Genomic DNA, 116,736 nt, shown 5'->3' on the forward strand with positions numbered 1-116,736 from the left:
CAGATTGTGCTTACATATGCAGAGATTAAGCAAAAGTAATACAACAATGTTAAAAAAAAAACCTGTTACAACAAAAAGTCCTGTTTTTATTTAAATCCAACTTAAGTAAAACTACAGATGACCTGTTCTACTCTGCCTTACTCTTATCTGATTGGTTTACCCTGACATTCTTACCATAACCCTAACCAATCTCACCCTTCTTGCCTAAACCTAACCAATCCAACCAACAAAGGCAACGAGCACTAGCCAGTCAGAGGGAGAGTAGGGAGGGTCATGCGTTCAATTTTACTTCAAGTATCAAAAGTCACAGTACTGCATCATTTTAGTCGAGTCAGATTTATTTATAGAGCACATTCAAAAACTACTAACTCTTGCCAAAGTGCTTCACAAAGAGATTAAATAAAACAGAGGTATGATCCAATAAAAACACAACAATGATCAAATAAAAATGGCTATTCAGTAAATGAATAAGAGCATAAAACCTAAAACAAAAATGGGATTGCACAAACAACAAAATCAAAGACAGGGAAAAAGAAAACTAAAAAAATAGGCAGACATGTTGTCATAATAATAATTATATATTAAATAAAAGTGCTGTAGCTCGTGAAGTTGAGCTATGATTATACACAACTCCTACAGGTAATTTAATCCAGTGGAAATTCTCAGGTAAAGTATCAGTACCTCAAACTTTAATCATGTATAGTGCTTTAGTAACTATATGTGGTTATTTTCCAACACTGGACATCCTAAAGATGGAAAAAAACAAAAAAAAAAAGAAAGAAAACATTGTATAACAGAATAATCGCACACACCATTCTTAAAAGCCTCTTCTTCAATATTGCACTGAGCTAACGACGGTGCGGACCGTACAAGATGAACTGACAGTGACAGCTGAGCCAAATGGCATCGCCAAAGAATCGAGAGCATGAATAGTAACAAACTGAATCAAATATTAAATTCATTCAAAAGCGGGATAACGCCAGCAGTGACAGTGTAATCAATCCACATTTTGGCCTGATCTATTATGTAACAGCTCAGACAAAAGAACACAAATGAAGAAAGAAGGCGATTTCTTTTCCGCTTGTGAGACCCATCCTCCGCTCTGTCCTCACTCATTCCTTAATGTTTCCTACTGCTCTCTGTTCCTCCTCCTCCAGATCACTTGCAGTCCATTTTCAACTTCAGTATATTACACTTTTGTGTGATAACATGTGGTAGTCTCACATTTCAGAGTTATTTGCGGTGGGTTATATGTGCTCCCGCTGCAGTGGAGAGGCCGCCTGCTCAATTTCTCTCCTCGTGACAGATTTCATCCTCTACGTATCCATCTTTCTTACCAGCTTGGGCCACATTGCTTCTGAAATAGGAAGAAAAGGTCAGAGCGTTAATGCACAAAGTGACAGTAGATACATCACCTAAATCTATGGTGACTTTTGGCAATACATCCCACACACGGACACTCGATTTTCATTGGGAGAAAACAGGAGTGATGAGAGAGATGCGGAAACAGAAAGTCTCTTCTTAGATAGAAAAGGTCTTGATTTCTAATTGTTAATGGTTTTTAATAAGGAGATAAACAGAGTTATTCTTTCTAATATTAAAAATAAAGTATTTATTTAGCATTAAATTACTCCTAATTTTAAAAAAAAATTAAAAACAGATGGCGACCAGTGCATTTTATAATGAAAACGTATCTCAAGTCTGTGGATTTGAAGCATTACGAGACACAATTTGGACATTTCCTTCAATAACACATTTGCATTTTAGCTTTTAACCATTTTCCCAGTTGCAAATATAGCCATGTCACCATGGATACAATCATAGTGTCATGTGGCAGGACATGTCCAGCATGCTTGAAGGATTTTTTTAACATTTAGTGCACCCGTTTACTGATTTGCATTGCTTTTCCAACACTTAAGACTTCCTCACAGTAAGTAAGAGGGCACCAATTTTAAACCATCATGCTTTATTCTGCATTTGTCCTGCAGATTACAGCTAATGAAAGCATCTCTCTTTTGATTTGTCGCTTGGCTTCACTGGGTTGTGACTGACAGTGGAATATTTATCTCAGAGCCAAAAAATGTGGGAAATCAGGGAGGCAGAAAGTGGAAGTAAGATGCCTTTGGCTCTCGCTGTGTCCCCAAGTGTGCACATTAATTTGAAACAGAGTTTTTCAAAACGTTCAAATGTATAGCCTGATATTGGCTCTCTGCTGCAGCTTTTGCAAAATGTGATTGATGGCGGTTCTTGTTGTTTACTGTGCCGTGCTGAAGTCAGTGAGAGTGAATGAGCCTGAAAAGCAACCCTGACTATCAGGGACAACATGACCTGAAAATACTGCAGAAGTAGGATGTAAATGTCAATAAAATTAAGGATAAAGGGATGAAAAACAAGATGAGATCAAATAAAGAATTTTGTTCATCCCAAAGAAAACGTTTGTGCACAAGATCTTCAGTATACATTAGGGATGGGCATCAATTTTCGATTATCAATGATTGATTGTTAAGGCTTTTGATCGATCACAAATAATTTTGATCGATAGTCGCAGTATTTCCTCTACAATGCCTGGCATAGGTCCGGCGAGCCGCCGTGCCAACGAGACCCCCCGCCCGGCAAGTCGCCGTGCCAACGAGACCTTCCGCCCGGCGAGCACGGCCGCTCATCCGGCCTACGAGACCCCCGCTGGACCTATGCCAGGCAAAAAATCAGAAATAGACGGAGGCTCTCATCGCTCTCCAAAGCCTCAGCGGCTTCCCTTGAGGCCTCTGAAAACACTACGCCATTGAAAGACGGAGGTTTTGCTGAAAACTGAAGCCTGTAACTCTGGCTGGCAACGGTTGTAAACACCCAGGGGTGAACTGCGCATGTGCACCATTCTTCCTCTTTGGCCTGGGGGGTTGAAGCTCAAAACTGGGGCAGCTGCGCTCTCTTGCGGCGACAGTCTGCACTGCACTCTTGTTTTCTCTCTTTTGAAATACTCGCTTATCAATTAATCGATAATTGATCGTTAATTTTTTTGATGATCGAATAATGAATTTTGATCGTTTGCCCATCCCTAGTATACATAGATGAACAATTTCAAGCTGCATTAATTTATGTTTTTCAGTTCTCCCTTTGTCATCTTTTTAACAATGGAAACAACTGATTTGTGAAATACTAGCACACTCTCACTAAAACCACATATTGACATTGGTCGTGGACTTTCCACCTCCTGATATGACATGAAAGGTACCCTGGGTGCGCCGATTGTTGATGTTTGTTTGACCCATACATCACCTCTGCCGCCCACCCTACTCGGACTTTCTGCGCCTTAACATTTGTTCTTGTCCCGCCGTGTTTCCCCGACACCACCAAGCGCTGTTAAACCATAATGGCGATGGGACGTGTATCATGGCGATGTTAAAGGACTTTTATGTCAGTGTCTGACGCCACAAGTCACTGCCCAAGAGCCAGATTTTGACAACGTCAGAGTCAGACTGGGTTGGAAATACATCTCCCCACAACAGGCTGTTCTCATGCACTGTTCGTACGTTTTCCTACGAAAAGTTATGTTCCAAAATTTATTCATATCCTACGTTTTGTGTATTTGTATTTGTGTATAACCCACGTATTTGGGAAGGCTGCCATAACATGACCAATGAGCTGATGGAAGTAAAGAAGGAAGCGTCCCAGTAGGAGGCAGGTTGGGGTGTTGGACCGGTCACAAAATACAGGACTTCCCCCAGGAGCTGAGTGTTCGTAGCTGTGTGAACTGTAAGTGAATTTGAGTCATGTTAAAGTACATCATCACCATGTTTCTTTTCCTAAAACCAACCACAGTAACTTTACTTGCCTAATCTTTATCTCCATTACTTAACATTGAGTACAAATCTTTACATCAAGAAGCCCGTGTAACATCATTCGTGGGGCGCTACTTTGTAGGATATCATACGAATCGTTATATGAAAATAGGTTGCCCTGAGCTCTATGGAGCATTTTAGCTGCTTTCAGCACATTGTTTTGGTTTTTAAAAATGTATCAATGCAGTTTTAAGTACAGTATGTTAACAGATGATGGTACAAAGCATGGACGGAGGTGCAAGGAACCAGACGTTACAAAAAGAAAGGTGCATCTGTGTTATTCTGTTCAAAAATCACAAAACAGACAAAAAAGACTTAATTAAGGTTTGACTCTTTGGCTTTTTTTTAGGCTTCTAAATTCATCACAAGGTCTTCATGAGTGGTTTTGGAGGACAACATCTGCTACGCTGTTGAAAGCCCTGGAAAAGTCAAGGGTAAGGTGGGGGAAGACGCCCCCCTTTAGGACAAAATTAATTTACTGTCCAATTAAAAACTTTTGAATATGATTTTGGCCTGTACAGGATGATGGTGTTTAAGCTGCTTGGGGACATACACTGGTACAGTAGTCAATTTTGTTGTTACAGCACAGAAATGAAAACCTAGTCAAGGGGCAGCTTGCCCCACTATTGGAACAAGATGACCCTGAGCTCAAAATAAAGAAAAAAATAATACTTAAAACAAACTATAATCCTAACCCTAAAAAACAACTGTTTTATTGTTTGTTAGTGTCAACCGGTGGTGTGCATTGGTTTGCAGGTTGGCAGCATCTCGCCACGGTTCCATGCCATCCACTGTTTCCTCACCTCCTGATGACAAAGTCACTTTAGAAACATTGATATGGGCATTGTGTTTTTCTGCAAACCACAATTATGTTACATTTGTATGTTTCAAATGTACCATTTACTTCGGGTGACTAAACTTCAGTAGTATGGAGCCATCACTGTGAGTCAGTAAACCAATAAAAACCAGCATGTTTTGTGAAATGAAGTAATAATGTTTGAATTTTTTTCTGTAACAGAACAGGTCAAGACATTATCATATAATGATTTCACAGACCACATTATGATTTCTTCTTGCCTATCTGTTTATTTTAAGAAAACTAGACTGATTCGAATGTTATTTTTATGATCATTAGGTTTTTTCCTCTCTTACCCATGCAGGCTGTTGGATCCATTAGTAAGGCGGCTTTTTCACACCCTCTGTCTCTCTCTATCACTCTTTGTCCTTGTGGGTGATTAGAATGCACCCTGGTTGTCTGTCTGCTCGCTCATTAATCACACAGCTAGAGACTGGGCCGAACACTAAATATACAGTTTGTCCTCATCTCAGCACTCCACACAAAGTGCTATTACAGCAGAAAACCACACAGGGTCATAAATGACTCATAAGCAGGGCTACGGGTTGCCTAGCGCTCGTTATAGTAACCCAACCAATACAAAAGGCATACAGGGAGACTCCCCAGCATTTATGTAAAATCTCACTCCCATTAAAAACTAAACACTGGGCAGCACCTATAGTTGTTCCTGCACAATTATTCTGTGGACATCACCATTACAACACAAGGCTGGCCAGGAAAAAAGTTCTCTCCTAGAATCGCTAACCAACTTCTAAACTTTAAATGAACATAATGCCTATAAAAAAGTTGCTAAATGTTTCTTGTTTTAAAGAAGTGTATCTGGATGCTATCTTCATCTCTTCCTGAAGACAGTGTATCTGACAGAAAATTTGAGCAAATGTCCAAGACACACCACAAAAGCCTCGCCATCAAACATATTTACCATAATTAAGTTATTTCTAAAAGATTAAAGTTTTATTGGATCCTACTTTATATGGTTGTGAAATCGGATTCTGCTATTTAGCATCATGTTGCTCCCTTTAATATCAGCATTTCTTAAAATTGCCTTAAGTGTCAAAGGCAGAGGTCTCTAGATAAATACATAGTTATGCCATTAACCATTCGCTAAGTCCTGCTCACTTTGGTTAGCCTACTGTTACTAAACCTCCCAGGCTTTCAAATCAGGCTCTGCATGCAGGCAGTTTACAGTGATAAAAGTGGCAGATCTACCACTCAGAATTCATGGTTATTTTTGAGACAATAGGTCTTTTATTTCTGACAGACGCAGACTAAATCAGACTCTTGTTTCTAGCTGGCGACTCGATGTTGCCAGCTGAACTGATTTTATAAGCTGTAGGTCAGCTACTAATTGAGCTAAGCTAAGTTCATCCTCATTTAGATTCTGTCATGGATTTTCCATGAAAGACAACACATACAAGGAAGACAGTATGTCAGACATGGCTAGTAGCAAAGACAAGACAAACCACTGAAAGGGGAGAGGGGGATGGTAACAGTCTTAAATGAATTCATGCATGTGTTTCTGTTTGACACATACTGTGACAATAGGAAAACATGCATACACATAATCTTACATCGAGACATGCTTTGCTCCAATGCATAAATATTCTTAAATATTACTTACATTGCTGTTGTATTAGAAAGACAGGAGGGCATGATGTTGTGTGTCCAGGAATAGCCGTATTGTGTCCCATTAGCCATACCTATCCTATTCAGATATGACAGGGACAATGCAGCTTCCTGCATGCTTATAATGTTCAGGAAGTCCCCCAGCAATTAATTCACTGGGTTTACCCAAGTGGGCCCCAGATAAGATGCCCATTTTGGGCTCATACCCACTTGGTACCCAAGTAACCACAGCATAACCCACGTGGGGACCACTTGGGTAAACCCAACCATGTGGGCAGTAGGCATGGGGCCAATATAAAACCCATGGACAGTCCCATAAAGGGCCCATTTTTCAGCCAGTTTGCTTCCCACATGGGCCTCACATACACATGCTGGCTGGCATGTAGCAGGACACAAAGCTACGTCCACTACATCCATGCTCAAGATCTGGTGGAGAGAGATGATGTTGCAGTTCCTAAATTTGTCACTGGTCACTTTTTAAAAATAAACTCACTAAAAGAGTATGAAACAATGCTAAATCTAAAGTTGCCAAATTGGCAACACTAATGATTATTTTTCCAACCTACTTAAATTGAAACCATGCCCACTTTTATGTGGCGAAAGCCTCAACAGTTGCATTCCTATGGCAACCGCACTCATATTGGTCCCGCAAAATATGACAGTTACAGTGGCTTGATGAATTCACTATTTATCAGACCACAAATGAGACAAGAGTTAGCCAGTGCACCATGAGGTCCCTCCATCTTAGTCCCACCAGTCTCATCTTAGTGCTAGGAGACTGCTTCTGAGACGGACCTTCAATTACCTGCTATAGAAACTCAAATTCGGCCAGTGCAAACCTCAGGGGTCACAGTGGGCTGGTTGTCATCAGCAGCACAGTGAAGGCCCGAACATACTCGGACGGAACGTACGCGGAACGGACTCCGGAGGTCCGCGCAGACTCGAAGCGGATGTCTGCAAGCCCTGTGCGCGCAAAGCTCAGATTTTACGACCGCGTGGACTCCGCTCCGCGCACCAGTGACTGCTCGGCATGTATTTTTCACATCGCAGGGATTTTTCACAGACATTTTACAGGAAACTACAACGCGGAAGTGCGCTCGACTATGAAAGCCCGAATGACTGCAGACAGTCCTCGTGGAGTCCGCTCCACTTATAGTACGCCCGAGTATGTTTGGGCCTTGAAAGTGTGCTTCACACTGCCCTCTAGATGCAGCAAGGCAGACAACCTGCCACCAACCGATCCTGCCGACTGGTCTTCACATCACACAGACAAATTGAGGACAGAGTTTGTTAGGAGAGGACGTTGACCATATCAGGTAACTGCTGAAACCTGTTTCCAAGGAAAGATGATGGGAGAAGTTGCCACCACCAGTACTACAGCAGGACCTCAGCTGAGGTTTAAAGTTGTGTGACACAATCAAAAAAAAACAAACGTTTGCAAAACGTTCTGCAAAACAAATTCATTTGACAAATAAAGGACTATCCGATGTGAAAAATGAGTGTTGTTCTGAACAGTCATGAAATTAGCACCTAAAAAATGATGTCATGGAAAGAATTGACGATTCAATCAAAACAAGGTACAACCAGTAACACAAAGACACAAAGTCTCCAGTCTCCTTTAAATGGAAACTTTTTGAAAGAGGTTATGTTTTGGCACAGTGATTACCAACGTCTACAAGACTGAATCTCAAACATCAAAATACAACAAGTTGGACAAAACCATTTAGAGTAAGCTGATTAAAATGCATTAGTGAAAATGTTCTGTCACCAACTGTGCAAGAAATAAGGAAATGTAAGAACTTTCCCCTCATTTTAGATTGCACCTGTATGTTTGCCACATTGAGCAGCTGGCAGTAGTGATCAGTATAGTGTCACTGAAAGAAGAAGCCCCCATGACCACTTCTTTGGAATACTACTGGCAAAGGAGTCCACTAGTAAAAGGTTGCCCACTCTGATTTTGAAGAGGCTGGAGATTGCCTTTGATGACTGCAGAGCAGAATTTTACGACAACAGCAGAAATATGGGACAGAAGAACAAGGGAGTACAGTCCAGGCTACTGCAAATGAACCCAATATGCCATGTCATATTTTGGTATTGTGCAGAGGCTTTACTGCCTGTTTTCTATACAGAGGTGGGCCATTCTCAAAAGACGTGTCAACCTTTTGCTAAAACTGTGGTCAGAAACCTGATAGGAGGCCAGAGTAAAAGCTGTAGAGCCTCTGCGATATGAAGCTGTGAGGGAGGCACTGCTTGAGGTGAGAAACCAGATTCAAGACCTGACAATCAGGATTGAAGCCCGGTTTCTGGCAAAAGAAACGGGGTCATTCTGCTCACTGTCCACACTGGTATGACAATGTGAGTCAAATTCTTCAGGTGTGCAAACTCATGCAATGCATCTCGCCAAGTACAATGCAAGTGGACGTGGCAGAAAGTCTATAAAAAAGACTGAACAAGCTCTCGAGTCCTAAAGAGCCACAGGCTTCATAGCAGCAGAAACATCAGCCAAGGACATGTGTGAAGACACAAGTGTGGATGCAGTCCTTGTACAAAGGCGACTAGGGTCGACCAAGAGGCACTTCTCATACGAGTCTTCTGACGAGCCCTTGTGAGATGCCTTACAAAATCTGGGGGCAGCCTTCTTCAACATAGTGGTGGATGCTGCAGTGTCAGCACTAAAGGAGATTTCCCCTCTTGAAGATGTGGAAGGCATGTTTGGCATTCTGTCAAATTTTCATCTGCCAAACCAACAGCTGATGAAGCAAGCAGAGGCACTTGCACGCACTTTAGGCCATGGAGGACAATCTGATCTGGATGGGAGGGAGCTAGCTTGGGAGTTGGAAATGTACTGACTAGACTTGCCATCAAAGAGCATGACAGTTCTTGTGTTGTTAAAATGCATTGATACAAAGCAGATCACAGAAGTATACCCCAACTTGTGTATCGCTCTGCAGATCAGTGCAACTCCACCACTACTAGTAGCTTCAGCTAAGAGGAGTGAGGAGTTTTTTAAAGTTAAAACCCATGAAAACATACTTAAGGTCAACCACGTTTCAAGAACGTCTCAGTGGTCTGGCTCTAATCAGCATTAACCACAAATTCTTTCATTCTTTGTAATCGAAGTTATTAATTTGTGTTTATTTGTTACTACCTCTGGTTTTTTAGCACTGAAAATGGAAGGTCTGGCCCTGTGCTCACATCTGCATTTTACCTTAGAGTAGTTAAACACATGTCCTTGTAATCTGTTCCATTTGTATGATGGTAACATAGATCCACCTTCTGTACATCTTAGTCATCGTCCATCTTGTGTTTAATCCATTTCATACACTGTTGCTCTTTCCTAAAATGCTAAGTAACGCTGTTAAAGCCCCATATACACTTAAACTGCCTTCACATCACTGCGCAGTAACTGCCTTGACAGCCACCTTTATGCAAGAGTATTCCCCCAGAAAGCAAAATGTTTATATAGGTCCACCTCTACATATTTGGACAATTTACCAGCCACCTGAAGTTTGGTGGGAATGTTATCCCAAGCCCAGTTTTCTTCTGGGGTTCCTTATAAGTTGCTTGCGCCATAACTTTGAGTATTCAGACACCAACATCATCAGTTCATTCATCTTGTCTTCTATCTTATTCCACAATGCCTGCCAGAAATTGAGCATAACGTTAGTTCAGGCAGGCCACAATGTCAAGCTCAGCTCACATCCGGGCTACCTCAGCTGAGCTCCAGCAGCCCAATCAGCTGATTGCTGATGAATCACATGATTCCTTTCTACGCAACCAGTTGGCAACTCTCATTCAGGGCACTGCGTATTGTTGCTGCTTCCTCTGCAAGCCTCTTTGCAGCCCACCTCCACCCCAGCTCCTCTTCCTTTTTTTATGCCATATCTAACTTATCAATGTCATTTCTGACTGTCTCTGATACTGGCTCTGTTCTGTTCCCAGGGGGTCTTTGCTGCTGCTTTTCCTGTCTTAGGCTTTCCAGGTAGGCACATGGAAGGGCAGGGAGGTGTGCTCCTTCTGCGTAAGGCTATCCTCGCATGTGCGTGGAAGGGCAGAGAGGTGTGCTCTCTCTGCCTGTGGCTTTCCACATAGGGTCATGGAAGGGCAGATAGGTCCCAGAAAAAAGGCATACTGCCAAATATAAAATTGCAAATGGAAATTAAGTTTTCTTAGCTAAAGTGGTCCTGACTGAAGTTCAACAGGTGAACTCTGCATGGCAGAGCAAATTCTGCACCGTTCATGTGGGCGGCAACCGCTTCATACCCTTACTGCTGTGTTCAAAACAACTTCCCCTCTGCCGCCTTTCCCTCATTGACATGAATGGAGGTGGTGAGTTACCATGCAGCAGTGTGAAAGCCCCATAAGTTTGGATAAACACTGTTCAAGGGGCAACGGTTGAGGATGTACAGTACATATTCAGGTACTCTCTGTGTGAAGGACATCAAACAGTTTGATGTTTTTCTTATGTGATATTCGTCGCCTGAATCAACCCTAAGCTAAACCTTGAGTACCATAAATGAAGTTTTTGAAACCCTAAGGTGACACAGGATGCAAATGAGGACATTCTGTTTCATGAAAAAAACGAGCAGCTTCAGTAATAAGGGCAGACAACGTCCACCCCTCTAGCCTTACTGGTAACAATAATTTTTGACAGTTTTAAAGACGGAGGAGGATATTTGTGATTCAGAGGGGAACATTCATCAGTCAACAGACTGCCAACACGCACCACAATTTCAAATAAATTGGCAATATGCCTGATGTAGTTAACCACTCAAAAACCAAGTCAAATCAGGTCAGAAGTTGCACCAAAAAGAAACTTATTTTACAGAGTAAGACTTAATATCCTGTGACTTCAAGGATATGATTAAAAAGAAGAACAAGGATGCTGTAATAGGGACTTCTTTTCATATTCTCCTTTCTCTAATTATTCTGCTTCAGATGGGCCTCTGAATTCAAAGACCAACCTAAGGGCAGTCATTTACCTGCAACCTAAACTCATAAGCCATTATTGCTGCATGATTCACAGGCAAACATAATGAGGTTGGAGCTTCCCTAATGAAATACAAACACTGTTTTCTTTTCATATTGTTTTCTGTCTAAGGACTCACCAGCCACATGTGTGAATGTGCTGTTTTTTTCATCCCTTCAACAAAAACTAATATGTCCACCAAACACCAATTATCTCTTGAATACATATATATATATATATATATATATATATATATAACTACAACAACAGCAGGTGTTAGCCTTAATTTGATGAGGCTTTAAGATTCATCCTCGTCTCTTGGGAAAAGGGATGAGACTTATTTCCACTGGGATATCTGGGAATTGTGCCCCTCAAAGGAGCACATCAGTGATTTTACATGTCAAACTGAATTTTCTAGTTATCAGGAATATGACACAGTGAAAGAGCGGTATTATAGCTTCGGTTTATTCAATCTAAGAAAATTACTCATGTGATCAGTTGAGACAATAAAAAAATCTGAACAGAGATCTTGTGCTATAGCTGAAGATGTAGCTGTTTATCAGTGTTTATATTTTGTTAAAATTTTATATCATGTGTACATTGTCAATTTGATCTTTTTTTGTACAAGGTAGTTTGAATTTCTGTCTCTAAGTAGCTTTAGTTAACCAAACACACCTATATACACACCGATCAGTCAAATCATTAAAACCACTGACAGATGAAGTGAATAATATTGATCTTTTCATTACTGTGCAATGTTCTGCTGGGAAACCCTGGGTCTTACCACTTGACTCGCACCACCCACCCAAACACCACTGCAGACCAACCACACCTTGTCATGGCAACAGCACTCCCTGATGGCAGTGCCCCCCCAGCAGGACAATGCTCCATGCCACACTGCAAAAAACGCTCAGGAATGGCCCAAGGAATGTGGCAAAGAGCTCAAGGTGTCGACCTGGCCTCTTAATTCCCCAGATACCAATCTGATCAAGCATCCATGGGATATGCCGGTATCCCAGAGCTACCCCCCTTCCATGTTGGGGCCTCCTTGGATAGGACTTGGGATTCTTTGAGCCCTGTGGGTTGTGAGTAAGCGGCAAGCTCCAGGGCTGATGCATGAATCCAGTGCAGAAGTGTGAAAAACTGCAGTTCATCGACTGGCCACTTGGGGCTGGCTCCAACACAGAGCAAATCCCCATGGGCTCCAATGTTAAAATGCCAAACTTTACAGCTACAAAAAACAGCCTCAGGTCGACACCTTGAGCTTTTGTCACATTCCTCGGGCCATTCCCAAACATGTTTTAGAGTGTGGTATAGTGGATTGTCCTGCTAGGGGGGTGCTGCCATGAGGTGATGATGTTCATCTGCATCTGTGTTTGGGTGGGTGGAGTGTATCAAATGGCATCCACATGAATACCAGGACCCAAGGTTTCCCAACAGAACATTGCACTGTAATGGGATAATCAGTGTTATTCATTTAATCTGTCAGTTGTTTTAATGTTTTGGCTGATGTATGGATGTGTATGGATGGATGGATGGATGGATGGATGGATGAACAGAAGGAAGGAAGGAAGCTGGCAGCCTTGAAACAGGCTGTAATGTAATCACTCAGGGCAATTGTGCACCATCAGTGTACGGATCTATGCTCATTTTTGCCACTGACAGACTCATTGTTTTTTAGTATCTGACAACATTATGGAGAGGACCCTACAAAGAAATGCAAAGTTTTCTTTACCTTTCCTTTGATCCGCTGTGTTTGTTATTGTCCTCCTGCAACAACTGAACTCGCAAGACTTCAGACTTCTCGTTGACCAAGACTTGATTAGACAAACTCAAGTGGAAGATAAAGAAAAACATTTTGTTTCTTTATCAGACAATTAGAAAAAACAATTTAAGGCTGTCAGTGGCAATTTCCATCAAAAGAATTGCAATAAATATACAGATATACCCTTTACAAAAAGCTCAAATACACATGCAACTCAGAGAAAATCTCAAAGAGGACTAGAAAGACAACTATATTATAAGTAAGATGAAAATTTATATGATTAGATGAAATAATATACAGTCTTTTAATCATTTTTTTTTCCCCAAAAATGCACAGAAAATCTGTGGTAGATCTCACAGAAAACAAACACTAAAGTTTGAGCCTTTCCAGAACCAGTTTTTTAGTGTGGCAGACTATGTCACTTTTTATTTATTATCAGCACTCAGCTAAATTATTCTGCTGTGCAGGGAATACTCACATACAACTAAAACCTCTTTGGGTTTCTTTAAATATAAATGCTCCTTTAACATCATATAAAATGTTGCTGTTAGCTGTAACATGAGATCAGTCTTATGTTTTAATAATTACCACATAACTATTTCTTTCCTTTTTTGGTTGAATGTATAAAATGTATAGTTTTACTGAAAAAAAAACAGTAAGTATGTGTTAAAAAAATTCCTCTATACAGCTTGATGGAATATTCCTCTAGTGTCAATCATCATCACTGTTGTTGTATTTTATAATTTCATAAACCAGCAGCTGCAAACAGTTTTTATTTCTTCATCGCGATGGGTTCAGGGCTCCGTGGGGGCTGGTTTTCCCTCCAGGTAAATATGCCTCCTGGGTGTGAGGTGGTGTGTTTTTTCTCTGACAGGTTGTTTGCTCAGGAAGATGTCAGCGGTTCATCTGCAGCAGATTCGCTTTGAAATAACACTTAAAACCCAACATGGGAACAGTGTGTTTCAGCAGGAGCCGCTGGAGAAACAACCTGCAGAACAAGATGTACTGTACACTTACTGTATAAGTATCTGCTGTGCCTTCCAGTGCAGTGTCAAGGTTTTACAATACTGCAAACAGAACTGCTGAGCACAGACTGTGCACTATTTGGGCAAGGCTTAATCTAGCGAGCGAGCAATGAATCATAAACAAGATGTCTTATTGACTTATCGACCTTTACACACGTCAAAGTGGTTGCCTGTTTTGTATCCATCCCCCCACGCCATTTCAATTTGAGCCACAATAATTCTCTGGATTGCAACTCTCACATTTCACACTTGATTTCATATTTCTCTCCACATTTATGGAAAAGCAGTTGTGTTTGCTTACGCAATTTACGCTAATGGCTCTGGAGATTGTTTTTGCTATGGCTTGGACAGCCATTATGTGTGGGAAGTTGCTTTATAAAAACAGTTGTACCCTTTGTCACAGATCATCTAGCTTTATTTCACCTTGAAGATGTGTGAGCTTACATGGCTTAAAGCGAGGGATTTACTAATAACCTCACCACACTGTCCACTCTGTACACTCTGCACATATTATTTACCACAGTCCAGTGTGTCATTAAATACACAGACTTCACATTAAGAAACACAAACCCCAGCTATCACTGCTTATTTTCATTACACGCAGGATGACATTCACCTGTGATATCACACAGTAAATACAGTGTCAGATCACTGATATTACAACCAGCCACTGCTGCAGTCAGAGCCACAGCTCGCTGACAACTACCACAACATAAATACAGTTAAATTGTTTTGTTAAGAAGAGGATGAGGTGATGACAAGTTTTTTACTTAAAAAGTGAAAAAAAAAAAACTTCTTCAAAAACAGCTGTTTCCCAACACACCAAGAGTACAACTGCAGAGATATTTGGCAAGGAAAACAGTCTCCAAAATTGCAACAAATCAAATGACAAAACATGCCAAAATATGAGTCCAGCTGTTTCCTTGAGCTGACGTGGGCAGCTGGGCTGTTCAAGGAAACAATTAAAGCTAAAATATGTTACTTTTGAAAGAGTAAACAGCACAGTAGATAAAGTCCTGTGTGTAGGATTTAGGGGCAGGAAAGGTGTATAATATTCATAACTATGTTTTCACTGGTTTATAATCACCTTAGACTAAGAATCGTGTTTTAGTTACTTAAAAATGCACCGTTTACATCTACATATGGAGCAGTTCCTCTTCCACTGAGTCCACCATGTTGTACCCCTAAATGGAAAAACCAAACTTCAGCTCTAGAGATGGGCAAAAAAGAACAAATGTATCTTTTTGAACAAATCTTTTCAGTCTCCAATATGGGTCAGCCCGTCAATCATTCAAGTGCTCATATCCCTGACCTTTCCCACTCACTGTTATCGTAGCATACTGCTCTTGCCAGCTATAGTGAATGAATGACAAGTGATTAAATTAGACTCAAGTCAAGATCTCTGCCAGGTAAGGCCAATCGTGCGTTCACATGCTCCTCGAATGGTTAAACATACATGTACTGCAATGGAGTGTCATGGACAACTGACGCCATATTTTGCAATAAGCTTCAAAACTCAAAAGGTTCCATACTTTTACATGTAAAACTGGAACTCACAGCCCCCCAGGAGGTGAGCTGTAGCCTGGTTCCAGACCATAGACCCCGCCCACTCAACTGAGTAGGCTTGCATCTCTGGTCTGGCATACTTCAATGAATTTGCGATTTATCTCGTCCAAACGATGGACGGACCAATGAACGCCGGGGGTCTAGTGATTAGCCAATCAGCGCCACGCTGATGTCAAGCTGTACGCCGGTGGGTAACTGGTGAGGATAGCAACAATGGCGACTGCTACAGATCCTACAGACCACATTGACGATGCTATCGAGGTAATTCGCCACTACTCGCGTTAATGGAGGACCAAATTAAGGAAGCTGCTAAACTGGATTTAACGGCAATGCAGCTGGGCGTGCACGACGACGGAGACATTTTAAATGGGCAATGCTCGCTTGTTTTCGGCACCCCTGAGGCATGGATACTAATGACGTCAGATTCTGGGTGAGTCGTTGATCTCTACTGATTGGTTAGGGAAAAATCAAATTCCTTCCCCCTTGTAAATTGCCTTCAATGGAAGCCATGTCAGACTGAAGGTTCTGGGAGCTTCAGTCTGACACTCAGGCTAGGTGAGCTGGGCTTTGAGGCCAATTTCTGTAGTGGCCAAACAGTGGTACTGCAATTTCCAGGGTCAGCCATGTGACGCCATTGGGCCCAAAAAGACATTTTCCTATTGACTTACATTAGGACAGAGACATCTTTAAATCGGTAGATACATGTTTTTGAGCATCACAACCCCAATGAAAGACTCGTTACACTATTAGGTTTTGATCAATTCAGTCCGATAACATTTCTAAATGTCTAGAAGAGCCACAAGATTAAATCAATCAGATTAAATCAAGGTAGCAGAGCATTAAACCGGAAGTAAGACACTTGGCCGCACTCGGTTTCGCTCAGCTGCCATAAGTCTCAAGTGTGCCTGCTCTTGGGGCCCCACAGTGCGGAAGCAGTGCGGATCATCTGGATAATCTTAAACATGGCAGTTGAACCATTTTGGCCTCATGCACCACTGAGCAACTTTCATGGGAGTGAACAGGGCCCTGCTGCCAATGCTGTATCCAGCTCTCCTAATAGGCTACATCCGTGGTTGGCCACCATAGTTTGTCTACGTGCTTGGCATAGTGGAGAGGTTTTAGTTCTGCGATCTCAGAACTAGATGACACTAATTCCTACACACTGGACCTTTAAATTTTAAGCAATAAAATAAGACCTTGCTCTGTTCGTTACACTTTGGGGTTTAGCCATTAGTGACTAATGTTAGCTTTCTTTAAATAATGTTGTATAAATGACATCACTGAGTCAGTTTTCTGACTTTATGACTCTTTATGATGACTCTTTAAGTTGTGCTACTGTAACACTATGTTTGAGTTTATTCAGATAATCCACTGGAGATTTCTGTAAAGCAACATACTCAAGAGAATCTTGGGAAATGTAGGAAAATATAATGTACTATTATCCTGTAATTGCCACAGGTGGCCTCAGTGGCCGCTGTTTAGCAACGGTTACAAACTCTCTGAAAAACTGATTCAGAGGTCAAGCCGAGATTGACTGCATACGGCTCTCAACATGTAGGAGGCTGAGCCAGCGGCTAGTGGCTAATGGTGCTGCCAACACAAACAGCAACAACGGCAACAGTGTTGACAGAGCTACCATATATTCTCAAATATTAGGAAGGACCTTTATTTACCTCACATGCAAAGGGGACCAGGCCTTTATTTGAAGCACGCTTATATTATAAAGAAGCTGTTATTTCTAATTCAATCTCATATGGTGAATTTATTGAATTAAAGTAATGGAATGTACATTACAATTAGTTAGCATGTGTATTTCATAACAGGCACCAGGAGTTTATCCACACTTTGCCCCCCACCCATTCACCCCTTAAAATCTGAAAGTAGCAAAGAACTTTTATTTTGACAAAATTTAGGACATTTGCACAGTAATTTGATGCAGGAAAGGCACTTAAGTGTGAAACTTAAGTGTTGCTAATAGTTGTTTGCTGCTATATTAATGCTCTTAGTGTCGTCAGCAGTGACTTTAATTCTACAGTATACTTAGGGTTTATGTTGCATTACAAGTTTTTGTTCAAACTTAATTTTTTAAATTTTTAAATAGTGACAGTAAACACAAAGTATTTTGTCTTGACCAACATATGTTTTTGTATAAATAGAAACAGAGGGATAAAAAGATGGCAACAAGACCATCATCCTTGTTCTTAATATTCTTTACACACTCTTAAAAAGTGCAAACAGCTCTCAGTGCAAACCTACAACTGTGTCCATGCTGCAGAAGTGCTCGTCTGTTCAGGCATCACACAGTGGAACTTTTTGAATGAATGCTCCTCTAACAGCTCCGGCTGTGATGTGCCCTTCTAAAACAAGTCTGGAGGGTGAAGACGGTCGGCGCAGATTGGCAGGGCCAGATCCACTTTCATAATGACTTACTAGAGCCTGACCTTACATGTCAAAGGTAAGGTGTGGAGTGAAGCTGAGCATGACATTTATGGGTCATATCGGCTGTAAATGATTGGAGCGCCCTTTGTCTACATGGTTGGAGTTAATGGGGATGTCAGGGAGAAGGTGAGGCCACATCTCACAGTGGAGGAGAGGAGACACAGAGATGAACATGTGGTAAAGTTTTAGTTTGCACTTTGAAATTTAGACAGGAAATCAGCAGCACAAGTGGCTATTACAGATATTGACAGACATGGAGATCAAATACGTGACATTTCTGCTATGTGATTGGCCGCCCCTGCCACCGTGTGTGACAACAGCACAATAAAGGTCAGTGCAGTGTAACCTTTGGACAGTGTCACCTTGCTGCTAAACACACAGATCCGACACAGCAGCAGGGTGTAAACGCTGCCCTTTAACACTCTGTTGTGATTGATCAGCTCTGAAGGCTTTACTCTGCTCATTCAGAGAATATCAGGTAAATCACTATCTTTGAAATTACACAGTTAAATGCAGAGTCTTTAAAAAGAAACCGCTCATTAAGGGAGATTAACACCCTGTTATGTCACACTAATGCTTGGTATTCTACCTTAAATAATATGCAGTGGGCGTAATTACTGACACCATGAAAGTTTTTGCTGTGTATGTGCGTAGAAGACTGCACCACTATTGTTTTGCTGCCATTACTTTTAGATTTTACATTTTAATTAAAAACTACTTTGAACACAGCCCCAGGAGGAAATCACTCAGAAAGAAAAAAAAAAGTAAACAAAAAATGATCTAAAAATGTCAGCTGTGTGTCTTTGCTCTGTCTTTCTGTTTCACTTTCTTTAAACACACACACACACACACACACACACACACACACACAAAGAAAACAAGGTTTGACCAGTGGCCATTAAACAGCCATTAGTTCAGCTGACTCACCTCTTCAAGGAGCAGTATGGCCCAAGGCACCGTGATGCACTGGGGGTCACATTATGGTTCAGTTACTGCAAAATTTTTTTCAAAGGTTAATTCAAAGTCAGCACATTAGTTCTTCAATAAATCATCCTTAACTCCTAATTATTTTCCCTTTCCACTGTCAACAGTGCGCACAGGTAGCACCTCTTCCTGTCCTCAAGCCACCTTGGAGCACTAACAAGTTAACAAGCTCCAGTCCAAGTAAGTCTCTGATTAGTCAAATATGATAAGCTTGTGAATCATGGTGGAAGTTGGCTGTAGTCCTTTTTCAACAGGAGCCAGCAGCTAAAGAAGTTGAAGAAAGTCTCCAGCCCTCTGCCAGCTCCCCCATCTACTGGGGGTGTTCAAGTAAGAATGAATCCGATCCGTCAGCTCTTCTCATCAGACATCACTATTAATGGACACGTGTCCGTGTTTATGTGCTTTGGTTCAAGGATGGAAGGTGTATCCTCATAACTTTCAGTATTACAAGTTTTTGGAAATTGATGGATTGAGATGCTTCTGATTTTCTTTCCAGTCCTTTAGCACCACCCTGTGCCTCAACTGGGCAGTGCAGTCAGTTAGAGTGTGTGTATGCGTGTATATGTGTGTGTGTTACAATTAAGTGTGTGTGGCATTCTGCTGATCCCGTGTTTTAAGAGGCCTAAGGTTAAGATCATAGTTAGTGATCAAATCTGGACAATTTAAAGCTTTCACGAGTAGAGTGATACAAATGTTGGTGTTTGTGTGCGTGTGTGATGTTTTTGTTTAGCTTTTTGTTTCACAGTTTTCCTGTCAGTGTGGTTGTGGTGTGCCCCACATTTACCATCTGCCTCAATATTCAATATTCATTCTATCTGCATTTGTTATTTTAATCCTGTCTGACACTTCTTAAGTAGCTTTTTTTTGAGATATGCTATGCAGGATTCTCCCCAAAAAACACTGTATAGACTCACACAAAACTAATCCCTCTCATTCATCACTTAGGACTCACTAGGAGTGTGTGGCAGCATATTTTCTTGTTATTTTGCTATGTTTGGGAGGCAAATTTGCACGCTGAAGGAATGACCTGCCCTATTCTCCCTATGATTATCTAGTACTTGTTACCTTTGTTGGATTGATTGCTGCTCCAAGAGGAAGCTCTGAAAATCGCAGATCCAGTGCAAGAAAAAAAGCAAATGGCATGGCGAAATGCAAAGCGGACAACCGACAATAGTATACCTTTAAAGAAGCAGAAAAAAACAGGGGCAGAAACATTCATACTGACCTTATTCCCATCCAAACTAGAATTTCCTTTTTCTGCTCTTAAATGTGAGTCAACCTCTGAAGCCAACTATTACTCCAACCAACACCAGCCTTGGTTTCTTTCAAAAACATGGGAAGAAAGCAGTGAGCAACGAAAGACGAAGTGACCCAAAACATTAGCAAGAAATTAGTAATTAATAAAAAGTAAAAGAAAACAAAGAAAGAAAGGAAAACAGACAAGGCAATTTGGAAAAAAAGCTTAAACATTATAATTCTGTAACATTATTTTAGATATGTAGTAATGATGATTTTCTAAATCTATTCATTTTTGTAATGTCTGGAACATTTCTTATCAAGTTGCACATTGCCTTTTTCTCCCATGTTTTTGAAAGAAAGAGCACCAATTTGCACAGGGTTCAAAGGCCTAAATACTTACAAAAGGCATCTGAAAGCAGCACAAAGAAAGTGACAGCGCCCCAGGTTTCAAAGGGTTCAACACAAATGGAGATCTAGTCTGACTCACAGGATGTAAACTGTGCATATAAGCCTGCCAGATAGCGGTGCAGGAATAAGCCCTAAAACATGGAAATAAATGAGTTAGCATTTTTGCACTCCTAATTCCCTCGATTTAAAGTCAACGAGTTTTGATTAGATGCCTGAATATAAGGTCTGTGGTTAACACAAGTTTAAGAGACTTCCATATTTTGTTCTACGACATAAAATACCTCAGTAAACACCCCACTTGTGAATTCTGAAGTTTTTACGTGTCCTAAAAAAGGCGGTTGCTAACAACTAGCTAAATAAGACAACAGAATGTGGTCACTCCAGACACGGCTTTACCGCCTTGTTGTGGTGGCGACGTTGAAGTCATGCAAGCCTGGTGTAGTTAAACTTTTTACATCTCATGATTGTATTTACGCTTAAAAAATGATATAAGTAGTGGTCATTTGTGAAGATTATCTTGCTGAACAAAACATTTAAGTATCAAAAACTTTTGTCTAACCTGACTATTTTGTAAGGGCACTGTCGCAGCATCCTTGGCTTAGCACCACCCAAGATGACTGTGATTGGTTTAAAGAAATACAAACAACCCAGAGTGTTTTTCCCCCTTAGTTTGGAATTACGGTGGTTTCAACTAGACCTTTCTCCAGGTCTGGCACAGCACTAAAACAAAGATACGTCTGGCTATGTGAGACTAGTGGAGAGCCCATGTCAGGCTGAATCTGGAGGAAATGTGTCTTAAATCATTCATAAATAGAATACTTCAAAATGCTTTAATAATACAGTCATAAAACATCATCATACGACTTTCATTATGGGATTAGTTTTGAGAGATATGCTTTTGCTTGCTTCATTTCAGAGAGTTAGAAATGAAGACTGATACCACCCTTATGTTTGCAGGGTAAACATAAGGCTAGTGCCAACAGCAATTTATTTACAATTTATGCTCTTATTTTTTTAATAAACAAACAAGATGTAACATGTTAATTTAGTAAATTTTGTGACCTTTACATTGTTTTCCCTATTTCTTGTATTTATGCTAAAGTATGCTAACTAGCTGCTAGCACTAGCTTCATATCTACCATAACAAACATGAGGGTGGTATCAATCTTCTGATCAAATTCTTGGAGAGAAAGTGAATTAATAAGTGTATTTCCTGTAAGAGTTAAAATAAGCAGACTCAGAAATGTATTGCGAGGTTTACTAATTTTTTTTTTTAATTAAATTCTACTTAAGAAGGGGTTTAAAAGTTAAAATACTGCTTTATTGCTCGGATTTTAAAGCTGGGAATTCATATAAAAATCCTTGTTAGTTCACCTGTTCACAGCCTCTGTGTTTGGTATGAGTGGTTTACGAGGACTGAAACTTTTGGAGCATGTTTTAAACAAAATTGACAGTAAAATTGGATTTTGTGAGAAGCACTTGGGCCCAACGAAGGGACAAAAAGATTTGTTCACCAGGTAAAACATTACCACAGTGGCAAAATAAGGTCTAAAGGTGGTAAAGCATTGTACTGTACAGTGTAGGTTTTTCCCTGTCGATGTGACGTAATAAAAAAGAAGAATTTTTGTCATTTTCAAAGCTGCATCATAGCCAAATTTAAGAGTGGTGCTGTGGTCAAAAGCCACGGTCTAACATACCTCTCATGTCTCGCTCCCTGCCCCTTCCTTTCATCTCCTCTCTAAATTGTACTCACTGTTGTTTCAATCAATCACACAAAAAAGATGATGCTGCTAGTCTCCACAGAAGCTGGCGTAAATTCTCAGCAATCCATCATCCACGCCGTATTAATCACAGACTAGCTGCCATCCACGTTCCGAATTAGCTTTGCAGAACGGAACCCCTCTGAGATAATCACTTTTTCATCACCAGCAATGTGACGTGTGGCAAATTCAGATGTGGATATGATGGGTAAAACGAAGGACAGATGTGTGTCTCTTTGTTCAAATGCATGTAGATTATCATTCAGTGGACGATGCTGCTACCATTTGTGGCTCCAGTTTGGTGTGTGCATCAAAGTTTTAATAAATCTATGGCCTTCTGTAGTTTGTTATAGCCTTTAAGTTCAGTAAGGCAGCCTTTAATGTCTACTTAATGGCAGTTCCCACTGTTTGAAAGTTTTCTAGTACAAGAATGTAGCGAAATGGAGTGTCTTGATGCTGTGGAGCTTTTAAATGGTGATACAATTGATCTCAATGAGAAAGAACTTAAAGGGATAGTGTAGATTTTTTGAAGTGGGTTTGTATGGGGAACTTATTCATAGACAGTATATTAGAAACAGCAGAGAATTCAGTTCAATTCAATTTTATTCATAGAGCCCAATATCACAAATCACAATCTGCCTCAGAGGCCTTTACAGCATACGACATCCCCCTGTCCTTGGACCCTCACAACGGCTAAGGAAAAACTTCCCTGCAAAAACAACCAACCTTAAACAGGGAGAGGCATCATCCCTATCACATAAAGGAAAAAATAAATTCAAAACCAAAACAAAAAAAAAGCAAGACCTCAATGACAAAAACAATGATTTAACATCGCTGAACACAGGAGCTGCTAGTCTACCTCTGCCACAATCAGTAGGGTTGCTTGTGTTATTGTGTGACTTTCATGTTTAAATAGGTTAGTTTGGATTCACTAAAGTCACACAATAACATTAACAACCCTACTGACTGAGGCAGTGGTAGATCAGCAGCTCCTGTGTTCTGCAAGTTAAAATTACTGTTTTTCTCAGTGGAGTGGTGGTTTTGATGAGAGCACAGATAACTGCTTCCCTGTCTCAACAGGCTGTCTGACAGGAAGGTAAAGCGGTTTTAATACTCTCGATATTGCACAAACCTAAACGGATAGTGTTTTTTTAGGTGGGTCTTTAGATGGTTGAAGTATGTTTTGCTGTTACCCCCACCCACAGCAGTACATTGCTTAGCATGTTTGTCAGGCTGCTTCTCCAAACTGGGGGTGAGCTGACTGCCATCTAATGAAGCTCAGCATAAGTTCAATCAGGAAGTCTTTCTTCTACTCACAATTCTCTCCCTATCCCACTCCCACCACTTCCTCCAATCAGCTCACTATGGGTTAGCCAATCAAACTTTGCCACGATCTTCTTCAGCCATTCATGCTGCTGCTGCCAAACTTACAATCTGCTCTCCTCTCTGCTCCTGTCAGCTGTCATTTTAGACTGAATCACCAGCCCTCCTCCACCCCATTCACCTCCAGTTGCCTTATCCAGAGCCCAGAGCTCATCAAAAGCCCACTCCTCTTCACATCCAGATCCTCAGCTCCCTTGTCATCTTGTCTCATCACCACCACCACCACCACCCTTAAATCCTTAATTCAATGCCTCAGAAGCATGAGCTGTATCTGTAATATTATCTTAAGCAGGATAATCTTGGAAAAATCATTTCATCTCAACATGATGTGCAGTTAAAAAAAAGCTGATTTTATTCAAAGCAACGCCTCATTTGATGAAGGTTAAAAAGGCAAAAAGGTCTCCTGACATCCAGAAAAATTCATATCAAAGTTGGCATTAAGAGGGAGCATTCAGGAGGACTGGTGTGTGATCTCTGCGAAACAGCTTCCCATTATGTTCAAAGAATGAGTTAAAGTGCTTGAAGATGGAGTCCACTGGGAGCTGTCAGCTGCTGGAACATTTCCTTTCTTCCCCCACAGCCGCGCCGCTCTGTATCTGTATTCCAGGTTGTGTATTAGTTGTCTGAAACGTGATGTGTGCTGCTATCTCCTCAGCCGTGTCTCTGTTGATAAAAACTCTCAGCAGTGCTAACCTGGCAGTTTCTTTATATAAAGCGGTGAGAAGGGTTTTCATGCTACAAATACAGCCAAAATATGTCTATTTGCATTATAGTGACTTCCTCAAGGAGCTTGTCATTTTGTGAATGGTGTGTGAAGTGTCAAGATTTAGCTGCAGTGAAATCGGGGCTGCCAGCTAAGGTCTGCTGGTTTTGAGTGAGACTTACAAGCGAGTACATTGGCTTACAGTCGCAGCACTGAATGTCAATCTGCACCACAGACACCAGATCTGTTGCAGTGAGCGCACACTGCAGGTAAGTGAGGGTGGTGATATTTGACATGACACTGCCATCCAGTGGCCTCATATATGAAGTCACCACAGCTACCACTGGTCATTTATAACACTAGTGCAGTGTGTTCAAACACATGCATGTTCAGAACAGGCCTGTGGTGCTGCTGCTGCTTGCCGCTTTCTCAATTTCTCAGATTTATTATGGTGTTAAGATATTAAAGGTATTAAATTATGTTGCTATTCTAACTCATTGTACCCTGAAATGAGTCAGGTTTTACTCACAAAATACAACAATTAAAATAAAACTATCGAGTGCAATATTAGAATTAGAAGCTCCACCTCAACAGGGTTCCTACGGCTTGACCCTCTGAGACCCGAACTTTTGTTTGGTATGCATTTTCTATTTCTCCTAGCTATTTGGGATCAGAAGGACCCGATAGGTTAAAAAAACTAACCATTGTCAACGATAATGAAGTGCCAGTGTTCTCGAATGAGGCAACAATAAAGTCCCAATGTCCCCAAACGAGTACTTCCTAATTAATATCATCTTAGCTTGTTACTGTTGCTAAATTTGTTGCCATATCCAACTACACACATTATCAATCATAAATAAACAACCATAAAATGTGATCAGGTTTTAGACCTTGTCCACTTTTGTGTCGGATCGGTTGCAGACTGACTTAGCAGAAATGGCCTACATCTTGTTTTTACATGGGTTAGGGTATTGTGCAAATTATCCTTCCGCATGTTCACCAATGAAGACCTTCTTATGACTTTTACTTCCTCTAGTTAGTCAAGCGCGATTGTCTTCTGTCCACGAACAAGTACAACAGGTCAAGTTAAACGGAATGAAATACAAGGTCAAGTTAACCCAAACTGTGATGTCCTCATATGAGGACGTAGTGTCTCAAGAGGATACAGCAGTTAGATTTAAGATGTTTTCTGATGCCACTCGGGATTAAGTTTAAGACCAAATAGCAGGGAAAAAAAACACAAACCAACATCACTTACATCAGTTAGCCAGTCTCCTCCTCACGTACTTGATTTGTCTGATTGGTGTTTTGTCACCGTGTTCAGACCATAGACTGACATCACAGTTCCTGTGCTTGCTGTGTAAGTGTATCTAAATGTTCAGAAATTTGTGGCTGCTAGTGTCTGAGATGAAGGTGGAGGCATTATGGAGACGAGGGTAGAACAGAGCTGGGAAATACCTGGCGTTAATTGGCGGGTTTTGTTGGCAATTTTGTGATTCCCACTCTGCATGTGGGGCGGCACGTGGTACAGTGGTTAGCACTGTCACCTCACAGCAAGAGGGAACCCAGAGTGGGGGGTTAGAACCCCGGGTGGGGGAGCCCATCTGTGCGGAGTTTGCATGTTCTCCGTGTCAGTGTGGGTTTTCTCTGGGTACTCTGGCTTCCTCCCACAGTCCAAAGACATGCAGGTTAATTGGTGACTCTAAATTGCCCATTGGTGTAAATGTGAGTGTGAATGGTTGTCTGTCTCTATGTGTCAGCCCTGTGATAGTCTGGTGACCTGTCCAGGGTGTACCCTTGCCTCTCGCCCAATGTCAGCTGGGATAGGCTCCAGCCCCCCCCCCAGCAGGGGGGAGAATGAGGGAATTAACTCTGCATGTGGGATTCCACTGCCTTGATTCCCATCATGCCATGTTTGAAAAAACTTAAACTTTTTGCATTAAATATAGAGCGCCTTATATTCATTGCCTTGTACCAGTTTCAGCCATGCCACAAAATCTTGGCTAAAAAGATAATTTTGGTTGATTTTGCACTTTCCCATTTGATCCAGGCTACAGTGACAGCTAGCTAGCATGTATTAGCATTTTTAGACTATTAAAATATTGATTTTAAACATTTTGATAAGGCCTTATTTTTGGATAAATGGATTTAAGGTATTTTGAGATTTTTTAAGAACAGCTCTAATGCAAGTAAAAGATTTAAAGGCAGGACTTTTAAATCAGAACAAAACGTACTGCGTACTTCTTCCACCACTGCCAATACCAACATTACCAGTTTGAGAGAGAAAGTAAAGCAAGACAGTGTTTGCATGGGGCCCCCAGATCAGTAAAACACACCCAAGTCGCAGCTACTTGTGTTAAGAGGCACTGATAAAATACACATGGCTCTTCATTTCCGAATAGGCGTATTAGTCACTTGCTTTGACATAGCCACTGTGGTAATGAAGTACAGCATTTAGTTCTCAGAGGTATTTTGCCAGCGGTAAGAAAAACACACCCAAGATTGGGGCTACTCGCGGTCAGAAATACTGGTTCGCGGACGTGATCAACTGTGCAGAGCCCTGAGCTCCAAACTGCATGAAACTAGACCCTGCATGTCCTTAGGTCCCCGGCAATACATTCTCCAAGTGTGAAGTAGATTGAATGAACTGTTCCTGAGATCTGCCAAGGACAAACATACATACAGATTCCTTGCTTTATAGTTACAGTAGTGTAACTGTGATAACGTCTGTAACAGTCCTAGTAGAAATTAAACAGACAATAATATGTCGTTGGCGTTTCTTTAATAAACATTTGCCAAAGGAGGAGGAAGGGGGGAGGGGGGGGCATATTCATTTTAGTACAAAAGAAAGACATTTTTTGAACTGGGGTTACGTGTGTTTTGCTCATGAACTTACAACATCTATTGGCAAAAAGGCATGTGGAATTTAAAGTGAAAACAGCCTTTCTCCATGAACATCACATCAGATTTGCTGCAGTTGTCCAAGTGCTACCAGTCTGTCTGGAACTAACAGTTCCTCAAATAGCTCCCTGTGCTGATATCTACGCCATCAGGCCAATCAACTGAGCCATCATTGTTTCAACATAATTGTGGCCGTAATAAAAAGGAGGACACTACATTACTGGTCATATTCCTAATTGTGCAGATAAAGCACACCATCCGTTTCCTTTCGTAGCTAAAATAGTTTCCGCCTACTTCAGTCAGTAGTGCAAAACATTAATACTAGCCTGCCCTGGAGCAATTACAGAAAGGCTAAGGTAGAGATTTAAAATTTTACCCGGCCTGATAAATGTACACTCAAAAAAGGTAAAAGTTTAATTTAAAAGACAGCAGAATAGATTACAAAAAAATAGGAAAATGGTATGAGCAAGAAAAGCTCCTCCTGTGTTATTCGGCTGTCCTTCTGCAACGTACTCCACATTCCAGACTGAGGAGGAATACAATGCCTTACACAGATTTAAGTTATTACAAACTGAGTGTGCATCTCCAGATCCCTCTGGTCTGGCCTGAGAGGCTTCAGGCTCAAAGCTGAGTCCTCCAGCCTTTTGTCCATTGTCACAAACTGCCATGTCCTGTTTCCAGTCTCTCAGAAAGGCAGGCCTCGTCCTCTGATTGTTGCTGTTGAGTTCACATGTGGGACAAAGCCGAGGGGTAGTGGTGGAGCCCCGACTTGGGAAGGGGAGCCCCAGGGTTGTCCTGGTGCTGGGATGGGTGGGGGAGGAGGTACACCATCCTTTCTAACCATGGCATGGTTGTAGAGGTGGATAGCGCTAGGGTTAGGCTGTCCCTCCACAGGTAAGGGGCTGTGATTGTACTTAAAACGGTGGTCCTTGTCCCCAGTGAACACCATGCTGCTGGGTCCAGTCGCTCCAGCCCCTGGAGGGAAGGGGTCTGGGTGGGCCGGGGCCAGAACGCCTGCAGCAGACGAGGAGCTGGCAGCCTGGCCAGGTCCGCTAAACACTTCTCTCAGAGCGTGAGGTGGCAGGCCTCCGCCTAACATGTGACCCATGTAGCCGTCACCAAAGCCTGCGGGAGTGAAGGGTGGAGGAGGTGGGTGGCTGTAGTCTCCACCGTATCCAGGTCCCTCTGCAGTAGGGAGAGGTGGGTAGTCTGGCTCTGGGGGTCTCCCACCATCACCTCCACCTGCAGACGCAATAGGAGGGGCATGGCCAGTCTTAGGTTCAGGTGGCGGCTGCCGGTAATCCAGGTCAGCATGTGGAGGTGGCTCTGGGGGTTCAGGTGGTCTCTGGTCTGGGGGCAGGATGGACACTCCACCTACTTCAGACACTGAAGGCACAAAATACAACATTGTGTTAGGTATAGGAATATATTTATGAAACAATATTCTACTGTGATCATCTGATTAAACACATGGAGGTTCACCTGGAGAGACAGGACTGGGCTCTGGAGGCTGTTTGACCTCTGGAGGTGGAGGCTGCCCCGCTGGTGCTCCTCCTGCAGGGTTTGTGCTCTCCGCCCCTTCTCCACCATCACTCAGCTCCTGCCTCTGAGCCTGCTGAGCCTGGAGGAGCTGGGCCAGCAGCATCGTCATGGCTGTCTGCGTGGCAGCTGCGGCCTCTCCTTCTGGAATACCTGGCGGCGCGGACATGGGGGGTGAAGGAGGCTTGGGCATTGGGGGTGTGCGGGGCACGCCTGCAGGAGCAGCGGGCTGGGGGGGCTTGGCAGGCGTAGGTTGTGGGGGAGGCTCAGCTGGGTCAGTGGGAGCCAGGGCTTTGGAGAGCTGCTGTAATGTTTCCTGATTGACCTTTGTACCCATGGATTGGACGAACTGGGCCGTGCTGGCTGAACTCTTGGGCTGGCCGAGGAAGTTCAGGAGAACCGCCAGCTGCTCCTGGGTTAACTGGGAGTTTGGGCCCTTGGGGTCTGTAAGAAGACAGAAGATTCGTTAGAGATGCAGTTTAACCTTGGGAACACACATTTGGGATGAAATGTTTTACAAGGTTTTTCCAGAGCTTTCAACTGAATCTGGGATTTGAATGAAAGCTGTTTATCTATGTTCTCTAAACGTCTCATATGCAGGCCAATGCTACTGGTAGGGATAGACAATTGTTGTGTCCACTAACTCCATGATGCAGACTGTAACAGCGTTCCATTAACTACTGTTTCAAAATCAAAGAATACATTTATTGATCAGAGCATAAGAACGCAGCAAGATATTTTTTAAATTTCTGAACAATTTAAAATCAGCAGAAGGAGGCTCAAAGAAACAGCTGTTGCATCATGTTCTGTGCGGCGCTCGCACCCCCTAAGTCATCTAATGTTACCCCCCACATTGGGCAAACCTACGCAGAAAGAATATATTTATTCCAAACATTTGCATGGTTATTGGGTGTTAATGTTTTCCTACTGAATGCATTATCAAAGGGTTGTACACCAGCCCCCTCAACGGGGGCTGGAGACATTTGTGAATGAACATTTCTTTTGATTGGGCTACATGAGGCATTTTTATTGTGATGGCCTATTATTCTGATTGTTAGTGGAACATTAGGGTCCATGGAAATGCACCTAATGAGTCATAATAGCTTGAGAAACCTTTTAATGCTGATTAATCACTTACAATCACGCTATCACATTAAATGTATGTTAAAAGGAAACAAGTTGAATCACACTACAGCTCTGCTGATGCATCACTAGGACGAGAAGCCACAGAGTCATAGGTGTGAAAAATACTACACAGTTCAACAGTATTGTAGAAAAGGGTTGGCTTAATGAGTTTGATTCAGTGTGTTGTCTATGCATACATCCGCCACAGAGGTGTGACCCTCAGAAGATATGCAGAAGGACACATTAACTAAGTGAGTAAATGAATAAACATTAAAGACCAATTATTCTGCAGAGCAGCAAAGCTCTTATAACCTTTAGAAGTATTAAATATACACCAGTTGTACCTGTTTAAGTGCACTGCATCATATCAAATCATACTGAGACTGACAAGATAATACGAGACAGGACATATTAGGGAGGTGTGATTAATCAAGTTTTGTTTTCAATTACAGTTTTGGTTTTAAATGATTATGAAACCAAGACAGTTGAGATAGTGTGTGGTTAAGAGAGAGAGACCGACTGTGAATGCTGTTAAAGCAGATGAGTGAGTGAGTGGAGGCAGAGCAGAGGATTAAATACAGTAGAGTTTGCAGATGTGCAAAAACAAATACTGCAGCTTCTTAAGACAGACAGAAGTTGCCTGTGTCTTGTTTCCCGACAGGGTTCAGCTCTGGAGTGAACATCGACTCTGGCCCGGGACACAAGTGTCTCCCCTGTGACTCCGACAACAGTCAGAAAGCTGCAGCAAGGAAAAGCTGATGTGTTATAAATCCAGCGCTTCCCTTTCCTTTACAGTAGTGCGCTTTCCCTACAAGCCACAACTCACCCAGGCAATAGGACCAGTTTGTTTCATCACCTGAATTCAATCGCAAGGTGGTCTATGACCAAACAAAGGAGCAAATATCGGAGAAAAGTAAGGCCCCCCTCAATTTCTTCTACCACAACACAGTCGTCAGTTAGGGACACTCTTTATGATGACACCACTTACCCGTCCTATTTTTGCTTTTTACGTTTAAGTTTTTATGATTTTCAGTTGAACTGTAGTTGATGTTAAAGAAAATCAATATGTTTCCAAAGTCAAGGAGTAGTTATGATTATGATCTGGTGGTCAAACAGCCCCAGAACAAACAGAAACACTTGTTAAACTCACCCAGCAGCGCAGAAGCAGCCGCATTCTGAGCTTTGACACCTCCAGGAGCGGGGAAGCCCTGGGGAGTGTTACTGCGGCTGTCGTCAAGGCCCAGCTCTTTACGGGGCGCCTTGGGGGCCGCCACTTCTTCTGGCATCTGCTTCTGTCGCCGACGTTTCTTACTCCACAGCTCGTGACAGTCCTGCCACAGTGGAAGACTGAAGAGACGCAAACAGTTAACACTGCAATCCTGCTGATAAACCTTGAGATAAACATGTTGATGCAACATGAAGGAAAACATACTCTGGCGGGGGCATCTTGTCTGGGTCCACATCCTTGAGGAACTCGCTGCCTAACGCTTGCTCAGCTGTGCAACGTTTGCTGGGGTCCAAGTTTAACATGTGGTCAAATAGGTCCAGGGCAGACGGAGGGATGCTGGACAACAACCGAAGCACAAGATTTCAGTGTAATGCACTGCTAGAGGGCCCAATCTTTAAATATTCAATTAGACGGCATTAACATTAACTTACAAAGCGTACTCCTCTCGTAACCGTCTCCTGTACTGCTTCTTTGGTTTCATGGTGTTGAAGAAAGGAAGTTTTATTACATCTGGCCAGACAGCAGGGCAGGGGCTGCCACATATTCGGCTACGAAACAGAAACTCATTTGTTTAGGCAGCACACAGCAATGTGTGGACACAATAGGCATATCTCAGAATTACTTAAAGACAACACCCAGAGAACTGGCCTGACTTGTTGCGTTCTATCACATCTGCCTTCATTATTAGAGCCTAATTTCTCTCCTCCCTCCCTATCACCAATGTTGCACCTTGCAAAGCGCTACACAACTTGAGGATAGTGAATGAGAGAAGAAGAAAAAGCAGTTTGGTTTCTGTCATTTTATGCTGTGCTTAGCTCACAGAAAAAATCATCTGTACATTCAGGGTTTCCCTGAGCAGAGGTGGGCTGCCTCCACTCAGTTAATCACTACCTTCACCTTTCCTCTAACAAGAACAGTCATGACAAAACTAGTGAGGCCCGTTAATTAAACACATCCTGTGGTTGTGTTGCTTTATGGTCGATTGAGATGATCAGTGGAAAAAAGAAAAAACAAGTGCCGCTTTCTCTTCCTGTTTCAGATAAGCTGACACCACCTGTCATAAGTCGACGCACCAGCGTGTGGGAACCAGTGACACAAGATCTGTGAGTTCACAAGATCTGCACATAACAGCATGTAACCTAAACTTACCTGATAAGCTCTAACTGGGCGAGCTCCTGATTAGCTTGAAAAATTGGTCTCTTTGTGAACAGTTCTCCAAGAATGCATCTGTCAGGGAAAACAAGACACAATTGATTATTTATGACTCACTGGGCAGATAATCGAGTCACATATAGTGGGTAAATTTCATGTCAGTTTCAGCACTGCTCTTACCCGCAGCTCCACACATCAATAGCTGGCGTGTACCTCTCTTCTCCCAGAAGCAACTCTGGTGGGCGGTACCATAATGTAATCACTTTATTGGTGTAGGGGCGACTAAAAATGAGAAACAAAGATGAGTATAATCACATAGGAGCAAAAATAATTGTGAAGGCGAGACAGCTTGACAGGTGTGGTGCATATCTACCAAGAACACACGAGACTCACCTCTCTTCAGAGTTATACAGCCGAGCAAGACCAAAGTCTGCGAGCTTTATTTGACCTCTGAACAGGAGGGGAAAAACAAATTAAATGTAGTTCGGAAAAAACATTTGTAATAAAACATAAAAACTGTTTATTATGTTTGACTGTGAAAAAAAAACATAAGGGCTCACTTGTTATTGAGCAGAATATTGGAGCACTTTATGTCTCTGTGCAGAAAGTTCTTTTTGTGGCAGTAATCAAGGCCCTCCAGCAACTGTCGCATGAAAGACTTAATGTGGCTCTCGTTAAAATGGACCAGGCCAGACTCGAGCAATCCCATCAAATCGTGGTCCATGTATTCAAACACAAGGTAGAAAGCACCTGAGGTAAGAGGATAGAGAGTTAGACACCAAAAAAGATCACGTATAATACAGACTAACGTTGTGCAGCAGGGTGAGAGAGACATTATGAGTAAAAACATAACGCACCTTTATCGTTCTTGAAATCGAGAGCGTCTTCCTTGTCTGTGACGATCTCCTTCATGTTTATGATGCTCTTGTGGTTGAGTTGTCGCAAAATCTTAATCTCTCTGATGGCTGTGATTGGGAAGCCCTCCTTTTCATTGTCCAGACGGACTTTCTTCAAAGCCACCATTTCAGCTGTGAAACAGAGAAAAGAACATTGTGTCAAAACTACATCTTGATCAGGTCTGAAGAACAAGGAGAAAAAATCTATGTCTACAATGGTGATGAAGAGTTACAAATGAACCTATATCTTCAACACACTCACCGGTGTCTTTGTCTTTAGCTTTGTACACCTGACCGTAGGTGCCTTCCCCTGTGATTCCAATAATCTCAAACTTGTCCACACAGCGTTTGCCCCAATCTATCTCAGTTTCCTTAATCTCACCGTATCTTGGGCCACAAATTCTGGAAAATACAAGAAAATATTTTAGCGGCAGCAGAGTGAATACACAGTGAACAAATGCTGGAGCAGTAAATGCTCTGTAACGTACTTTGGTCTTCGACGAAGTGTTTGGGACTTTTTGTCGTCAGGTGGGCTGTGCGGGGAAGACGTGCCACCAGGAAGTTCAGGGGGGAGAGGCAAGTCGGTAAGAAGCGGACGGGCCTTTCTCTCTGACCTTTTCTTCCCTGAGATCAAGTTGTCCTTCAAGCTGATGGTAGAAAAACACAGGAGATACAGAGAGACAGTGTGAGTAAGTCTTGACAATGAAATATATAAAGTGCATTAAATGTCTAGATTATATAGCACAACGACACACCCATACCTTTCTCCTTTGTCCATGTGCTCTAGAACTGTCTGGGGCAATGGCAGGGATGATAGAGTAGAGATGAGTGGAACAGTGGCTCGTTCCCTGTCTTTGCTCTGTCCAGATGCTGGTGCTTTCCTTTTGTCCCGATGTACAGAGTCATCTTTCCCCTTCCCGTCTCTGTCTCTGCTGGTCTGGTGCTCAGTGGTCCTCTTGGACGACCTGTCGGAGGGGGACTGAGGCTGGCTCGATGTGGGAGTTCTGGGACCCTTCTCAGGCTGTGCTGGAGAGGGAGGGCGGCCCTTTCTGGATGTGTGATTGGACTTGGGGCTGGGTTGATGAGCAGATGAGGAACCCTTGGTTGGAGTAGATGTGTTGCTGGAGTTCTTGGCCTTGGCAGCTGCTTCTGCGGCTTTAGCCTTTTTCTGCTTGCTGAGTTCGGCTGCGAGGCTGGTTTTGAAGGTGAGCGTGCTGGGTGAGAGGCTGGAGGGGCGACTGCGCGAGCGAGAGTGGCGGTGACGGCTGCGAGAACGTGAATGCCTTGAGGATGAATATGGACTTCTGCTACGTGACCTAGCAGATCGCCTGGGAAGAAAATGAAATTGACACCATTTTAGATTTTGTTTATACATTACCACCTTCAAGTGACCATTTTATTTACTTTCATGAGACAGTAAGTCTGGTGGATATCTAAATATGAAAACATGTAAAGCAAGTTATTACACCAGTGTCGGATGCAGAACTTCTCTCACTTAATCACCAGTCTGGTCAGAAGTTTTGGGAAAGGCATAAGCACGCCAGCAAATATTGAGAGAAAACATTTAGGCCTCAATAAACACAAATGTTAAAACTTTGTCCTTGTTAGGGTTGCACAATAATTTCAAACTGTAAACTACAACCAGGAGGACTGATACATACGCCCAAATAATCACAACAGAAGCAGAGCCTACACACCATATAAATACACCACACAACTACATCACAGCCAACAAGTGAAGCACACATCATCCCATGAGCTGCTTATAAGAACTCACCTGACATCTGGACTTGGGCTCAGGGACTTCCTGTATGGACTTCTTGATCTCCTGCGGTTTCCGTAAGGACTTGAACCAAACTCTCCTTGTTCATACGGACTGTGTCGGCCATAACTTGGGGACCTGCGCCAGTTCGCTGGGCTCACAGGCGATCTCTTCCTTTTGTTGCTGGAGTATGAACTGGGTGACTTTGGCATACCATATGCCCCATACCCATCTGCATCCCGGCCATAATATGCAGAACTGGGAGAGAGTCTTTTGCTCCCATAAGTTGGACTTCTTCTAGATATGAGCTGGTTATAACCACCAGGAGACTGGTAGCTATATGAATATGATGTCCCATAGGGACTTTCTGCTTTGAAACCAGGACTTCTCCTGTATGCCCTGAGGTCCTCGCGGTCATCTCTGTAAGATTGTGGAGCATCTCTGTATGCAGATGGTGGCTCTTTATCAGATCTTGTTTTACTTCTGTGCCTTTTTGAATCCCTTTTATCTGCAGATTGTAAGGACTGAGATGTAGATGTCCTTTTACCGTTCCTGTCATTGCTCCTTGTAGTGTCTCTGTGATTTTTAGAGCCACTGAGGCTACCTCCACTCCTAGCTTTAGAGGAGTCTCTCTCGCGGCTCTGGCGGTCCTTTTTCCTGCCTGGCTCCTTCTCCTGTTTGTTCCTCTCAGATGGTCCTCTTGTTTGTTCGTCCTTGCTAATGCACACTGCCTCCCGGTCTCTCGGGTGACTTCTGTCTGGGGATGCTGGTCCATTATATTCACCAAAGTCAACATCGCTAAGTCGGTCCACTGAGAGCCTGTCAGCATGGGGGTCAAGTTTAGGAGAGGGGCTCCCAGAAAATCGCTCTGACTGGGAGCTCACGTCATCATACTCTACCAATGTCCGAAGTTCAGCGTCTTTATCAAAAGTGCCTTTTCGGTCATTGTCAGGGTCTCCTGTTGTACCGGTATGCCACAAGTCTCTTCCCTTGGCCTGCCTGCGTTTCTTTCTCCTAGAAGCCGATGAGCGCCTCTTCTCACGGTGTCTCTCTCGCTGAGCAGCACCGCTCCCTGGCTTACTACGCCTGTCCTGCCTGTTAGCATTTCTCTGAGCAGAGGGGCTCCGACCCCGACCGTCGCGAAGCACCTCTGAATTAGGCATTTATCTACCAAATAAATGCTATACCCACTGTGAGAACAATCTTAATAATGTTGACTTTACCTAAACTATGTTCCTTGTGCCGTGGAACAAAACATTGGGCTAGCTGTGTAACAGGCTAGTTAGCTAACGTTACGGCAAATTCACAATTAGACAGCCAGCCAGCTAGCTAGCTAGCTAAATCACAAGCTTAACATTAGCATTACAAAGCTAGCTCGTTTCAGGTTAATGAAAAAGCGAGTAACCCCAGACGGTACTTAATATGTGACACTTGGTGTCTGTAGATTCCGCCACATAAAATCCACGATATGGTGTTTAGTTACAGAGCCAGTCGGCAACCAACCATTGTGCTCCAGGACGGAAATCTCCCAGATTTGCTAGCTTATGGTTGTCGGTTTAGCCAGCTAGCCTTCAGTAGCTAACTGTGTCCAGCTAGACAGTCGCATTCCGTTTCATGGTCAAAGCACAGGCCCAAAGCCCCTCCAAATCTATAATCCAGTTCTTGTGAAATGATGCAGATCGTACAAGAATGTAAATCCATTAACCGGATAGTGTTAAAGTGGAGGTAAAGAAACTCCGTCTCCTTCTCACAAACTTCTTCTCGCCTTCCATCACACTCCAATGTGCAACAAGGAAGTGAATAGCACGCGAGTTGGCTGGATAGCCGCCGCTAGCTAGCCAGCTAGCCGCTAGCGCCGTAGCCAGCTAGCTTTCTTTTCTCTTTTGCGTGGAGTTCAATGCAACTCAAGTCAAGATGCAATCTAACAATGCTGTTCAAAAACACGTCCGCTTCCACGTATTCCGCCGGGTTGTTGCTCCCTCTTACCACCGCATGGTCCAAAAGTAGCAGACGTGTTTCCGGGCAAAATGGCTCCACAATTCTTTGAATTTATTTCAAAATATAGTAACTTTGTTCGCAATGTGGCTAACGGTACAACTCGCCAGGGCCCAGACAACTTTCAAACTACAGGCCTGGTGCGTCGGTGTGAACCAATGACAGCCGCGTGCGTAATCCAGATCAGCGGTTACGTCACCGCCAAGGGGAACCCCTACTTTCAAAATATAAGAGAAAATAAACACTTATAAATCAATAAGGGTTTATACAAAAGATTGTGTCTTCTTTTTCATGACCCCCATACTGGATACTTTAAACTGTCACTGTGTATTTAACGCCTATGTGCTGCATATAAGTGCTGTATATAAGCATATGTACTTGTTATGACAGTCCTTTATGCATGCTTTGTATCTGTACTCTTCTAACTTTTTATTGCAGCTGCAGCACAGCAATTTTCCTCAGGGTAAATAAAGTTCTATTTTATTTTTTTACATATACAGTAGGCCTACATATCCAACCACTCAATGTTTATTGCTGTAGTAAAAGCAGCAGTATCACAGTGTAAAAATAATGAATTCAAAATGTTACTTACTTATGAAAGCATTTGCATCACAATATATTTAAAGAACTGAAAGTAAAAATACTTATTATGCAGAATGGGTCATTCCTGAATAATATATGTTGTCACTGGTGTCAAATCATTGATGCACTTATGTATACGTAACTTTAATTTTGCAGCTGGTAAAGGTGGTGCCACTACTTTATATACTGCAGGGCAGCTTAATCTGTTAATAACACATTATCATTTATTAGTTGATTTGTGTATTGTATTGATAGTTCAATCAGCAAAGTAACTAAAGTTATCAAAAACATGTATTGGAATGAAAAAAAGGACAATATTATCTTCCAAAATGTTTTGGAGTAAAAGTACAACGTTGCATAAAATGGAAATACTGAAGTACCTTGAAATTTTACTTGATTACAGTACTTGAGTAAATGTCGTTACATTCCACTGGCACTATTTATATTGTTTACAACTTACGGAAACACTTGGCTTGTATTTAGACATTTTATTTGTGTTGTTCTTCTTATATATATTAATATATACACCTGTTTTCATGAACATACTAATCCTGTATATTCCTGACCTTTATTCAGCTTTGTTGTCCTTGTTCTTAGCTGTTCATTTCTGTGTAAGTACATTTAAAGCATTGCCAAAACCAGAGTCACATTCCTTGTATATGCACACATACTTCACCAGTAAGGCTGATTCTGATTCTGGATTGAAAACAAGCTTTTACGTTGCCAGTTGATTTCACTCTAATCAAAAATTTGTCATCAGTACTCTCCATTACATCACATCCATCACTAAATGCTATCACTGTCATAAACCAGCACACAGCTACTGCAACATATCTGAGTGTGCTATAGTAAATCAATACTTCCCTTGTCCTTGTCCTCCTCCATGACATTGGCATAACCGACCTTTAGGAGGAGCACACATGCAGCAAAAAGAATCAGAGCGATTGTGTAAACACAGAGACATGGGCTGAGCCACACAGCCTGCACTTGCACAGATATTATAGTGCCACCAGAACAAATGATGCCTTAAAACCACCTATAAACATGAGAAATTAAAGGTAAAGCCATGATAAAAAGTGCTGACATTGCGCCAGACTGTCATGGTGAAAAGGGAGCCGAGCCGGAAGCCGAAGCTCTCATATAACCAATCTATCTACGTCCCAACCCTCACCCTACCCTTTGAGTAATCAACGAAAGAATGAGATTTCAGATACAAGCGGCTGAAATAAGTTTTATTCATAGGGTGGCTGGGCTCAGCGTTAGAGACAGGATGAGGAGCTCAGGCTCGGAGTAGAGCAGCTGCTCCTTCACATGTAAAGGGGTCAGTTGAGGTGGCAACAGATCAGGATGCCTCCTGGGCTGGTCTCGTTAGAGGTTTTCCAGGCACGTCCAACTGGTAGGAGGCCTCAGGGTAGACCCAGGACACGCTGGAGGGATTATATAGCTCATCTGGCCTGGGAAGACCTCGGGATCCTCCAGGAGGAGCTGGAAAATGCTGCTGTGAGGACGACGCTTGTATAGTGTAACTCATGGTATAAAATAATTTAAATTCAACACTGATTAATAGCAGTCACACTGTCGTAATTCAAGGCAACACAAAAATCTTAACACAAAAAACATATGAACACATTTGGAAAATATTATTAGTAATATCCACTTTATTTGCCATTTCCAAATAACTCACAAAAAAATGAATTGAAATGTAAGCTTCACCTCTTGCATTCACAAACAGATAGGCTACATTAGTGGTTATGTTCAAAATAAGTAAACATGAAGGAAACATTTAACTGATGGCATACATACGACCATCCAATCCAAGACAAAGATATCTATTCTTTATTCCGAGGGTATTTATATAAAAGGCAAAACGAGTCATTTGAATACCCAGTAGGACAGTTTGCTCGTAGCTTTCACACAAATATCTGTTTTAGTTTCACCCCTTGAATCCTGCTGAAAATATTTGGGCCATCAAGTCTATTAAGATGACGAGAAAAGTATTATGAGTGTTAAGCCAATGTTAGAGTAAGCAAGCACTATGGTGGTTACTTTAGTAGCTTCTGCAATCCTCCATGATGAAGGATGAAGACACACACAGCAGGTAATGTAATGGCCGTAAGCTAAGGAAGGTATGCCATAACAGACTGTGATTCTTGCACTATATGTCAGTTTCTGCGCCTGCTGCTTTAACTCGCACTAACTCAGTTATGTTTCTGTCATGGTATGGTGTACTGGAGGTTAGCCCTTAAAACAGATTATCCCAAACTACTTTATAAGCATTCCGATGCAATGAGATCCCCACATTTTGGGTTTGAGTCACATATCTTTAACTCTCTACTACTGTGTGCTTTTCAGTTAACAGGAAATACCACGCACATTCTTTTGCATTACCGTCTGTTTGTACAAGTTACACACTGAAATGTGACAAACAAAGCCTGTAATCAAAGCCAGCAATTCCTCAGTGTGTATGTATTAACTCAGGGAATCAATGAGACAAGTGTTTTCAAATAGAAAAACAGTTTACAAGTGTTGGCCCCGTCTACATGTATACAGATATTTTTTAAAACGTGTATTTTTCTCTACATTTTGACCTCTTGTCAACACGCAAAGTTTTAGGTCACTTAAAATAACATTTTTTACCATCTAAGGTGCAGAATTTTTGAAACTCCATTTTCAGTTAACCTGAAAAAACAAAAAGTCATAAATTTTTTTTGTTAAAGGGTCGACAATCCGCGTTTTAACGTGTAATCTGTAAATATAAAACACCTTCCACAAACACAAAAAATATTTGTAAACTCCAAAAACTTTTGCAAAAATAAAACAGATTTGCAAATACAAATTACACACGTAAAAAAAAAATGTGAATATACTTAATTTACAAAAAATGAAAAGCATTTGTGAATATCTTGCTAACATTTACAACTTCTAGCATAAATTTGTAAATCCAGTCTTTATTTGTGAATCTCAATTCTACACTTGCAGATTTGCGTTTTATGCACAGAGTCATTCGTATATTTGCAGCTGTTATATTTTGTGAGTTTACAAATTTTTTTTTGTACTTGTGGAAGTTGTTTTATATTTACAGATTACCCATTTACACAGAACTTGTCAATCCCCTCACACGAATAATATTCAGTCAAATTTATCATAAAAGCAACATTTATAAAAATGGAGCGTTTTGGAAAAGATGACATCATCTCCTCAATTTGTGCATGCACATCGTCGCTTTGTATACAGAGCAAACACTAGAAACAACAACAATAATGTCGGACTGTCGATTTGCTTACATTTTGTTTGCACTGCTTAGTTTCATGGCTTCTTTACACTTAAACCTGCTTAAAGTTGCTGCACCACTTCATAGACAAACAGAGGCCTCCGCTACACCAAATGTTTTGTCAACATTTTTTGTCAATGGTTTAAAGTCCGCTACAAACAACTATTTTATCCAATCTCCACTAAATATCAGTTTTTGAAAAGTATCTGTAAACATGTAGATGGGGCCTTTGGGTTCAGGTTTTCTGAGCTGTGGTCACATCTCTGAACAGCATTCAAGCCTAAATGCTTCGAGTGCACTCAGTGACACTGTTTTGAATAGTTTCCAGATTTCATATTCTCTTCCTCTTTGCAATTACAACAATCACTATTTTGCATAGACTCCAGTGTTAGGCATCCTATTGGTTGAGGAAATATTTTAATGTAAATGGTGAGCTGTTGCTGTTGGCAACGCACACATCTACAGTTTAAACTGGATCAGAGAGTGAAGTGTGGCAACAACCTCTGGATGGCGACTTTGAAAACAACTTAAAAATATAAAATAAGTTATTTTAAATAAGTTAAAAGAAATATAAAAGAGTGGCTCAGTCGTAAAGAGAATAGAGGGGCAGATTTCACAGTGTGTTTTGGTCTATGCAATTTAGCTGTTGATCATGTTCTCAATGTGCCAAATTTTTTACACTGCTTCAATCACTTGCCTGTAAAATTGTCACTACATGAGCAAGAGGAAATGAACAAATCAGGTGTTTCAGTAAGATGTCACTACAGCTAAATAGCCTTACACAAAATGCAACAAAGGTAAACAAAGTAGAAACGCCAATGACCTCTAAACTCTGCACATCATTGGCAGGCTAAGATTACAGGCAAACAGGAAGGGTACGGGGGGAGTATTCACATTCACAATGGACAGAGAGGCAACAGTGATGCACTGTACATGAATTACTAAATCCCTCGTTAGCTTTGCATTTCTCCCCCAGGCCATTCACAATGAAATTCTCCAACTTCAACATTTGCCTCCATCACTTTTACAAAGATATTTCTTACACAAACACTGCTCACTGTAGCAAGTTGTCATTCACCTCCATTAATAAGTGGGCACTTGTTTGTACTAGCTAGCGTTTTTCTTTGGTGACTGAGAGCAACTTTTTTTGGACAGGAACAACCTCACTACTATCATTCATTTTTGATATTTTAAGCCTTGAAATTCATCTACCCATTAGTTTATTCCCACTTGAGCCCCTATTAAGAAATACATTTCAGTTTAAAAAAAAAAAAGAGGGGACTACAAGGTTGGTGATTAAAAGTCTGAGCCAAGAAAAGCAAATAGGCTAAATAAATCTTTACATGACTGGAAGCAATTTATTTTATCAGCTTTAAGTGTTTAAAAACAGCATGTACTGTAAAGGACGTAGTGTTATGGAATCGCCTTTTTATCAGAGCACCAGGGATTCCTTTATCGCAAAAAAAAAAGGCAATGTGAGGTAAAACTTCTGAAATGTTAGAATTGAAAAAGGTTCAAGTGTTGTAAAATCCCTCGCAGATTTAAGGGTAATGATTAATGTTTGTGCATTAGAGAGGACTCGACAAAGTGACGCGGAGGGGAAAGAAACATTAGTGCGCTTATCTTACACTGGTTGATATGATAGAGGACGAGGAAGAAAAGAAGAGAGAAAAAAGTTTGACTTCACAGATAAAAATAAGTGTTCATAACCTTACCACGTAGTAAAACTGAGGTGTAAAACAACAACTAGGAATGGCATCAAATTTTCGGCTCTTAGTAACGATTCCTTCGATTAAAATGCTTCACAGATTCACCAGTGCGACGAACATTTCCTCTGTGGCACTTGATGAATTCTGGGTTGACACTATACTGCTGAGTCTGCTCACTTCCACTTCCTACCCAAGCTCCAGTTACAACTTCCCCCCCGTTTAAAACTTGGCTCTGACACTGTCATTTTCATCTTTTCTCTTCAACTGCACAGCTGTCTTGAATATATTATACACATCAAACTTTACAATGAAAACTTTTGTAACATTTCAGGGCTTAGCCTCTCGTCAAGCTTAGGCCTAAATTAAACACCATCCATTTATTACACTCTGTAATGTGGTCAGAGTAAGAGAAGAGAGAGAGAGTACATAAATTATTTGGAGTGTCAGCACATAAAAAGTTAGAGCTATAAATGGTGTATGGAGTGCCACCTTACTACTCCCTGACACATGGTCAGATGTCCTGGAAGCCAGGAACAGAAAGTCATGGTCAGGTACGGGCACAAAATAAATGCAAAAGTCTGAGAAATGTATATGTACATAAGCAGCTATCCTGCTTCTCCTTTAACACTATAAAATACAGCATCTCTCTCTAATTCTCTTGGCCAAACTTTTACTTTTCTTCTTCCCGTTCTTCTCTTTGCTGTCCTCCATTTTCCTCGCCCGGATCTCTCTCATCAGGTCAAAGAACACCTGTTTAAAAAAAAAAAAACAAAGAGTAGGAGTTCACGTTTTCTGTTTGCTCAATGTCAACTGAGTAAAAACACACTCGTCTTTCCAGCCTACTTTTGATAAAACCAAGCCCACTTCTGCATGACCGAAGTGTGCTGCTTGACATCAAGGCCTGATGATTTGCTGCCAGCTACTGCTGCAAGTAGTGCCCTCTGCGGCACGCTGGGCGCCCTGTGAAACTGCACAGCTTGAGCTCATCAGTGGCTTTGAACGCCACTCTTGCCAAAATACACTGTGGAATTCTACCCCTTCTCATGCCTCTTCTTCGAAGATGGACGTTGATTTTCGATGCCCCTCTACCTACCTCTTTACATAAATTTGTAAATCCATTATGTATTTGTGAATCTCAATTCTACACTTGCGGATTTACGTTTAATGCACAGAGTTGTTCGTATATTTGCAGATGTTATATTTTGTGAGCTTACAATTTTTTTTGTACTTGTGGAAGTTGTTTTATATTTACAGATTACACATTTACACAGAACTTGTCAATCCCCTCGTACGAATAATATTCAGTCAAATTTATCATACAAGCAACATTTATAAAAATGGAGCGTTTCGGAAAAGATGACATCATCTCCTCAATTCGTGCATGCACATCGTCGCTTTGTATACAGAGCACACACTAGAAACAACAACAGTAATGTCTTCAGCTTGAGCTCATCAGTGGCTTTGAACGCCACTCTTGCCAAAACACACTGAGGAATTCTACCCCTTCTCATGCCTCTTCTTCGAAGATGGATGTTGATTTTCGATGCCCCTCTACCTCCTTTATGAACCATCTTTTGTTTACATATGTCTGCCTTCCCTGTGTCAAACTGTTTGTGCTATCAGTTGCTGGGTGAATTTGAGTTGCTACAGCTGTTAAATTGAAACTTCTGCTGAGCAGCTCTGTCATGGCAGTGTGGAGCACCCTGCTTAGCCACGGTTCGGCAGCACAGTGGTGATACGGGGGAAGCCAAACACTGTTCATCTTCACACACTGCCGTGACAGAGCTGGGTGAAAGTAAGCACAAGTTGATCTTTAACTGCCCATATTGCTATTTTCAAAGTTACTGTAGCCGTCATATTTCTCAAAGACGAGCCTTCAGCGGTTGTAGCAACTCAAATTCAGCCTGCACTTACCCCAGGGGGTCAGTCTTGTTAAGGCTCATTTATACTCCCTTCATGTACAAAAATAGATTGACTTCAAATGCTGTAAACGCCACTGCCCTCCTACTTCCATGCATCCTTTATGATGGAATTGATACATCCACCTGATGGCACTAGAGGACAAGACAGCAGTACCGGAGGTCGTTATAATGTACCTTTTAATGGGGGCAGCACTGTAGAAAGTGGTGGTCTATAGGGCCTTAAATACATTGCAACATAGGGACAGAAAATTCTTTTTACTACATTACCAGTTTGTTCTGTCATTTAATAATTTTGTCATTTCCTTTGGTTGTATCATGCTTGAACTACGCGACACTGCCTCCATGATCTCCAGTCATGTTGCTCTATTTTGTCCGTATCTGTAAGCTTTACGAAAACGTGCACAAATAAGCACAAAATGAATGCAGAGTATAGACAGAAGGCTACAGCTGTGTCTGTATACATACCCAATGATGAGCCCTTATTCTTTAAACTGTGGGAAATGAGGCAGAGGGACTGGATAGGCTAGCTAGCTAGGTAGTAGCAGTCTCTTTCAATTACATTAGCTAGCAGAAGGCTGTCACAATCATCTTGCTTTAATGTCACACAGCCCACCTATGTCATGCAGAAATGAGTTGGAAAAACGACAGATGCAGCCAGGAAAGCCTATCTTCAGCTGGTCAAACATACCTTGTCAACATTGGCACGGGTTTTGGCAGAAGTCTCCACATAGCACACGCCCCACTGCTCGGCACGTGCCTTCGCCTCATCTGCGCTCACCTGCCGTCGGTCGTCCAAATCTGACTTGTTACCAACCAAGAGAAAGGGCACATTCTCATCCTCCTTCACTCGCAGGATCTGCTCTCTGCAAAACAAAAGAAATGTCATTCAGCCATGAATTATGTAACTACATAGGCTACTGCTTGCTGATGTGAATGAGGTAAAACTGTAGAAAATACAGTCGCTTTTAATGATGTTTCAAAAAGTCAAAACAGCTTACACTGATTATGTATTTTAACAGGGGAAAGATACCTAATGATGACTGTCATTAAATTCTAATGGATGGAAAAGCGTCTCGTCGAAATATTGTTTGCTACTGGACCTGAAGTCTACTGTTGCTGCAAATGATTCCAGTTCTGTGATGGAAAATACACAGAGGAAACCCTCGCCGCTGCGAAAGTAGTTATCTCGGATGGCTGCATAGTCCTCTTGTCCAGCTGTGTCGAGGATGTCAATCTGTACCTCCTCTCCGTCCAGCACCACTTTCTTCCTGTAGCTGTCTGCTTTGGTGGGCTCGTAGTCTTCAACAAACTATGAAGGGAAAAAAATAACTTGGTCAGCCAGAAAAGAGAAACTTTCCTCCTACTTCAACAACTTGTGAATTTTTACTTGATTTTTGTGATGCAAGTCGCTCACCTCATCATACATGAACTGGAGTGTGAGGGCTGATTTCCCCACTCCTCCACTGCCCACCATGATCACTTTGTGAAGGGCTAGAGAGTTCTGCCCTTTCGGCTTAGCAGCTGCCATGGCTCTGTATACCAGGAGATCTGAGTGTCAAAGGTAGAAAGTTCAAGGCTGAGCTGGAGGTGGAAGGAAGGATTGTAAAATGAAGACCGTAAAATCCAGCTGCAACCAGGGGCCAAATGATAATGCCTGGAGAGACATAAAAAAAAGAGAAGAGAGAGAGAAGAAATCCTAAGATGGTTCATCATCATTTCCGAGACTCTAGATTCCATTTCTGCAGTTAGATTGCAGAGCCATCAATGTGTCTCAATGCAATAAAATAAAACCAGGAGAAACTGCCATTACACTATAAATATAATGCGGAGGATTATTCTCTGTATCTGGTTAGGGCTAGAGAGATAAAATGTGCTAATGACCACCGGTACTAGATTGATGCATTAGAAACTGCTTTATAATCAGTATTTTTTAATTCACTCCTCCCTGCAGCTATGTGTCCGCTGAGTGATTATACATTCCTTAATGTGGCTATAGTGAATACTCTGGCTTTATATGTTTTTTCTTGGCAAGAACAAAAAAGTCATAGACATAGATCTCATTACTGGAGAAAATTACACTCATAGTATACACTGTGCAATAATTATTTGGGTGATTCAAACAAAAAAAAGATGTCTGCATGGACGTTAAAGCTGAGAAAAAGGCGTGCCAAAAGGTGCATTCATGGTCAGTCCTATAGATCACAGGCTATCTCCTGAATGCTAGTTTGCAGCCAACACACATGTATTTACAAATCAGTGGTAAAATACTGCTTGTGGCATTCCTAAAAAAACTACCACATTGATGACACGGGGATTAACTACTAGTACATCAGTACAAACAGTACCCAAATCCCACTAACCCAACAGGAACCTGTGAAAGCCATTTAGCTAAGAAATATAACTTTTTTTAAAAGCTTCTGAGTAACATCTGGTAGTATTTTCCACATTTTGACAGGACTGGATAAAATCTGACATATGCCAAAGCCATTTAGTGGTCAGCTTCTCATGTTGGACAGTCCGGGAAGACTATGGGAATACCATGAAGTGCGTGTTAATGCCCTTTCCCTATCACAGGCCCACACAGACCTCTGGGGATCAGGGAGAAAGATGGGAATGCAGCCAATAGGTTATTACAGAAATTAACAAAAGGGGTCAATGCACGAAAGTCAATACTACGATTTAGTACAGGATGCAATGTCCTTCTACTTTAACCATTTCAACCCCAATAGTAAGGAAGTATGTCTACTATCATGCAGCTTTAAGTAAACATTATTATCTTTATGTGTATGTAATATTTTAATAAACGTTAGGTCTTTAAGACACGTCTACAATGACAACAACAAGTATCTAGGTTTCAATGACCTCAGAATTAGGTGTAACCATAATTAGGTGTGTCCTCATAACCGCTAATCATATTCATCACAAAATTGGCTCAACAACGTAATTACACTGACACGTCAAAATTACAGTGGCATGGTTTATACTGTTAGCTGACCAAGCGACAATTTCACCTTATTATTACAACAACAGACGACTATAAGCATTAATAACAATGCACAACACTCTAATAACCATGTTAACTTATTAGCAAGTTAGCGGGGGACATGTCAACAGCAGGTAAACTAGCTAGCAGGTTGACTCCAGTGGAGCGATGTGGCTAACAGGCTAACTACCCATTACCTCAGCGGGTTAACGTCACCTGAACGCTAATTAACATTTGGGGAAGTTCACCATGATGGTAGAGGCTCTAATAAACCTATTACAAGAGAATTCTTGAACATGAGACACCCAGCAACAGATGTTCGGTTGGTCCTTGCTAGCCACAGCTAGGGTGGCCACACAGGCAAAAAGGCTAGCAAGCGTTAACGAGCAGCTAATCACAACTAAATGATGCAACGAGAAAATAAAAAAGAGCAAACGTGACCAGCAGCGAGCGTTACAGCAGCAGCGTTAGTGTGAAGAACATCACCTACCGGGAAATTAAATAGTGTTCACCTTAGCACGACGTTTGGCGGAGGTTGAGTTATGGTGGCAAGATGAGAAGACTCAGCTAGCTACTTGTTAGCTCATGGCTAGCTGTCTAGCTAACTCCAGAGACTTAGCAGCAGACTGACTGCACGTCCTGTGGGCTTGGCTCCGTCTGACAACGCCCGCCCGCCTGGGAGAACCACACTACACTCTTGTTTGACTTTCTGTGTCAATGTAAAGCCACTTTGTCACTAAAAAAACACCACCTAACAGCTATAAATAACATGATCATTTTAAAGATATTTTGCTTCGTGCGTGAACATAAAATACAGATTAAGGGCAGAGGACTGAACATGCAAGATAATGGACTAATTAGATAATCTGCATAAGTGTCAGCACCTTTGTTCAGATGGCGACCCTTTGTCAAGTCAGCAGGAGTGAAACAGACTTTCAGGAGCCAGGTATTGTTGGTTTGAAGTTGTTTTTATTTTATTTTACATAAATGAGTTAGTGCATTAAACATTTATATCCAAACAAAGATAATTTGTTATTAGTAATCCAAACATGGGTTTATTGTGAGGTAATGGGCTCCTGGGCACAGACATGCAAAAGGCCCCACCACCTTGTCTACATAGAAGGAACACACTAAGACTTAGTGGTGTTTTTTACCTAATATTGTTGTTTTGCACATCTTTGCAGTCGTTTTTTGTGGTTTTGTGTGTCTGTGATAATTGTGTGTGTGTGGTAAATTTGTGTCTCTGTGTGTCTTTAAAGGTAATTTTGAATCTTTTTGGTTGTCTTGTGTCTCTTTTTGGTTGTTTTTCCCCTTTTTATAATCATTTTGTGCCTGTGGTAATTTTGTGTGTGGAAAGTTTGCATCTCCCTGTAGTAGTTTGTGTCTCTCTGTAGTTGTCTGTGTCCCTTTGAGGTAATGTTATGTCTTTTCTAACAGTTTTTTGTCTCTTTCTGGTTGTTTCTTCCTTTTTTTTGTAAAAAAAATTTGTCTCTTAGTGGGTGTTTTGTACCTTTTTGTGGTTATTTTGTGTCTTTTTACAGTTCCTTTGTACCTCTTTGTGGTCTTTTTATGTCTCTTTGTTGTTGTTTTGTCCATTTTTGTAGTCTTTTTGTGGTTGTTTTGCACCTTTTGCAGTTATTTTGTGACTTTTTGCAGTTCCTTTGTACCTCTTTGGGGTCTTTTTGTGTCTCTTTGTGGTCATCTTGAGCCTCCCTTCTGGTTGGTACCAAGGTAAATATAAAAGAAGAAAAGGTCATGACATCAGTGACAGTGTTGCATGATGCTGACGTTTTATCTAAATATGCACATTCCTTTTTTGTTACTAGTCTCCAAACAGATCATGGCTCTGTCCAGCAGGTGCATCACACGCCCCTGTTTGGTCCAAGATAACTAACATTACATCATGATACATAAACAAGACAAGTCAGACCTATTATCACTGATCAGGCTCTGATTTTTCTTATTATTTTGACTGGACTTAATGATATATTATATTTTCCTTAGTTGGTACGTGTTAATTTAAGTGACATTTTGCAGGTGAAGGCCAGAGAGGGTCCCGACACTTTGGGCCCCTGTGCCTGCTTGGCCTGCTCTGTAATCCATCCATGATATATTTTTAAATGCCCAAAATTTGAAGAAAAAGCTGTTACATATTTAAGGCTGTGGGTATTGTAGTTTGAGTGTTATGACTGTTATTCTTTTCTCCTCTTTTGCATCCTTTAGTCATGAAGTCCATAATCTCTGGCCTACACTTGAAATTTGCAGAGAAGACATGGAATGAAACCTTTCAGCTTGTCCGAAGATGCATGGTAAGACAAACAAAATGCAGTAAACGCCTTTGTTTTCATCAGCATGTTAGTTTTAACTCCCCCTTTTTTACATATGCATATTAGCTCTATGCAGAGAAACATGAAGTGTCCTTAACTAAAAGTTGTTAAGACTTGTTACTGGATGACTTTCTAATATGATGATGTGCTGCAGATCAGGAACTGGTGTGGTCATGCACTGAGAATGAGCTCATCTATCCCGGAACACACAAGTCTTTGTTGTTGCATCAGTTTGTGCATTGACAGTTATTTGGATTCCCTTCAACAACATGGCATAATATGTGTAGTGAGCCTTTCTGAAACAAAACAAAGTAGTTTTTTTAGGTTGCCTTGTGGGCCTGGCTTTGTTTCTTGTAAACACTGTCTCATTTGGCGGGGCAGTCACTATCTGTTCTTTGGAAGAAGCTCCACTTGCAGATGTATATCATTTGAGTGTAGGTTTAGGGCCAAACATGCAAAGCCTCACAGATTCTGGTGTCTCTTACACTCAAGTGTTTTTAGCACTTCTATACTAACTTGTACGCCAAGGCTGTGAGTGGGTGTGTTAGTTTTCTTAAGATTTGTCATGGGTGGAGCAGCAGGGTAGATAATACTTTTTGGATTAATACAAAGTGGAGCTTGGCAGTGGTCAGTCTCTGGAGTCTGGTAAAGAAACTTGATTACTTGGTGGTCTGAAGTGATGTGTGGTCCAAAGGGCTAAGGCAGCTGGGAATAGTCATGCAGTTTCCTGCCAGCAGTGATGCTGAAGGGGACTTTTATAGTACCAGGCATCTCAGAAACAAAGCACTGAACGCAAAGAACATTGTAGTTTTTAAAAACATACCCATCCCAAAGTGTAAAGCATCCAAATGTCAACATTCTCTTTGCGATGGTGTCATGGGATGGGCTGGGAGGACCAAAGAGTGTTTACACAAGAATGACACTGACACACAACTACTCCATTGTTGTTTTTTTCTTCCCTTTGTCCCTCTAGGAAAAACCCAAAGATGAGTCCAAACACTACGAGCCACTTGTTAGATCTCTGGAGAGACTTCAGGAAGTGTTTAATGGTAAACAAACAGTATGCTAATGACTCCATATGTATCTTAGTACATGTATGTCACTTTAACTGTAAGTAAGCCAGCTTGTTTGTTTCAGTGTCCTCTATGAACACCATGAGGTCTCGTCTGGAAATGATCGCCAGTCAACAAGGGTAGAGAGTCAGCTTGTGATATTTGACATCACAGCCCAACAATATCTTTATTTTTTGTTAATCTAGTTTTTTTAAATTAACAAGATCCTCATTACAGGGCTTAATTTCTCTTGTAATATAATGTGGTGGTACAAATATCCTCCCATATTCCCACTCTGTCACCCCTAGAATGGGCTTTCACATCACCGAGGCCACATGCTACCTGACAGCCGATTTGTTCTACCTGGAGGTGGTGCTGCTGCCGTGTGGCGGGGTGGAGGAAGTGAAAGTAGCCCCACATGGAGGATCCCCTGTGGTAAGTAGATTACATCTCCAGTCACATTACTCTGTATGCTCTGTGTGATAATAAAATGAAATTGTCTTGCAGCCCAGTGAGTCCCTTCTTCAGCTGCTGAGGTAAGCGTTGGAGTGATGATAAATTTTAAATGTTGACATTTTGCTTGCGAGATTAAGATGACGGGGCTGTTTCAGTGATTACCTGAAGATAAATTGCTTTAGATGCTGATAGAACTGTTCTTTTGGCACAGGTCAAAAGAATTTGCTGAGTTCTCCATGAAGCTGGCAGGACTGGTCAACCAGTACAACATCCCAGGAGACAAGTACCCACTCTTAAAGGGACAGTTCACCCTAAAATCAAAAACACATATTTCTCCTCTTACCTGTAGTGGTATTTATCAATCTAGATAGTTTTGGTGTAAGTTTCTGAGTGTTGCCGATATCGGCTGTAGAGTGTCTGACAACAGCAATGTCTCTTTCCAGAAATCATGACCGGTTACTCAAGATAATCCACAGACCTTGTTGTGAGCAGTTTCATATAGGAGCTATTTTCGGTCTACCGAACTGCACCTGCCAACCAAATCACCATGCAGAAGGAAGCATGCATCCACTGTTAGTTCACCTAGCACCACTGAGCTAGCTAACGTCACAGCTCAGCCAAGGAGGACACCATTAATGTTTACATTTTGCACTGTCACAAGCACAAGCCTTTCATCCATGAGTAGATGCACTCTTCCTTCCACGCCCTATAGAGTATGGAGGTGTAGTTAAGTAGAAAAAATATAGTTCCTACATGAAACTGCTCACAACAAGGTCTGTGGATTATCTTCAGTAACTGGATCATGATTTCTGAAAAGAGACATTGCTGTTGAGTTTCTCAAATGTATTTTTTGGCACTTTGAGCACCACAAGCTGAGTGCCATCTAGTTCCATTATATTGGAGAGAAGGCGAACATCTCTAAGGCTGATATCTCAAACACTCAGTGACTCTCACCAGAACAATCTAGACTGCTATAAAGCACAACAGCTAAGAGGCAAAATATGTATTTTGATTCTGGGGTGAACTGTCTCTTAAAAATACTTTTAAACCTTTATAATTGTAGGCCTCTTGCAGTCATTTAACCATTTGTCTTTTTTGTTTCAGTGAAAACAAATTAAAATTGTTTACATCTCTGCAATGCCTTGGGAAGGACTTACAGAAAATATCACAACTGCATAGGTAAGTGACATGGGATTGAATTTTATTTATCCCAAGAGAAGTTGTTGTGCAGAAGTTGCAGTACAATGTAGTAAAAGAGTCCAAATATATAGAGTTCAAACAAAGAAAATAGAACAATAAAAGATTATCAGTAAGCTGCAAAAAACAAATGTACCACAATGTCAGAAATGTACTGTAATAATAATAATAACCTTAATCTATTAAGCGCTTTTCAAATCAGAGTTACAAAGTGCTTTACATGTCAATAATGAAAACAGACAAGACATAAAAACAAACTTTTTAATGAACTGATAAAAACACTTTGGTATATAAAAACTGTGGAAATAAGAATTAACTTAAAAACTTAAAAGAGATCACTGACTCTGCCGACCTGATCCCTCAGGCAGACCGTTCCAGAGCTTCGGGGCCCTGACAGCAAAAGCTCTGTCCACTTTAGTTTTCAGCCAGGCCTCTGGAACATACAAAAGACCTCTGCCTGAGGACCCTGAAGTACGTCCTGGCATGAACGGTACTACAAGGTTGGAGATATAGCTGGGAGGGAGACAATGAAGAGCCTTAAAAGTGATCTTAAAATTTATTCTGAAACATACTGGGAGCCAGTGTGAAGAGACTAAAACTGGAGTGATGTGATCACGGCTCTTGGTTCTGGTTAAAAGCCTGGCAGCTGAATTCTGCACAGAAATGTAAACAGGTTAATGGCGGAGATCATAAAAATACTAACTGGTGAACAGCAGGGTGCACATTAAGAATGGCCAAAAACTTGTCATGCAATAATTGATTTGTCGAGATTGTAACACATTTTTTGGCATTCTTATGGTTGTTCATCATATGATAGTAACACAAATTTGATATTCAGAATCTTAACCTGATGTGTTTCCAGGTGGGTTTTCACATCCAAAGAATTTGCTTTGGTGCATAACATAAACACAGTGAGGGGGAAATGAAACTAAGAATGAAAACAAGCGTTGCAAAAATCGAGAAATATACATTCAGAATCGAATGAAATTATAATAAAAATATGAAAAAATGAAGAGTATCACAATACAAGTACAATATGTCTGAATTAAAATGAAAGAGCTTTTGCCATTCTTAGAGGTGGTAATTTGTGCAGAACACACATTCAAATTTGGCCCCTCCTATCAGGCTCAACTGCGCGCTGCCCCTACCCCTCCCGGCAGTTGGGTGTTACACAAAATGATTCAAAGCTCAATCCTCACACTACATCAAGCCATATATTAGCTAAACATAAAGTTATTTGCATTGGTTGATAGTCGGAATTAGCCTCCACAACAAACTACATAGGAATTACAGTTGTTGTAATGGAAAAGTTGATAAATTAGCAAACTAGCACAAGCTAACCGGCCTGTATTTGGGATTTACCTGTCCAACAGAAAGCAGGCCAACTCCGCGTCGCTGTACATCCCGAGCCTCTCCTTCAATGCTCGAAAGCGGGTGAAAGCCACCCCGATATTCACACAAGTTTTGGCCCGTGCTTTATCGGCTCGGCATTTTGCCTCACTCACATTGAATTTCCTTGTCTTTGTGGGTACGTCTGTATCCGCCATTTCTCCCGGGTGTACAGAGCCCGGAGGTACGGAAGAAGGCTTCACAGAAGAGGTTCAGGCAAGGTTTGCGCTGGTGCACGCTCGGACACACTCGGGCACGGCACCTGAGCTCTCTCATTGGCTGGGGAAATCTCCGCCCAGAAGCGGCCCGAGCTCACAAAAACATCAACATACAGTTAAAGGGCAGGAGCTCTGCAAACAGAGTCACCACCACACATGAGTAGAAGCCCATAGGTGATGATTAAGCAGGATTTCATTTGTATATGTCTATATTTTGTTTTGTTTGAAAATCCTCCAGATCCTACCTTTAATACTTTTTTGAATCTGCACTGCTTTTGTGCTTTCAGGGTGCCGGAGGACTCTGCCCCCGAGATGGACGTGATTAACAATGGCAGGATTGGGCTTCTGATAGCTGGAAAAGAAGGTACGTAAATTAAAGTTAAGTTATGCATCTATATTTTCTTCAATTAATATTTAATTTATCACTCTAGATCGCCCCCTGACGATCCAGTTCTATATCACCCCAACTGATGAAATGAAGACCTCAGATTTAAGTAAGATGTTGAAGCTCCTGCCACAAACAAGGCACATTCCTATATACATGTCAGGTCTTCAAAAGTGCCTGCTGTCCTTTTAAAAGCTCTTGTTTTTCAAAGAAATGATCGATGCAGAGAGAGTCATCCAGGCAGCCCAGGTGACTGTAGGTGTCAGCGATGCGACCCACAAGCTTCAGATGGCATCTGTGCTCCCGCAGCTGGACCCCCAGGGGTAACATCTTACCGTTCAATCTCTCACTCAACAGGATACCAATCATTTTACACCCCACAGTGAATGTGAATGTCAGTGCCGGTGGTGTTGATTTAGTAATGTCCTGTGGCAGTTCTCCTGTGTTCCTGCCGTTAAGTGAGGCGCCACATGAGCCGCTGTCTGCCTGCTTTGTCCTCAAACTGCAGCCGGCCATACCAATGATGTTGTCTTTTGTAAACAAGCTCAAACAAACTACAGGTCAGAGTAAAGATTAGACGTTTTAAAAAGTTTTCTATTTGGAAGAAGAGCCCAAAAGCATCACCCCATCTCATGCTCTCTTTTTCCTCTTCTGCGGTTTCATAGATGTGGCCATACCAGACGTTGACCTGCAGTGGGCACCATTCCCCCAACTTCTGATGAGACATTCAAGTGCAAACAGCCATGGGGAGACATTAGATGAGCAGGATACTGTTTTTACAGTGGTATGTGATCAGCACATTTTAAAGCTCACCACAAAAGGTCATTTCAAGCTGAATTATTATACAAGCCTTCAGATGTACAGCATGGCATAAAAGGAATCAGTACTTTTTCTGTGCAGCCTCTTCCTGGTGGTGTGATGCACAGTTACATCCTCCCCGGAGCTGCATGGGAGGTGCCTGCTCAGAGAGGGACTGTCATGGACAGTATTCCCTTCACCCACCCTGCCCACATCCCGGCCCTGCTGGAGCTGCTTCGACATCAGTGTACCATCAACACCCTGCTGAGGAGCTGCTTCACCTCTCAGTGTGCTGGAACAGGTAGGACAATTTTTTTTGTACATCACACAAATCAGTTAGAATAGACAGAGACATTCATGCAAAGTCGGCAGGACTATTTTTAAACATTAATTAGATGGTTTATTGATTTGATTCTGCTATCAGGTTCAGTTTGTGACCTGCACTTTGAAGTCCGTCCAGAGACTGAGACCAGCTTTTCTGTGACCTTCCACCGACCTGACACTGACTCCCTCGCTGTTTGTGAGCACTTGCCACAGAATACTACTTTTAACTGATTAGTTTGGATCCTTTTTACCCATAGTGTGTGTACTTTTAATTTATATATTTATTTTTTTGGCCACAGTGCTGGTGAATGTACCCAATGCTCGTGAGATCATCTGCACTTTGTTCGGAGCAGGAATAAAGGATCCCTGTACAGATGAATACCTCTCCACTGTCATGAGAAGGTATGGCTTCGAGCTTGTATCAACCCTTTATTTCCCTCCAGTGTGAGATTGTTTTGGATTGAGTTTGACATGTTTCCCATGATTGTGTCTAAGTGACTAATGGAGACAACAATTTTCGAAATGGGTACAGCATTGAGCAAGACAACAGGCTGCAATGTGACCACTCAGGGCATCTTGTGCATCGTCAGTTTGCGTTCACTAAAAATGATGTTTTTGCCACTGACAGGCTCAGATTGTTGCAAGTGTCTGACAGCATTATAGAAAGGATCCCTACAGGGATAGACCTTTTTGTTATAAAGTAAGAACCTTTTTTCTTCCCCTGGAACTGCCCCAAAATCGCTTTTGCCTAACCTACCAGACTACATTTAAATTAACTTGATTTTAGCATGTATAGAGCCAATATATTTTTGCATCTTACTGGGGGTATTAAAGGACTATTTCAACCAAACCAGAGTTTGTGATTGTTGGAACAGTGAAAAGACGAACCTAGATAGTTTTTGTAAGTTTTTATTTTGTTTTTGTTGACTTTGAATTAAGTGTTTTTATGATGATTAAATTGCTTTTTATTTAAATGAAGCCTGGTGGGTTTGGCCATAGCAATCTAAGGGCTGTTTCTGGATAAAGAAAAATTATCATACTTTTTAATCAGAAGCTCTATCTCTGTAGGGATCCTTTTCACGACGTTGTTGGACACTCAGAAAAACAATCTGAGCCTGTCAGTGGCATAAACAAGCACTTAGTGGACGTAAATTGACAGTGCACAAATGCCTTGAGTGGTTATTTTGCAGCCTGTTTTGTGGCCGCCAGCTGCAGCAGTCTCACTCAATACTGGAACAATTTCAAAAATTGTTGTTGTTCTCATTATGCACTTAGACACATAAATAAGGGAAAATAGGGTCCAGGTTGAAAATTACTTAAGTAACCCATTAAGAGTGTGGAAAGCTGACATCTTTGCATTTTGGCCTCAGCCTGATCTTTTCTGTTACTGTGCCTCAGGTTCATGTCCATTCCCGTGACCTTGAGGACATTATACTGCAAGCTAGAGGAGATCACCTCTGCCCCACATTCTCCCAGCCATCCGGCCACCACAGAGGCTGAAAATGACCACTCGGCGCCCTCGAGCACCGCTGTGACTGACACCAACGGCGCCTTGACTGCGTACTCCCATAGTGCAGCTGTGCCAGAAGACAGCTTCAGTGTTTCTGGTTCGGCCTGCTGTGCCATATCTGTTGCCAAATCTGAGCTCCTTCCTGAAATAAACTCAAGTCCTGTTGTCAACCCTTACCCGTTCACTGCTGTGGGTGTGTTTTCACACTGGATGTCTAATGATGGCCAACTGTCAGAGCTGATCTGAGACTGTATGTTTACATGTGATGACCTATAGGTTAAAATGTGTCATTTTTTAAGGGTTAAATAAATGTTTTGGCAAAATAACATCACCATTAAACATGTCATTTGTAACTTGCATCTGGTCATTTTCTCTCAGCTAGAGATGCTGTGTCACTGCAGCAGTTTAAGTTAATCCAGTTAGTGTATGATCACATCCATCTCCTGCAGAGAGCTACAGCGTTTCTTACGTTGCATTCCAGTGTGGCAGAGATTGCTGCCTGTAAAGGTTTGAGGTTTGGCATTTGACCTCCCTCAGACAGCCAAGAGCCCAGTTGATTGGTACCATGTGAGCCAATCAAACATTGTTAAAGTGCATTCTTGATGGCTCGTAAGAGTAAAGCAGAGATCAACACACTGAAATAAGAAATGCTGGATGCATAAATAATATCAAGGGTAGGGCTTGATTAAATATTACAGATCACACTTAGTCATTTTTCCCCCTCTTAAAACTACATTTTAGTGCAATAAATGAATTACAGTTGGTGTGAAAGTGTAGGAGTTCAATACCTTTGTGGAATGGAAACTCCACAGTCTGAAATATCTTAGTTTTCCTGGGTGCCGGCCAGGACAGCTACCAATAAAGCACACGTATACTATCAGACATATTTTGCCATGCAATGCAAAGAAGCAAAATATGCATACAGAAAGCTCCATCGTGCTGTTTGCACAAAGAAAAACAGAGTACTCTTTCTAAGGTGTGCAGCTTTCTTGAGTTTTCCTCTGGATACATGGATAGGTTACTGAATGGGCCTATCAGGCACAAGGGCCTAAAGTACCAGAGACCCCCCCCCTGGTCTTCACCCACATAATGTCAGACAAATAAACAAGTACTGACCAGGAAGGGACACAAAAAGACCACAAAGAGATTAGAAGGAACTGCAAAGTGATACAAATTTACTCCGAAAGGGGCAAAATACAAACAACCACAAAGAAACAAAGCAACCAACATAGGACAAAAATTCCTCAGAGCAAACATTCACTACAGGGGCAAAACAACCAGAGAGAAAAATGACTGCAAAGAGACCCAAAACAACTACAGAGACAAAAAAGACACAAAATGACTTCAGAGAAAGAGAAAACAACTACAAAGACACAAACAACTGCCTCAGAGATACCAAATGTCTAAAAAAAGAAAAGAAAATGGCCACAAAGAGATGCAAAAGAACTTCAAAGAGACACAAGATTATTTCAAAGTAAATTAACTACAAAAAGGGACAAAACAACCACCACAACAACAAAATGTCCAGAAAAGAAACAAAATTATCACAGACTCAAAAAGACCACAAAGAGATGCAAAAAAAGCCCTCAGAGATACAAAATTACTTGAAAGTAAAAGAACTACAAAAAGTGGGTTCACAACCAACCAATGACCAAAAAAGACACAAAATTACTAAAAGAAGGAGCAAAACAACCCGAAAGAGACACAAAATGGCTCCAAAGAAACACAACATGACAACAAAGAGACACACAACAAAATGTCCAGAAGAGAAACAAAATTATCACAAAGAGGCTCAAAAAGACCACAAAAAGATGCAAAAAAACCCCTCAGACATACAAAGTTACTTCAAAGTAAAATAACTACAAAAAGTGGGTAAACAACTGACCAATGACCAAAAAAGACACAAATTTACTAAAAGAAGGGGCAAAACAACCTGAAAGACACAAAGACACAAATAACTTCAAACAGCCAGAAAAGATGCAAAATGACCTCAAAGAAACACAAAAAAACAACAAAGTAACACACAACTGAGGCACAAAATGTCTAAAAAAGAAACAAAATGACCAAAGCAACACAAACAGACCAGTAAGAGATGCAAAAGAACTTCAAAGTCACACAGGATGACTTCAGTAACTACAAAAAGAGGCAAAACAACCCAAGGGAGACACAAAATGGCTCCAAAGAAACACAACACAACCACTAAGAGACACACAACTGCCTCAGAGACACAAAATGTCCAAAAAAGAAACAAAATTATCACAGAGACTCAAAAAGAGATGCAAAAAACCTCAGACACAAAATTACTTCAAAGTAAAAGAACTACAAAAAGTGGGTAAACAATAAACCAATGACCAAAAAAGACACAAAATTACTAAAAGAAGGGGCAAAACAACGTGAAAGAGACACAAATAACTTCAGAGACCAAAAAAACAGCCAGAAAAGATGCAAAATGACTTCAAAGAAACACAAAACAACGACAGAGAGACACACAACTGCCTCAGAGACACAAAATGTCTAAAAAAAGAAACAAAATGACCACAAAGAGACTCAAAAAGAGATGCAAAAGAACTTCAAAGAGACACAAAATTACTTCAAAGTAAAGTAACCACAAAAAGGGGCGAAACAATCCAAAAGAGATACAAAAATGACTTTAAAGAAACACAAAACAACTACAAAGAGACACACAACTGCCTCAGAAACATAAGATGTCCAAAACAGAATTAAAATGATCACAAAGAGATACAAAGCCACACAAAGATGCACGGCGCCAGCAAAGAGATGCAAAATGACCACACACAACATTACTACAAAGAGAAGCAAAACAACAACAACTAAGAAGAGGTAAAATCACAACAAGGTTTGTGTGTCTTGCTTCTATGTAGCAGAGGTGGTGGGGCCTTTAACATGTCTATGCCCAGGGACCCATTGACTCATAATCTGCCCATGCTTGGACACAAGAGATAGCTTTAAACTAGCACTGTCTCCTCTATAAATTTACTTTTAATGCTGTGTTTGTGTAGAGTTAAACTTACGCCAAATTCCCTTTAAAATTATTCAAATTGGCAGAATATGTGCCTATATGGAAACAAACAAACACACCCACAAATCATCTACAGAAGATTAACTTTTACTGTCTGCTCAGGATAAGTTAAAGCATTTTCCATTGTGTTATAACAAGAGAAAAGTAACCCTTGATCTTTTCATGAATAGTATATTTGAGATCAAATGAAAGTTTATTAACCTGTGTATCTAATTAGAGAGCATGAGTCAGTATAGACTAAAATATCCCGTCATCTTCAGTGGATCTGTCGGTTGTGTGCATTTAGAAAGGAATTTCAACATGTATCCAGAATAATAAGTCGCCTGTCAACGGCAGACAACTGGTTTTGTCCTGAGACTTTACTTCTGGATATCCGATGACCTGTGTGGCTGCTATTCATAGACACATTCCCACATGTGTGGTTAAACCATTCTCTTCTTTCAGCAGGCCTATATCCTCAGAATATTTAGGAGATTATGTGTCCTCAGTTCTGATTGGCCGAGTCTCTTAAAGTCACACCTGTGGTGATGACATAATGCTTTAATATTAATGAGCTACATAAGAGAAAATAACTTCATGGGGCTGTGACTGCTTCTATTATAGACCATGAGTGTGTTATTCCAGTGGTGGAAGTACATTTGCTCAAGTACTGTACTTAAGTACAATTCTGAGGCACTTGTACTTGAGTATTTACATTATCTGCTACTTTATAATCTATTTGTACTCCACTTCAGGGTCAGATATTATACTTTTCATTCCACTGTTTGGTGAAGTTAATTAATAGTTACTTTGAAGATTCACATTAATTACACAAAATCCAATTACAAATCAATGATGATGTATTAATATAGGTGAAGTTAAGGAAAAACTTTAGAGAATCCAGGGGGATTTTTATAAACTAAATGGCAGTATATAGAGTAAATAATATTATTAAGTAATGCATCAATGATTATAATCCACATGGGCAGATTATGAGACAGTGGACCCCTGAGCACAGATATGCAAAAGGACCCACCACCTCTGTTACACAGGAGCCAGAAACACAGACTTTGTGGTGGTTTTGTCTCTTTTTGTTGTTGTTTTGATCTCTTTGTAGTTGTTCTGCATCTTTTTATGGTTTTGTGTTTCTTTGACATCATTTTGTGTATTTTTTTTATGTTTTGTGTCTCTTTTAGGTTATTTTTGGTCTCTCTTTGTGGTTGTTTTGTCCCTTTTTGTAGTCATTTTGTGTCTTTCAGGTCATTTTGTGTGTCTTTGAAATCATTTTATGTCTCTTTAGGGTCATTTTGTGTCTCTTGGCGGTTGTTTGGTCACTTTTTATAGTTATTTTGTGTGTCTTTTGGGTCATTTTATGTCTCTTTGTGGTTGTTTTGTCCCTTTTTGTAATTATTTTGGGTCTTTGATGTCATTTCGTGTCTCTTTAGGGTCATTTTATGTCTCTTGGCAGCTGTTTGATCACTTTTTATAGTTATTTTGTGTGTCTTTTGGGTCATTTTATGTCTCTTTGAAGTCATTTTGTGTCTGTGTTTTTTTGTCCCATTTTGTAATTATTTTGGGTCTTTGAAGTCATTTTGTGTCTCTTTAGAGTCATTTTCTGTTTCTTGGCAGTTATTTGATCACTTTTTGTAGTTGTTTTGTGTGTCTTTTAGGTCATTTTATGGCTCTTTGGCTCTATGTGGTTGTTTTGTCTTCTTTGTTGTTGTTTTGTGTCAGTTTGAAGTCCTTTTTACTCTCTAATGTAATTTTTTGCCTCTTAGGTCATTTTGTGTGTCCTTGGAGTCATTTTGTGTCTCTCTGTGGTTGTCTTGCCACTTCTTGTTGTTATTTTGTGTTTCTCTGAGATGCTTTTTCATCTTTGATCTCGTTTTGTGTCTTTTTTTGGTCATATTTTATCTCTTTGAGGTCATTTTGTGGGTTTGTGGGCCTGTGCCCAGTAGCGTCCTTCAGTAATCCACCCATTATAATCCATAAATATAATGTAGCCTCCATTATTTTGAAATTAGCCCTTTCTGCACAATGACTTATTTTGCTTTTGGTGCTTTAAGTAGCCTACATTTTGATTCTATCACTTTTGTATTTCAGTAAAAAAATCTAACGCATGCCTTTTACTTTTACCCAAGAATTTCTACACTGTGGCACTGCTACTTTTATTCAAGATCTGAGTAACTTCTTCCACCAGTGTTTGTGAGTCACAGTCAGTCTTTGGCTTATCTTTCTTTAAATATCCACATCTCCCTCCCTGGTCTGCGGTCTCTTTAAATCCAGATCCAGCGGAGGAGAGCTGGGAGTCCTCACTAACTCGTCTGGCCGCTATGATTGCCCGCACTCAGCCTGATAAACAGCTGCTTACCATTTAGGGCACTTCACAAAACTTTTCTCCTAACTCCTCGAATCTGGGATTTTTTTTTTCCTTCCTTTCTGCGTTCACCGCTCTTTGTCTGTGGATGTTTCAGATATAGAAAGTCTGCACCGCTGGAAGAAGCTCGAGTCTGGACTCTAGGTTTGCGTAATGCTGAGGCGTCCTCTGTTCAACATCTGGATTAACTATTTGGAGTCAGAGCTAGCGGCCCTGCACAAAACTCTTGAGTGTCTCGCCTATCTTTGTGGAAAGACTGCCCTTTTCTCTGGAATTTAACCTCCTTTTGATACACCGGGTTTTGCGCATAGATTATGTATTCTTTAAAATGGGTGCGAACAATGGAAAACAGTATGGAAGCGAGGGTAAGTGCTCTTATTACCACTCTGAGACACGTTTTATTTGAATACCACATAGAAGAAAGTATTTTTAAATCAAACTAGACTCCACAAAGGCTGCCATGTTACCGCTATCTGCTACAGTTTACCTCATAAACTATACACAGGAACAATGCACAGCTTCTTTTAGGATCCTTGGGTTTGTCCCTTAGAAGTGACCTAGCTTCAAACTAGCACTATTCCCTCTATATCTTTCATCTTCTTACACTAAGTGTTCTCTGTCTGTGTGTAGAGTTGTGCCAAACTCCATTTAGAAATCTTTAAACTGTGAGAATATATGCTCATATGGAGCTGCTGGCAACGTTTGGCTCCATATTACCCACTTTTTCATACGTTTTAAAGATGTGCAACGTTTATATTCTTCATATAAGATACATAGTGACATCTGGTGGTCATATTTTAAACACTTGCAGAAGTTGAAACAAAAAATAAGCCACGTCTGGATTTTTTACCCAAATTTTCTCCAGAAAATTAACTTTTATAGTCTGTCTAGCTTCAGTTACAGCCATTTAACATCATATTCTATTAAAAATGTAGGAGGCAACATGTGCTATAAGTTGCATAGGTGCTATTTGACATGCACATATTTAAGTTAGTAGCAAAGGTGATATTTCAGACCAGCCACACAGTCAGGTTAAATCAACCACCACCTCACATAATCACTCAAAAACAGCTGACTTAGCAGAGCAGTGAGTTCATCAGACAACAGCACGTAGCATAATTTATTGCAGATTTTTCAAGGAGTGTATTCCTGCAGGATTCGTGGAGGTGGGTCAAAGGACAAGAGTGTTTGGGCATGTGGGCACTTAGTCACTCTTATCTTGATGGGAGCCAGTTCCACAGATTTTTGTGCAAAATCCCTTAAAGTGTTTGCTATGTGATTTGGCAGCCATTTTGTGCATATTGGTCAATGTCATATGATTCTTATGTACAAAAATGTGTAGAAGACACCTTGGAAATAGCTATTTCAATGAAAAATGTGTTAAAGTTTCTGTGGAGAAAGCTCCTCCTTGGATGGTTTCTTATAGTGGATTCACCTTAAAGGTCCAGTGTGTAGGATTTAGGGGCACCCATTGGCAGAAATGGAATATTATAGGTAAGTAAGTTTTCTTAAGTGTATAATCAGCTGAAAATAGGAGTGGTCATGTTTTTGTTACCTTAGAATGAGTCATTTATATCTAGGTAGCAGGTCCCTCTCCATGGAGTCCACCATGTTGCTACAGTAGCCCAGAACCGAAAAACCAAACACTAGCTGTAGATAGGGCGATTCATGTTTTCACATTGGCCGCCCTAGTTAGCAGCTCTTCTGTGATGAGCCAAACAGCATAAGAAAAACACTGATTTCTTACATAAAACTGCTTTATCTAGTGTTTATACCAGTTTTAATCAATGGGTCCATTTGTTTTGGAGAGAAAAAGACCCCTGTGGATAATTCGGCTCCCAGAACATATTTCCACGTCAGGATTTTAAGTTATCGGAGAAAAAAGGTGAGCACACATTAGCAGGTGCTGGGCTAGCTGCCTGTCAAGCCAAACAGCATTGGACAAATACTAATTTGTAATGTGAAACTGCTTCAATCAGTGATTTTACTAGTTTTAATCAGCTGGTATGTTTGTTTTTGAGAGAAGGAGACCACTGCGGACAATTCAGCTCCCAGTTAAAACCTGAACATTGAAGGAATTCTAACTGGGAGTTCACACTTGGTACATAGGAGAAATTTCAGCTGGTTGCAGTCTACAGTTCTCACCACTAGATGCCACTAAATCCTACACACTGGTCCTTTAAAGTAATATATTCCTACAAAGTGAATAGTAATCTTTTAGTTCAGTAACCTCAAGTGGGTCTTCTGCAGTTTGCTAAGATATTCAGACCATAATCAAAATGCAAATATTGCCCCTCTGGCACAGATTTCCTCCCTTATTTATATATCATCAATGAGCTGATGGTCAAGCCGCCCACCTTGCTCAGCTATCAGATATATTCCGATTATTTCACCTAACTGGAGCTTAACTCCATAGAAAAACTTTTTTTTGTGATATCATAAAAACCTAAATCCATATCTGTCGACTCTCATACCACAACATTGATAAAATCTCCAAACATGAGCTCAGCAGGGCGGTCAAACTTGACTTTATTCAGTTTGTACCAAGAATATTAGCCTCCATATATCACCTCCTACCTCTTCCCTGTCTTTTTCTTCTAATCCTCGACATTACTTATTCATAAAAAACTGCAGTCGGACTCCACCAAACACATTATTTCTGTCTCTCCAGAGCAGAAATGTTTGTATAAATAACATTCCAGTGTGCTCTCTTCCTAAGTCAATAACTGCAGAGAAAAGATTGGAAGTCATGATGTTAAAAATAACAAGTGGACCAGCTCCACCCAGGAATCCAGCCTGTTCAGGTACATGAACAGATCTTATCACAGATGTGAATCTTCCTTGAGCTGAATCTGCAACATTCGCAATCTTTGTTAGATTAACAGTCATTAGTCAGGTGGGAAAAATGTGGTGTTGGCTCTGCAGATTGTATTCCTGTTTTACAAATAACCTCTAGTGATTCATAAGGACTTAATTCTCCCTTTTATTGCAAGATAGACAAATACCTGATGGTTGCAGTTGGTTTACAATATAAAACACATGCATTATACATCAAACGAAGTTCTAGTGCAAACAGAGACTTGTGCTTTTTGTTGATGTAATATTCCTCAATCAAATCTGTGATCCTTTGTGAGCTCACGAGGATTGATTTGAGTCTGGCGCTAAAAGCCCCCCTTTTATGATTCACCATTGATGCAGCTTTAGTTTCTGGTTTGACTGCAGGGGTAAATGAAGACATTGGAACAAGCATGAGAAACATTAAGTGCTTTAATAAATATTCTTATGAGTCATTTTGCAGATAAAAGTGACACGTTTAATGCAAGCTTTATTGGCCAGCAGATGAGGACTTTTTTAGGGGTTTCATAGAGGTCAGTACACATTTTATGATCCACAGCCCAACTGTTTAATATCTCAATACTTGAGGACATTGGCCAGCTGGCCAGAGTGTTAACCTCTCTTGGAAAAACAAAACAAAAAAAAAAAACATTGCACCTTAAAGTCATAGTCCATAAGATCTTAGTTCTGGTGGATTTGGTGACACGAGTGCTTACTGATGGCTACTTTAAGCTAGTCTGATTAGAAATCCCCCTCAAAAGCAACAGTTTGTTTGGCTGCACTGTAACAACCCAAACAAAAACCAAACCACATGGGTCGACTGTTGATGCAGCTTAGTGTGACCCATACTTAAGTTTTTCTGTAAGGTGATGCTCTCTCATGGCCGTAGTAATTATTAGCATAGGAGAAGAGGAAGTGACGTGATGTAGCATAAAAAGATACAAAGTCCACATAATGCTGTACAAATATCAAAGAAGCCCCTATAGGCTGGGTGGGAGGGTTCGGTGAATAGGTCAAACAAGCACAGGACTTTCACCGAGGATACAGATGTTTGCGTTCCGAAGTCAAAGCTTGCTTCAATGTATCCTAGTATGCTAGTATGTGTAGCCTGCTATGCTAGTGATGTATGTCACATAATGACATAGGTCACGTTATGTTAGTAAAAAAAAGTACTTATTTAATGCCAAACCATGATGTTGTTCCAGACCTAATCAGATGGTTTTAAAACAGAACTGCAACAATTTTGTGATATTAAGGACGTGTTTAAAACTGCGATTGACAACGGTGTTTGTCATTTTGGGGCCAGTCATATAAGTCATTTTGGAAGTCAGTGGAAATTGACCTATTCTGTCATTTAGATATGAGAGAGCGTTGGGTTTTTAGGGCTGTAACTGATGATTATTTTCCTATCCACTATTCAGCTGATTAAGTGATTAAGTGTTTTGTCTTTAACATGGCAGAAAATAGTGAAAAATGTTCAGCAGAACTCAGGGTGATGTCTTAAGATGTTGTCTCTCGAGCAGTCCAAAACCTAAAGATATTTAATTAACAATCACAGACAACTAATAAAATCAGCAAATATTGACACTGGAAAAAGAGAATATTGGCATTTAACCATTCAAAACGATTAATCAATTATCAAAATAGTTGAGAATAAATTTTCAGTCACTTGACTTACTGATTCATTGACTAATCATTGCAGGTTTAGTGATCTAAGTTAAAGAAGAAGTTTTCTCACCAAGATCTAATTTCATGCTGCACACAGCCAAATAGTTTCTGTTGAATTTTTTGTGCGAAGGTTTGCAGTGTGAATACAGTGGTGAATGGCGGACTCCACCACCAAGTATGAAAACTACTTAATAGTGAGGTAATCACAGACAATAAGTGAACTGTATTGCTTTTGCTGCTAAAATTCTAAAGCATTGGATCTGGGATTGATTTTATAAAAATCTTAAGGACTGTATCTTTAATATTCACATTATTACATGTTTAGTCATAGTATCATTTCACAAAGAAAAATATTGCACAGTATTTTAAGTGTCATTTTTTCTAGTGTCTGGGACCAGCATCTTAGCTACAAGTGCAGAATTCTGCAGTCCATCTGTCCACATCTGTTTTCAAGTGTGATTCCACAATTAATTACACACTGGTCGCAACTATGCAGCAACCCTCCACCAACACATTATGTAAGCATAAGACAGGAAGCAGGAGCTTTTCTGAAAGTTGTTTTTCCATGAAAGACAACCAGCCTCGCACAGATCCACACAGGCAGAATTCTTCATGCTGAGAGAAAGAAACCTGCAGCTAAATCTTAAGACATATTTGCTGGTGTTTACCCAGCCTTATGCTTTCTCTGCTCGGATATTAGAAAAGTGGACATCTGCAAGCTCCTCATAAGGTTTTGAGTCATTTCGGGGGACTGAAAGAGCCGTAGCAGATGTGCCGGCTCAGTGATGTCACCACAAAATGTCATACCATATGAGCTGCATTGGTTTAAAATCGCTTCATATGCATCTGTGTGAACGAGTGTATTTCGTGCGGCTGAATGTGGAGTCACAGGTTGCATTTTTTTCCCCCTCTCTTTCATATTTACTGCTTATTTCGAGAACTGTCTAGTCTGTTTAGGTGGCTGCACTTGATGTGCATGTGGGTGTGACTGTTTGGGAATACCTCTTCGCGCTGGGTGAAAGGCGCATACTTAGTCTCAGGAAAGCCACAAAGCTGCATTTATGATCCGACAGAGGAATGAAAATGCCATAAACAAGCACTCCACAGGCAGCCTGCAGTCACCATGGCAGTGGGGCCTGTTGTAGTGCAGTAGCAGAGGCACACATTCAAAAAATATACTGAAATTTAGCTCTCCTGTGCGACTGTATGGAAATCTAAATCCAACAACACAAGCATAGCTCATCGTGTAAGAGCCGTAAATTCATGTAAACTCAGTATAAAGCACTTTCATGTGGCAGTTGTACAGACTCTATGACCCAAGAAGTACGCAGCTGATGATACATTTCATTGTAATCACTCATTAAGAGAGTGGTCGCTCATATCTTGAGTGTTTCCTCACTCGTCTTCCGTGGAAGTTTGAGGCTGAGCGGGATTTCAGAAGACTTTATTCTTCTTCCAAATATCAAACAACGGACACTCACTCAAACAAACCAGCAGAGACTTTGTGCATGAGCCAAGCCTAACCATTCATCCAAAAGCGAGGAGCATAAAAGTCATGAAAGCAGAGAGTGATGGGCTTTATATTTCCTTACACTTCATACCTCCTTACTGTGTTAAATACCTCATGAAACACCTTATCTCTGACAGACACTTCAGGAATTAAGTGTAAGAAAGAGTTTTGTCTCAAATAAAAATATGTTCAAAGGCCGTGTGGTAAAAAACAATGCATCACGTGCAGTTTGTCATCTTTACGTTGCTATATGTGTCCAAGCATTTTGTTTTTCTTCCTATTTCCCCTGCAGGTAAAGGGAGCTCAAGCATCTCTTCTGACATAAGTTCGAGCACAGATCACACACCAACTAAAGCTCCAAAGAATGTGGCTACCACCGAAGGTAAGGCATCTGGTGCTCATTAACCAAACTCCCTCCCTTCTTCTTCTCCTCCTCCTCCTCCCACCCCTCTTTTTCCTCCCCATCCACTCTCTGTACTGCCTATTTTGGGAGAGAAACCTGCGTGTTCCTGGGATAACCCTAAACTGAAAACAAACTCACAGCTCCCATCAGAAACCAAAGGCATTTCTTGGGCTTTGTTTGAGAAGAAAAACACTTCTGGCTTCTCATTGTGGAGGAATGCTTATCTAAACTGTGGTCGTATCAGGCTCAAAGCGTTGCCAGGGAGGGAGGTACGTGTGCTCGAGAGAGAGAGAGAGGGATTTCACTGGAGAAGGTGTGGGGAGTGAAAATGGGAAAAGAGAGCTTCACCTTCTGTTTGTTACTCCCCTCCATGCAGCTCTCTGGCTCCCTCTCGCCTCCTGCCTGCCCAGGCAATCTTCCAACCCCTGGCAAACCAACTGTAGGGAACCGCTCCTCTTTGTCAGGAGTGTATGTGTTACGAATGTAAACTGTGTGCTCGCTGTAATGGTTCAAAAATACTTTGCAGCTGACAGATGCCTTTTGAAGCCTCCTGTCAGCAGTTCTGATACGTTTTTAACAACCTGTCAGTCAAAGCAGATGTTTTTTATTATTATTATTATTATCATTATTATCTTGAGAACAGAAAGAGCAGAACAAAATCTCCCAGTCAGAGCTCAAAGTCCTGCAATGCCAGGTGCTAATTATCCTGCATATATACAACACAACTGTCTCAGAAAAATCTTGAATTTGAGCTTGTTCTCTCTAGGAAGTAATTTTTCAGGAGAAAACATACGTGGTGTTTGTTGTTTTTTGTTGGATTGTTTACAAGAACACTCAATGGAGTAACTTTACCCAGAAGGCATCACGACAGTTTTCATATATCTATTTGATACATGAAAAAATTATTTGAGTGCAAGCATTTGTACTTATTGTAGGATGTCACTTTAAGGACATAAAAGATAAATAATAACCTCTATTTATATACAACAACATTAAAACTGGGTATAAAAAGTCCTTTAGGGTATGAAATATAAAATTCATTAATATAATTTTAAGACCAAAGAAGAGTGCAAAAGATGGCAAATCTAAAAACAAATGCGATAACATTCTGTGGCTCTCCACACAAAATGGAAGGTCAAAAAGTAAAAGCAACACATTTATTATATATTATATGTATTATTTAAAAGAAAAAGAAAAAGAAAAAGTAACGCACACTGTCTTGCTTACCGCTGAAATATTTATTTGATTATAAAACAACTGAGGTGATCGTAAGCACTGTCTTTAATCAATTATTATATTCTGCTTGTAAATCTGAATAACATGTTTTGGGGCCCACTTAGGGGAGAGCATCAAGCTGAAAACATGGCATTAACATGTTAGCTTATACAGGAAATGTAGCTAACGTAAGCGTTCATTTACAATTGTGTTTCCGAATATAAGCCCAATATTTGATCTGTGTTGGTATCCACCATCTCCTGAGGTAAAATATCTGACTCTTTAGCAGCTAAATGCTTCACAGTGTTCACCAGCTGGTTGCTAACTTTGTGTCGTTGCTGTTTGGTGTTGTGCAAGTAGCATACAGTGGGTTTAGCTTCTTCACTGACAACAGCCACCTGCTGGAAGTGTGGCTGATGAGAGCCGTGAGAGTGAATCGGAACGATAAAGTTGTAAAACCAAAACAATGAGCCGAAAGATGCTAAAGTGCTCCATAGAGCTGAGATGGACTGCAGGGTTGGATGATAACTCACTGTTGGTTCGTTACAAAGAATGATTCCTTCCACATTACACACAAAAAATAGTGATAAGTGCATAGTTAAGCATTGCAGTACAAACTTATAACTTAACTTATTTGCAGGGCTAGGCAATGCATTGACTTTTATTTTTAATAACAATTTTAGCTTCAAACTTTTAATAATTTTATTCTAATTTTAAAATTGACATAAAACTTTAAAATTATTTTTGCAATGATTCCATAGTTTTGTCTTGTGTTATGAATTTAATGCACCCCTTTCCTTTACAGCAGTGCACTCAGTGTTGCCAACTTGGCCACTTTTCAGAGCATCTTAGTGACTTTATTTCTTAGTGACTTAGCGACTAGGGACAAATTTGGCAACTTTTTCAGACCATTAGGGAAAAAGAGAGACATGTTTTCAAATGTATTGTAATTCATCCCTATGCATGGTGCTCAGAGTAATCACAGTCCACGGCTCTTCTGCCAGCAGCGTGGGGTCTCTCCCTCTCCTCTTGCCCAGTACTTATATTTACAGTATATGTTATACAGTGTTTATTTTATGCATTTATTTCATGTTTTTCTTTTTTACATTTTTAAAAATATTTTTTCAGTTGAATTATATTTAGAGTTTAAGAAAATCCCCTGTGAAAAAGACTTTTTCCTCAATTTAAAAAAGTTGAATGATGCTTGATGTTTCCAGAGTCAATGACTAATCATTTTAAATCTCAATATTGATCCTAAATAATTATTATTATGGTTTTTGCCATAATCAAGCAGCCCCAGGCTCCCAGGAACACCACTCAGCCTTCCCTTCAATTTTTCCCAGTGGCCCCTAGTGGTATTGCAGCAAAAAAAAAAAAAAATCTGTAAAACTGTTGACAGGGCACCTCAAATTGGAAACAAGATCAATTATGACTCTTTATTCTGATTTTTCCATGGGGGGCTTTATATTTATTAAACTGCCCTCGAGCAGAGAAAGGGGATTTAACAAAAAAACAAAACTGCACATCTTTATTCAGCCACATACCCAAGAAGTAAGCCCAGAAGCTCGAAACTGTTTTCTCAAATGTGCTAGGCGAGCAGTTCCATTGAACTGAATAGGCGTCATCTTGACATCTGGTTTCTTGTTATTCATATACATCTATGAGCAGCCCTAATGCATCAGCTTTATACCAGTAAGATGACAATGTAACATCCTAGAGCTCATTTACTGTATGTCTCACAGTGGTTTACAGGTTCTGGGAGTGTGTAAAACGTCCAGTGAGCAGGAAACGTTGAGAGAGAATGAGTCAGACAGTGAAAAGGAAATTTCAGAACCCGGTGAAGTAATGACTGAGTCACTGAGTCACTGATTTTGATCAAAAACCTGATCAAACCTCACCACAGATACATTATGGTCTATCTTCTTTTGTGCTGTGGTCTCTTTCTCTGAGTTTACTACTGACTCACCGACACTACATATACACTCAGCCCGTTCCTCTCATGCATTGTCATCACCAGTCTTAAATTTGCTCTGGCATGATGAATGTAGTATTCTTGCGGTTATAGAGCTGCCCACAAGAAAACAAATAGCAGCTACAGCCTGTGTTTATAACTGTCAGTCAACCGAAGATTTCAAGGTGTTTCTCAGAGAGAACAAAGCGCCGGGCTGTCTCCTCACGAGATGTCAGAAGTGCTTTGGGTTTCATGCAAGATGAGCGTCAATTAGTTTGTTTCAGTGAGGTTAATTTACTGATTAACCCCACTAAATATAGAGTGAGATGCATCATCCTCCTGTGGGTGTGCATCGGGACGAGACAGATTACTCATTCGACTTTGTTGGAAATGCTGACTCACTGGATCCGTCCATTGAGGAGCTGCTGGAAGTGCACCCGCAGTATTTCGGGGGAAATTGATAATTGTCCTGAATGCGTCTACTTGGAGAACAACCTGTGCAGATATAGACAGAGTATAGTCCATAGCCAGTGGCTTCTCGACCGTAATTTCCCTCCTGTGTTATGACTGAAATTGTTATTTTTTTTCTCCATGCTAAGTGGGAGTAATTACATGGTCTGGAACCACCACGGCCACAGTCAAATCCCCCCTCCTTAAAAAGACACACACATGGACGCACACACACACATGCCCACGTTCACACACTCACACACAGTGGCAGATTACACAGTCCTTGCCCACCTCGTCCTGTGGTCCACTAAACTAATCAGGAAGCAGTCTGGGCTGTTTCCCCACCACACACTGGGAGTATTCACATCAGGGTCTTACACACAGTGTCCTCCTGCTGCAGTAATGTCACTGCTGCGTTAATAGAGTTAGTTAGTTAGATACGACACAACATTGTCTGGTAAAAAATATGCAAAAGAAAAGCATTAACCATCATAACATGTACATCCACACACTTTGAGGCAACATGCTTTTATGCAACATTTCAAATAAATTGTGCATCAGATTACCAAAGAAAGAAAAATAAATGCTACAGACTGAAGGTTTTTACAGATGAAGGACTTTATTCCTCATAATCTCCCAGGCTTTTGTCCAAATAACAGGTTAACATGAATGTTTCATACATGAATAGCCAACTTTGTTTCTGGTTATCTTACAAAACAACATGTTGTGTGGTTCCAAGTGAAAAGGAACACCGTATCAACATCATTAAGATAATGGAAGGCTTTTCTCTATCCGATAGGCCAGGGCAATATGGTCGAAACAATTATCAATCAATTTAATATCATTTTGGGACGTTTCCAGCCATGTTTGTAGTGACAAAAGCAGGTGTTTTTACAACAGTTTGGACCATGTCTTGCCATATTTGTAGCTACAAAAGTGGGTGTTATTTTGTAATGACAACTCAGGACATGTCCAGCCATGTTTGCAGTGACAAAGGCAGGTGTTTTTTTTTACAATAGTTCTGGACATGTCCTGCCATGTTTGTAGCTACAAAAGTGGGTGTTTTTTTGACATCATATTATGACATGTCCAGCTGTGTTTGTAGCAACAAAAGCAGATATTTTTTTAATGATAATTTGGGACATGTATGTTGTGTTTTTCTAGCAACAAAAGCATTTTTAAGCCTTTAATTAATAAAGCCTGGGAGATAATGAGGAATAAAGTCCTTCATCTGTAAACCCTTCAGTCTGTAGCATTTATTTTTCTTTCTTTGGTAATCTGATGCACAATTTATTTGAAATGTTGCATAAAAGCTAGGGGTGTAACGATTCATTTTTACAACGATTCAATTCATATAATTTTCCATGGTTCCGATTCGATTCAAGAACGATATTTGGCTCATCTAGAATGATACGATTCGATTTGATTCAAGGGCTAGAAATCGATTCAGTAACTTTTTTTGTTTTGCCAAAAACTGAACCAGTGTGACTGTGAAATACATACCTGAATACTGTGGACAGTGCAGGGGAGTTTTTTTCTTGAAAGAGAATTAGGGATAAATTAATTTTGGATATAAATAAGTAAACACAACGATTAATGGCAAAAACATTCACCTTTTATTAAATACTATAATTATCACAAGTTCAGAACCTGCTGATCAAAAGACAAAAAAAGTGTGATCAACATTCCTCCAGGCTGAATTACAACTGAACAGTAGGTTTCCCTGCTACTTCTCTTGTGATTTTCAATCAGTATATGAGGAGTACAATGATACACAAAAATAAAGTGCAACCTATTAGGTTGAATGGACAGTAGGTTTCCCTGCTACTTCTGTCATTTTACTCAGTATAAAAGGAGTACAATAATATACAAAAATAAAGTGCAACCTTACCTATCAGGTTGAATGGACAGTAGTTTTCCCTGCTTCTTCTCTGTCATTTTACTCAGTCAGTACACATTCGACAGACAGCCACCGACTTGTCCAGAACACCTCCTTTTTTGCAGAAACCAAAGTGTTTCCACACACTCGACTTCAAATTCGGCTTGAAAATCTCCAGCTCGTCCGCCTCCTCCTTGCTGTTAGCCATGCTTCATTTTGTTTTGAGTCGGCACTACCGGCACATGCCGATGACGTCACACTCAGGGAGAGTGAAGCGAATCGAGCAACTTTACGATTAGAAGTGATAAAAATACACGTATATAACGTTGTCGTGCTTAAATACAACGCACAAATGCTTAGTAATCGATATAATCGATTTTTGACCTTGTAAATCGATTTCACAGCGATATCGTCATCAGTGAGGGACAACTTGCCAAGGCTCTATCGATGCAGTTAGATTGTAGGAAAATAAATCGATGCATCGATGTAATCGATGAATCTTTACACCCCTAGTTACAACATTCAATTTTATTGTTATTATAGTATAATCAATGTTAGGGTTCAACTATGACTACAATATAGAAGATTCTACCAGTACAGGCAGTGGTGTAAGTGTGCTATAAATAATGAATGCATATGACTAAATATGAATACACTATGGGCCAGGTATGAGCAATATAGACTAGTAAATATATAAATAGTAAAAGTCAAATACATATTAAGTAATGTATTAAGAATGTGCATGTATGTTACACTACAAATAAAAGTAATGTGAATGTAAGGCTGCTTCATGTGCAGACAGAATATAGTGCCAGCAGCTACATAGCTGTAAATATATTTAACATCAAACATCTGCCAGCAACAGAGAGCTGTGTGTGAAGGGGGTTAATAAGCCTACTGGTGACTAGTTCAATAGACAGGTCACTAATAATAGGCTTGGGACTGTTTACGTGAACACGTCAGTTTATTAGAAACAACAACATACATTACGACATAACAGCAACACAGCTCTCTGGCACCTCCGACAGTATGCACGACTCTGGCGAGCTCGACAAGAGGAGATTTGCTGCATCTCCGAAGTACAACAACACAAAATATTCAAATGTGGCGCTATGGACAGCGGCGGAAGTGAGCAAGAGGGTCGGAGTTCAGGGAGCGATGTGATGGTGGATGTAGTGTGTCCCAATAGTATGCATACTGCATGCATACTGCATACTACACTATGTACTTTTTAAGGGCAGCTGCAGTACATACTAAAAGTATATAGTAGAAGTATCTGATTTGGAACGCAGGGCAGGTGTTTTTTAACAATTGTTCTGGACATGTCCAGCCATGTTTGTAGCTATAAAAGTGGGTGTGGTTTTTTTTAACAACAGCTTAAGACATGTTCAGGTGTGTTTGTAGCAACAAAAGCAGGTATTTTTTAACAATAGTTTTGGACATGTCCAGCCATGTTTGTAGAGACAAAAGCTTGTGTGTTTTTAATGACGGCTGGGGACATGTCTGGCTATGTTACTTTGGGACAACTTAACCATGAAATTCTACTTAAAGCCGTTATATAACTTCAGCCTAACAGTGGGCAAATTGACTACAATTAAGAGATTATGGCAAATGTTTGAGCATTGTGTCTCAGTAGCCTTAAGCAGAGATGACTGTTTCAGTCATGTCAGTTGCACAGCCATATATCTCCCTAAAGTGAACTAACATCATCCACCATAAGCTGCTGGTCATACCGGACCAAGTAAGGTTGTTTCTGCAAGAGTGCGCTTTAATGCTCATGGATTCAATTTTTCATTTGTAAGAGAAACATTTTATTTCCTCTTTCAGAAGACACATAATTTAAGATCCAAACCAGAGCCACTGAGAATGAGGGGCTGGAGTCCTCGCCAAGTCTACACAGAGTTGTTTCATTTTTCTACAAACAAAAACTGATGTCACCAGAAAAAACTGAAAGATGCGATAATCATCTCAAAACTCTTCACATAGTGGCTTTAAACTCAATGAACCATAAAACTGAATAATTGCCCCACCCTAATATCAGCATACAAATGGAAAGTAGGCCATTGCCTGTAACATGTATTCCCACAAAATCAACATTAGGACTCATTCTGCTCCTGAAAACAAACTGAGTCGGACAGTCATCTGGCAAGTTTTTGCGACGTGTCTCTGTTTTCGTTTATTATTTAGACGGGCTTGTGGTGGCCTGACCCAGTTGCTTATTAGCCGCAGACTGAAAGGCACAGTCCTGGACAGTAAATCCTTCCTGTGGGATGAAACTGAGTATCTCTCAGCAGGGGTTACACTGTGACCCTGTCTGGGCCTCAAGGGTTTGCTTTGGCACAGCCCAACTCAGGGTACCTTAGGAATGTGGCTCAGACATGGCTGGAGCTAAACTGACAACATCCGGAGATGTTCTGCCTGTGGGTTGTAACTCTTGAACACCGTTTCCATCCTCCTATATCAGCCTGCGCCAAGCTTTAGATGCAACGCAGACTCACAGGGGCGTTGGGCAATCATGCTTTGGGGGTCAGCTCCTTCACCCGTTTATAATGGCACCAGGAAGGTAGCTGAGAAACAGGGAATGGTGGGAACAATGAACATGCTGACTTCCTCTCTGTCTGCCAAGGGCCACAGAAACAGTGATAACAGCGACGGGGAAAAGCTGACTCTGTCCTAAAACACCAGAAAACACTGTAAAAGATTACACTGTAAACATGTCATGATTCATATGCAATTCTCCAAAAGCAGCATAACATTTAGATTCTTCTTCTTTACAGATCTCTGTTTCCTACATAAATTCATTACAGACTTAATGTGCAAACAGTTAAAGCCAGGATCAACTGTGGCCCAGCCAGACAGTTTTTGACATCAATTTGTCATTTTCTCTTAGTGGAAGCAAATTATTTCTGCATGTTGAGTGTTTTGGAAGTCTCTGACAGAAAGATTACCATGTTAGAAATGTTTTGACTCCTTAGATTTTAAAACATCCCTCTGATTGGCAGTTGAGCTCAGTGTACAAGAGGAGAAATATAAGAGGGCATGGGATCGAAACAAACCTGTTATATTTGTTAAGATTATTGTTTTTGATCTATTTAGCTCTGTAATGGAAACAGTTTGTAGTAGTTTGTGGTATTGTTTGTCGGCACCAGTTCTTTGATGTTGGTTTGGTGTGTCTGGGGAGTGCTGATCAACTTTAAAGATTCTGTTAATGCATTTCTCTCCAAAAATGTCCTCAGAAACATATTTTAGTACACTGTTTGGCTGTAATATGAGAATTTGTGAACAGGAAGTAGGCACCATACTGTTTCCTTGCCTTATAGATATCTGTAAGCCAAATCATAAAAGGATAGAAAGGCATCATAATCACCTAATCTGGTGTCAATTATGTTTCCATAAAATGTTGTGCATTCTGCCTCTCCTCCCTCCAGCCACATTCCCAAACCTGTCATTCTCTACCCATCCACCAGATGCCCTCTGACTTCTTCCTCCTGTCCCTGTCCTCACCTAGCCACTCCCTCCTGCACTGCAGTAACCCCTCTCCCTCCAGTCACCTGACCTTCCCCGCCCACCTGCTCACCTGTTTCCACTTTGCCTCATCAGCCCTGCAGATATTTGAACAGCCCTTTCCCATTGACTGTTTCATGCATTTGCATTCTTGCCTCTGTTAGCTGTTATCTGCTGTTTGTTTCTGTTTGCAACCAACAGTAAACACTTTTTGTAAAGCATGACCACGATTCTTCCCAAACCTTAATCACAAGTTTGTTATTGTGACCATGACAACAGAGGTCCAAACCTCAGACCAAACCTTACTTTGCAAATTCAATTCTCAGCACTCCCACACAGTTATTTTCAATTACACTGGCTAACAAAAACCAAATGTTTTTTATTTGGCCAGATGATAATGGAATCACAAACTCTAATATGATAATATTACAGCAATACACACTCCTAATATCGATCAGTCTTAGTTCACAGTATTCCCACTTGAGGGTCAGCTTTGCAGTCTAAACAGCCCCCTCCCCGACGCTCCTGTCTCCAGCATGTTAATATTTTTTGCCCTCCCAACAAATCCCTCACACTTCATCTGCAAACCAACTTTGTGCGCTGATGACCTATTCACTCGTGTTTACTCAAGCAGATATATAGTGTTTCACTGTTGATTTTTGCCGTGCCAAGTATGAAAGAGGCTGCAGCGAGGTGTTTGTGTGTGTCATTGGACGTTTTCACCGCAGAGGGAAGATTTAAGTTTTATCCTCCATTTATGCTTTAACTCTCTTTATCTGTCATCAGTGGTCGTTACTGCAGTATGTCTTTTAAGCCAAACTATTCTGGGCAAACTTTTACTGCATTTGTTCTGCTGCTCTTCAACTGTGTTGGAAGTTCCAACACTGAGAGGAGAAGTGTGTTTAGATGATGAAGCATGTGTTTTTTGGAGGGAAAGGTCTGGCAGGTGATTTGATTATTTTATGGAGGATTAGAGGAAGTTGTGTTGTAGTTTGTTCTCATTTTATGCAGAGGAATTTGCAGCCTTGAGAAGTTTGTGCTCGTTAAATGCAGACAGTGGTGAAAGAAAAGATTTTCTCAGGACAAAAAGCTGTAGCCTGCGGTTGTTTTAAGACTTTTTCAACAAACCTGTAACAAATGCGATGAGAAAATTGACTGATTTACTTCTAAGCCTTATTGGAAATTGTCTATGTGAAGGGGGAACACAGAGAGGCAAAGAATGCCAATGCTATTTTCCCCAGATTTTCTCCATCAGCTGTCCTCGCTCCTCCCCCTTCCTTTCTACCGCTCCTAGAGCCAGGAAATCTGAGCGAAAAAGCACAGAACAAGGCGGCGAAAGAAAAAGAAAACAAGTGAAAGCAGTTTAGTGAAGGAGATGGAGGAGGAGGGGAAGGGAAGGCAGTTCAGTGAGCAGATCTCATAACTCTTCTCTGATTACTGCTCGGTCTTCTCGTTCTCTGTCTCAGGGAGGAAGCGCCGGCCCTGTTGTTTTGAATGCCATTTTCTTCAACAGGGTCCCGTTTTTCACTTCTACTACAGCAGGGCGTTTGACAGGAGTTGGGAAAGATGCCACCTGGCCGAAAAACACGCACTCGCTTCCTGTAAGCTTTTTGGCTCGCGGGTGATGTTTTTACTGTGATACACCTGGGTCTCTGGGCTTTTCATGTGGCAATATGAGCACAGTTGTGGACCAGCTGAACTGACACATTGGACTTCCCCTCCCCTCCTTTTATTCTGTGGTTTGTGTCATTACGTAAGCAGGGAAGTGTCAGTTGTGGCTGAAGCTGCAATGGTACAAAAATGAGAGGAAAATTTCTCTCTGGACTGTTTTTGAAGGGGTCTTGGTTGCATAAATTTAACTAAATTACTTTTTTATATTTCAGTAAGAATTTGTGGTTTCTTTAAACACCTGGCTCATAGAAAGGAAAAAAGATTACTCCAAAGTTTGACTTCATCTTTCATACATGGACATTTATTTTGGTTGTCAAGCACCAAGACCATTTTACACTGTATGTTTCATACATATCATACTAAGGTTTCTAAAGGAACTTAGTTCTGATAATATGTATATGAACTGACCTTGTCAGGAGGTCGAGTGGATGGTGGATGGTGTGACACCAAAGTAAGGCAAGTGCCAAGCTACAGACCACTGTTTGAGACCAACAATAAAACTGGTTGTTTTTTTAGCAAGCCATCACTGTGTTTCCAGCAGCAATTTTGCTACCAAACATGGGTGTGTGTTAGCAAGTTGTTGCTGAGCTTCCAGTGGTGATTGTGCCACCAAAAGTGGGTGTTTTTCGTGAGTCATTCCTGAGTTTCTTGCAGTAAATGTGGGTGTTTTTTTAGCAAGCTATTACTACCTTTCCAGCAACGATTGTGCAGCCTAGAGTAGGTGTTTTTTAGGAAGTCATTACTGAGTTTTCAGCAGTGATGGGGCCACTGAAGTGGGTGGTTTTAGCAGGTTGTTGCTTAATTTTCAGCAGCAATTGTGCAAACAAATGTGGGTGTTTTTTGCAAGGTGTTACTGCCTTTCCAGCAGTGATTATGCCACCAAAAGTGGGTGTTTTTTAGCGAGTAGTCACTGTGTTTTCATTAGTGATAGTGCCAGTGTAAGTGGGTGTTTTTAAGCGATTTGTTGCTGTGTTTCCAGCAGCAATTGTGCCACCGAAATCGGGGTTATTTTAGCGAATTGTTTCTGCCTCTCCAGTGGCAATTGTTACACCAAAACTGGATGTTTCAAGCCAAAAATTCAATATTTTCCTGACCACAACCAAGTGGTATTACCGCCCAAACCTAACTATATGTTAACCAAAGCATTGTTGGAACATAAAGCTTCAACATAACTGCTACACCATAATGTACAATGTAACATATCCATGGTTTGCAGAAACGTACAATGCCAACATTTATTCTGGCAATTCGGTTGCATACAGAACCATCTGGGAAGTTGTCTTTAGAAACCAATTTGGTAAAGGGCAGGCACTTTCAAAAACTACTGGGCAGGTGTTTGGATGAACCATCTGTCTACCACGGGTTAACTTCACACACACCCAAACCACGCTTGTAGCTGCTGGTAGCATCTGAAAAGTAGCAGAGGAAAAGTTTGATACTATTAAATAAGCGTATTTCCTCTAATTTCAAGAAATGTCAAGATTAATCAGGTTTTTGCAAATTCACTTTGCCTGACGTGGCTTTTTTCCACATTAAAAGTTGCTAAAGAGAACAGCAACATTCTTCCTGTGACAAATCCTGAGGGACTAAAATGACCTCGCTCCATGAAGTGGCTGTCCAGACCTGTGATATGTAGCTAGTGATGACGATCATGCACAATGGCATCTTCATTCTGTACATAAACATTAATAAATATAGTGGAAGACCAACCACACATAGTGCTTTAAAAACTCTTTCTGAGCTGATAAACAGAGATTTTATGAAGACTTTTCTCGCTCACTGCAGGCTCTTCTTCCATGTGAGACAAAATAACTTCTCTCTGGAGTTAAAATGAACCCTTCTTCATCAAGAGTATAAAACCACAAAAGTTCCAGCACTTCCCTTGTTCTGTTGCTTCAACCACATGAGATCATTACATTTGCTCCTCATCACAACCAAATCAACCGTTCAGGCCAGCGCTCGCTTTTCCATTCCTGTCTGATGTGCACTTCTTCTTGGTGTTTTGCTGCGTGTAGCCAACGTTACCCCTCCTCAGTCATTTAACATGACTGTCACTCTACACTCTAACCCTCCTCACTCACTGCTGCCAGAAAGGATAAACCGTACAGATATGCATTTCATGCACATGATTCTGTGCAAAAAAAACCCTCATCTTTGACATCCTGATTTAACAACCTGTAAAAAAATGACATCAGCTTCAATTTCAGTGATTTTCCAAAGGCCAGATCAGTTTAGCATGATGCCAAATTGCTCTTGGAGTCTGAACTGTCATCTGCATTCTGGAAAATGTGTGCTGTGCGATGAATGGACACACACAAATGTTCATTTTTGTAACTTTGAGGATATCACTCCTTTAAATTTGGCTATAAGATATCTGAGCGTCTGCTGTCCTCCTCAGCTTAGGATTTATAAAGTGATGAGGCCAGAGTGTGGAGACGTTTGTGTCTTTTGAACTGACAGAAGGGCTTTAAGAGGCGGAAAACTCCCCTGAGGAAATTAGTCGTGTTGTGGGGAAAGAGTGTAATAGTTCCTGGCGCACGTATAGCAGAATCTGTAGCTGCAAAAGCTTCAAAAAAACCTGAATCCTCAAGACTGAGTGAGTGTGAGAATAGCTGCAGTCCAGAAGACATGGAGTTATGGGGGTTGTGCAGAACTAAGGAGTCTGTTTCCTGTCCAAGTGTGCACATTGTAAAGGAACCAGCAGGCCCTATTGTCTTTCAGGTTGTCCCGTGACGTAAGACCTTCCTGTAGTGAAGGCTTTACTGATAGCCTAGCCGCCACACTGTACGGTAATATCAACTTCCATGTATTCAGTAAAACCCAAGACAGACCCAGATGTTTTTTATCCTCTCAGTCGGATGTTTCCCTTTAAAAAAACTGGAGCACGTAACCGTTTAACACTGATAAATCAATTCTTTTCTATCAGCTGATACTTCTTTCTTTGATTTCCTGACGTCTGAGTAGAAAATGAGCATCTCTGATTCCCTCACATGCACCACACAGCCCTGTCACGAGGGGAGCACAGTGAAGCTTGCAGAGCAGGAACATGTCACAGGGCTAATGGCATTGAGGTAATGGATTGGTCTGTTCTGCCAGATGCAGCAGTAATAATCCTGCGAGCTCCAGACAGGGTCTTAGCAGAGCTTCACAGCACTGCAAGATCCTGAAAAGAATCCCTATAGCTTTAGTTTATGACCAGACTGCGTCAAAGTCTGGATTGACCCTGCCTGTGCACTTGTCTCTGTCTCTGCTAAAGTCTGCAGACTCTTTTGCCAATTTATCTTCCCTCTCTCTTTTCCTCTTGTCCCTATTTTCTTTTAGAGGCCCTCGAATGACTCCCGTAAATCTGTTTTCGTACGTTACTTTTTTTTTTTTTTTTTTTAAAAAAAAAAGGAATTCATCAGGTTTTTGTCATTAAGGCGACATCACTCCGAACATGCAGCTGCAGCCTCTTCATCACGCAGGCATCTTGTGTTTTTGGGTGATCACTTCCATTGATTTACATTAAACTTCTGGTATCAAAGCGTGATCCAGATGTGTCTCAGAAGTGAGTTGATGTTAATGGGATCCTGCTGCGGCACTGCTGTGGATCAGCTTAGATTTGGGTATTAGCGGCAAATGATTTCAGCCAAGTATGCCTTTCTGTGGCTATACGCACATTCAAAATGCATGAGTTTCTCTTTCATTTCACCACTGTTCCGTTGTTCTTTGTCCAGGGTAAAGACCAGATGTTCCACTGTTTCTCCTCTGATTTCCGAAAACCAACTGAATCTTCCACCATCTGCGCTTACAGTGCCTTCAAGAGCATTTTAACAGCTGCGTGGTATTTGTTCTGTTAATGATAGGTTTGCAGCGATACGGAGATATAAAACACGACACCACACTGGTAAACTTATACAGATTCCAGCAGTAACTGAGAGGAACGAGAAAGTTTAGCCTTTAATGCTCAGAGTTTGGAGCTGCAGGTTAATGCACCCAACAATCCTAAGTCGAGTACTAATTACTAGCTTATTCTCAAGCTTCTGGTTGTATCAGATGGTCTTTATTAGCAGATAGAATTTGCTTAGTTGTCACAAAGATAGATCTGTTGACATACAATGATTTCATTGATTGCACTTCCAGAAATCCTCATGTTTGTTGACCTTAAACTAAAGCATGTTTATTCTTGACCTTGGAAGTTGTCCTAGACTTAGTCCAGATGAAACAACATTTTGAGAGTATCTAGCCTCAGTATCATCATATTTCTGAGCCAAACAGGATAGACAGGTGGAATTTAAAAGTGAGAGGAATTTGATTTGATGGTTGAAATGTGGGAGTTTCACTACAGCAAGGCCCAGAGAGTGTGCGGTCAGTGGGATAGTAGTATCCATCAAGGAGGAAGAGAAGAAGTCAATTTATACTCTGTGTATTGTTAAATATTGTTTAATATATTGTTAAATAGGTGCACAATATGGCCGAGGATGTGATCTAAAAATGTTATAAAGGCATTTTTCATTGCATCTCGGCTTTAACAAACTCGAGGGACACTTCCATGCAATACAGCTAAAAGTTCTGGAAAAGGCGAGTATAATAAGTTGACCTTGAGTTTTCAAACTACTGTTTCAAAGGTCAAGAGTGAACTTTTTTGCTTCACACTAAAATTGAAAATTGAGAATAGCTATTGATAGTTTTTATTATCCAAAATTAGTTGACTTTTTACTATAGACAGCAGCCTACAACAAAAGGCATTTTAGGACAAAACAGTTCTGGGGTCTCACCCTATCTCCCTAGAAACAGGGTGAAGAGCACAGACATCCTGTGGGAGATCAGAGTAGAGCTGCTGCTCCTTAGCGTCGAAAGGAGTCACTTAAAGTGGTCCGGGCATCTGATCAGGATGCCTCCCAGGTGCCTTTTGTTAGAGGTGTTTCGGGCACGGAAGAAGCCCCGGGGCAGACCCAGAATGCACTGGAGGGATTACATATCTCATTTGGCCTGGGAACGCCTTGGGGTCCCCCAGGAGCAACTGGAAAGTGTCATTGGGAGAGGGACGCCTGGGGTACTTTTCTTGGCCTGCTGCCTCCACAACCCAGCCCTGGATAAGCGGATGAAAATGGATAGATGGAGTTCTGGGGTCCCTCCAAGAGAAAGTGTCCACTGGGGAGCTCCCGTGAGAACTACATACTTTTTAGTTGTAACCAGCAGCTCTGTAGCTTGCTCTACAGCCGGTTGGTTTGGTGGTCGGTTGGTCAGTTGGTCAGACAGTCGGTGAATCCACAGAAATTTCCCCACCCTTTGGTGGCCACAGTTTTTGCCCTAGGAGACTGAAAATCGGCATGAAGGTTGCAGTTATTGCGAATTCAAACTTACTTGTTTGCATTTTTTTGTGTGTTTTAACAGGTTTTTAAAAATGGCAGTTGCCGATGCTGCAGTGGCTCATGTGTTTGACCAATCAACGGACACTAATTTTACTTGAGGTTCCTCTGGTGCTGGGAGAGTAGCTACTCTGAAATAGGAGCTAAAAATGGCATTCAAAGAACTACAATCATTTCTAGCTTTTGAGGTGTAGAAAAAGGGGAATTCCTAAAAATGTTGTTCTTAGAACTATGAAAAAAGTTTCTCCGGCCTTATATCAATAGTCATACTTGAAGTAGAAGTGTTGCTGTTTGTTAAGACAGTTACATTTCGAAGGTGCGTATGCAGATCAGGGGTTTATCCTAAAGAGGATGAACAAAGCTGTGATCTCAGATTTGGGGATTTCTCAGGAATGAAAATATGCTTTCTGCACCTGATGAAATGTGTTTTTATTTGCATACAGTAATATGCCTCATCTGGAGTTTTTTTTTTTATCATGCCTGGCAAACATTTGCATTCATACATTTTCTGTCTTAATTCTACAGCTCTTTATTTAGCCTGTGTCTGCACAGCTGGCTCTAAACAATGTGTTTGTCTTAACTATAGAGATGAGACTGTCTAATTGCTAAGACTGTGCGTCCTTGAAAATGTCTCTTGCTAGCAAATACATCACCGCAAAGAAAAAAGGCTCACACAGCATTTAACATCTAGCTGAGGTTCTCCAGATGCTAAAAGGATCATTCATATCCAGGAGTGATTAAGTGTGAAAGTGTGAAAGAAAAGTGAATATTTCTGTCATAACATCACTGTCAGCAACTTCAACAAAGCTTATTATGTGTACAGCATCAATGGTTAATGGTGATTGGATAAACAGTCGCCCCCCTCAGCTAGAAAACAAAGATAGATAACACCTGGGCATTCTTAAAGAGACCCAGGTGCTATCTACCCCAAATCCAGTGCAACTAAGCAACAAAGCTGTCTCTGTTTAACTTTTCCCACCAGCTGTGTGGAAGTGTGACTCTGAGAGAAAGGACGGGGGCGGAAGTACTGTAATTAGTAGCACTGTGTTTCTCCGGAGCCTGGAGCACTCTTCTGATCAGTGACACATGTAATTACGCGATTTGGAAGTTGCTCCTGAGCCAGTGGCAGATGAGTTTTGTCTGTCCGTGCAGAATCCCATCGCACCAACTTGGACTTGGACAACAAAGAAATGCATCCATCAAAATTAATGACTCAAGTAATGTGTCTGTGGAAAATCTGATCCTGTTCTTGATGTGGAGACTTTTGTTGAGATGCCACAAGATTGATAATTGAATTCAGAGCTTTAACCGTAAATATATAGCTTTCATCATTAAGATACTTATTCTGTAATAAAAAGATGGACCCATTTAGCAAAAAAACTACATTTTTCCATGGGGCTACAGGGATTAAAAACTTTTATTTTATTTTATTTTATTTCGATTTTTATTTTATTTTGTTTTGCTTTCTGATGTGTTTTTCAATGAAAATAATTTTTTTTAGTGTCAGTTATTTTTTTCTTTACCCTGACACTTTTTATGCCCCTGCGCCGGCAATAGCAGTGGCTGGAGGCGTTATGTTTTTGGTTGTCCATCCATCTGTTTGTACATTCTTCCCATTCTTGTGAACTCCCTATCTCAAGAACACCTTGAGGGAATTTCTTTAAATTTGGCACAAACATCCGGGTGGACTCAAGGAAGGACTGATTAGATTTTGGTGGTTGAAGGTAACTGTGAATAAGCATTTGTTTCATTCTTGTGAATGTGATATCTCAAGTAGGCCTTTAGGGAATTTCTTCAAATTTGGCACAAACGTGCTTTTGGACCCAAGGATGAACTGGTTTTAATTAGGTGGTCAAAGGTCAAGGTTACTGTGACCTCACAAAACATGTTTTTGGCCGTAACTCAAGAATCCATACAGTAATTATGACAAAATTTCACACAAATGTCTGATTTATATCCAAAAGGTCAAAGGTTAACTTCACTTTGGCATCATAATGTTCTGCAAAAACCCTTTTCTTTTTGGTCAATGCTCAGCCTCATAACTCAGGAACAGAGAGGGAGGTATTTGGTCAGGTACTGAAGTGTTGACACTAATCTTGGATGTCCACCTTGAAACTGTGCTGATTGTTTACATCTCCTGAGCTGCCAGGTGAAGATGTGTGAAGCATCCACATTTTAGAATTTGTAGGTTCTTTGCAGCAACATCCATATTTGAAGCATTGTCAGCTGTCATGGCTACATATGAGTTAGAACAGACATGGATGTAAACTGCAACCGCAACTTGACTGGTTCGCAGAGGCATATGACCACGAGGTGGAGTTCTAGGTTTTGTTCCTTCTTTCAGTTTCAACCCTCTGTTGCTGTTTTGGCGTGGGGAGAAGGGGTTTGAGGGGAGGGGCAGTGATAGTGTGATTTACATATAATCTGCATACCGAGGAGACACATCAGGGTGCAAAAAATATCAGAACAATGTAAAAGACATTTTACTTTCTATAGGTTTCTTTCAGTATCAGTTTCCTTTCTCAATGCCAGCTTTTTTTTTTGATGCCAAAACTTACTGTCACTGTTCTAGCTCTCCATATATTTCCACTTGTTTGTATAGCTCTGGGTTGCATAGTGTGTGTTAGCCATGTTGGATAAATTCCCAATCACTAGGTATTAACTCAGGAATCCTGCAATATTTGCAGTGTACTTGAATAAACATAAAAAGCCCCGGCACCGCTATTGTCATGACATATTTGGACAGGTGTGTGAAATTCAAAATAGATGAGGTGCTTATAATGACCTCAGACCATTAAATCCTTTGTATTAAGCTAAAAATACACAGGCCAAGATAAGCTACATGACCTCAAGGAAATAATCCTACACATTTAAAGTTGAACTAATCATAGGCAGACCACCCAAGAATCTGATGCATTAAACCCAAACAGAGGTCAACCCACAGGAATGATTCAATCCCAACATGCTCCTGTAAGCTGAGCAAAATGCAGATTTGTAACACACGATGCATTTTTGGCTGCGGCGCTCGTCGTTTTGCTCGAATGTGAGTGCGAGTGAGAATTTTAAGGCACACAAGAGAGGGGTTTTAAAGTAGCCGTGAATCGGAGGACATGTTCCCGAGAGGGACGAGTCTGTGGATGTCATCAGAGGCGAAGCGGGAGGCGGACCGAGCCAAGGTCTGGAATACAGATCTGCAGGACAGTCGTAAGGACGGTGTCGCTGCCCAGCTGTTGGGCCCTGCACACAAATCCACATGACAGAGGCAGGATGCTGTACATTTGTCATGAAGAGGCTGAAACACGCTGTGTAGAACCTGCTGACTGTCGGTCCGGAAGAATCCATTAACTAACACAGTTCAACCATGGTTCAATCTACATGACTCAGATTAGTGTTAATAAAATTATATCAGTGTAAATATATGGGGATGACAGGGGGTGGGTGGTAGTAAAAGTAAAGGCTTATCTAACAATCATGGCTCAACATAAACTTTGAAAAGTGGCTGTTAGGTTAGCAACTAGGCGTCAGCTTTTCGTTGCCAAAACTGAAAATATAGTCGCCATATTTAGTCACCTTATATTTGAAGTAATTAAGATACCATGCAGTTACAAAAAATGGTTACCATCAATGCCAAATAAAGGCCAAGAATTGGTTGCCAGTTTCTCAACATGTTTGCTAATGGCAACCTGGCAACTGTATTCATTTACAACACTGCAAACTACTGCCTAAAAAAGTTACCACAGACATGACTCAACACTATCAGGCAGTTTTAACAAAAGCAAACATTATAAGCTGAATATTGGCAATATCTTTAACCAAATTATTGTCCAAATAAAACCCTGCAAATGAGGAGTTCTAACACTTTGGAAATCAAGTTCCAAAAGTCCATTTTAATCTCAGTCCTGTTTGTATTTCCACAACGTCTGAAAAAACAAGATTAGACAAACAACTTTGTTTGAGCCACAGTTTTGGCACATGGCAAAGCAACAACACCAGAGTAATTGTGGCCTCTTGAAAAGAAACTTGGATCTGCTGAGTCATTTTTTGTGTGTGTGTTGATTTGTGCATGACCACATTGAAACAATCAGCAAGTTAAGTGTAGCACCTCTCACCAGCCTTCTCTCTTTTACTCTCTTTATTTATTTTTATTTTATTTGATAGGGACAATGTGATTTACCATTGTTCCAATGCAGAGTATGGAACTGATGTATCGCACAGAGTTTATAGCTATCGTTAATTTTCAACTTTTGTCCTGAGTTGGGATTTTACATGTAGACCTAAATGTTATTAAAAAAAATATACAGTTTAAAACATCATACAGCCGCAATACACTATAAACATGGAAGGCACAATAAAATGCATAGACCACAATCCACACACTACAATACACATACCACAGTACATATACCACAATACAAACATCACAACATATTCCACAATACATCTGCTACAATAGACACACCACCTAAATGGCTTGTTGATGCCAGAGGTCAGAGGAGAATGGCCAGACTGGTTCAAGATGATAGAAAGGCAACAGTAACTCAAATAACCACTGGTTACAGCCAAGGTCTGCAGAAGACCATCCCTGAATCAACAACACGTCTAACCTTGAAGCAGATGGGCTACAGCAGCAGAAGACCACACCAGGTGCCACTCCTGTCAGCTAACAACAGGAAACTGAGGCTACAGTTCACACAGGCTCACCAAAACTGGACAATAGAAGACTGGAAAAAAGTTGCCTGGTCTGATGAGTCTGGATTTCTGCTGCAGCATTCAGATGGTAGGGTCAGAATTTGGTGTAAACAACATGAAAGCATGGATCCATCCTGCCTTGTATCAGTGGTTCAGGCTGCTGGTGGTGGTGGTGTAATGGTGTGGGGGATATTTTCTTGGTACACTTTGGGCCCCTTAGTACCAACTGAGCATGGTTTAAACACCACAGCCTACCTGAGTATTGTTGCTGACCTTGTCCATCCCTTTATGACCACAGTGTACCCATCTTCTGATGGCTACTTCCAGCAGGATAACACACCATGTCACAAAGCTCAAATCATCTCCAACTGGTTTCTTGAACATGACAATGAGTTCACTGTACTCCAATGGCCTCCTCAGTCACCAGATCTCAATCCAATAGAGCACCTTTGGGATGTGGCGGAACGGGAGATTCACATCATGGATGTGCAGTTGGCAAAATCTGCAGCAACTGTGTGATGCTATCATGTCAATATGGACCAAAATCTCTGAGGAATGTTTCCAGCACCTTGTTGAATCTATGACACCAAGAATTAAGGCAGTTCTGGAGGTAAAAGGGGTCCAACCTGGTACTCACAAGGTGACTCTAATAAAGCGGCTGGTCAGTGTATATTTTCCTCTGGAACAAAGGGCAAGTTCCTGTGTTCCTTTAAAGGTTCTTAGGTTCTTGGAAAATGAAGTAAAAGGTTAAAAAAAAGAAGGTTGGAATAAGTAAAAGGTGTAGATGAATACTAAGTACATAAGTAAAAGCCTCAAAGATTGATACAATATCTTTTGGAATAATACTCTTAACTCAACACTTCGTAAATGTTTTGTTAGGACATCTCACTGGAGAAAAATAGAGCTCTAGACTCGCCCATATTAACACATAACTATGAGTCTAACACATACTGAATGATCTTTATTTTGAAAGATGATAACACCTAATTTTTTGCCCTTTAAGCCTGCAGACTCAGAATGCCTGCAGAATTGGACAGCTGTAAGTGACATCATACTCGTGACTACTTGAAATGCTTTTAGTGATGACTATCAGTCCGACTGAGCTCCTCGAGACTGAACAAGATGAATTGGAGGGGTGATGAGGAGACGCAGATAGCATCAGTGAAGAGCACTCAGTGTCCCAGTGTGATGGGTCGACACCGGGAGTCAGGTCCCGACGCCCCGGCTTACGGAGGCGGAGGGCTCCGTCGTCTCACGCCACGGCGATGGGATCCAGCCTCCGCTTCTCACAGCTGCGTCTTCAGACATGGCGGGCAATCAGCGCACATCTGTCAGGAGGGCCTCAGTGTTTACACAGGGTGAACTGTACAGTGTCAGCCCCAACGGCAAACTCCTCAGTTGGTCACTTTGAAGCCACAGAGTTCATCTGACGAAGAGGCCCTGCGACACATTTTTTCCCAAACATCCAAAAACATGATAACGAGATCCATGGAAACTCCTCTTCGTTGATGATAAAAGCTGGTGTGGCTATGGCACCGTCATGATGAACTCTACACTTTGTGACCCATTTTCCTGGCTTTTGTCTACGCTTCTTATTCCCACAAATAGAATGTGACATTATGTCGTTTCCAGATACAGTGAAGATTAATGGAATAACAGCAGCAGTAAAGATGTGGTGTTGGTCCTTAAGAGTGAAACTCTTAAGAGTCATACAGCAAGAAATTTATCATACTGTAGAAAAAGGGAGGCCAGTGTTCCCACGGACAGTTGTCTCAAAGGTCCAGAATGCAATGCAGCCATGACACATTTGGGGTATAAAGGGGCATTACACCAATTTAACTGGTTTAATCGGAAACTCCTCAGAATACACACATCAAAGTTGGTTTACAGGTCTTGTGGAGTAAACCTGCATATGTGGAAAAAGTTGTTTGAAGCCTTTTGTGGCCCCAGAGAGCTTCATGAAATCACATATTGCCTCTAGTGATGTCACTTGAGAAAATAGCAGTCTAGTTGCCGTGAGAAAATGTTGGCATTGTATGTTTCTGCAAACCAGGAGTAAATTACATTTGTACATTTCAAAGAAAAAAAGGAACATAGTATATGAGCTGATTTTATCAGTGGGAGGTGGAAGGGATGGTGGATGGCGTGACACCTAAGCAAGAAGACTGCAAAGCTGTAGACCACTGAACACGGGTGTTTTTTTGAGAGATGTCACCTTGTTTCCAGTGGCGTTTGTGCCACAGAACCTGAGTGTTTTGTTGCAAGTTGCCGCTGCTTTTCCAGCAGCATTTGTGCAAGGTGACAGACAAGCTGCAGACCACTGTTGAAGACCAACAAACAACAACGGTCATCACTGTGCTTCCAACAGTGTTTGTGCCACCGAATGTGGTTGTGTTTTTTTTGTGAGATATCACCTCATTTCTGGTGGCATTTGTGCCACAGAACATGGGAGTTTTTTAGCAAGTTGTTGTGTTTCCAGTGGCAATTGTGCTTTAAGCCAAAACATGATCTTTTCCTAACCTTGACCAAGTGGTATTTGTGCCTAAACATAACCGTACATTTACCACAGCCTTGTTGAAACATGAAGAAACTTTCAGTTCAGCTTATCCACTTCATTATAACATACAAATGTAATGGGTGGGTGATTTGCAGAAAGATTACCGTGACCTGTATGACTTTGAATCTTCACCAACATCTGAGGCTGTGGGGTTAGAAATAAGTGAAGTCATCAGACTTCTGTAGCCCGCTCCTCATTTCTGCTTAAGGCTAAATTAGCTTGTACTAGCACAACGCACATGAATCATGGTGGTCACATTACATTGTGGGTGATGTAGGCGCAAGTTTTGACAAGGAATAAAAAAGACAATATCTCTGCTTCTGCTGTTTCCATTTTGATTCTTTGAAATGTCCATCTTGAGTCCGACAATGTTATCAAAAGCAATGCTAATGCTTTTAAGAGGAGCACAACACAGTCTCTGGAAACAGCTGTATAATGTCTTCTGTCGCTCTGAAGGGAGCTTTGACGAGTCCTGAGAAAATAACTCAAGGGTTATCTGAGTTTGAGCTTGGCTATTACAAGACAATGAGGATCTACTGAAAGGATTCTGCAGGTTGCATTATTGGAAGTTGTCCCATGGTTTTGCAGTGTGCAATGTTTAGATTTTTTCAAAATTGAAATCTCTTGTCACTTGTTATGTACTTTAAAGACAAGTGCATTGAGTTTCCATGTGCTTTATAGATGAAATCAGCTCCCTAAAAGTCTGGACACCACAGCCTCTGCTGCCTCAGTTTTGACTATTGCTTTTCACTCTGTCTCATGTGACTCCCTCAACTTTATGTCAGTGCAATACTAAATTGCTGGACTACCCCTTTAAGATGCTAAACCTTTTTTTTTCTTGCATGGAAACTCTTTCCTTCTCAGTCTTACTAACAGGGTCATTATTAGCTGCACTCTCCACCTCTGTAAAACCCACAGATGACAGTACAGTTATTGTGTTTCATTTTAGTTGTCAAAAGTCATTCTGAGAAATGAAGGAAATTAAGAGTGCATGAGTCAGATTTAAGGAAAGTACAGCAAAAAGTGAAATGACAGTTTTTATTGCAAAGTTATTCCTGGAATACATTCAACACATTGATTATATTTTTAAAAAAGTTTCTTATAGTGGATTTTCCCTTAATAGAAGTTGGTAAAGTTCATCCACATTCAAGGGTGGAGCTGAAATTGGCCTCTTTACTGCATCTAGAAATTAGGAGATTACAGAAACTCCCAGTTTTTGCACTATTTCTTGTTGTGAATAGTATTAGAGTTCATGGTTAAAGCCTGAATGCCATTTAAAACCCAGATCATGTCAGATCTGTGAAGCCTCTACTTTACTCATGAGGGTGTTTTCACTGCCTTATCTCTGTCCACGTCAAATGAGACCAGGTCAAGCTCTAAAACCACAGTATTAGCTAAACTGTACATATCAGGACAGAGACTGCATAAAACACAGTTTCAGATTTGTTAAACCTTTGTTCTATTTTTGAAAACAAGAAAAAGGCTGATTTCATATTTTTTTCTCCAAAAATATGACATTAGTCCAGGTCTTAATCAAAACCAATGTTGTGCACTGTACCTGAATATTGCTTCTACTAACCTTTTTGACCCGCACACACCACAGTCTACATGTATATTTTGTCTTACACAGTATTAGATTTGAAATTGGATTTGATTTGATTTTGAAAATGTAATTTTATTCTCTTCCTTTTTATGTATACTAATTTTATTCCTCTTTCAACTTCTTTCATGTATTTGTCTTGGATTCTCATTTTACTGCATGTTTTTTCTTTCATACATTTGGTAAAGGCATTGTTAGAGGCAGCCCAAGAGCAATGATTTTATTGCCTATGACTGCTCTACTTTAATTGTGGCGCATATGACACATAAAGACTTGAAATTTGACATTAAATTACTGTAGACTTATAAAATAATTCCAGGCGTGTTGTGCGTGAGGTTTTAGGGTCTGGATCTTACAAAAATGAAAATCTGATGGGTCATAAGATGATCAACGAGATTGGAAATAAGGAATCAGAACTAAGTCAGAGCTCATATGACTGATGAAGTGCATAAATATTCTTTAGATTTACAGGTAATTTGGATTAATTCGTTGTCAGACACTAACTGCTTCCTCTCTTTTCTTGTCTGTCCTCTCCACCAGGTTTAGAATCCAGCACTCGTACTCTGAGCACCCCCAGCCCTGGTCTTATCCTGCCATCCAAGTCCTCCTCTCTCTCCTCACCTGCTCTCTCCAGTAACGGCCATGAGACCAACTCCTCTTCCTCCTCCTCAGCCCCCGCCGAGACCGTTGCTGTGGTCCACTCTCAACCCGGCACCCACACTCGCTCCCGCCAGTCGAAAAGCCACCACCACGCCCCCATCGACCTCCTCCCCGACCACGCCCTCCTGCAGATCTTCTCCCATCTCCCCACCAATCAGCTGTGCCGCTGCGCCCGCGTATGCCGCCGCTGGTACAACCTGGCGTGGGACCCGAGGCTGTGGAGCACTGTGCGGCTAACAGGGGAGCTGCTTCACGCTGACCGTGCCATCAGGGTCCTGACCCACCGGCTGTGCCAGGACACTCCGAACGTGTGTCTGACCCTGGAGACGGTGGTGATGAACGGCTGCAAAAGGCTCACGGACCGTGGGTTGCACATCGTGGCCCAGTGCTGCCCGGAGCTGCGTCGCCTGGAGGTTGCTGGCTGTTATAACATCTCCAATGAGGCTGTGTTTGAGGTGGTGTCCCGCTGCCCCAGCCTGGAACACCTGAACCTCTCAGGTAAAAGGAAATTCTATACCATCTGACTGGTGGTAGGCTCTCTCAGTTTTATTACTGCTACCCGACATCACGCACATGTGTAGATTTACCTCCAAGAATTCCTCTCCTCGATCGCTCTCAGTCATTTCTACTAAAGCTGGTAAAATCATTAGAGGAGCAGGAGAAGCTCTGCCAACCTCAAGCTCCCATGTGGGAGAAGAAAGGCTTTCTTTAGCTGAAAGCAGAACTTACCTCAACGTAAGTAAGGAGAGCGGTCTGCTGCTTTCATTAAGAAAGTGACACAAATAACATTGACTTGGACAGGACTCCGGTGGCACAGCAATGTCTGCACCATTAGCACCAGGAAGTAAGCCCTTTGTTGTAAAAATAGCTTTTAAAAGAAGACCTGCGGCTTTTATTTGAAAGGCTGAAAATAATGAAATCAAATCTCCTTTTTTTTTTTTTTTTTTTTTTTTTTTTTACCGTCAAGGACAGTAAAAGATCAGCCTTTGATCATTTTTCCCTGAAAATAAACCACAGCTTTGGTTTTCTTGGAGTTGTTTGCACTCAAACATCTTCATGCTTCTTGTTGCAGGCGTACAGCCAAATACAGCAGGTTTTACTCTGGCACCCTCAAGTGGCTACTCATAACTGAGCTTTAAAGGGAAGGTTCACATTTTTTCCAAATCTGTCTCAAAAATTTATTAACAGGCACATGCGTGCATACAGTTACTAAGGTTTTGCTTCACAATTTTGGGGGGACACATATTAAGCAATCCTCCCCAAAGAAATTCTGAGTGTCAAACACATCAGTTCCTGCATTCTGGTGAATTTTTCTGCATCAAGTTATTTTGGAAATGTCACAGTACTTCCAACATAAATCATGCATAGTTGCTTCTTTCCATTTTATGGTAGACTGCAAACCTTGCTTTTGAGCTTGCATATAGCAACCACCTACTTTACCAGAGGCACTGTTGCATCTTTGTGTCTCATTATAGCAGTTTGATGAAAGATATCTGCTTCTTTTATGTTTTTATTTAGGGGGAACACCGACATATTATAAATATTTCGGGGAAGTGTCCCCTGTGTGTCCCCCAAAGTCTATGCCTATGTGTCCATACATACATTTAAGACTCTTATTCTGCCACACAGACACTACATATTGCATTAACATAAACTCTCCACATCTGTCACAATGCTTTGCATCAATGCACTTCTTTCATATTATTATCACTCTACATGGCACATATTCTCAAAATTGTACAGCGCATTATTTTAAAAACACAAATATTTTGCTTTTTATTGTGAATTTTTCTATTTAATTTCTGTTTATTGACACTTGTAGTACTTGCTATAAGTTTTCGTTTATTTTATTTTACTGTGTCTATTATTGTGCTTGTGAATGGATTACAGAACAGGTCTAAGAGGCACAGGCATGAGGGCTGAAACTGTCAGTGGGCCTCTTGGCCTTCAACTGCAAAATGGCACCCAAATAAACACCCACCAGGAAGAGACTCAAAATGACCACAAAGATGCAGAGGAACTGTAGAGAGACAAAAAATAACTACAAAAAATGGAAAACAACCAAAAAGGGACACAAAAAAACTACAAAGTGATACAAAATCACCACAAGACAAAAGACACACAATTACCTAAAAAGAGACCCAAACAATTACAAGGAGACACAAAATAACTACAAAGTAACACAAAACTACCTCAGAGACCCAAATGACCAAAAGAAAAAGACACAAAATTCAAATCAAATCACCCAATTAAATACAAATACACACAAAGCAACCCAAGGAGACAAAAACAATGGCTGCAAAGAGACACAAAACCACAAAAAGATGCATAAAAAGTACAAAGAAATGCAAAACCACCACAAAGCCTTTTGCATGTCTCTGCCCAGGGACCCATTGTCTCATAATTCGCCCATGGTTGTGCACCAAAACGGTGGTTCCCAACTGGTCCAGCCACAGGGTCCAGATTTCTCCTTAGTCATTAGTTTGAGGTCCCATAATTAAATAAATTCAGTGTCATACTTGCGTTCGGCCATGTTGTTGAGCTAGTTTGCTGTCTCTTTCAGGCAGCTGTCTGTAAGTCACTCACTCTACAGCAGGAAACAGCACTTCAAAATAAAAGCTCTGTGCCAGAAACTCACTGTACTTTAAAATAAAGTGGGTTTTTTTTACAAATTTAACACATATGCGAGTCACTTGCAATCCATTCAGAATGGATCCGCGACCAACTTTTGGACCGCAACCCACCAGTTGAAAACCACTGCACTAAAACACCAGGGCAAATACCTTGTTCTGTATGTGGAAATATGTACTTTAAATGTATGTCATGTGGGACCAAATGCAAATCTTTTTTATATGGAGCTAATGTCAGGATGGAGCCGTCTCAGTCAGACAAATCAAATGGATTGGAATCCTCAAATAGTGTTGTGGTGGAGAGACACAAAGACACAAAGAGGGAAGTTTGTACTAAAAAGACTGTTGCTTTGGAAAACACTCTGACCACTAACATTTTAACTTAGGTTCAGCTAAACCATGGAATATATTTGACTGTTGATTTTTGTCTCCCATCACTGGAATGAGAAGCACACTGGGAACAAATGTCTTAAGGGGCCAGTATCATAGACAGGAGGAATAATTACAGCAAGTAAAGTCTGTTTAATTCCTCACACAGGCCTCTGACTTTAGTTTTAAGACAGACAGTGAACTTAACCTTAAGTAAAAACTCTCTGGAGAAATAATTAGTTGTCTGACCTCTGCTTCCTCTCCCTCCAGGCTGCTCCAAGGTCACATGTATCAGCCTTACCCAGGAGGCCTCACTCCAGCTGTCCCCTCTGCACGGCCAGCAGATCTCCATTCACTACCTGGACATGACCGATTGTTTTTCCCTTGAGGACGAGGGCTTGCGAACTATCGCCTCCCACTGCCCCCGCCTGACACATCTGTACTTGCGCCGCTGCACCAGACTGACGGATGAAGCCATGCGCCACCTGGCTCTCCACTGCCCCTCAATAAGGGAGCTTAGTCTCAGTGACTGCCGCTTGGTGGGGGATTTTGGCCTACGTGAAGTGGCCCGCCTGGAGGGCTGCCTTCGTTACCTGAGCGTGGCCCACTGCGCCCGCATAACAGATGTGGGCATGCGCTACGTGGCTCGCTACTGCCCGAGACTGCGCTACTTAAACGCGAGGGGTTGCGAGGGACTTACAGACCACGGCCTGAGCCACTTGGCCAGGAGCTGCCCCAAACTCAAGTCCCTGGATGTGGGTAAGTGCCCGCTTGTGTCGGACAGCGGGCTGGAGCAGCTGGCCATGTACTGCCAAGGCCTGAGGCGAGTGAGTCTCAGAGCATGCGAGAGCGTGACAGGCAGAGGACTCAAAGCTCTGGCAGCCAACTGCTGCGAGCTGCAGCTTCTCAACGTGCAGGACTGTGAGGTGTCGCCAGAGGCTCTGCGGTTTGTTAGACGCCACTGCCGGCGCTGCATCATCGAGCACACAAACCCCGCTTTCTACTGAGACGGGTAGCTCTTGGACTGGTCCTCTGACGAGTGGATGTTCTAATATTCCTGGTATGGAGTTGGCAGAGTTCAGCGGCCGATGTGTCAGAACTGGTTGAAAACTGGTGTGCAATACTGGCCAGAATTTGTCTCTTCAAATCCGCTTGGTGGCTGTCGATGCTGAAAATACATCCATAGACTGTATTTAACATATTTATCTGTAAAAAGGCAGAGAAGCACAGTATGTCAGTATATTACATCTTTCAACATCACACTTTGCAATGTAACAACATGCTACAACACTGAGCACTGGGTACAGTTACCATTTAGAAGCATTGTAACATATTTAACTTCAACACCTTACAGCCCTGAAACATAACCATTATCATACATTACTGCATCTATTTATAAACAGCAAGTATCTTCAGACTAAACCACTACGAATGTAGCAACGAAGCAGCAACTAAAGCAGATGTGGTGATTTTTAAAATACTCTCAGTTTCACTTTCTTTGTGTTGCATATGCACTTTATGCAATTGTGCTGACAATCACTTCAGCTGAGCTCAAAGTGTCATCGTGTTTTTCATTTTCTGTAAATTAAACTATTAGCCAGAGAACTTTGTACTGCCAAATAGAAACAGACTGTTGTTGAGAATTAACAAAGAACACATTGCTGCTATAACTGTGCCAATAAACTTCTTCAAAATCCGCCTCCACAACTGTGAGTGTTTTACTCAACTTCATTAGAGCCTTAAAGGATTTAAGCCTGCACATGTCTGTGGGTCATTAAGGTAACTGAAAAATACCCAGGAATACCATATATGGATGTTTTAAGGACTGAAGTGTGAGCGCTCAAAGGGCAGTGCTTCCTGCTTTTAGGCTATTGGCTGGATTACACTTGTTTGTAATCGGGTGGATGCACCTGTCTGTCCACCACAAAGGTATCATCCACATAGATACTGTATATACTCTGCAATTTTGGACAAAGTTGTAAGATTAAAAGTCATTTTTGCTGCAGTTGTACTTCCTGTTTATTTATCAGGCATCTGTGAACTATGGGAAACCTTCTCCTGCACCTGTTCTTTATTGCTGCACTCCTGCAGTGTTTTTGGCTCCAGCAGGCGGGTATATGACATCACCACAACACAAAGCAAAACAAAAATAGTTCTGCACATTTAGATCATGAAACTTGTGTTGTGAAAACATTCTGTACCTCTGTGGAGGAGTATTTTGGCATCCTGTTTACTCGTCTACCTATGGGGCCCTTGTGGTTTCCTGTCCCCGAGCCAACTGAGCCCTGGGGTGGGGGGTTCAGGGGGTTGCCACCAAAATGCATATAATGTGAGCATACACTGGATCTTGTAGACAGTTGCTGCAGAGTGTGAACATGTTTGGATACAGTGCAGTGACTTAATAGGACAAAAATATGATGATGGTTGTTGTTGTTGGAAAGGAGGATCCAAAAAATGTCCAGGAGGGTGAATGAATTTTCAAGAATCCAAAGTGATCGGATTTCAGGAAATCCTGGGATGAATTGTAATAACTTTGGTAAGTCCTTGGAAAAGACTATGCAGGATTTTCAAATAAAAAGAAATGAAAGTGTCATACAATAGTAATCCCTGTAATCACTTATGACCCAGCAGAAGTGTGTGGTGGTGTGTTTATTTGCAGAGACTCTGCCTGTATTTCCTGATTTCTTCTTATTTTGCCATGTTCGGGACGTTCCTGGGCACAGCGTGCAGGTGGGGTAGGGACTAAGTTAGTGACTAGGTAGTGGCAGCATGTATCTGAGAGAAAGCTACGAAAATCGTGAACACAGTGCTGATGCAAAATGCAAATATTGCAAGGCAAAACACCAAGCACACAAACTTTTATAACAAGAGTGACTCTGGGGTCGGTTTTCACTTTCACTTTCGCTGGCATTACTGTTTACATACCGTAACCAACAACTGATGCAAGAGTAAAAGTGAAAGCCAAACCCAAATTCACTCTTGTTTTGGAACAAACTGTTGTTTCTTGAATTTTGCCTCACTGTATTTACCTTTTTTTATTGGCACTGTCTGGCAATTTTCAATAACTTACTCTTGGATGCATGCTACATGGTTGATATCTTTTCATGAAGTCCCAACCACACCTGTGCGCTGTTATTGGCTATGGTTTACGCAATAGATATACCAATCAGAAAAGAATAAAGACAGAGGACAGAGTATTTGCAGACAAATACACCAGCACACAATTCTAGTGAGTCATAAGTGATGATAGAGAGGGATTACTTTTGTATAGAATAGAATACAATATAATATATCTTTGTGTCCACCAGGGATAGAAATCAAATAGTCAGTAAAAAGTCATTACATGACACCTAACACATTAAAACAGATCATTGTCTTTCTGTGGTTTAAATCTCATCAGTCCTTTCTGCAAAGAGTTGGCTCAAGGGCTTTTGTGGCTTGCCACCTATTTTACTTGTCATTGTCACAATCCTACGGAGTTCATTCTTGGATGTACAATTAAGATGACTGTACCAGGCAGGGAGGTGCAAAGTTAAGACACTCACATTCATTCATTTTCTGTAACTGCTTATCCTCTTGGGGGTCATGGGGATACACCCTGGACAGGTCACCAGACTATCACAGGACTTACACATAGAGACAGACAACCATTCACACCTATGGGCAATTTAGAGTCACCAATAAACCTGTATGTCTTTGGACTGTGGGAGGAAGCTGGAGTACCCAGGGAAAACCCACGCTGACACAGGAAGAACATACAGACTCCACACAGAAGGGCTCCCCCACCCTGGGTTCAAACCTGGAACCTTCTTGCTGTGAGGCGACAATGCTAACCACTGCCCCACTGTACAGATGTGCACACAAATTCTAAAATCTGCTGACTAACACTGAGGCCACTGAGTATCCCAAGAAGTGAGCATCTCTTGAAAATATAATCAGTAAATAAAAAAATATACTCAGTGTTTCCAGAGAGCTCGCATGGGAGTCCAGAACCGTACCAAGGTATTTAAAATTTTCCACAGTTTCAACACGTTGGCCATCAAGTGAAACTGGCTCCGTCTTCAGATCTTGTTTTGTGGAAATAATCAATGCTTCAGTCTTCTTCTATTTTCTAACTTGCTGATGCAACACCATGTTTGCAGGGCCAGAGTGTGGGCCAGGTATGCAACTTGACCCGATGGGTCTGTTTTCTGTAAAAGGCCAACTAAGGCCATGTCATCAGTATATTTAAACAATTTGAAATTTTCCCATTGATCATAAATTTCTAAGTAAACAGAGAGAATAGCACAGAGAAAAGAACACATCCTTGTGGGCAGCTTGGGCGCACAGTGAGCATGTCTGACACAGACTCTGTGGATGGCAGATTAGAAAGTCTCTAACCCTCCCCAGAGAACTAACCCTGTATTAATGTTAAGATTGATGAGCCTTTTCAGGAGGATATGTGTCTTCACTCAGTTAAAAGCAGAACTAAAATCCACAAATAAAACCCTGGTGTATCCTCTAGGGTGTAAGATGTTAACTGTATAAAGCAGAGTCAGCACAGTGTCATTTGTGCCCCCATTGCTCTTATATGCCAAAAATCCTGCATGGTAAACATACAATATTGTTCTCTAGTGCCATCATCAGATCAACATTTTTTTAAGTTGTGGCGTCACATGTGCAGGCCTATGCTAGCCTCAGTTCCCCTAGCTTCTGCAACTCAGTACAATCTCTCTTCAATATTTCTTCAAACAATAAAGCATCTTCTTGTGGTTTACTTCCAATAATGTGATACAACTAAATCCACATCAGCAGTTGCTTTGCAATTGAAACAACTAATTTAAACTTTCAAAAATTTCAGCTCAGCCCTTGGAAATTTATTAGCGTGGGTAGGCTACTTACGTCATTGCAACAAGGTTTTGTTCATATCTATAAAATTCACCCACGCACTCTTCTCATGTAATTTCCCCAATTTCTTGAGCTGTAATTTTCTGTCCTGCTGTTATCACAGACATGTCTGAACTAGCTGCGATCACCCAACATTCCAATGGACCCACCCTTTTTGGAGTTTATGGAAAATTTGAGAGACTGGAAAAGTCCCTGTTTCACTTCAAATCTCGACACTTTCAAAACTAACAGCATTCACACCATTAGCCTCAGTTGTAGGCATAGTACTATTTAGCAAACATTAGCATGCTAACACTCTAAACTAAGCTAATAAACATGGAGAACTTTAACATCAGCTTGTTAGCATTTAGCTCAGAGCACCACTGTGTCTTGTTTGAATGACTCCGTGTCTCTTGAGGAGTCTTCAGCACCTGTGGAGGAAGTCTGGAAAACTTCCCCTGTGAAGTATCCATCAGTAGAAAGGTCAAGAGGACTGACATGTGGACAGACCCACTGGGACTGACTTTGTCTAGAGACAAATTACCAGTTAGTACTTGTGCAAGCGTACATATGACTCAGCCAAATAGGCAACTGTGGAAAATATGGTTGCTGCAAGGAGTGAATGACTGTAACAAAGAGACACCAGGAAATGTTTGTTTGTTGTGTTGTCCAGGGTGATGGTGTGGATCCATGGGGGAGTCCTGGTGTCAGGGGGGGCCTGCCAGTATGATGGTTCATCCCTGGCAGCCTATCAGAACGTGGCTGTGGTTGTCAGTTGGGATCGTCTCGGTATTTTGGGATTCCTAAGGTCTGTATCAGACTGAAACATATTGGATGTGTTAGGTTTAATGTCCAGCAGCTTAAGAGCTTGTTTAAAAATGGATGGGTGGATTACTACAGTTTATGGTACATAAAAAGAAACATTTATTAAAGGATTATACACATGTACAAATCCTCACTAGGTTTGTAACATTTTTTTTTGGTAACAATTGGATTGTAACAATTTTTCAGAGTGTAATAAAGCATTTAATAACACTTTGAATCCACATACAAATCCTCTATATGTGCTCATTCCTTTCTTACATATTCCATATCTTATTCTTTATCTCATATGTTTGTGCAATTTATCAGATAAACTTGTCACTTACATTCACACACAATCCTCATTTTCATGTATATAGCGCTACATTTTATATATTTTATTTATATTCTGTTCATTACATTTCATCTTGTCTTCCATCTTAATTGCCACTTTATCTCATCTTCTATTTATTCTTATCTATTTTTCTTTTATCTTATTTTATTTTTCATTTTATGTTTATTTTTTTATCTCATTGTATCTTCAATATTTATCTATTTAATCTTTATTTGTATCTGATTTGATTTTACTTTTATTTATTATATATTTTTTCTTATTTTATCTCAGTTATTTTATCTCTATTTTTATCTATTTTATCTTTATTTTCAATTAGTCTATCTTTATTCTTATCTTCTGTTTTTTATCTTATTTATTATATTTTATATTTTTATCTTTTTTATCTTTATTTCTGTCTACTTTATCTTTATTCTTATCTTTTTTTTTGTATTTTTTTAATCTATTCTCTATCTTATTTCAGTTTGGTTTTTATATTATTTTATATTTGTTTTTACCTTTATTTATTTTCATTTTTTCTGTTATCTGTATTTTTTTTATCTATTTTATCCTGTTTGTATTTTTTGTATATTTATCTTTATTTTATTTTTTTAATTGTCTTTATTTTTATTATCTTTCATTTTTATTTTTTAATCTTATTTTGTCTATATTCTTATTTTACTTCATAGTTATTATCCTATTATCCTTCTTGCAACTTGTGCTTTTATTTCTGAACTGACCCATTCTCTTACCCAGTACATTTCATGATACCACTGTTGTTTACTGTTAACCTACATATGACTAAAGTAAAAGTGAACTTAATAATACATTTGCTTACATATGATTACACATATGTTATCCCATGTTATGGATGATTTATTAACTATTTATGCACCTGATATGGATGTTTCATATTAATTAATGCTTAGTTATATCCTTTCATCTGTTTACAACTACACTGATGTTTTATAAACTATCCATTCATTCATACAGTAAACAGCTTATAAATGCAAAATAGTGGGGATTAAATTAAAAGTTATATATACCAATATGGGGCCTCATTATACTGTCTAGTATCTCTATTAGTTTTTCTTTTTTTGTTGTTTTTGGATATCTGGTGGGTTTGATTACAGGTTTTCATTTTTCAAGGGAGCTGAAGCGTCTTCAATCGGCCAGTAGAGGTCCCTGCATGTCTGAGACTTCTCAGTGGTGCTGATACTAACAAAGGGATGGTGGTTTGATAGTGTGTTGGTGTGGTGTAGTGCTGTGAACATTTACATGAATTTGCGCCACATGAGTATTGATAGTATCAGTCTTTGGGGTCATTTTCAATTATAGTGTAGTACTGTTTGTGCCTGAATCTCTGATCATCTTTGTTTTACTGGACTGCCACTGCATGTGATTAACTCCTAGGATCTCCTGGATGGGATGAGGGTATGAAGAGGGAAGATGTGGCATTCAACACACATACACATTCATTTTTCTTTTTGGCCTTTATTGTACAGGACGGATTAAGTGTGAACAGGGGAGAGAGAGGGGATGACATGCCTCAAATGGCTGCATGCTGGAATCGAACCCTTGGTCCTTGCAGCAAGAACATCACCTTTGTACATGGGACACTCCCTCTACCCACTACACATTCATTTTTCATATTTTTCTTACTCTCATGATAAATAAACAAGAAACAAGACAAGCACGTACCTTAAAACATTCATAAATATACTCTAAAAATAAATGTTCCTTTATATTACTTCATATATATTATTTCTTCTGTGCCCACAACCTCTATGTCTCCTCTCTGACAGGCCTCCAGTTCAAATGTACTAATACTGACTGAATACCTGCAACACAATGACTCTCCGGAGAATGTTTGGGACACTTTCACAAAGATACTGGCAACATGGTGCTCGTTCTTCCTGTTCATAAAGAGTCCGAATACCACAGAGGTGCTTTACAAGTCACAACTTGACATGCATTTTAATTCTCCCTGACAGATGCGGGTGTGCCCCTGTACGTCTACGAATTTCAGCATCTACCTGTGATGCACAGCGGGAAAAGACCCACTTCTGTCAAAGCAGAACACTATGACTACATGTTTTCTTCTTGGCTTTTCCTCTTGCACCAGGCACATTGTGGTTACAGGTACTTGAAACAGAAAGATTCTCATTCACATTGCACCTTTGATGAAGTCTATAGTGTTTGAGCAGTGCTATAATTGATATATTCCTGAGCAACCTCACTATGGCTTACATAGCAAACTCTGCACACAATGAGTAGAGTGTTTAATGTCACTCTTTGCTGCTTTTCTCTTCTTGGGAAGTGCTTATACTGAAGCATCCCATTTCTATTCCACAGGCTGTTAAAGTATCTTTTTGTGTGTTTGCCTCTTTGGTCGCCTGATGGACCCAGACTGGTGGACTGGCCTCATTACGTCCACCACCACGACTACCTGAGGCGGAACCTGCAGCAGACAGCCAGCCGCTGACTGACACATCAGAGCTTACTTCCTGGATGTTCTCCAACTGAATAACTAGCAGAGTCCCACGGTGTGAATGACGAGACGTGCAACATACACTATCACACAAACAGCAAGGAGGTCGTGGAATTTCACGGTTTGTTATCAAGCGTGTAGCGTCTTTGTAGCTGGATGTGGTGCTGGTTAATCTGGCAGACCTCCCATTTTGAGGCTCGATTTGGGCAGGTGCATTCAAGTGCAGACTCTTTTGGATGAGGTCGAGCCACCTGGGAAAACAGAAATACTATAAGTCTTCATGCCTTTATTCTTATACTTACTGGAGTGAACATGGCAGAATACAAGCACATAAACTCCAGCTGCACTGGACGTACCTGAGATTTAAGGGCATGTAGCTCACTGTGAACTTTCCTAAACTTCTTCTCTTGTTCCAGATACTTCTCCTTGAGCTTCTCCCTGTCTCTGCGCTCCTTCAGAAAGTCCTCCTTGTAGACTTCAGCCTAAAAATGGACGACAAGGAAACATGAGATAAGGATTCAAATAAGCAAGTGCATTACAGGATTAGTTTGACATTGTGATAAATATCCTTATTCACTTTGTTGTAGAGAGTTAAATGAGAAAAATGATACCACTTTAATGTTTGTTTGCTAATTACGAAGCAGCCAGTTAGCTTAGTTTAGCTTAGCTTAGCTTAGCTTAGCTTAGCGTAAAGACTGAAAACAAAGGGAAACTGATGGCCTGGCTGCATCCAAAGGTAAAGGGGGGGGGGGGGGGGGGGGTAAAAACACACATTTATGGTTTGACAGGGGGTTATGTGCCGCAGTTTTTCTTGGCGGGGAGCAGTTGCCTTAAGTTTTTATACAGATTACATCAATTATTGAGCTTTAGAGGTGGTGGTAAGAGGATTTTATTACCTGTAAAAAGAGCCAGGTGAGCTGTTTCATCTAATACCTAATTTACCAAGGTTATGTCTCATGGGTGACCGAACAAAGTTGCCAAATTCATCAAAATATGACCTTTTTGTGATAAATGTAGGGCTCGCCACAGCTGCGTGAGTGATGCTCAGATTCTGGACGAGTCCATCACCTCCAGATTTTGTAAAATGTAAAGAATCTATGTGAGAAATTGTGTCATGTTGAAAGCTTTAAGAGGTCATGGGCAGGCTTTTTTGTCTGTAATATGTCTGCTGAAGTGTAATGATGTGGTGTTTAGTTTGTTCCGCTGTGGTTGCTAAATTACTATTATAGATATAAGAATGCGTAGCTTCCGGGTGTCTGTGGAAATGTTGAGTTCCAATAACAGAACTGTCTGTTTGTTCAGATTTGACTGAAGAGATGAGTAAAAAAATTTCAGACCCTGTGAGAATGGTATCACCATCTTCTCCCTTATATATCAGTAGTATGTGATGTAGCTCACCTGATGTTTCCAGACATCCTGTAGTGTTTCACCGCTCGTCTTCTGAAGCGCCTCCTCTAAAGCCTGCACACACACATTAAAGCATCTATGACTCCACTGTTGCAGGGAGCAAACACATTAAACGGCCTTCTAATATCCATTTCATTTTGGGACTGACCTTGTTTAGTCGTCTGATCTCCTCGTGCTGGTGCTGCCCTCTTCGGGTCAAAGTGCTGTTCTGTGCTCGCAGCTCTTCTGCTTCCATCTCTGCTTTTAGTAACTCATCTCCAGTCTAAGGATCAAATCATTGTCCACATTTTTACATCTTGAATCCATTTAAAAGCCTTGAATTGAATCTGGAATTAGAATAAATGCTGAATTTACCAGTGTGTTCTCTTTGTGTTTGATTTTCTTGTTTAATATAGCGTTCCTTTCACTTTCTTCACACATGTCTTTAAAGTGATCGTGTTGCAGTGATTCTTTCAAATCTCGGACCTGAATGTAAAGAAAAGGACACATGAAGCGCTGAAGTGACATATAGGAGAAGTAATTAAACAGGCCTACTAGAGTTTGCGCCATTCTTACCTTCTGTTTGTAGTACTGCACCATGGTTCGGTAGTCTTTTGCCCATTTCTCATTAATAGAAAGAAGCTGAGTGAAAAAGAGAACATGAATCTTTTAGGTACTGAAAGGTACATGTGTGTTTGGGGATGAATATAAATCTCAGTTCTGAAATGCACTCACCTCCTGCCTTTGCTCCTCCAAGATAAGGATCTGTGCTTTCAGTCTGACGTCACTGCTGCTGGCAGCTTCTGACTAAAGTAAATATGAGAGGGAAAAAAAAGAGGAAGTGTTAAAATGTGGCACACGGTGCGTCCATCTGTGACTGCATGGACAGTTATGACTGTGTCCACGGACTTCCCTTGACACATTTTTGGAAGTTTTGCTGAGCAGTGTTTCCAGTAACATTAACAATACGGTCATTCCTCTGTGGTCAGGGAATCAGACGGATCTTCCAGTGTTGCAACTGTTAATATTACCTGAGTGTCTTCCAGCAGGCTGTCAAGGTGGTTGACTGCATCTGTGTGAGGTTTTTCTCCAGTGGCGGGGTCCGCCACACAAACTTCATACCTGAAAACACTGAAACACATAAACAGAAATGAGAATGTGACATTTTTTTAGTCTTTTATCAAAGCCAGCAGTGGTGAGATGTCACTAAAGACACTGTCATGCACTGTATATGTACAATTTTCTGATGCTTGTACTGCACGCAGTGATAAAATCTGATGAAAGTGATGTGATGTGCCTCACCTGTCTATGTTGGGCAGTGACGGATACAGTCTGTGGGTCAGTCTGTTGTCTGTGGTCTGTGATCTCTCTGCAGGTGACCTGTCCATTGTGTTTCCATGTAGTGACTGTTCAAACACAGAAGAGGACATACATTATAAATAACAGCCATTATAATATTGTTAACTTCTAACATTCATATGGTATGTATTAATCAGAGAGAAGTATCCCTGCAAGGTATTTTAAGTCCTATTGATATTAAGGTTGGTTTTATCCTAAAATTTAATTTTTTGTTTTTAATATGAAATACTGTATATAGGTTACCAAAAAAAAAAAAAAAAAAAAAACACCCATTAGCAAAGGAACAAACCAAAGACCTAAAGACAAAAGACAAATATAATATCAAAAATAAATGAAAAAATCAATAAAATTATTATTATTAGTAGTAGTAGTAGTAATAACAATAATAATTATAATAATATACAGTTTTTAATAAATGAAAATCAATAAAGAATAAATAAATTACATTATATATATTAAAATATAGGAAATAAAAAATTAAATGAATTAATGTAGGCACTGTCAAAAAAATCCTTAAAATCCTTATTTCTAAAGTCTCTTTGTAGATCACAGTAAGTCATACTAAGGTGGTCTGGTGGTCTAGAGGAGTTACGAACCACAATGTTCCCAGTTCTTGTCGGGACCTTTGTCTTGTCACTTCCTTTAATTTCTAATAAATGCATAAAATGCCCCCAAAATAATGTAAACATTTGGGATAATTATGCTAAGTTTGACGGTCATTTATGTAATTATTTATCAACAAAAATGGCAAATATTCACTGATTCAGCCTCCTATAATGTGAGGATCTGGTGCTTATATTATATATCACAGTAAATTTAATGCATAAAAAAGCAGATTGAAGATGTCACCTCCATCTTTTGACACTTGTGGTGTTTTTAGTCATTTAAAAAATAATAATTGATTAAAAAATAATAATTGATTGATTCATGATGAATTAAAATCATCATTTGTTGCCTGACATTATCTACATAGCACATTTTGGAGATGCTGTGCTGATGATGCGAAGATAATGTGCAGAAAATTGCGCCTCGTGACAGCTGACTCAAAACCTCCACGGAGGATGTAAATGATCTCCACACAGTCACGCGAGCACCTAAACTCAGGCTGCACGTGGAGCTCTAAGACAACTTCATACTACTTCTTTATACACAATAAACAGACACGAGGAAGAAGGAGAATGAAGTAGGGCACAGACATGATATGTTAGAGCAGTTCAGAGACTGAGCAGGATTCTCAAAAAAAAATTTTAAGTAACGTCCTTTTTTAAAAAATTTACAGAGACGAACATAAAACAACGAGGTTGATGATAAAATAAAATTAAAATCTCTCACCATATTATTGTTTCCTTGGGTCTCCAACTTGCGCAGATCCGTCAACAGCTGGATGTGAAGCAGCCACACACCCCGTAAGTTCTCTTAAAGCCTCCTGAGGATCCCGTGTGACGTCTGAAAACCAGCCTTGTCCAATCAGCTGCCGGGATTCCCTCGCGCGGCCGGTGTAGTCGCAGGGCAGAGCCGCTGACGGACTTTGTTGATGAAAGGAAAGTACAAGTAGCTGATCAACAGCTCGAGCGGTAATTATCGATGAGTTTTTGGTACGAATCGATGACTAAGGGAAATATCTGACGCTACACTGCAAGAAATTACACACAGCAGGGAGCTCAAGTTTTGTTATCATTTTTAAAAACATTTTCATTTGTTTGACGTTTCCTGATAGCATTTTGTTTTCTTTATTTTGCTGTTGTAAAGGGAGACTCGCTTTTTACCTGCCATCAGTGCAACAAAAGAATAAATATTCTTATCAATTAAAAAATACATACAAAAATACATAGTTTCCCCCAAAATAGCAAAGAAAGACAAGAAACAAAATAATAATAATAAAATAAGTTTAAATTTAATTTATTTTTATCAAATAAAATTCAATACCCCATGACTAAATAAAATTATATATATATATATATATATATATATATATATATATATACAGTACAGGCCAAAAGTTTGGACACACCTTCTCATTCAATGCGTTTTCTTTATTTTCATGACTATTTACATTGTAGATTCTCACTGAAGGCATCAAAACTATGAATGAACACATGTGGAGTTATGTACTTAACAAAAAAAGGTGAAATAACTGAAAACATGTTTTATATTCTAGTTTCTTCAAAATAGCCACCCTTTGCTCTGATTACTGCTTTGCACACTCTTGGCATTCTCTCCATGAGCTTCAAGAGGTAGTCACCTGAAATGGTTTCCACTTCACAGGTGTGCCTTATCAGGGTTAATTAGTGGAATTTCTTGCTTTATCAATGGGGTTGGGACCATCAGTTGTGTTGTGCAGAAGTCAGGTTAATACACAGCCGACAGCCCTATTGGACAACTGTTAAAATTCATATTATGGCAAGAACCAAGTCACCTGAAATGGATTTCCAACAGTCTTGAAGGAGTTCCCAGAGGTGTTTAGCACTTGTTGGCCCCTTTGCCTTCACTCTGCGGTCCAGCTCACCCCAAACCATCTCGATTGGGTTCAGGTCTGGTGACTGTGGAGGCCAGGTCATCTGCCGCAGCACTCCATCACTCTCCTTCTTGGTCAAATAGCCCTTACACAGCCTGGAGGTGTGTTTGGGGTCATTGTCCTGTTGAAAAATAAATGATCGTCCAACTAAACGCAAACCGGATGGGATGGCATGTCGCTGCAGGATGCTGTGGTAGCCATGCTGGTTCAGTGTGCCTTCAATTTTGAATAAATCCCCAATAGTGTCACCAGCAAAACACCCCCACACCATCACACCTCCTCCTCCATGCTTCACAGTGGGAACCAGGCATGTGGAATCCATCCGTTCACCTTTTCTGCGTCTCACAAAGACACGGCGGTTGGAACCAAAGATCTCAAATTTGGACTCATCAGACCAAAGCACAGATTTCCACTGGTCTAATGTCCATTCCTTGTGTTTCTTGGCCCAAACAAATCTCTTCTGCATGTTGCCTCTCCTTAGCAGTGGTTTCCTAGCAACTATTTGACCATGAAGGCCTGATTGGCGCAGTCTCCTCTTAACAGTTGTTCTAGAGATGGGTCTGCTGCTAGAACTCTGTGTGGCATTCATCTGGTCTCTGATCTGAGCTGCTGTTAACTTGCGATTTCTGAGGCTGGTGACTCGGATGAACTTATCCTCAGAAGCAGAGGTGACTCTTGGTCTTCCTTTCCTGGGTCGGTCCTCATGTGTGCCAGTTTGGTTGTAGCGCTCGATGGTTTTTGCGACTCCACTTGGGGACACATTTAAAGTTTTTGCAATTTTCCGGACTGACTGACCTTCATTTCTTAAAGTAATGATGGCCACTCGTTTTTCTTTAGTTAGCTGATTGGTTCTTGCCATAATATGAATTTTAACAGTTGTCCAATAGGGCTGTCGGCTGTGTATTAACCTGACTTCTGCACAACACAACTGATGGTCCCAACCCCATTGATAAAGCAAGAAATTCCACTAATTAACCCTGATAAGGCACACCTGTGAAGTGGAAACCATTTCAGGTGACTACCTCTTGAAGCTCATGGAGAGAATGCCAAGAGTGTGCAAAGCAGTAATCAGAGCAAAGGGTGGCTATTTTGAAGAAACTAGAATATAAAACATGTTTTCAGTTATTTCACCTTTTTTTGTTAAGTACATAACTCCACATGTGTTCATTCATAGTTTTGATGCCTTCAGTGAGAATCTACAATGTAAATAGTCATGAAAATAAAGAAAACGCATTGAATGAGAAGGTGTGTCCAAACTTTTGGCCTGTACTGTATATATATATATATATATATATATATATACATGAAAAAACATTTTAAATAACTATTAAATCCTCCATTAGTATAGGGGTCTGTAGGAGAATATTTAATAGAATAGAATAATTAATAAAATAGAATAGAATTCCTTCTCTATTTTTTCCATGTATTTCCTAATATTTATTTAGCCTATGGGTTTGTATATTTTTACATAAATCAATATCAACAACCCAAAAATTTTAATTAAAAATACAAAAGATAACTTAAAAATACAAATAATAAGTCTACTAGTAGGGGTCTATATTTTTTAATATTTTAATTACAGAAAAATAATCACAATTCTGTTGCTACTTCAAAATACTTTCAAAATATATGTAAAATAATATTGTGTAAAAATTACAACTCTTGTCAGTCAAGTAAAACTAACATAAAGAAGGTTTTTACAATAAATATAAAAACCCAGCAAAGTGTATGGCCTAGTCTACTTTTGTTTTCCTCACGTTGGAGGTGGAAACGTCGTCATTTTTTACAGTGGACATCCTGTGTAAAGTTCTCAGTGTACTCAGCGTGTTTTCTTCCTGGATGGGTGTGTGAAGCTCACACACGTAAAAGCCGGAACACGTTTTTAAAAGACATTATTATCAAGATCAAACTGTCCCCAACAACCACAGAAGAAACCTAACGTGCTGCGGCTTGTGGGAAAATCACACATCTCGTTGGTTTATGGTGTTGCTCAATGTGTTGAGTCAGAGCGGACGTGTTTCAGGGAAGGAGGAAAGGGGAAAACACGCCGCCGCTCCTCCTCCTCCACTAACCGGCACTGAGTGCAGGGGAGGCGACCCATGGGTGCTCCTTTATTCTTTCTAGAAACTTGTGTTACTGGAGGTCTAATTTGCATATGTCTTCACGTACAAAACTGTAAGACCCTTTTCTCTTGGGTTAAGAAAAGAACCTACAGCCAAAGTGAAAATACAGAGTTCCCCTTGTGAGACTTTTCACATCAAAATAACATATTTAATCACTCTTTACAGTTTTTGTGGATTTTTTTTGTGAAGTGGGAGCTTCCACCTGCATTAATTTTAGCAGATGCTGGGAAGGTTTCAGCAGGGTATCGTGGGATATCCCACTTCAACAAGAGAGTTTCTTTTAAAGTACACAATTAAAGAATCCTTCCCTTTGAGGATGTTTTTATATGTTGGTGAAAACCAAGACAGCTGATTGCCAGGAAGGTGTCTTCAGTTGCGAATCATTGCCCTTATTTAACTGAGAAAACAGGCTATTATTTATTTAAAGTCGGCTACAGAGTTAAAAATGCTCTGTCTGAGTGGTTGATATAATTTATGATGTTTGTCTTTCAAGAAAATCTGCTGTCACTGAGAAGTATACTGTGCAGCTTAAAGTAGGCTACAATCCTGCCAACACATTCTCACTCCAACCTCGTCACATATCGACGTTTGGTCATGGACTTACGATGTATAAGGTACCCTGGGTGCATTGGTTGTTGACATTCTGGGACATTCTGCCTACATGCATTGTCTTCTTTCAAGATACACGTCTGTTTTCACAGGAAATTTACCATTTACATATATCTCTTTCAAAATAAAAGCACTATGTCATTACAACAACTCAAATTTAAATTTTTTTCCTCCAACAAGTAACGCATGTGGTTGGGTTTAGGAAAAAAGAACATGGTTTTGCTTTAGAAATTTTATGGGACACGAACACTGCTCTCCTGGGTCAAAGTCGATGTTTGTTGGACCCATCCACCCCACTTTTGCCATCTTAACTTTCGTTATCGCCTAGTGCCGTTAAACTATAACCGGCCACGTTTCATGCCGACATTAAAGGACAGCTCTTTTCGTCAGTGTCTGACACCACAAGTCACTGCCCAAACGCCAGATTTCGACAACTTCAGAGTGAGCCTGGGTTGATCCTGCCTACATAGCCTACGTTTGTGTAGCCCACTCATGGTCGGATACAGTTTTACTGATATAGCCTATTTGTATATTTTTTTTAGGTCTGTTTGTACATAGTTAAGGAAACTCTTAATGGACGAAGGTCTCATTTCTTAAAGATTATGGTAATTTGCTTTCTTGCTGAGAGTGATAGAAGATTTTTATGATAGATACAAAGCTATACACATTCTCACTCCGACCTCGTCACATATCGAGGTTTGGTCATGGACTTTCCACGTCCAGATATGACGTGCAAGTACTCTGGGTGTGTCAGCCTCAGCCTGTTACATGCATCATCTTCTTTCAAAGTACACTTCCATTTTCACAAGAAATTTACCATGTACATACATTCATTCATTTTCTACGTATTCCTTAGTGGGTCGTGGGGACACTGGACAAGTCACTAGACTATCACAGAGTTGACACATAGAGATAGACCAACAATTCACACTCACATTCACACCTATGGCCAGTTTAGAGTCACCAGCTAACCTGCATGTCTTTGGACTGTGGCAGGAAACCAGTGTACCCAAAGAAAACCCCACGCTAGGAGAACATGCAGGCTCCACAGTGGGGGAGGCCCCAGGCTTTGAACCCCACACCAAGAACCAGGAACCCTCTTGTTGTTAGATGACAATGCTAACCACTGCACCACCATGCAGTGTTAACATACGGTCTCTTTCAAAATAAATGCACAAGGTTGGTACAACAATGTGAATTGAGACGAATTTAGGCAACAAAGCACATGGTGTTTAGGAAAAAACAACAGGGTTTGGCTTAATAATCGTATGGGACACGAACACGACTCTCTCAGGTGAAAGTCAATGTTTGTTGAACTCATCCACCAACCTTACCTCCCTCTCCATTTGGGCTTTCACCACCTTAACTTTCGTCTTGTCCTGCCGCATTTCCCCCGATGCTGCCAAGCGCCGTTAAAATATAATGGTGACCAGCTGTGTATCATGCTGACATTAAAGGATGGCATTTTTCGTTAGTGTCTGATGCTGCAAGTCACTTCGCAAGCACCTGATCTCAATGACTTTGGAGTGAGATTGGGTGGAAAGCTAATTACCAGAAGAAGTAACTTAGCACAAAGTCAGAGAGAAGGGAGAAACTGTTAAACTGTGTTCATGGCGAGCAACACAGCAAAAGGTCATTTTCCATTTGAACCTGATGGCCTACTTTTGTTGCAGTGGACGGGTGTGACAAAATACAAATTAAAGCTTAGCTGGCCTCAGCTTTTTCAGCACTCGTGCCAGTGATGTAGTGAAGCATCAGCCAATCATATGTTTTTGTTTTTAGCTGTGTCACTATGTCATTTAGCTTAGTTAGCTGATGCTGTGCTGGCTTTATGTGGATTGTGGTGCAATGGACTAGCAAAATGAGTTGTTAAAATGGGCGTCAGACATTGAACAAAAGCCTTTTATTTTCATCTGTTCATCCCATTCTCTTAAATATGATATCTCCTATATATTCCTTCAGGGAATTGCTTCAAATTTGACACAATTGTCCATTAAAGGCCATGGTCACTGTGACCTCATCTGTCCCATTCTCATGAATGCCATATCTCATATCTTGAAATTTTGTGGTCAAAGGTAAAAAAATCACTGTGACCTTGCGTCTGTCTTATTGTTGTAAATGCGATATCTTCCTTTCTCCTTCTTTAAGTTTCCTCGAATTTGGCACAAACATCCACTTGGACTAAAGAATGAACTGATTAGAATTTTGTGGTAGGAGGTCAAGGTAACTGTGACCTCACAAAACATGTTTTTGGCCATAACACAAGAATTCATACACTTATTATGGCAACATTTCACACAAATATCTAATAGGATAAAATAATGATGAAGTGATGACATTTTATATCCGAAAGGTCAGCTTCACTGTGACATCATAATGTTCTGCAAAAAAACTTTTCTGGCCATTGTTCCACATCATAACTCAGGAACGGAGGGGGAGACATTTCGTCAGATGCTGAATTGGTAACAGTAATCTTGGGTGTCCACCTTGAAGCTGTGCTGATTGTATAGCTCTTCTGTGCTCTGGGGGTAAGTAGTGTGTGAAGCATCCTGTTTTCACAGACATTAATGTAAACTGTAAGCTCATCTTGACAAGTTCAAAGAGGCATAAAACCTAGACCCAACACTCTACCTA

The 116,736-nt window shown here is 40.8% G+C and overlaps 5 protein-coding genes across 7 annotated transcripts; 2 read left to right on the forward strand and 3 right to left on the reverse strand.

Annotated features, from left to right (window-relative positions):
• Window positions 1-27,327: 27,327 nt before the first annotated feature.
• On the reverse strand, window positions 27,328-37,295 carry cdk13 (cyclin dependent kinase 13). The gene is made up of 14 exons (XM_033638921.2): window positions 35,181-37,295; window positions 34,165-34,731; window positions 33,892-34,050; window positions 33,666-33,805; window positions 33,365-33,535; window positions 33,068-33,257; window positions 32,901-32,957; window positions 32,688-32,789; window positions 32,505-32,582; window positions 31,787-31,903; window positions 31,560-31,691; window positions 31,278-31,474; window positions 28,946-29,446; window positions 27,328-28,849 (listed from the first exon to the last, which is right to left on the reverse strand). The coding sequence occupies exons 1-14, from the start codon at window positions 36,326-36,328 to the stop codon at window positions 28,149-28,151; spliced, it is 4,260 nt and encodes a 1,419-aa protein (XP_033494812.2). The 5' UTR covers window positions 36,329-37,295; the 3' UTR covers window positions 27,328-28,148.
• A 2,085-nt stretch (window positions 37,296-39,380) lies between these two features.
• On the reverse strand, window positions 39,381-48,275 carry ralaa (v-ral simian leukemia viral oncogene homolog Aa (ras related)). 2 transcript variants are annotated; one of them, XM_033638786.2, is made up of 5 exons: window positions 48,140-48,275; window positions 46,059-46,298; window positions 45,745-45,953; window positions 45,333-45,507; window positions 39,381-43,472 (listed from the first exon to the last, which is right to left on the reverse strand). In XM_033638786.2, the coding sequence occupies exons 2-5, from the start codon at window positions 46,170-46,172 to the stop codon at window positions 43,350-43,352; spliced, it is 621 nt and encodes a 206-aa protein (XP_033494677.1). In that variant the 5' UTR covers window positions 46,173-46,298; window positions 48,140-48,275; the 3' UTR covers window positions 39,381-43,349. The 2 variants fall into 2 exon arrangements, with proteins under 2 accessions (XP_033494677.1, XP_033494676.1); XM_033638785.2 differs by having other exon boundaries at window positions 48,118-48,269.
• Window positions 48,276-48,371: 96 nt separating this feature from the next.
• med1l (mediator complex subunit 1-like) lies at window positions 48,372-57,636 on the forward strand. 2 transcript variants are annotated; one of them, XM_033638783.2, is made up of 17 exons: window positions 48,372-48,573; window positions 49,851-49,936; window positions 50,928-51,003; window positions 51,092-51,146; window positions 51,315-51,441; window positions 51,514-51,542; window positions 51,674-51,745; window positions 52,567-52,641; window positions 54,554-54,630; window positions 54,698-54,760; window positions 54,863-54,974; window positions 55,087-55,211; window positions 55,317-55,435; window positions 55,552-55,750; window positions 55,874-55,969; window positions 56,073-56,175; window positions 57,172-57,636. In XM_033638783.2, exons 1-17 carry the CDS (start codon window positions 48,522-48,524, stop codon window positions 57,527-57,529), a joined length of 1,824 nt encoding a protein of 607 aa, XP_033494674.1. In that variant the 5' UTR covers window positions 48,372-48,521; the 3' UTR covers window positions 57,530-57,636. The 2 variants fall into 2 exon arrangements, with proteins under 2 accessions (XP_033494674.1, XP_033494675.1); XM_033638784.2 differs by lacking the exon at window positions 48,372-48,573 and adding an exon at window positions 49,158-49,358.
• A 4,963-nt stretch (window positions 57,637-62,599) lies between these two features.
• On the forward strand, window positions 62,600-99,616 carry LOC117264438 (F-box/LRR-repeat protein 7). Its single transcript, XM_033638379.2, has 4 exons — window positions 62,600-63,044; window positions 68,985-69,074; window positions 94,503-95,120; window positions 97,892-99,616. The coding sequence occupies exons 1-4, from the start codon at window positions 63,008-63,010 to the stop codon at window positions 98,626-98,628; spliced, it is 1,482 nt and encodes a 493-aa protein (XP_033494270.1). The 5' UTR covers window positions 62,600-63,007; the 3' UTR covers window positions 98,629-99,616.
• Window positions 99,617-105,097: 5,481 nt separating this feature from the next.
• LOC117265089 (TNFAIP3-interacting protein 3-like) lies at window positions 105,098-110,328 on the reverse strand. The gene is made up of 10 exons (XM_033639480.2): window positions 110,188-110,328; window positions 108,799-108,902; window positions 108,528-108,627; window positions 108,232-108,303; window positions 108,073-108,138; window positions 107,872-107,982; window positions 107,666-107,779; window positions 107,509-107,571; window positions 106,467-106,592; window positions 105,098-106,361 (listed from the first exon to the last, which is right to left on the reverse strand). Exons 1-10 carry the CDS (start codon window positions 110,188-110,190, stop codon window positions 106,227-106,229), a joined length of 894 nt encoding a protein of 297 aa, XP_033495371.2. The 5' UTR covers window positions 110,191-110,328; the 3' UTR covers window positions 105,098-106,226.
• Between the last annotated feature and the right edge of the window lie 6,408 nt (window positions 110,329-116,736).

Source organism: Epinephelus lanceolatus, chromosome 20 (genome assembly GCF_041903045.1).
Source record: "Epinephelus lanceolatus isolate andai-2023 chromosome 20, ASM4190304v1, whole genome shotgun sequence".
Classification (NCBI taxonomy): Eukaryota; Metazoa; Chordata; class Actinopteri; order Perciformes; family Serranidae; genus Epinephelus; species Epinephelus lanceolatus.

Coding starts and splice junctions, on each gene's coding strand:
- cdk13 (XM_033638921.2), bottom strand. CDS start 36,328: ATGCCTAATTCAGAGGTGCTTCGCGACGGTCGGGGTCGGAGCCCCTCT. Junction 33,806..33,891: donor ACACTTCGTCGAAGACCAAA/GTACGTTACAGA, acceptor TGTATTTTCCAG/AATTTGTGGCCCAAGATACG. Junction 32,790..32,900: donor CTGTATAACTCTGAAGAGAG/GTGAGTCTCGTG, acceptor TCTCATTTTTAG/TCGCCCCTACACCAATAAAG.
- ralaa (XM_033638786.2), bottom strand. CDS start 46,172: ATGGCAGCTGCTAAGCCGAAAGGGCAGAACTCTCTAGCCCTTCACAAA. Junction 45,954..46,058: donor TCCAGTTCATGTATGATGAG/GTGAGCGACTTG, acceptor TTCCCTTCATAG/TTTGTTGAAGACTACGAGCC. Junction 43,473..45,332: donor CCCGTGCCAATGTTGACAAG/GTATGTTTGACC, acceptor TTTTTTAAACAG/GTGTTCTTTGACCTGATGAG.
- med1l (XM_033638783.2), top strand. CDS start 48,522: ATGGCGACCCTTTGTCAAGTCAGCAGGAGTGAAACAGACTTTCAGGAG. Junction 54,761..54,862: donor AATGAAGACCTCAGATTTAA/GTAAGATGTTGA, acceptor TGTTTTTCAAAG/AAATGATCGATGCAGAGAGA. Junction 55,970..56,072: donor CACTGACTCCCTCGCTGTTT/GTGAGCACTTGC, acceptor TTTTGGCCACAG/TGCTGGTGAATGTACCCAAT.
- LOC117264438 (XM_033638379.2), top strand. CDS start 63,008: ATGGGTGCGAACAATGGAAAACAGTATGGAAGCGAGG. Junction 63,045..68,984: donor AAAACAGTATGGAAGCGAGG/GTAAGTGCTCTT, acceptor TTTCCCCTGCAG/GTAAAGGGAGCTCAAGCATC. Junction 95,121..97,891: donor GGAACACCTGAACCTCTCAG/GTAAAAGGAAAT, acceptor CTCTCCCTCCAG/GCTGCTCCAAGGTCACATGT.
- LOC117265089 (XM_033639480.2), bottom strand. Junction 107,780..107,871: donor AACACAAAGAGAACACACTG/GTAAATTCAGCA, acceptor TTTGATCCTTAG/ACTGGAGATGAGTTACTAAA. Junction 106,362..106,466: donor TACATGCCCTTAAATCTCAG/GTACGTCCAGTG, acceptor CTGTTTTCCCAG/GTGGCTCGACCTCATCCAAA.